The following is a 138,864-nucleotide window of genomic DNA, read 5'->3' as shown; positions in this document are numbered from 1 at the left end:
GAATGGGGAAACATGCAAATTCCAACACAAAGAGGGGCTGTGACCAGGGCTAGACTGAAACACTGAGACATTAAAGAGCTGAAACAATTAGTTGATTAATCAACTGGTAAAATGAATGAATGAATAAATAAATAAAAGCTATGTTTTTGAAGCAAAACTGAAAAACATCAGTTCATCACAGCATCTCAAATGTGAAAATTTGCGTAATGATTTTCATTACGATCAATCTGCCAATTATTTTCACTTGCAGCCTTACCACATCACACTACACTGCATTATATCCAAATAGCCTGTCTTCTGTTATTCTGTTATGACAGGCATAGTCACAGGTATGGTGTGTACAAATGTGTGTGTGTGTGTGTGTGAGAGAGAGATATGTTATTGAACAAGAATACATTATCTGGCCCTCTCATTGTGTTTGTCTTAAGGCAAAAGGAAAAAAAAAAAAACTGAAAATTTAAGGTACACATCCCAGTAATGGAGAAAGTGGCAGTGTCACTTCTCACTTCAGCCACAGGGTGGGGCTCTCTGCACACTGTGTCCACTGATCCCATACTAAACATCCAGTATTGCGTGGATGCTGTCATTAAGCTCCTCTGGCCTATAGCTACACACATATTGCACAATCCACAGAGTCAGCAACAAGCCAGTTATCTCCTACTAATAAGCTCTATCACCAATATATTGATGACTGCCAAGCATTTAATCCAATTATCAGAGGTAACTATAAGAAAGCCTAATACTGATGCAGAAATGTCCTGTGTGTGTTAAAGTGCTTGTTAAAGATCCAACAAATTCACTTATACATGTTGAAGATATGTCTGTGTTGTATTTTTGTGACTAGCTTGGCTCTGAAAATTATATAAGCTTTAAGTCATTATTAGGATGTTTTTCATGTTGCCAGGTTGTGCCTGCTATTTCCCACTTGTAGGAGAGTAGCAGGACTTCTTAGGTCTTAGGTACATCAGAATGACTGCTCCGGTAGATAACCCCTTATATTCTGGGGAAAGGTTGAAAAACTCTTGGACCAAAATACAATTTATTAGCATTTCAGCTGGCGTAAAAGTTCTTTAGTAATGACTTACTAACATTTAAAATTCCAGGTAATTTACTAATGTTTACTGTGGGAGTATTAGGGGAAAAAAGACTTTAGCTTTAATGACTTAATCAACATTTATGACCACAGATGTGAGAAACCCAGGAGTATAGTTGATTGTTTACCAATCATTTTTTAGCACCAGCCACAGGGAATTTTCACAACCTGGCAACCCAAAGTTATTCTTATTAAAGGCTTATAACTATGTCTCTGAAGCAGTAGTAAATGATCTATTAACAATTAATAAAGCAATTATTACAACCTATTAAGAAATTGCAAAAGGTGCCTTATTATACAGTGTTACCAAATTGTCCACCTTTCCTTCTTTACCTGCAGGAATCTCAAGTGCCCACAGGATCAACATGGTAACCAAAGCAAGTTGCAGGGAGAGACAACATAGCTCAGGCCCACTCAAACTCTCCCAACACCTCTCCATCTTCATCCCTCAAAATTCTCCTCTGTGTGTGAGTGACAGTGTGTGTGTGTGTGTGTGTGTGTGTGTGTGTGTGTGTGTGTTGTCAGGAGGGCTGACTCTTGAGGCCAGCTGTGTTCTAAACAGGCGGCGTCAAGGGATGCCGCTGTGCCTTTGAGGTCTTGTCACCATGGGTCCGTAACCAAGGGTGCTACTTTGTGGCTGTGGAGACTGGCCCCAGGCATTTCATATCCCTCCATTCCCAGCTCATCCCTACATTTCTACTATGTTCCAAAGGAAAATGTTGTTGTTTCCTAATATCTGTGCTTCTTGCAGGAAGAAAACAGAGAGTTTTGTGATATCAGGACCAAATACTGAGCAGATATATTAATATTAATGTTACTGACCAGGTACCTTTAGGACTGAGTGTACCAGTGTACATGTAAATAAGTGTTCCTTCTCACACACTCAGTGGTGCATAAAGACAGAAATATTCAAATTGTACTAATATATTATCAATAACCTTTGTCTTGTTCCATATCTCTACTCATCTGGAACACGTTACCTAGAACAACATTTATTGAACAACAGCAGTGAGTATGTACTGACAGAGGTCCATGGGGGCACAGACAAACTGTGCACAGTACACCTTGGGGAAGCTATGGCACCAGGATGCACTATGGGAAGAATCTATCTGACAAATACTTTAGTGTTTCTGTCTTTCTAGTTAGTGCAGGGCTCATGTTACCTAACCACAACCCTGAGACATTGCACAAAAAACTAAAGAAATCTAGAGTGTACATCAAACTTCCCTTTATAACAGGAAAACACACAGGCCACGGACAAAAATATGTGCATGCACACATCAGATAGACCAACTGAATTCAAATTAATCAGTTACTGTAATGAAGTTAGAGAGAGAGTGACCAGAGAGAGCTATACTCCTCTAATCTCTTTTGCTAGGGTGTCAAACCCATGAAGAGGCACATTATTCCCAGTCATGAACACCAAGTCTTCGTTTTCCCTCCATAACTAGTGTTTTTGATGTCTTCAACAACTTGCAGACTAAATGAGTTTCTATATTTAGTTTACTACGCACACAGGCAAAACTCAGTGTCACACAGTTGTCTGGGGCCGTCCCTGAGTTCAGTCTTTGACAGCTGCCATAAACAAATAAGGGGCACTGCAGTGTCAGGGGTGTGCAGCCCAAACCAAATTCCAGATTCAGTCAGCTGAAAATGCTCCTCTCTGTCTTTCTATAGATTATGCTGCTGTTTTAAAGAGAAACAAGCATTTATAAGGAACATGGTGTCACCCACGTGGCCCCACTTATCAAGTGTTTCTTGTGTCCTTTTCTCTCAGCCTTCTTCGTGAGCCATGCTGAGCCAGCTCATATTTTATTATGACAAGGCAAACTCCATGCAACTCAGAGCCACTTCACAGCCCAGAATGCATTAAGTAGAATGATGGATGAACTAGGCAAGCACACAAAGCCGAGCTGGAGGAGGGAGAGATGAACAGACATACAGTACATTTTCTGTAACTAAAGTGGAATGTAACCTACAGCAGGAGCGAACAACGACTTAACTTTGTCACTGACTCACAATAAACATCTAGTCACAAAGCTGTTTTATGTTAGATTTGGCTTTACATGTAGAATTATACAACAAATATATACACTCTATACATGGTGCAAACAATGAAACCTACAAACAACACAGTGGCCTGGGAATATTCTCCTTGCAGATGGGCAAAAATACAAAAATAAAAATCTATTATAGTAAGTAAAACAAGCTCAGTTCAGAGTCCACCTTCCCACTTGTCACATCATCCTCATTGTGGCAGACTGAGTTTTCTCTGTTACCTTGATACCGTACTCTGATGCCCAAACTTTTTGGGACTTCTAATCCACGTTGACATAAAAAATTTGTTCTTGACCTTGGAAAAAGCAATTGACAAAACAAAATCAACACTTACTGAATTAATTTGGGGGGAAAAAATGATTAATTTTTAAAAGAACTTTGTAAATATTGGCTTTTACTGGCTGAATAAAGGCTAGCTGCTTCATAGGGGAACAGATAGGCAATAAACTGCAGTTGGTCTCAGTTGTAAGAAGCATTTTAACATCTTCCAGCTTGTTTAGGTTTACCTTTTTTGGGGGGTTATTTTATTTTATTTTATTTTATTTTTTTTATTCACACAGAGAAGGTAAATGATTTCAATGAAAACTCGAAAAACTTGCTGGAGGCTATCACCTAGTAACAAACACCACATAAACGAAGTTAGCTGCTAAAGCAGTGTGACTACTTCACTGACAAGATGGCAGCGCGTACACACGCAGCGGGCCAGCACTCTTCAAGTTATTATTTTTTATCTATTATTTTTGTTTTTTATCTAATTGTTTTTATTCTTTTGACTTTTTATATGTATCTATCATTCTAGAGCTGGTAAATAATGTTTCATTGTTTTTGAAACAGTGACAATAAAGATCATTTATTCAATTAAACAACTTCAGAGCCACATACTTCTCTCAGGAGTTAGTTAAGACCAGAATAAAGATAAAAGGAATATGAAGCTTACATCCATCATGTGACCATAACTCATGGTGGTGTTCACTGTCCTCTAAATGTGTAAATATGCAACTTTTTAATAGCCATATTAAATGTATAAGGTTGTGTACAGGTCGTTGCACTGCCCCCACGTGGCCAAAAGAATCAATTAATGGCAGGTTTAGGGCCCCATCATTCATAGCTACGCCCCTGTAGGTTTGGACTCGTTGTCATAAACTTAGTGCATCACCGAGAGTCACGTCTCCGGTGTATTTAGCTGCTCTGACAGCAATGATGTCCAAATTGCGTATCTCAAAAAATAAAGAGAGGCGTGGTAATGCACATCCACAGGATCACTCTGAGTCGTGATCTCCCTGCGTGAGCTACGTGTGTGTCATCTCTGACGTTACCGGCCCGCCTACATCGCCCTCTGTCTCCCCTCAGTGACACAAGAGACTCTCCAGCAGCTGCACGGCGGATCTGCGGGTAGAGAGCCGGTGCGTCAGCGGCCAGACACTACATCCGCTGCTCGGAACCGCGAGTCCCCCCCCCCCCCCCACTGGTATGGACACCGGAGGAGAGTACTGACCATCCCGGAACCATGCCTACTGTTCTCGGTGGCAAAGGGAAACTTTCCATTGTCTGTTTTCTGCTCCGATGCGCATATTCTCAGGTGAGAGGATGCATGGAGTATGGAATAGCCTACTTGTAAAAAGAATGAAAAGTTGTGATTATATGTGTGTGTAGAATACAGCCAGATGGTTCAGTGACATGAAGTTTGAATTTTTAGTCAGTCGCTCAGTGGTATTCTTCAACCACACCAGTGCAATGTCACCAATTTGTACATAAAATAGCTGCAGGTTATTTGTAAGTAGCTTTCTTTCAACAGTGGTGAAATAAAATAAGGTATTAACTGCTGCAGGGTTGTGCATTTTGTGCTCTGGTCTTCATAAAGATTCAGTCTGTGAATTAAAAGTCTTTAGATTTCCTTTAAAAACAATCAACACAGATGGAGGAGCTAGATATACCCTGAAAATGAGCATAACTTCAGTAATTGCAGATACTTTAAGAATGCAACAGGTGGTTAGTAGTGTAGCTGGCTTGAATGCTGCTTGTTGCAGGTGTTATGATGGGTTGTGGTTTGTTTGGCCCTGAGGGATTTCATTCATCTGGGTATTGCACCAGAGCTGCAGCCTGTGATGCTAGTGGGTATGGACGCGTGAAACACATTGCACATTATAATATTCTTACTAATGGGCCTGTAAGTGTGAACTGGTAAGCAGGCCTGACTTTTGCCTTTGCACCTCCATGGGGAGCTAAAATAACTGCCTGTCTGAGTTTGTGGTTTTTTATTTACTGCCTACGGCCTCATCACTGCCTTGTGGCTGTAATAATCACACAAATTTCTCACAGTGTTTTCCATCCGCAGGCCTAAAGTCCAGCCACTCAGACACTGACCTTAGTGAGTCATGCACGCAAGAAGAGGCAGTTTCAAACACTCACGCACACGTACACGTGCATGTACTGTGCACCACACACATTTTCTACTGTGCATGGTTGAACTGCACAGATGGCACTAAAGAAAAGAGTGGGCCATAGAGGTAAGAAGCAAATCACCAAAATCTAACTCCCGAATTAATGTGTGAGCAGCACCGTTCTTGGCTTTCAAGCCAACGAAGGGAATTTGTATTTTGAGCTGAATTTTGAAAAGGAGAGAAACATGGGAGAGGGCAAGAAAGAGAGAGAGAGGGAGAGGCAGAGAGAGGGAGAACGGGGTTGCCTAATGTGGATGGAAACAGAAAGTTGCTTGCAACAGTATCAGCATCCGTTCGATCATCTGCAGCTGTGATTTCTAAGATATGAGTCATCAACGTCCTCTTTAAGTTTCACAATTACTGTGCATGTGTGTGTGTGTGTGTGTGACTGCAAGGTTTACAGTAAAGTGCTGCTGTGTGAATGTTAGTGAAAAGGGCGGGAAACAGAGGGTGCAGAAGGTGATTATTATTTTAGCAATGTGCGTTTATATATGTGCATCTCTCTTTGTGATGGAGACTGAAATGTCAACATCTACCTCTTGAGCGAAGACTAGTGGAAGAAATGAATGAGTTCACACACTGTATGTCTGAGTTTATGTGCACAGTTTTATTTAGTGTGTCCTAAATTTGAATTTTAAATGAGATGCATGCTGCACCAACTTTGCTGTAATTTAGGTGCTCGAATATGGTTCGTGTGTACAGTCAATAATAACTCTTTTTGCAGGTGCTTGTCTAGTTGATGAATGAACTAATCTGTTGCTCTGAAATGTTACAAACCCACCAACCCCCCATTAGCTGTCAGTCCATCACTTCCTGTCACTTACCTCATTTACCCCTATACTTCTTTTTGCACAGGTAACAAGAAGCCAACACAACAGCTGTGCCAAAGATATTCTGGAGGTAAGAAACTGCATCAAATGTTTGCATTACTTGATGTGAATGACATTTTTCAAGTCATATTGTGAAGTGTGTGAGTCTGAGTCATTGGAGTTTTTAGATTCAGTTATCATTTCTTAGAGGGGGAAACACCAGCGGCATCCTATTATCAGGTTGCCGCCAATAATTATTTTCACTATCGATTAATCTATTCGCTTTTTCTGACTAATCAATTACTTGTTTACTCTATAAAATGTTGTAAAATAGCGAAAATGTCCAACAGTTCAAATCTGTTGAAAAAAATTTCAATTTGAAATAATATCTTAGAATCAGATGAAATAATCATGTTTATAGAAAACAGAGGAAAGCAGCAAATCCTTACACTTGGAAAGCTGGAAGCAGAGCCTTTTTAGTATTTTGCATGAATTAAACTATTACATGATGATTATAATAGTTGCAGATTCATTTTTTGACGATCAACCGATCAGTTAATCGACCAGTCATTTCAGCTCTCATCTTGCAGATTTCTTAGTCTGATCTCAGTAGCCCAGTGGTCTTCTATCTTCTCATGTCATGTTGAAGGTTTTATAGTGCAAATGGATGTCCTGTCACTAGCGTGGGACAGAGAGCAGGAGCAGAGAGGAGAAGAAGAGAGATACAGAGCATGAGGTGGGAAGGGTAGGAGGAAGATAGCAACACATAATCCACCTGGGAACCTTGTTGTTATTGGAGGAGGAAAGGGGTGAGGGCTAGTGCAGTGTCCTTGGTGACTAAGGGAAGAGAGATAATGAAGTGAAGGGATGAGCAAAGAGAGGAAACACTTGCCCTCTGGGGAATGGGAAGAGAGAGGAGGAGAAGAGGGCGAGAGAAGATTTCTGATTTAGCCAAGAAGATTGGTACCACTTTTATGTCTGTACGGTAAATGTGACGTAACAACCGGCAAGCTGGTTAGCTTAGCTTAGCATAAAAACTGGACAATGCTAACCTGCCTTTATGCACCTACCAGCACCTATTAGCTTGCAAGTAACGCTGCATCTTGTTTATTAAATTTGGACAGAAACCACCACCACAAAACCACACAGAAAAATAGAGCCGGGCTAGCTGTCACCCCCAGTTTCCTGCCTTTATGCTAAGTTAAGCTAACTGACTTGTGCCTGCAGACTTACATTGACAGATGTGACAGCGGTGTCGATCTTCTCATCTAACTTTCAGCAAGAAAGCTAAAAAGCACATTCTCAAAATGTTGAATGAGTCTTTTAAGACCTCAACAGCTCAGCTATAGTTACCACACAACCTGATGTGCACTCGGCCCACCACCCAATGACACACACACACACACACACACACACACACACACACACACACACATACGCAAACCGTGAAACATCAGAGCTGATAAAACATGACCTTTTCTGCAGCCTGCTCACTCTTTAAGTAACCTCATGCTCTCTCTCACTGAATGAGTGTTACACACATACACTGTACATTACACAGAGAAACCCCATGCTTCCACATTATGACCCAACTGAGGGACCAGATCATGCTAACACTATAAATGAATGGTACAAAATCAGCCGTTTTTGTCAGCAACCACAAGGCCTGGTTTGTCTTGAGTGTGACTGCGGGCAATCTAATCAGCAGAGATAATAATCAGAGCAGAGACAGTGTGCTGTAGATGCAGAGCTCGCTCCGTGTGGCTGGTTTCCTCTCAAGTGCCGTGCAGATTGAACGAATAAGAACAGGGGTACATTATCTTGATAGTCCAGGTGTATAATCATATATAATCATTGACATAGGCATAGAGGCATCAGTGACATGTGCCTGTGCACGTATTTGCATAGATAGAAACAGACAGTGTCACCCAGCTGTGAGCAGCCACCACATGCATTTGAAATAATTGCCTCTAGGTAATTCGCAATATTTCATTTATCATGTTAGTAAATACTGTCAGAAACTAAAAAGCAACCACACACACCTCTGCCAAGCTTACATTTCTTTTCTTTTTCTTAAAAAAAAAATCTGCATCATCTGATTTTTGACAAATACCTAAAATCCTGAATATTAAGGATTTATGAAAGGATGGAGTCAGACTAATGATTGAAGTATTATGGCCATAATAATGTATCATGCTGCTGTAGCACCACCCATAGGTGAAATACCATCAACTTTTGCAGGGTGGTCAGGCACCCTGATGTGTGTGTGCAAATTCAATTTGCTGCGTTTAGTTTACATGCTTCAACTCCTCAACTGCAGTCAAGAGCTGAATAACTAACTGAATAGCTAACTTTGCTAGGGTTATAGCTAACAGTACTTTTCATATTGGATTCATGTAATATCTGTAATTTACTTATTTTACCTAAATGTATTTAATTAGTATTAACGTTGTTTTAAAAACTGCAAAAAAAAAAAAAAAAAAACATCTTCACACAAGAAGATGCAACTAGCAGATGTTTGGTGTTTTCTTTTAATATTTTTTATATTTACAAGTGAAATGAATAATCAGTTATCAAATTTGTATTCAGTTCATTTTCTGTGAAATTACTTATACAGTCAAATTACACTAGTCTCCATTCAGTTCCCCATTGGACCACTTTTTGGAACAGATGACACAGGTCACAGCAGTGACTCAGCAAGGGCCTGTAGACTGAAAGTTCACTGTTTAGATACAATATCAGTGTTTCCTGCAGCAGCTCAAGGTTGATTGGTGGATGTTTCTTTTAGTTCCTTGTTGCACCGAGGACTGATGATTATTTGTTGTGGCCCGAGCCACCTGACATCTCTCATGTTCATCTCCCCAGGGCTGCCTTACATGTAACAAATGTTTTGATGAGGTGTCTCATGTTCTAGCTCTCTGATTGCACATCTTTGGGATTACCACCATTGAAAATTTCAACAACACTACAGTTAAATGATACTCAGATCTATCCTCCTGAAAAGCGTGCATTGCACAGTTTTTCACGTGGCTTTCCAAAGAGCTGTGAAACATAAAAAGATCAAATGGAGCAAAACGAGGGAAGATACCTTAAACGCCTGGAAGAAGATACAGCTAGCAATCAATCAAAACAAAATGACTGAACATAAGACTCGACACCACTGCAAAATACACACCCCTACTCCAAGCACGTACTAACACATCTCAACCTACACTAGACGCTGAGGCTGACCCATATTTCCACCCAGTCACACTCCCCCTGGTGGGGAGGAACTGTGCTGATAACAAGAGTCAGCTGTCAAATGAGCCGTATGTTTGTAAATGGGAGAGATAAGTAACTCCAAAATCAAAGCGAAATAATAAGTTCTGATGACAGATTTAGGATACCTGGGGTTTCTGTATGTGAAGATCATCACTCACACTGACATCTCACAGTTCACCTTTGACCCCCACCCCCACAGGACATGACTCAGTCCTGGCCGTCCCAGCAAGCCTTAGGGGGTGACCAGGCCCAACGAATCCTCTACAGCCCTAAGGTATGTGCATGTGTGTGTGTTTGTTGTTCATCATCATTCATTATTATTATGTTATTATTATTATTCAGTTATATAAACCCTTTTGTGGCAAGACGTCTGATTAATTGCCACCTGAATCTCTAACCAGACTGGTGGTGGTCAAGTTGCATTGTGGGTAACAAATGTTCCAGGTTTTGACAAGGAAGAGGAATGCAAGGCATGAAAAAGACAATATATCTGATTCTATATGATTCTGCTGCATTGAATTTGATCTTTTTTTCTGTTCATCGTAAGTCAGACAGTGTTGTATTGTGGTAGTGTAATGCTTCCAAGTGTTTAAGTCAAGATTTTCATGCACTACTTTTCCCTCATTTTCCTCCTGTCCTAAGGGTACAAAACAACCAACTACACAACACAGGCAAAGTAAGTGTTCACTGATTAAAAAGTTGGCATATCTGATTCTTGAAATAATTTACAATTGCTTCTCTATTAAATGTTTAATATATTATTTGTTGCTTGGTTTTTATATATGTTTTCTCTCTCTGTCAGGTCGGGGGGATGTTCAGCTGCGAATGACCCGTCACCCTCACGTGGCACCTCACAAATCGTAAGTCAGGCATGAGGAGACATGATCCCCCAGAGGTCATCAAGCCTGAACTGCAACTGTGGAATGCACATAACTGTGTGTTCTTAAAAAAGTAAAATTAATTTATGAACATGATCATCTGAACAGCAACAAGGAAAAGCATTAATGATGGAGAAAGAAAGTGAAGGGAGGTAGATATATAGGGGTCGGTCAGCCAACAGTGTGACTGTTTCAGGCTATGTAACATAAGTCAGGTCAGAGGTCAGTTAACAGTCTTGAAAGCTGTCAGTGGAGACCGATGTGCTTCTGTTTGTTCACTCTTTGCATCCTCTTTTTAATGTGAAACACATGTTCGGTAGTAAGCATGCAATGGTATGCATGTCTCACATTATCACTCAGCCTTTGTTATGTAATACAGCAGTTTTTCCACAGTTAACATTTCCAGAATATTTTGAAAAAGTCTTATTTTATACGATTTTTGTGACTAAAATAAAATTTTGTAATTAGTGAGTGATTCATAGTGTGAAATATTAAATCATTGGTCATCTTAAAACCTTGCATGCAATGTTGGTAATGCTTTTGGAAATTCTACAGCTTTGGATCTATGTTTTTGAAGTATAACGGGTTTGCATCCTTATCTTTATATAAGGTACAAATACACAATGTTGTTCTATATATAATCTATATATAAACTTGACAGTATCTTAGTTTGATATTATCATATTTTCAGCCTACAGAAACATACTGTAAAAGCATATTTGGGTTTTTTTGTATCAGCACAAGTACTGCGCTTATTAAAGTGATCATTTATCAAGCATGATGTGACCTATCCACGTTAAATTTCATCATTCAGTTTCTTCATCAGTATCACTAAGAAAATTCTGTGTTTCTGCCATCAGTTACAGTTACTCAGTAATAGCCTTCCCTGGCATCTTGTTACCTTACACTGCATTTCTGTTGAAAACCCTAATGATTAAAGATAAAACAGTGTGTCCTTTTTCTGACTGTCTGCCTGTTTGTTTACAGCATGCTTGCTGACGACCTGAAGCTGAGCAGTGACGATGATGACACTCAAAAGGTATGTAACACTCTGAGAAAGCCAAGAAAAACAAATCACTACGTTTTAAAGTGCTTTTAATGTAATATTTCCTTATTAGTAGTTTTGACCTAAACTGATCTTTATGCTATTGTGTGTGCTTGAGGAGGCAGGCCGTGTGAGAGAGCAGGGAAAGTGTAAGTGAAAGCAAAACAAAGACTATGACTGGAGTGTTTGGCAGCTCCTGCAGAGGGATGCCTGTTCTTCTGGTAGTGTTTAATGGTGTGCTCACACTGTATGCAGCTCAAGTGGCACTCAGGATAGAATTCCTTTTTTTTGCTGCTAGAAAGACATTAAGCAGCAGAGGTAACACGTCCAGTGAGGCAAGTTGTTCACTACACTACTGCTGCAGATGACAAGTTTCTGTTTTTGTTTTGTGTCCCTAAAGGCCAGTCATGAGTCATCTTCCTGGGGTAGACACAGGTAATTGATTACAAAATATTGTGTGCATATTTGTATTTGGGTTAAACCGTGTACAACAGTATCTGGTTGCCCGTGGGTGCTCCTCTCTGCTGTGTACCTATGCTGACCCCCTCTCTGATGTTTGTGTGTGTTTACTGACAGCCTGTCAGCACAGAGAGCACACACACATGGCAGGCGGATGAGACATTCCAGCTCAGACTCTTCAGGCTCAGACTCCAGTGCTGAGTCGGGCAGCAGCAGCCTTCATTCCCGGAGCCCGAGTCCAGAAGTTTACCCGGATCCTGTGTCGCCTGCCAACGTGCAGCCACCGTGCAACAGCAAGGAGGTAGCACTCAGCCCCCTCTTCTGCTCTCTGTCTTCTCTGTCTGCATCTCACTTGTCTGCCCCCTCCTCTGTTTGTATACCTTCGGGTGAATTCTCTACAGGGAGTGGTAGCCACGAGGCAGCTGACGGCAGGTGAAGAGAGGGACAGGGGAATGAGGAATGTTTGTGAATTGGAGAGGAAGAGGAGGATGGGGTAGGGGTGGCGGCAGAGAGGGAGGTCGAGCTTTGGGAATTAGTGCCTGGGTGTCATGTCAACAAGCTGAGTCTGAGAGAGGAAAGCCCTCAGGAGGTGGAAGTCATGAAGATTCAGGTTCACGTCGAGTTACCTCCTTTTTAAGACAACACCTCACAAGAGAATGTGGCCCACTTGCAGTCCATCTCAGATAAATATTGAACGGGTGATTTAGCCCTGAGGTGCAGAGCGTGGTTAGTATGATGGGCTTTTGGAGGTGAAGGGCATTGTGGGGGCTGGTCTGAGACGTGCGCTATGTGGGGAATGAAGGGGAAACCTGCTCCTCTTTCATGAATGGAAGGCCCTGTACGACATAGCGGACTGTATTACTAAACACGCACTACTTTGGGCCCCCATAGAGACCGATGCAGTGGAGTGTGTGTTTGGGTGGGGGGTTGGGGTGTTGGGGGGTGGGTTGAGCGTGAGTGTACACCATGTGTTTTTCATTTACGTGGAGTGTTTAAGTGTCTCCCAGGGAAGAGATGGGGGTTGGAGTTGTGAGCATCCAGTCCCAGGTAGCGAGAGAAAGAGGGAGGGACTGAAAAAAAAAGGGAGGGAGGGCAGCCGAGACGGTACAAGAGATGCAGTGTCTTCTCTGGAAAGAGGGCGAGGGATGTGGGGAAGGGGGACGGGGTGGAGAGGTGGGGGTCACTGTTTGACTTGAGGAGTAGAGGTTTAATTTAGCTCCTGGTCAGCTAAGAGGGGAAAAGAGAACGCGAGACAGAGAGAGAGAAAGAAGTTTGCTCTCCAGCCGTGAGTATCCTCTCTGTGTTTTGTTATCCGAGTAAAAACTCCTGCTTTCTCCTGTGCTGTTGTTCTCATTCTTGCGGATACCAAGCCAGTTGTTGAGCAAACACTGTGTGAGTGAGTCATTTGACATAATTGGATGGGGGGTTGAGCTACTGTAAGCACAGATGTAGACTGTGAGACTGTGTAGTAGGTAGGCTAAAAGAGGTTATAATGTCAGCTGAAGTTTCAGCTAAGTTTTTAGACATGAGTCATAATCCAGATTTGTCATTTGGGTTTTTGTTCATTTTAATAGCAGCTGAGTCAGCGATGTGCAGTAAATTAGGTGCATTTTAGACAGCTCCGTTTGAATGTGCAGACGTTGTAGTATGTGCACACTTGTTTGAGATATGTATCATTTCTCACGTGGTTAAATGTAAGTGATGCTTCATTCTCTGCTTGTGCCTTATCTCTTACTTAGCACACGAAAAGATGTGCACATACTTCACTACATTTATATGAATATTTACTGCTTAATTTACTACTTTACTACTCTATTAAATCAACTAGATTTTTCAAATGATCACCTTTTAAAATTATGGTGCATATGTTCTCTACAAAAATACACTTCTATTTATCAAGTAATTCTTTATCAATGTATAATTGAGTCCTAAGCCCTTGTTTTCTTAAAACATGTTAGAAAACTATGAGTGCAGCATGAATATCAGAATATTTTAGCCTTTTTCTGTGCAGATTTCCTGAAACTAAGTTTCAGTTTTCATAATTCTAATACTGACACGCAACTTATACTTGTTTTTAAGATGCAGTCACATCTTTAGCCAGGTCCATTTGAATTAAAAACAGGTTGACCTTGTCTTACAAACAGACTTTTTTAAAGAACCAACTATAGCTAGATTTGTCTTTATTAGATTGGGGCTTTTGATCTGTTAAGAGACTGAAATGCTGAAAATTCTATGAAACAGTTGAAATTAGCAGCAGTAAAATGCCACTTTTGCATATGAATAGATATAGACATAGCTTTAAGTGAGTCTTCTTGAAAACACTTGACTCAAATTTTTAATGTGTGAGTTTATGTACATTGTTAAAATATTACTTTTACTTTAGAAAAGGATCTATCTAGACTTCCTCCACCACTTCAAGTGTGTGTGTTAAGCCTCTATAGAAACAAAGATTTATTTAAATGTATCAAGTGTATGATTAGTATTTGTAGTTTGTGTCTCTCTTTCTGTGCTTTCTTGAGACTGATCGCCCTTCTGCTGCCCAGTGGCAGTTGGATAAATGGCTGAAGAAGTCGCGGAAAAAATCTGCCAGCAGTGACCAGGATCCCTCCCAGAGCACTACAGGACGCCTGCCTTCTTCCCACACCCAGCGTGCCCCATCTCCAGCCAGGTCCTGGGACAGTAATCAGGAATACAGCCCTAGTCAAAGCCCTATTCCCAGCCCACAGTTCAATTACAGCCACAACAACAGCCCCCTGCCTAGCCCTGGTTACAGCTATTGTCCTAGCCCCAGCCCATTCCCCAGCACTTGTCCGAGTCCCAGCCCCAGCCCGAGGCACAGCCCGATCCCAAGTCCGATTCTAAGTGTTTGTCCCAGTCCGTTTGGGAGCCCAAGAGGTAGCCGCAGCCCTAGCCCAGTACCTAGAGACCCTCCAAGGAGTCCAAGTCCCAGTTTACCTCCTTCAAGGGTTCGACACTACCCTGAGGTTCAGCATCAGAACCAAACACAACCTAGCCTAACAACTGATCCCCACAGGACAAAAATTAGGCCATGGATCACCCCGTTGCCTAACACCAACTCCAAGAACAAGCCCACAAATAGTCATCCTCAGCCAACTCAACAGCACAGACCCAAGACTCGACCCACACAGGTCCAAGACCAAAGCCAAAGCAAACTGAAGGCATCTGAAGTTTCTAACCAGAGTCACGGCCACAAATCTAGACCCAAGTCTAACTTTCATCCAAATTCTAAACAGCTCTCTGACACTCCCAAAGCCAAACACGCATTACATTTTGAGCAAATCCAGGGTAGCAGATCCAACCACAGCTCCAACCACAAGCCCAGACCTCCATTTCAACCCAGCTCACAACATAGCCCCACAAGAGCAAAGCACTTAGTTCCTGCTAGTTGTGAAACCAACGCTGGTCACGGTACTCATACCCAATCTACCTCTAAAGCTGCTATTAATTCCGGTAGTGGGTCGAACTCGAGGGCCAGTCCTAGCCTAAAACCTAGGACCAAGTCGTTGGAGGCTACAGTTCCAACTCCTGTGCATGTTAATCACACAAAAATATCTCAGAAGAAACCCCAAACTAAGGAACAGGAGGTGGACCGCAGAGGGGATCATCAGAGCCAAGCAGAGGGGCTAAGACACGAAAGAAAAGAGGACAGGCATAGGGAAAAACAGCAAGGAAAACAGGAGAGAAAGGAAGACAGGAGGCTGGCGGAGGAGCAGCTACTGAGACGTCCCTGGATCCAGAGTTCGGCGGAGGAAGAGGAGGAGGAAGAGGAAGAAGAGAGAGTGATAGAGAGGCAGAGGCGGAGAGAGGAGACAGCAAAAGGGGAAAACAGGAGGAGGAGGGAGCAGCAACACAGGCGTGAATGGCAAACAGCCCAGGCCAAGCAGAGACTGCCCACTAACACCAAGCGACACCACCCTCAAGACAACTCACACCACCAGGGGAGGGCAAAAAAGGGAGGCAGAAGTGAGGAGGAGAGAGATTTACAGCCAGACCCTTCACCTCCTTCGTCACGCTCCCCAACTCCTCACAGACCATCCTCCTCATCGTCTACTTCCTCTTCCTCCTCCTCAAGTTCAGATTCAGAATCTGAACATCAGGCTCCTGTCACCAAAGTTCCAGCAGACTCCACCTCCCACAAGAGACTCGCCAAGCGAGGACAACAAGGCCCAGGCAGGCCTGACGCCAACAGGCCGAAGGTGGTGCACCCCAGAGGACCCACCTCAGCCAATCCCAGTGAGGGGAAGCAGGGCGAGGGGAAGCAAAAACTCTATACCCTAGTCCCTTTTGGGCGAAGCGAACAGGCTACAGTGCCTGCCCAGCGAGGGCTTAGAAATCTGGTGGTGCAGATAGACCTCTGTCTTCTCAAAAGGGTCCCGGACAGCACTACTAGTTCCCCTGTTAAAAAACCTTCCTCCTCTCCCCCCTCCTCTTCATCAGCCAAGGACAAACAACGAGAGGCTATGAAACACCTGTATATACCTGAGACCGTGACAAAAGACAAAAGGAAACGCAAGGTAGACAACATGTACTGAATAGTTAATTTTCTTCTCTGTTGAATGTGACGTTTATCTGTACAAATTTTCATGCGTGAACATGAGGCAGAAAGAATCGTTAAAGGCAGGTTCTTCAAAGCATGCGTGTCTGTGTGTTGGTGTGTGACTAGCTGGAGAATGGTGTGTCGCCCAGAGAAAGCAAGAGGAGTCTTCCTAATGCAGGTGACCTCTCAGGACGCACAGAGTCGTCAGTTCACGCAGCCGAGCGCAACTTTGTGACTGAGACCACACACAATGGGTAAGTTAACACCACACGCACCTTTTTGACTCATGTATGTGCAATCTCATCATTTTATGCATTTGTGTCAATGCACATATGTTGATGTGTGTACTTGGCAGGTACTTGGAGGAGTACTTAGACAGCAAGAGGCCACTGTCTCCACTGTCTCCACTGTCTCCACTGTCTCCACTTTCCCACAGTCCCGAGTCCACCAAGCCTCCCACCAAAACAAAGACTTCAGCGCAGCATCACATCCACAATAACAAGAACAGAGACAAGAATAGAGATTCGGCTGTGAAGGTAAAACAAAGTAGCTACTCATGAAATCACCCCAGCTCCACTGCTTGCAACATTTTGGTTTAATACACCTCTTTTTAACCTGTACTCTCAGCCCAAGATGGAGGTGGAATGTGTAAAAGTGTCAGGACAGCCCCAGCCCACATCTGAGTCCTGGGGCCCTACAGGTCACAGGGGGACCGTGCCACATGAAACGTGAGCAATCATATGTAGAGCACGCAGTGTATCACTGCACACTGGTTATTGTTTGTAAGATAAAGACTCAGCAAACACATGGTTATTGTAACTTACTGATACCATACAACACTCTGGCTGTACTGCACTTCCTTCACTTTTCTTCATTTTGTCCTAGTCCACACCACGCTGAGTACTACTTACATGAAGCTAAAAGGATGAAGCACCGCGCTGACGCAATGGTGAGACCTTGATCTTTGATTGAAAATGAACTGTGAAACTAAATTGGCATGTTGTACAATTACTGAAGAAATATTTCAACATTTCGGGAAATACAACCATTTGCTTTTTTACTTGAACTAAGATGAGGAATTTAGCAACTGTTTAATTTCTCTGTCCAGTAAGTAGCTCTAGCTGTCTGCTAGAGCAGTGGATTTAACATACAGTATGCAAATGAAGAGAAAAAGAAGAGCATAGCCACATGGTTGATAAAAAAAAATACCTTTGATGGAACTACATTAGCCATTTCCCTCTGTGTCCAGTATTTGTGCTAAGCTAGGCTAAACACATCCTGTCAAAGACCTTCTCAGCTCATTAATGCTTGTTTTTTTTTTTTTCTTTCCCTATGTTGGGTTTTTTGTCCAGGTGGACAAGCTGGGGAAGGCTGTAAACTATGTTGATGCTGCTCTCTCCTTCATGGAATGTGGAAAAGCAATGGAGGAAGGACCACTTGAGGCGAAATCTCCATATACCATGTACTCAGAGACAGTGGAGCTCATTAGGTGATTGAGACATTTATGCAAAACGGTTAAAAGTTATTAGGATTTGGACACTGAGGAAACAGACTCATAAATATATATGAACTGCAGCTCCATTATTAACAGTCCTGTTTCTTAAGGTATGCAATGAGGCTGAAGAGCCACTCTGGCCCTGGGGCAAGACAGGAAGACAAACAGCTGGCGGTTCTGTGGTGCGTATGTCATCTCCTCTATTTATGCCACATCTCTCATCGTGCTGAAGGACCTGCATTTTGAGTATGATTTGTGGTCTGTCCAAGTCTCTTTGACTTGTGCTTGTGTGTCCACAGTTTCCGATGCCTTGCCTTACTTTACTGGCAGATGTTTCGTTTAAAGAAGGACCATGCCCTGAAATACTCTAAAGTGCTGCTGGACTATTTTAAGGTATATCTAAGAACAACAAGTCTGATTTGCCATTTACACAGAGACAGTTACAGAATTTTCTGGACAGTGTTTGGCAAAATGTAAACATCAGCATGACTTTTAGCCTTATTTATGGTGTCATTACAGAGCTCCCCCAAAGTGCCAACTACACCACCCTCTTGGAATGACTCTGGGAAGTAGGTGGATAATAACTTTATATTATAGCCTCACTATCCATTTGCTTCCATTCCACACACTGAAACTTCATCGGTCACCATCACTCTATTGTACATGTATTTTCACTCCCAGGGGTGCAGGAGGACCCCCGTCTTCGCTCTCACCCAGTGCCAAACACCTCAGACAGGGTTCACACGGGGGCAGCACATCCCCGTCTCTCATAAGCATTCCCCAGCGAATCCACCAGATGGCAGCAAATCACCTGAACATCACCAACAGCGTCCTGTACAGCTACGAGTACTGGGAGGTGGCTGACAACCTGGCAAAGGAGAATAAAGGTATGGAGGCTCGTCACATGTAGTCACACAGATGCATCACATGTATATGGTGTTAGCAGATTTACATGAAAATAAGCCACAGATGTCAAATGTATCTGACTTGCATTGACAACAGAGTTTATAAAAGCTTTTTTTCCCTTTCTCATTACAGAATTCTTCAATTACTTGAATACTTTATCTGGGCCATTGACTCTTCACAGTAGCATTGCTCATACAGTCCAATACACCAGACAAGCTCTTCAGTGGATACGCATTAGTGCCAAACTTAACTAAGAAGGAGGGATTTAGCCTAACCAGTTCACTGGATCTTCAGGTCTTATTTACGATAGAAGAGAAAAAAAACTCTGGATCTCTGTGCAGCTAACAGGACAGCACTGATGCCTACTGTCCTATGTGAAATGGGGTTGGATAAAATCCTATGGAGCCTGACATTTGTCATCCTCACAGGATGTTGGGGTACTCACCATCTGGGCCTTATCATGTGCAAAGCCTTCTGAAGGTGCAAACTTTGGACATCTCACAGATTTCATCATTGAATTCATCTGAAGAGTTGTGTGCAGCAAGGATTTCAAGCCTCTGATCATTTGCCAAATGTCCCATGGATCTCAAAGAGCTCATATACGAAGCCTTTTTCATATTTTGGAATTAATTGTTATCCAGCAGACCATTTCTCTGGGGCCAAAAAGGAGAAGATGCTAAAAAAAAAAAAAGAAGAAGAAAAAGAAAAAAGGACCAACCAATCAAATACCACTTTCTCCAAAGTAGAACACTTGTCTGCATCTATTGCCAATGAAGGTTTAATTGACTCTTACTTTGAAAATCTCTAATATTTTCACTTTTATGTGTTTTTACTGTGCAATATTTGATGGATTATCTGTTTTTAGAAAAAAAGAGAAAACACATGAGAATAAAATGTTGGCGAGACTAGTTGCCAACATTAAAAGGTTGCAAAATGTTTTTTGTCCTTTTTTTTGAGTGTGGTTATGTAATTGAATGAAAAACGAAGTTGAAGAGGTCATCCAGATCTCCTCTTGGTAAGTTCACTTTCTTGGGTCTAGTTCAGAAGTATGCGTTTTACATTTCCATCTTCTATGATAGTGCATTTCATTCCAAGCAGCACAGATTTCTGGGCTTGAGGCAAGAGGAGATGATGCACTTACAGCATGAGTGACACAGGAAACAGCATCGCTATCAAGGTGAGGGTCAAAACATTCTTCAAATCATCAGCTCATGATAACCTGGACCTCTGTCAACTAACCTGGCTCTCATTCTTTTCATTCATTCATTCATTTTTTTAATTACTTGAACCACTCTGAATAAAGGGCTTGATCGGGGATTCAGAGGCTATGAACAGTGATGCCTGTATATTTGTCTTGCCGCTGGACGAACAGAAGAGAAGGGATGTTATCAGGCAGCCATTACTGCTTTAGTTAAAGCAAATTCTCCTTCAGCTCCCTCCTAAGTCTTTTATTAGACTGCATCACTTTTAGTCAGGTGTATCTAATAAACTGGCTAGTGAGTGTAGGTTTACACATGCAATGAGCAAAATTTTGATACTGAGATTTTTTTTTTCATAATTTTTGATAATGACTTATGAATAAGGATACGCCACATACACAGAGTGATCCTATATCCTATGGTACTTGTAACAAATGTGGTCTTTACCTCATACACAATGCACAGCTGTCCCCCTGAGGTTGGAAACAGTTGACAAAACTCACCCTTCAGTACTTCTGAGAAGCTCTTTGAGCATCTCACTGAATATCCTACTCTTATTTTCTCACTGTATCTTTTTTTTTTTTAAATTGTAATTATTTATTATTGATAATAATAACTTTGTTGGCAGAGTGCTTATTTAAATCAGACATTCATGCATTCATGTATGAAGTCCTATAGGATGTTACTCTCCCACTCTTGCTTTCTTGCTATCATTAACACACAAACACGTCCGCACTAAGTGTGAGGGAGTGTGTGTGTCAGACTGATTAGTCAGTCCAGTTGTGCAGAGATCTCGCTCTCTCTCTCTCTCTCTCTCTCTCTCTCTCTCCACACACACACCACACACACACACACACACTCTCTGACTCTCCATCACTGAAACTATACTTCTGCTGCACCAACAGAGAAGTCACACATGAAACTTCAGCATCCGATGTCTGGTACCATAGCAACAGAGAACAACCAATAAGGGGGCTCCTCGGGACACTACAAGCCTTGAGTCAAGACCATCGTAGTTTCTTTGATTTTATGAAATGGGATTTATTTCAAATTAATTCAACACCTGATTAGACTTTATTTCCCTGGACTGTGATCTACTTTACAGTCCTTTACTTGAATTAATAAATCAATCAAATTAAAATTAATGAATTTAATCCTTTGCTGCCTTGATTGATCTAAAAAATCAGACAAGTTAAATGTCATATTAGTAGAAATCAGAATACAAATAAGGAGACTCTGGACTGAGGTTGTAACATTTGTCTGTACTTCTCTGGTACTGAGGTTGTAACATTTGTCTGTACTTCTCTGGTGCTGGTGTACACTGGCTCAGTGACCTTATTTCACTCCATGATAATTGAGTCCATTCATATAGCAGCAGAGTGATAAGGAAATGTGCGGCAGTCGTGAAAATAAATTCAAATGTGCTATTTTTGTCCGCCTGCACAGGAATATTGTTGTCAGTGGGGGGGTTGTCGGAGCGGACCACCATGTCCACAGCCTGCGCTGCTGGCTCGTTCATCCGGCACGTGTCTCTGCGTCACGGCCGTTGGCTGCCTGTGTGTCGGGCCGTCTGAGGACAACCGTGCTCGGAGCCAGACAGTACACACGGCAGACATAAATAAATAAATAAATAAATCCTGACTGTCTGCTCTAGATCGACTGCCTAAGCTGTGAGTGTGGGCGCATTAGCCCACTGCACACAAACACTCCTGATTTGAAGCACCGATTCTCAGAGGTGTGCAAACGGTCAGTGTGATAACTAACGGTTATGACAGCTCCACACCAAACGGCTCACTTGTTCGTGTCTAACCCGATGAGTAAATCGGTGGGAAGTATCAGAGTGGGTGGCTTTGAAACTGTACAGAGCTTCCAGGAGCGATTAGACAGTCAGTTCAGATGCCACGGACTCGGTCGCCCGCATAGTGGCGGCATTGCAACACAACTTGAAGCTAAAAACAAGAAGCCGGGGATGAGCTGGGTCAAGCTAGCTAAAAACAGTTACAAGAAAACCGGAAGTTGAGCGTATTTTGTTTTTGAAAATAAAATACAGCAGTTGTTAGACAAAATATAAGTTGGGGAGTTGGAAATGATGTGAAAACACAAATATATATACATACAGTATATATTGTTTATTAATCACTATTTTAAACACAAGAACATAACATTGTAAACATGGAATGGTTAAAGTTAAGTATGATGACACAGCTAACTTGTATTATGTGAACTCAATATTGAACAACAGAAATAACAATAGATGACCACATGATGTATATTTTGTACAACAAATGAAAAGTTATTCCCAATATCTCCCTCTACAAAAATGATTTTAACCTTTGCATATGAAATAAAAGGAAGATAGTAACTTCAATTCAATTTAAAAGATACAAGACTTTTAATCACAATAAAAGGAATAGGCTTTGGGCAATAATGATTGTCATTTCCCCCCCACAATTTTCTCTTTAGATAAAATTAATTGATTATTAATGAAAATAATTGTTGGCTGCAGCATTACAGTCTCCCTATGATGGAGTAGTTCTGCCTTGCCCAAGATTTTCTGTGTGTTGAATTACTTGACACACAAGCAATTTCATAGAACACAATTTTAAGACAAATGAAACAATGTGAACGAAAATAACTGAGATATTAAAACCAGAGGATAACTGTGCCATCAACACCTGTTAAATTTAATTAAAATTTTCTCCATAACCCAACCTTTCCCCACGGCTTTTGGGGACAGTTAATTAAACGCACTCGCACTCCTCCACAAAACGTAAATGTAGAATCGAATGTTTTATTTTGAAAATTTCCTCCGGAACTACTACGTTTTGCCTTGGCCGCTTTGACGCTCACTGAGAGAAGAGAAAGCAAAGGGATCAGATCAGGCGGTAGAAATGGAGAGCAGAAGGACTGGGAGGGTGAGCGAAAATGTACCAGAGACATGGCGTGGCTGCGTGACAAAATAAGGGGATCTCAGTTCGGCGAAAGGAGCTCTCTGGAGCAGGTCGAGGCTGAGGAGTCGAGCTAACTGTCTGGAGGTTTTGTCGTTTCGCTTTGCTTTGGTCTTACCTCGTCTAATCAGTGCGCACACAACGTTTGTGCTGGCCAGTGTCTGCAGAGAGAAGTCTGTGGCTAACAACCCAGTCTGACAGGATAAAAGGTAAAAAAAAAAAAAAAAAAACCAAAACTTCTGTCAACGAACAGTCACTCAGAACTGTTGTTTGTTTACAAACGTGATTAACGCCGTACTGAAGTTACATAGTGACATACCTTATCCATTGTTTGGTCGCTAATTTCGCCAGCATTGTTAGGGAGTGCAGGCAACACACTTCTTCTACTCATATTTTTTCTTGCTTGAACTGACATGATGTTACTGTCGTGTCGTGGCGCGGCGACATGCATGATTAACTAAACCAAGCCCCGCTTTTATGGAGTAGCCAGGCTAACGTTAGCATGGAAGATGTGACAAAGTGCCACATGGGGCTCGGTTGTAACCTAGCTACCTGTCAGAGGCAGAGGACCTGCCCGGGCATGCCCTTGGACCCCCCTCCCCCGCCCCGAGGCTTAGAACAAATATCACAGCATTTATGTCGAAGTGGCACTTTTCCAGGAAGATAAATTCATAACACAACAACCATAAGTATTAGACGATAACAGTGTCACTGCTTCTGTCGAACACCCGAGAAACCTCTGTAAACATACAAAAAACACCAATCATGAATGGTTGACCTCTCCACTTTGTTACAGTATATAACAACTTACATCGCTTATCAGTAAGTTGGTAACTAAATCAGTTGTCACACCTTTATCTTAGTGTTATCATCTGGCATGATACATAAGTGCATCAGAAACACTTTGGTCCATTCTATCATAACATTTATGAAATAACCTGATTCAATTAACTAAGAACTAACTGTATGTGTCTTTTGTCTGATCCCAGCTCAGATTTGTGTTGTTCAGTGTTGCTGAATAGCTCCTCTTGTGCTTTCAGGTAGCTCAGTATGAGTCGAGATGGGTGGGCAAAGAAGAGAGCCAATGCCAGTGGTGACAATGGTTGGGCTGAAAGGGTGGGTATCACTCAGCTCATCATTACCAGCAATGCTCGGTAAAAATTTAACTCAGTACAGAGATACTGCCAAGAGTAACAATGATACACTGAGTTGAAAAGATATTCATTGTGCGCCTTACTGCAAACTGGAAGTGGACCGACCTTTTCGGTCTCAACTGTGCCTGCCCTCTCATTATAACAGAGCTGGAAGCTGGTCACTTAGTTGTCTAATTAGATAAAGGTTAGACTGCCAAAATTATTCCTCGACAAAAGCTGTATATAAAACATACCATCCTGAATAACAGTAGAATTCCCATACGGGCTAGACAGTAAGTATAGTAGATTTGTGTAATTGCAAAAATTTTTTAAGCAGCACACATCAACATGTCATGGTCATGGTCTGTATAGTCTGTAAAGGAGAATGCACACAAGTTTGTAATCTGTGCACACCAAGTGTGTCAAACACAAAACTAAATGGAAAACTATTAAATAAAACTTTCTGAGTTTTTTGCAGGTAGACCATGGAAGTATTTGCATATGTGTCAAATAATGGTTTGATTTGCTCAAATTCTGCACATGAGGGTTTCAGTTCTGTGAATGATCTAAATGTGCTTCACCTTCTTTCCTCACTGCTCTCCTTCATGTGTGCAGGGCGGCTACATGGCTGCTAAAGTCTCCAAGCTGGATGAGCAATTTAAACTTGATGCCCCCAAGGAAAAACAAAAGGAAGGCATATGCTCCAATATCTTCAGTGGAGTGGCCATTTATGTCAATGGATACACAGGTAATATAAAGCTTCATGTGCAGTTTTACGCATCTCTAGTATGTCTGTCTGCTTCCCCACATTATTTCTCCAGTCAGTCCTTTCACAGTATGACAGTCTGTCATACTGTGAAGGACTGACTGCCACTGTCAGTCCTTCACATGAAGTGTTTGTCAAGAATGTCCCAGAGGGAAGTGAGAAGAAAAATAAACATTCTGCTTGCTTTGCGTCACTTGGTAGCCTGAAAAATTATCCAGTTCTTAATAGATTTAATAACATTATAGCTGTACAGCTATATTTATTTTAAGTCTCTACATTTTCAAAAAATGTTTTTGTGCAGTCATGATAATGTTGATTGTTGTTTGTGTTATATTTAGCCGAAAAAGTAATTCAAACGCTCAGTCTAAGTATCAAATAGCTTACAGTATATATGTGTTCACATTATTGTATATATATTGTTGTAAACGGTTGTTTCCTGTGTTTGCGATGTTTCCTGCAGATCTATAAGCAGGTGTTTAATTATCTTGTTCAGATTAGTTTTACCCTTGTTATCAGGTCACAGGGTACTGCCTGGTGTCTGATGGGGGTATCATTAGATTTTGCCAGTGTGAAACATACACAACTTCACACGTCAAGTTAAAATGAAATAAGTTACGTCAAAGAGGGGGTTTGATTGATGCAACGTACACCTGCCATGTCATTGTACAGTAACCGGGACGTGCTGTCCAGGGGAGTGACTGTGATGAGAGTGCTGTATTTCTGGAGAGTTGATGCATGTTGACACTGGGAAATAAGACAGTGGCATATCCTGCCAAGTAAATGTGCCTCAACCCGTCGTGATGTGTGTCAAGATGCTGCAGGGGTGTGGGGTTTTAACAGTAAATAATAGGTGTGGGTGAATTGAACTGTGCTTTTTGCTGCAAGTGTGTGTTGCCTTTTAGTAAGCTAACATTATCATATTATTGTCTTTTTTGATCTTATTGTCACATTTCTTGTGTGTTTTGTGAGCAGAACCAAGTGCAGATGAGCTACGCAGACTGATGATGCTGCATGGCGGCCAGTTCCACGTCTACTACTCTCGCTCCAAGACCACCCACATCATTGCCAATAACTTGCCAAACAGCAAAATTCAGGAGCTCAAAGGGGAAAAGGTCATCAGGCCGGAGTGGATCACAGAGAGGTGTGTTCAGTTGGAGTCAACTCTGTACATTTCATGAATTCACATGGGGTTATTTATACAATTTAGGCAAAATAGTAGGCAGAAATCTCTGTTAATTTAGTCATTTGTTTAAAACAGTGTCAAGGCTGGGCGTCTCCTGCCTTACCTACAGTACCAGCTGTACTCAAAACAGAAAGGCCCACTCTTCCCTGGCATGACTCTGCGCCAGACCTCAGAGATTGCAGGACCGAGCCGTGGGTCGCTGCAGCTGACCGTCCATCAGGAGCTTCATCTGCCGCAGCGCAGTGTTCAGCACTCTGTTCCCAACCATGAGCACGAGTCCTCATCCAGCTCCCAGAATATCACCAACCCTAAGCCCAGCCACCATCAGCTTTACCAAGGCAACATCCAACCTCAGTCCATCCAGCACAGCCCTGCGGCTTGCTTCGTCAGTCCCCAACCGAGTCACCTCAACATAAATCCCAGACACAAAAGCCCTTCACGCACCCACTCGTTGTCTAACCCAAGCCCCTCAAAGCCCCAACAGTCTACTCTTCAAACACCTCATCGTAATCTCCAGCACCAAGGAGCCAGCCAACTACAACCTCAGACCAACTCTTGTTGCAGATCCCGCCCGAGTGGCTGCAAGGAAGTGGAATTCAAATTGTAAGTCTGTGAAGTTAATAAAAGGGAAGGATTATTTATCTGATGTATTTGTTTCTTTGAAATTAGAGATGGTTTTTCCACATAATTTGAACATCTTGTTACATTAACACACTAAGCAGTCGTCTCTTTATCTCACAGAAATGGATTATTGCAGACCTCACTGGATGTGATGAGCCATTCAAAAATGAACGAAGAGTGCGGCAAAGAGGACCTTTCCCCACAGGTAGTGAAGGAAGCACCCCTGACCAACGGACACACTCATCTTGTTAATGGTGCCTTAAAGCCAGAGGACCTCCCTCCTGCTACAGATGAACCCTTTGTTGACAAGGAACTCTCTGAATGCAGGGATAAACCCTTGAGTCCTGCAGTACAGTTTCAGACCAAATCTGACCCGTATGAGTTTCCCCCACAGTCCTCCAAAGCAATCTGACCAGTCCCTTGTCTTTCCTCCGCCACCCACCTACCAGGAGGCCATAAAAGCTGCCGACACCCACCTACTCCCAAAACAGCTCCAGCCATCCCTTCAGGTTGATTTCAATCCTGAAAAGACTCTTCTTTCCCCTGCATCTCGCTCTCTTTCACATTCTCCGATTCGACTGAACGGAAGTCACCACAATGCCTTTTCATCTGATCCTGCCTCACTCAACACAACCAACACAACGGCCAAACCCGATCCTCCCCCCGACACGTCGTCCTCATCGTCAAAGTCCTCAGCACAGTTGCTGGCGCAGACGGGTGATTTGATCTCAGAGTTCTACTCTCGTTCACGTTTACACCAGATCTCCACGTGGAGGGCCGGCTTTTCTGAGTATGTCAATGAACTGCACAGCAAACGAAAAGTAGCAGGGGGTGCCTCTTTTCCTGGGAAAGAGCGACTGAGGAAATCTGTGGCCCAGTGCTCTTCAGACAGTCAAGGTAGGAAAGGAATGGTCACTTTTTTAAAACTGCATCTTTAAAAAAATGTGGTATGTCATCACGCACAAGGAAAAAAGTGGTCATATGTGTTCTCTCCATCATCTCAAATATTTACAGTATCAGTGTCCCAGCTAATTTTTGAAGCACTCCATGTATTTGTGGCACTTGTGACGCACTTTTCTGTTACATTGTACTTCTTGTGGCACCATTAGATGCTGCATTGTTCTCTTGTGATTTGGTAAACTCCAGTGATCCAGTCCGGTATCTCTTTGTCAGGTACATCGGCACCCTCGAGTGTTAAATCTTGTATTCTTCATGTGGACATGGACTGTTTTTTTGTGTCTGTGGGGATCCGACATCGACCGGATCTCAAAGGTAAGGCAGCTTTTGTCTATTAAGCCTGTGTGCTATGAGGTTCATATTGTTCATATGTGACCTGGGCACCTGTTGCCTAGAATAGTCTCATACATCCTGTCAATGCTCCTGGTTGAGTTGGTGGTTTTTACTTGCAGGAAAGCCTGTAGCTGTGACCAGTAACCGTGGACAGGGCAGAGTGCCCCTGAGACCCGGGGCCAATCCTCAGCTGGAGCAGCAGTACTACCAGAGGAAACAAACTCATCCTCAACCAGGTGAGACTGTCACTCTCCACCTGTTAGTCCCAACCTTGACTCATGCAGGCCTGGCTCAGGGTATTTCCCACATTTTCCCCATACGTGTTTTACTTAATCATAACCTGCTTGACTAAGTGAACCCTTGTTTGACCTCTTAGAGTGGAATGATGAGGATCTACACAGAACTCCTTCACAAGAGAGTCCTGACTCCCATGCCAGCGGAGAGGACCAGAATGCTGCTGCTCTATCTATGGCAGAGATTGCATCCTGTAGCTATGAGGCAAGGTAAGAAATAAACACACACTCATGTACATTGCATGGATTTTAAATGGGACAGATCTCTGTATTTTGTACTAAGCCGAATGTTAAGGAATCGGTTGTCTCTCACAGACAGGCGGGTGTGAGGAACGGGATGTTTTTTGGCAAAGCGAAACAGTTGTGTCCCTCGCTGCAGTCTGTCCCATATGATTTTGAGGCTTATAAAGAGGTAGCTCTCACCATGTACGAGACTCTGGCTGGGTAAGAACAACTTCCTGGTCTTTGATTCACTCCCATCTCAGTGTTTACATGCAAAATAACCTAAAGCGCACCTTCTCACTTATTTGTTCTTCACAGTTATACCCATGACATTGAGGCCCTGAGCTGTGATGAAGTGTTGATAGACGGTTCTGCTCTGCTAGCTGAGCTGGGCATCAACCCAGAAGATCTTGCCAAAGCTATCAGAGCAGACATCAAGGAGAAAACAGGATGCTGTGCTTCAGTGGGCATGGGTTAGTGTATATTTGTTTTATACTGTAAAATAGATCAAGACAGCGTTTGTAATTTACGAATTCAAACTGACTACTTGTCTGTTTAGGGTCCAATATCCTGTTGGCCCGGCTGGCGACCCGAAAGGCCAAACCAGATGGGCAGTACCTCTTAAAGTCTGAGGAAGTGGATGATTTTATCAGGGACCTGCCAGTGACCAGCTTACCAGGGTAGATATACAGCACCACCTGCTGGTCATGTCCATCCATCTTCATTCTTTTAGCGTCTGTGTGGTAAACGTTTGACCTCATGGCTAATGTTATTTCTTTTTTCTAGGTGTTGGACCTGTTATGGGCAGAAAGTTGGCTGCTATGGGTGTGAGGTCATGTGGGGACCTCCAACAGGTGCCTCTCTCTCAGCTACAGAGGAAGTTTGGGCCTCGGACTGGGCAAACTCTGTTCCGTTTTTGCAGAGGGCTGGATGACCGGCCTGTCCGCTACGAGAAGGAAAGAAAGTCCGTCTCAGCTGAGATGAATTACAACATTCGCTTCACAAGGGTTAGACCTACCTTCTGTTTCCTGTGCCATCTCGCCTTCTCTACATTCCCTACCTGTCTCTCTCTGTAACCCTCTTGTTCTAATACTCTCCAGATTGATGAGGCAGAGTGTTTCCTGACTAATCTGTCCATGGAGGTGCAAAAACGTTTACAAGAAGCAGGGCTACGGGGTCGGAGGGTTACCCTTAAGGTCATGGTGCGCAAGGTCGGAGCTCCACTGGAACCAGCTAAATACGGTGGTCACGGCATATGTGATAATCTAGCAAGGTAAGAAGGAGACTGTTATTACTGAATGTGGATTGGTGGGATTGATGACATCCTCTTCCATTGTTTGTCCACGTCATTGTCTCTCTGTGGACTCATTTTTATGTGTCTCCTGCCGTCAGGACTGTGATGCTCGCGCAATCCACTGACAGTGGTCAGCTGATTGCCACTGCAGTCATCAAGCTGTTCCATGCCATGAAGTTGCAGGTTCAGGACCTGAGAGGAGTCGGCATCCAGGTTCAGGTTCTTGAGGGAAATCACTCGGTCCCCCAGGACTCCACAGGCCAGCGGACACGCTCCATCAAAGAGATGTTGCTAGGCCAGGGACTGAGTGCCCAATCCCACAACAGAGGTTTGTCTAAGGTCTTTGTGTTTCCATCTGTATCTTTGATGTTGTCATGTCATGAAGTCAGTTGAATTCAAGATTGATGTTGTAGGTGCTGCAGACAACAGCCCACACCAGGAAAGGACTCTCTTGACCCCAGCCCCATCATCCAGCTCCTCTCCACATCCTTTGTTCACTCCTGAGCCAGTCCCAGGGACAAGCAAAGACCTGCAGGCTTACAGACGAACCCCAAAACATTCTCGAGCACGTCTCAACTTCAGTATTGAAGTCCCCTCCCCTTCGCAGGTAGGAGCTTGAATGTTATCTCTGGGAATGAGAGCAGTTCAGTGATACAGTTTCCACAGATTGTGTTTCTTTATGATTTCTCAAGGTGGATCGTTCCGTGTTGGAGGCCCTGCCCACCGAGCTGAGAGAACAAGTGGAGCAGTCATGGTCTCTTCGGGATGGGAGACCAAACAACTGTCGTTCACCCAGTCCACAGGCCTCTGCTCCTCTCCCACAGCCTCCCTCTCTGAAGTCTTGTCCAACTTCACCCCCTCGTCCTCCTGCCTCTGGGCCTGCACTGTACACTCCAACTGCAGGAACGGTGGTTCTTCAGATTCCAAACCAGCCAGACAGTCTGGGAATTGTTCTGGAACTACCAAACTTCTCACAGGTAAGGATGCATCGGGTTGAGGTTTGAGTTTTATGAATATTGACTGATGATTGCCTTTTACAGCACAAAGAAACCCAGAGACAAGTTACACATCAGAGATAAACCATAATAGAAGATCTGTAACCCCTGTAGAATCCCAAGATTCCACTGAAGAATGTGCACACTTCAGAACAATTTACTCAATAATACTAGATTATATGCTGAATCTGCTGATGACCCATATAAGAAGACTTACTGAGTCCCAGTTACACTCTGACTAGTATCCTGGCAAATTCTATTAATGTAGGTTTACTTTTTATAATTGTTGAAAATAAATGTTAAAAACCGACCAGATTTACTCTTGTGCAGGGAAATTAACTGAAAATTAAAATTCTAACCAACTTAACCTTGATAGTCAAAGTGTTCCTGCATGATGTGCTAAAGAAACAAAACAAGCGTGGCACAACTGTGAGTGCCGGCTGTGTTGGATAGTCTACGCAAAATGTGCAAAGCTGATTTCATACTTTGTGATTAGACAGTCAGCTTCACTTAGTTTCTTGATTGTCTGACTGCAGGTTGATCCAGACGTATTTGCTGCCCTTCCCAAAGAGCTCCAGGAAGAACTGAAGTCTGCCTATAACCGCATAACAACTGTCCAGCCTCAGGCAAAAATGTGTAAGTCCCCAGATGAATTAGTAGTAAAGGAATACCGTTTGCTCTCTCTACTATAATCAGTATGCATATTAACCACATCATATTTTTTCCTCCTGTGTTTCTCTGCAGTGGAGCAGAAGAATCCACTGTTGCAGCTAAAACAGTCAGGAGCAGGAATTGGCATTGGTCGTGTGAAGCGGCGCTACAAGAGAAAAAATGTGGTGAGTCCCATTAAAAAAGGACCTTCCCCTGTGAAGAGGCGTCACACAACAAACAGCCTGGCCAAAACCATAACACCTCTTATAACATCACGGGACCCAGTGAACATAGTAAAGGTGAGCCTGTCAACAGTTTCATACATGAAGATGAAGGTCTTTTTTGTATGGTGGCTATATGTGAAGATAGACAATTTACGGTAGTTAAGAACTTGACTTATCTCTCCAGTTCACATCTGTTTTCCCTTCCCAGACTGAAAATGGTCCCTCCACATCCTCCTCAAGACCAGACATCCCAGAGTCTCTTTCTAAATTCGCTCCTCGTCCTGCTCCAGCATTAGCCGGAGCCTATGACCTGAAGGATATTAAAACACTCCTACGGGAATGGGTCACCACCATAACAGGTATACAGCCAAGTACAATACAGTTCTGTAACAGTGCCAGCACATACACTTGCCTGTGTTGTTTGTGCGATTGCAGAGGTGCATTTGTTAATCGCTACTTACTTTTTGTCAGAACCCATGGAGGAGGACATTCTGCAAGTGGTGAAATACTGCACTGATCTGATTGAGGATAAAGATCTGGAGAAGCTGGATTTGATTATAAAATACATGAAAAGGTAAGTACCATACAGTCTCGCCTCCTCCATTCCACTTCCTGCCAGTCCTGTTCTGTTTTCATTTATTCCTTATGCTGCAAATTGATCTTCTCTCTGCAGGCTCATGCAGCAGTCGTTGGAGTCTGTTTGGAGTATGGCTTTTGACTTCATCCTAGACAACGTGCAGGTGGTTGTGCAACAAGCTTATGGTAGCACCCTGAAGATAGCATGAAGAATGAGGGATTCTGTTTTCACTGTGTTACCTTTACCTTCTTTTTGTTTTGCTTCTTTCACACGGTCATCTGCAATACAAGTAATGACATTTACATGAGGATTTCCCTTCTTCTCAATTGTGACACCACTGCAGTATCTTTCAGTTAATGACTGTAGACACAAAATATTGAGAAAGTGTCACAAGACCCATGGCAGTATTTGATGAGAGCATGTATAACACATTATTTTCTGTACTTCCTCTTTAAGAGACAAGTAATACAAACTGACGGGCTGGAAATGTCCTTGCTGTAGAGTCTACTCATTCAAACCCAGAACAGTGATAATTGTAGCAGCTATTTGAAAATTCATAATTTTTCATATGCCAACACTCAGTTCCATATATATGTGAAATTTTATTATACATTTTTTTGCAGCAGTACCTCACTATTTCTTACACATCCAGTAAAAACCAGACCTTGAAAGATTAAAAATTTCTATTTTCCTGGTAAGTAGTTTCCATGTGATATAACGCTCCAGTCAGTTTAGGTTTAAAATAAGGTCAATGGTAAACATAATCACCATTTTTAAACACTAAGCAGCTTTTAGTGATCTTGGAATTGATTAGCCTTGTAGCACTTCTCAGTCATCAGACCTATAATAATCTCTGAAATGACAGGAATAAATTATCCTTTTTTTTTCATTATTGTTTCTTTGATGTTCCTTGCCACTTAACAGTATACTGACCTGTGAAATATCTACTGCTGCTGCGTCACAAGAAAGCAGACCTAATATAGTCTGGTGCATACAGCAGTATCTTTTCTTTCTTGTCTCTTGCAAAAAAAGTGCCAAATTCTGTTATTATAATATGTAAATAATGTTTTTAAAGATCTTGTTAAAAGTTTTAAAAGAAAAGATGTATGTAGAGGGCTTACCTCTTGTATTGTTTACATGTAGTGGATTCTTAGTAACTGTCTTTAAATTGTAAATCTCACTCTTTAATTGTTTGTACATGTTCCAACATGGAAATCAGAAGCTGGCCAAAGCACTTCATGTGGGGTTAACTGTTGATTCTCAGTAGCACTCTGATTGCAGAGGATGTTGACTGGGGTTGTGGCAATCAATAAGTAGCCTATGCATTTCTGTTTTTTTTTTTTTTTTTCACACTAACAAGTGAGATGTCACTTCAAGATAATGTAATATTTCATACAACCTTTGTACCTGAGTTATCTTGGGATTCTAGTGTGTTTTCACTGGAATCATAAATCTCAATATTAAAATAATGCTGGGTTTGCATAGGAACAGAAGATGTGATTTTTAACTCTGTAACCCATCTCGTGTACTTCACATGCTGGAGATATTTGTATGGCTTCTGGCTACATCACTGTATTTCTGTGAAGTTAACTGTTGGAAGGTGATGATGGAGATCAGATGTGCTCAGCAGATGCGATTGGCTGGCTGGCTGGCTGGCTCACGATCTCTCCATGCAAGACCAAGACATGATGTGTGTGGTTGAAAAAGTTTGTTTAAAACAGTATCCCTATATGCAAACCAAATTAAGCAGTCTTTTTTTTTTTAACCCGTTGAAATGAATGTAATTCATAATGTGCAAGTCTCCACTCACTTTTCAGGATGTAACTTCTCTTCATGTCATATCTTTTCAGAAGGGAAAGGCCAGGAGCTAAAATTGGCCAGTCTTGTCTTTTCTGAACTGGCTTGTGCCTGACGACCTTAAGCTGTGAACTTGTTTGTAAGTTTTCTAAATCTTGGTAATAAACTGTAAACTCTGTATGAATCAATTTGTCTGTGCCCATTCTTAAAGTTGCAGCCTGTGAAATAGAAGCCCAATCAGAATATGTTGCCTCTGTCAATCAGGATAATGGATTTTTTTTCCTAATGGTACATTACAAACTGGAAACAGTGTAGAATGTCTAATATTGAAAGACTAAGGTAGTCCATCTTAATTGACACTGTCATTGATCTTGACAGTCAGGGCCATATACAGTGCAAGAGCTGTAGTTGATGCATTTGAAAGTAATGTAAAGTTTTCAGTTAATTTCAGTTGACAGAAAAGACTTCAGTCAACATTTTGATTTCACCCACTTACTTTAAAACAGTCAGTGTCTTGTCTCTTCATGTAATCTCAGAATGACTTCATTGTATTGACATCAGAGGGTGTATGTAACAGGATTTCTTGGTCATCTTGTCTCTGAAGATAGATCTGACTCTGGCTATATGTTTGGGGTCACCATAATTTTTTCATGTGTTTATAATTTTTGTTCTTATTGTTAGTTAAGTTGTCATGTTTGGTTGCCATTTTCCCCCATTTCTTTTATTTATTACTGTGAAATACAAACAACTGTCTTAAAATAAAGTAACAATAAATTACAGTTATTTGTTTTCTATATGCAGTATATAATAGAGATTGCCTTTAAGTATAACGTTTGAAAATAATATGAAAAAATAGGTTAAAAACAGATAAACAACGGGAAGGATCTCAAGAGAGTGAGCTTTTTCCTCGTCTATACACACTCCGACACAGTAGGTGGATGTATACACCTGTAAAGTTGGTTTGTGATCCACCAATAAACACGAAGAAGAAGAAGACCGCGCTGTTGACGTAGTTCCGGTAGAATGTAAGCCAGTTGAGGCACCTCCGCCATCGTGTGTTTACTGCAAGTTTGTATTCTCTCCACTCAGCGACCATGTCTCTCAAAAGGAGCTTTAAATTGCAGCGAACTGAGAGCGCCACAGCTGAACACTGCTGTGTGCCTTTCTGTCAAGCGTCTGGTAAGTACAACAAAGTACTTAGCTTCCACACATTTCCCTCTGATGAAGAAACTCGCCAAAAGTGGTTTGTCGCTATCCGAAGGAAGAACTTTACAGTCGGTCATCATACCCGAGTTTGTAGTCGTCATTTTAAAAGCGAGGACGTCCGAGAGCCACTGTCTCTGGGGGGGCGGCGACTGTTAGAGAGGGGGGCGGTTCCGTCGCTGTTTGAGTGGAACAATTACTCCTCCGTCCCACCTACAAGAGCGGAAGTTCGCCCGATGGAGACTGATACAGTGGGTGGAAAGGCTAATGCTAATACAGCCGTGCGGGACCACGATTACGCTTCGGCGCCGGATCCCGCCGTCGTTGACTTAGCTCTGCAGGAAAATGCAACTCTGAAAGAGGTGGTTCTCAAGCTAAGGAAGCGGGTAGAGAAGCTCGCTGTGAAGCAGCGGTTTGGCATCCATCGTTTTGCTGGCTCAGACAGGGACATCCGCCTTTTCACCAGGTAGTATGCAAAGGAAGCAATGACATTAATGAGTAGCACTCTGAGAAAGTGAGATCACACGGTAACAAATCTGAGTTGTTGTATGTAGGTTTGCATCCTATGACCACCTCATGCGCTTCTGGGCATTAATCGAGCCATCGCTGCCATTGATGGTCAGTGTGACCAATGCACAGAGAGGCGCCTTCACAGAGCCAAGTACCACTGCAGTAAGTACTCATGTATGTATTTATTTCTTGATTTTCAAGGATCATACAGTACAGATCCACATTATGTATGATGAGATGTAAGTTAATGTAATAACTTCATTTACGTTGCACTTTTCATGCAACGATGTAACCAAAAGTTCTTCACAGAAACTATAAGAATTAAACATCAACTTTAGAAAACCTGTTGAAACAACAGTAGTAATAAAAATAGTTGTCATGGAGACTGGTTCTGCCTTTTAGGTCTCTATAATTATTTCTTGTCACTCCATCGTGATGGCTCTTACTCTTTTCAATACATTAATTTAATAAAATTCTATTAGAAATTAAACGTGAAGTATAATGAAGGAATAAGGTGAATACTTTTCACATAGAATTTTGTTACCAATTTTAAATTAGGTTATTTAATTGAAGTAAATAGTTTGATGATCAAATGACATATCTTTATTTTGTTTTGAACAGACTCATTCCCTGCAGCCCATAGATGAGATGTTCCTGTTCCTTAACTATCTGGCACTGGGCTCAGAACAACAGGATCTTGCTGAAAGATATGGAATCCAACAGTCTGCAGTCAGACAGATCATCACGATGTGGAGTAACTTTCTGTACATTGTCCTAGGATCAGTGAAGATCTGGATTTCAGAGGAGAAAATAATGGAACATTTACCAGCAGAGTTCAAGGACTATGCAAACACCACAGTCATCCTGGTCAGCACAGAGCTGAGGTGCCAGTGTCCATCCTCCACTCTCCTCAAAAGTGAAGTGTTCCCTGTACAGAAGTCCCACTGTACTCTCAAAGGGCTGATTGGATTTGCTCCACATGGGGCCGTCACCTTCATTTCTCCGCTGTACGCTGGCTGTATCAGTGAAAAACAGATCACACGAAAGTCTGGAATTCTGTCCCTGCTAAGACCTGGGGTGGCTATCATGGTTGATAGAGGGTTCCCGGTCGATGACTTGCTGCTGTGTAAAGTCTATAGACCGACATTTTTCTCTGGCAGGTCCCAGATGTCTGCCTGTGAGGTCAGGGAGACCCAGGACATTGCACGGCTCAGGGTGCATATTGGGTGCCTCATCCATCAAGTAAAAGCACACAAGTTCTTTGACACAGAGATCCCACTCTGGCTTTTTGGCAGTATTAACCAGCTATATACTGTTGCATGTCTCCTAACAAACTATGAAAATGTACCTCTTATAAAAGCTTGTGAAAAGAAACCCAGTATAGGACACTGAACATACAACTTTTTTGGTCATTTGTGTGAAACAGACTTAAGGTAAATCAAAACAATGTCCAAAACTTAAGTGAGGCCTGTACACAGCAATCAGCTGTATATACTTAGATATTTTTTTATATTATTCACGTTATTGAGTATTATTTTCTTGAAATACAGTCACTTTTTCAACTTAAATAGTACCATCATCTTTTTCCTGACCTGTCAGTTCTGCTCACCAACCATTCTCAATCAGTTAACGTAATTTACACAAGACACAAAAACACTGATTCTAATCATGCATCTTTATTACACTGTCCATTATTTGCTGTATTAAGTGAATCATGTCCAATTTTAGCCCCATCCAGCAACCCATTTGTCCTGTTTGCATAATAATGCCCTATTTACATGTTGGACTGGAACAGAGGTATAGGAACTTTAGTATGTATCAACAGTCTATTAAATAATTAATCAAAGTAAATTACAGCTATTTACAGCTGCCGATCCATGGTGCATCCGAGTAGCTGGTGATTAACTTCCCTTGCTCTGTAGTACTCGTCTGCTGCTACAGGTTTCATCCAGGGCCACTCATGTTTGAAGTCTGATGGCTCGGCTTCAAGAGTCTTTGCGAGATTTTTTCGGTCCCCAGGTGTAGACCTCGATGAATTTGCAGGAGGTGACATGATGCTGAATTTAAACAGAAGTATTACAGGAAGAGGGCCCAGTCTGCGATGCAGTCGGGGTCGCGGTGGGGGAGAAAGAGCATCAGGTGTAGTTGGGTTTTCGGGGGTCTCTTCTTGTCGTTGCAATGTGAAACGAAAATGTATTTATTTACATTTTCAGACGCTACCTGTTTATTTTACGCATCTGACTATATTAAGGAGGTTGTTTTCTCCTTCTTTGACTTTTAATGGCCGTTGGCAAACCAGCTTACAGATGCTTTACCGCCCACTACTGGATTGGAGTGCGAAACAGTAGATCAGGGAAACACTCTCTTGACAGTTCGTGTTACTTTTAAGTAATTAATTAAAAGGTTGGTAGTATTATTTTCCATGATGTCCTTCCTAACAGATTCAACAACGCTGACAGTAACATTACTTCTTTTCTTTCTTCGTCAGTGGGCGGAATGCGTATTGCCCGGATGTAGTTTGTTTGACGTCAAACCTGTTCTAGCGTCACATCCAGAAGAACCGTTTGCATTTCGCGCAAGAAACGAAGCGTCGGTGGACACCTTCAAGTAATCACGGTAGCGTGGTTATGAATAACTATTATCAATTAACACCACATATTATTAACGTTTGTTATCATGTCACACACTGGTCTACGATTTTTTCCACTGTTTCCGTGGAATCGCTAACTCGCAGAGCTAATGTTAGCTAGTTAGCTTAGCAAGCTAACATAAGATCTGTTCATTTTTTCCTTGATGACAAAATTTAGTATCTAGCTGCAGTCCTTGGTCAGCCGGCGTGTATAAATGAGCAACACAACAATCAAAGGGGAACTGTCGAGCAAAGAAACAGCCATAGCTGAGTAGTGTAACCGAGCCTACAACCGGCAGAAACAAGGTGTGCCCGGTTGTTACCATGGCTTTGTCTCCACCGCAGAGACGCTGCCCAGGCTGACAGCTTTCATAGCGTTTTTCTCAATGACTTGACGGTAATGTTACCATAGGCCCTTACTAGACACACTTGGTTATTTACACAAGTGCTGATCAAATTAAGTTGCTGCGTTGCTCGTGTAAAGGCAACTGGCAGCCTGGTTGGCTAAAACTGAAGCATTCACTGCACAATTGCTCTCATTTTCTTATGGAAACAGTCAATGATCAAATGTTTGCCTGCTGCCCCGGCCTTTGTCCAGTGAAGGAGAAGAGCAGAGCTATGTGGAAAGGGCTGCAGTATTATTTTCCTTATCAATTAATCCATTATTTGATTAGCCTATGAAATGTCAACTCAGTTATTCCATATATGGCAAAGAAAATAAGCAAATTCTCATTACAAGAAACTAAAACCAGCAAATATTTGGTATGTTGTGCTCGAAAAGTGGCTGAAATGATAAATTGATTATCACAATAGTTGCTGATTCATTTTCTTTTGCTCGACCAAACAATTAATCAAGTGTGACATGGCACACAAGTCCAGGACGGGGCTTGCTTTAACTAGTGTAATGTCTCAGCTTATTTTATCTGTTCTTTATCCCCTCAGGTTCAGAGAGAGTTTCACACTGAGCAGGCAACCATGGCCAACCAACAAATGGAAATCATAGCAAAGGTTTTGGAGCAGTCAGCCAAGCTGGTGGAGGAGCAGGTGGATGCACAGTTGACCAAACTGAATGATATGGATGAAGATGATTTGGAGAGACTGAAGGAGAGGCGATTGGAGGCACTTAAAAAAGCCCAGAAACAGAAGCAGGTATGTGGGATGTTGTTTTTTAACTGATATACACTCATTGTCTGATACAGTAAAATTGTGTACTATTTTAGTGCATAAAGCATATTAAATGATCTGGATCATGTAGGAAATGCACTTGCAATATTTATATCACATCAGCACCAACTGCAAAACATATTTAATGTATCAATTCCACTGCTTTAACTGGTATGCATGTTAAAGCCTGCTATGAGGAGTCATAATGTATTGTTGGAAGTGTTTACTTATGTTCCTGCTTTGGAATGTGTTTATACATCAGACTCCAGGTGGATTTTTCATTGGGAAAATAGTTTGCTGTTGTTCACATCTCAAATCAGCCAAAACAGAATGGATGTAAGAGTCAAGTTTTTTGCTCTTTTGCTCTATTTCTGTAACTAATCTTGGTTCTCTCTTTTTAAGGAGTGGTTGTCTAAAGGCCATGGTGAGTACAGAGAAATCCCAAGTGAGAAAGATTTTTTCAGCGAGGTCAAGGATAGTAAGAATGTTGTCTGCCACTTCTACAGAAATTCCACCTTCAGGTAAGTCCATAGCAAGTCTTCATGTGTATCAATAAAGATCCCAAGTGCCAGAGCGACAGTTGTATAACTGAAAATTTTAATCCAAGGCTAAAAACATCAGTCGATTAATTGATAGGTCAGGTTACAGTACTGATAATTTATTTTCAGTCCCTTTCAAGGAATCGTTGCAGTACATTACTAGCTTTCACTATATTTTGCTACTGTAGTGTAGTTAACATGATCAGGTTTTCTTTAATGTTAGATCTTTTCTACATGTTTATTTAGTTGTTTTTGAATGTGAGTAGTTACAATTGTTGTCATCGGGCTACTGGACTTGTCACTTCATCTTCTTTCCTTCACCTATAGATGTAAGATCCTTGACAAACACTTGGCCATCTTGGCAAAGAAAGCATGTTGAGACCAAATTCATCAAACTGAATGCAGAAAAGGCCCCATTTCTGACAGAGAGGCTGCGGATCAAGGTTATTCCTACGCTGGCTTTGCTGATAGGATGGAAAGACAAAGGACTATGTGGTTGGATTCACTGACCTGGGAAACACAGACGAGTTCCCCACAGAGATGCTTGAGTGGAGACTTGGCTGTGCAGATGTTATCAACTACAGGTGAGACACAGATTGCTCCTTCATCTTTTATGGCTTATATAGCGTGTGATGTCAAAAACAACAACACTGTTACTCTACCCTAATTTTGACACTACCCTTCTCTCCTGTTCCAGCGGTAACCTGATGGAGCCCCCGACAGTGACGCAGAGACCAAGCACAAAGTTCACAAAAGTGGAGAAGAAAACCATCAGAGGACGAGGTTACGACTCTGATTCTGAAGATGACTGAAAAGCACTGACAGTCGCCTGGTTTTCTCTCTCAGGGCTACCTCATTTAAAAAAAAAAAAAAAACGTCAAGCAGACAGCCCGCTTTAATTTTCTTCTCCTTTTCTCTCAGTGACTTACCCATTCATTACAAATGTCCATATTTTAATTCCCCAGATTTCAAATCAAATTACTTTATAAAAATATGAAGCATTTTTGTTTTAGCCTTATTCAATGAATTGTCTGCCATGTTTTCTATTTGAATAACTACATAATGACATACATGCACTTCAAGAGATACACATCAGATTGGAGGAGGATAAGTTTCACTGAGCCACTCCTCCTGTCCTCTGTTGGCTAACTTTGAACTCTATTGTATTGCTCTTGATTTTGTCCCCTCAGTAGCTAAAACCTTAAAGCTCTGTCTTGAATTACAGATGTACTCATTTAGGTAGTTCTGTTGATTCCATGTGTTTCCTTGTAACTATGAGTCTGATGTTAGAACAGAAACCACGATGCATGAGTGCCAAGATCATCTTTTAGCATCAGATTGCATTTTTACACAACATCTCCTTGTAGCAAGAGTGTGACTTAAATAATACAGACTTAATAAAAAGCATAAAAGGCATTTAAAAATCTGTGCTCCTGTACTTTTGGTGTTGCAGTATCCTGAGATTTCTGTTGTTACCATACATGAAAATACTGCCTTTCTACAATTTCCACAACGCAGCACAGTATTGTTTCTTACTCTTTCTCCCCTGAAAATGCTTGTATTAAATTGGTGACGTGTCCCTTGAATGTTGGTTCAGACGTACTTCACTTACTCTTTGAAAGGTCATGTAAGACTTCGGGAAAATATAATTAGCTTCACTGCTGTTAAAGGCCCTGCACATTCAGACCTTTGTTTAAAGTTGAGTGGGCTGTGTTAAGACACTGGAAAAAATGACAAAGAGGTCAGTATGCAGACTAGAAAAAACCTTAATGTTTTGAGTGTACTGTTGATGGACACTATACATACAGTTTACATGTTCCCCCAGTGCCTGCATGGGTTTTCTTTAGGTGTTTTGGCTTCCTTCCCATTTTCTAGACTTATAGTTTGGGCTAACTGGTGACAACACACTTTCCATAAGTGCGAATCCAATCATTTGTCTCCCAGTATCAGCCCTGTGATGGACTGACCATCTGTTCAGGGTGTACCTTGCCTCTCACCCAATGTCAACAGGGATTATTCTCAAGGATAAGAATATATAGCTAATAGATGGATGTGTAATATTTGTATGTAGTATGGTGCTGTGACACAGCTGTAGTCATGTAGAGGCCTTATTATAAATGTCTACTGTCAATGTGACTCAGCAGAGAAGGTAACAGAGGACAGGTGCTATTTCATTTCAAAAGGTCTTTAATTTGAGAAGAATCTGAGAGGTCACCTGTGTCTGAGCTGTCATGGAAAACAGATTACAACTTATTAAACCTTCAACACAGAGGGACTAAGAAGCGGTAGACATGGAGCACAGGGTTTTTTCCATTGATATTTACATACAAATATTAATTTATTGAATGGAGCTAGGATTCAATAGCCTTGGGGTCCACCGGCTGGAGGAGGCGACGGACAATCAGTTCTCCCTTGCTGTTAATGTAGGTGTCAGCCATGTCCTGTTCAGCGGGGAGTCCATAGGGAGTCTTCAGAGGCTGGATCCTGAATGAACCAGGACAGACATGACAGAAGGGCAGGGAATTATCCAAACAGTCTCTTTATGTGTCCCCTCAATAACCAAACATAACCAAACCAAACTTTAAGTAAGCATTTGTTGAATGTTGTGAGGAAGACCAATCTTCATGTGTAACTCCAGTCATCAGATTTTCTTTGACCTTCATTCAAAACAGCTGTGTTTCCCCGTTTTGAGACATTATTCTTACCTCACCAGGTGCTTGACATATTTCAGTTGGTTATTGACTGCAGGTGTATTTTTGTGAATTACAGTGACATGTGCCTAAACAAGGGAGAGAGAAGAAAGTGTGAATATATGTTACAGAAAAAGACTGAACGCTACAAGTTTAATAGAATTTGCCTCTAGAAAATACCATGATAAATGTCCTTGATCCCTCTGTCATGGACAGATTTTAGATCAGTTTGAGGTGATACAATTGATGCTACCATTTTTAGAGATTACCCTTCCACAAGCTATGTATAATGCTTATCAGGCTGCTAAATGCAAGTCTTCCAGAAGCAAAGAAAGAAATTTCATGACTAAAGGTTGATGGTAGATTAAGTGAGAGCAAAAAACATGAAACCTGTTTACACATAAATGAAGCTAAAATGTTTCTTCATTTTCCATCTTCCGTTCTGGAATCATTTTCTTTAAACTTGAAGGAACTACAGAAGAGGCAAACAAATTTGCTATGAACAGAACTGAAGCCTTACCTTTTGAAGCCCCAGGCTTTTCACCATGTCTTTCTCCCAGTACGGTCTTCGTGTCACACTTTTGACTCGAGTTACCAAATGCAGTTTATGAGGTTGGTCTGGGTCACCCCCATATTTCTCATGCTCTTTTGATCTCTCAGCAAAAATCTGCAAAGAAAACCAGAGGCTTAGAATAGTGACAACGGCGCAAAAGAGCAGACAGTAATGCTTTACTTGTTCAGCAGTGCAGAACAAAGGAGCATCATTATTACCATGGCTGACCAGATTAATCTGTTAGGGAGCCCCAGGTCAAGAATTATATTAGGACACCTCCACACCTCCTGTCCTCTGTGCACTGTTTATAGAGCCTGAGCCCTGCAGGAATTCTATCCTACTTAATTAATTTACCAATATGAACCATGTGAGCATGGTAGAAACTAAAATTAGGAGGGTAGTAAAAACTGATTTTGACACAAAGTGCCTTTACAAGACAGGGCCAAAAACTTAGGTCATAAAGAAAAACTCACCTTAGAAGACACTGTATTTAAGTGCTGTGAAATTCATAGCAAATCTGCTATTTATTTAATTATGTGACATAAACCTTTTCTCGTGAACCTTACCTCTGGTGGGATTCTTGCTCTGGAAAATTTGCTCCTTGTAGACACAAACCACAGGCAAGGTGGAAGTGTCACTTCTGTCAGGATCTGTGAACATACACAAACAGTGACCAGACAAAGTTAAAAGGAAAGGCGTAGGATGTTGATGGATGCTGTCTGATACTGAAGAACACAAATACAATGTCCTGTAGGACTGGGCCACGTGGTAATATAGCCGTATTAAACACAATTCGTCAACCATCAGACTTGGCCACAATAATACTGTGGTGGGTATCACTTTTATATCTCTGAGTTCACTTGCGGCAACATTAATAATCAGCAAGCATGACTGCGTTTTCATCAGTATGATTCTGGATGGCATTCAAAATGCCTGCACAGTATCAATACTGAGGTACCGATTTAAATATATATATATATTAATATATATATTATTTAATTCTGTCAGTAGTTGTAGTACTGGCCGGTCCAAGTTTGAAACATGAAACATTACAGATTGATGTTCTTACCTTGGTTGATAGGGAGCTCAAACTACGACAGACACCTGACATGTTTTCTTCTGGTCAGGGTTAGCGTCCACCTCTTCTTCTACAGGAGCACTGATGTGACAGGCATGCACGCCAAGGTTACAGCCCCCTGACCTTACACACAAGCCTATGGATCAAAACTAACTAAACGTTATTAAATAAACATACACATTTAACTATATTCATAACATATACACTAAATTCACACGTACACTACCAAGTCATGAGCTAAAACGCAACAGTGATACTGCTTGCTCACGTTAGGCTCATCCTCCGTGGTTGTCCCCACCGGAAGTATTGAAGAGTCACTGTGGAAATGCTCCGATATTACACATACTACTCAAACAACGTTCCTACAGAATGTATTTGAGATTTTAAAAAGAGTGAATGTACTATGTACATTTTATAGAATTCTAAAATATAAATAAAACATAGGCACGAACGCTGTATGTTTTTGTTGAAAGTGTACCCAGCTAACTCCCATACACCGTTAATGCAGCATTACGTTTCTCCGGGAGTTATTTTTGTGGCACACTGGCATGGAAAGGTAGTTCCATCTCTTTGACAGACTTCACTGACGCTAGTTAAGCACGAGTACGTTGTTGGTTTTCTAGGAACTATTAAAAAGCAACAGTTGCCAGAACAATGGCACAAAATCACGTGTCAGGGATGGAGACATCTGCCGTCTCCGTCCTGAAACGGGCGGTGGAGCTGGACCAGAGCGGCCGCTTTCAGGAGTCTCTGGTCTGCTATCAGGAGGGCATCCAGCTGCTCATTGACGTGCTGAAAGGTCTCTGTCTCCTTCTGGTTTTTATAAACACAGCAGTATCACACTGGGGTCATGGGCCATTACTCTGTCTTTTCCTTCCATCCGCCAGCAGCTGTGACAGATGACTCAAAGAGAGGGCACTACAGGGAGAAGATAAAGGGCTACATGGACAGAGCGGAACAAATCAAAGCTCATGTGAACCAGCTAAAAGAAGGTAGTCTTAAACAGAGCCGGATCAACCTGCTGTGTGTCACTTGGTTTTAACACAAATTAATGTAGGGATTTTATGTACAAATATTAAGCATGTAGAAGGCAAAAAGGTTGACGACAGGACTGCTCTCAGTGTTCCCTACACACAGTTATGCTCTTTGAGAGGGAAAAATATTTTGAAAAAGAAGAAAAATGTGCATAAAAAATCCAGTTGCAGGCCCTGAAATGGATGGTTAGAAATAAAACACCTTGAATAGATTCAATTACAGGGTGTCTCTACACACCCTGAGGAAAGCATGTGTGTGTTGGTTTATGTTTCTAACGTACTAACCCATATGCTTTTTATTTTTAACCCCCTAACCTGCGTGCCTGGAATTTCATTTTCATGGCACATATAGATGAGGCCCCCTCCATAAGGAATGCAGGACATAATATATGGGTTGATAGTGTGCTTTAGTGGGAGATATTTTTCACAAATGAATTTGCAATCATTTATACATATCCCCACAAACCACCTGACTCACATCCAATATCAGGATTTTTAGACTCCTGAGGACCTGACGACAGTTGCTCACTTTGCCCAGAAATCCTGCCCTCGCCCCACATTATCTGTGTAGTGACTAAAATACTTAATAATAATTTTTAATTTTTAGTTAAAAACATTAAGGGGCTTAAGGTTGCTTCTGCATTTTTACCCAATCTTGAGGCCCTGACACAAAAACCCTGGGGCAGTTTTAAAATGATTGGTGTTTGGGACTGTGGCCAAAATGGTTTTTGAGGGAATGAGTGTGTCAGGGGTGAGCAGCTAAAGTGAGGCTCACAGCCACTATAGGGTTTCACTGTTGCAGGCTGTTGTCTGTTCTCTAATCATTCTTATTTTGTTTCCCCTGTATTATCAGACGGGAAGTATCATGAGCAGATTAGAATATCCGAGGATGCTACTGGTCACAGCTATGATGCTCTGTTCAAACCATACATCAGCAGCACACTCACAGAGGTCTGGGTTGAGGACCCATACATACGACACACCCACCAAGTAAGATCTTTGTTTTCACTACTGTTGTATTTTGAGAGTTTTATTCATCTTTGTTTCAAGGTGGATTTGGCTTTTATTTGGCTTTGTTCAAGGACTGCAGCTACTGTGTATTTTAATAATCACTCTATCAATTATCTTTTTAGCTACACAATTAATACAGGGCTGGATTAATAACTGGGAAAAGCAGGCATCTGCACAGAATCAGAAATTTCACTGATTAATTTTCAGTCAGTTGACCAACAATGATATTTTATAATTCTATAATAATCAATTAATTGATCAGCACTATCTGATTTCATTACGCAAGCTTTTAGCCTTCACATTGTAAAAAACATCTTTTGTATGAATTCATCAATTGTGGGAAAAAAGTCATCAACAATCATTAGACATTTTGCCTAGTCATCATTTCAAAGTTACAGGACAGAACTCATGATTGTTATTTCTAAAACCACCTGGCAGTTCGTTTTCTCCTATCACACAACACACACACACACATTATCTGCCTTGAAATTTGGAATTTGTTCAATCTTTTCGTTTTTACACACACAACACTTCATTTTGGTGATTAACACAGTTTTTTCTCCTCAGCATAAAACTGTTTCAAACCTACTTTAGCATGTCAAACGTGCCTCTCCCCCTCTCTCCACCACAGTTGTACAACTTTGTGCGGTTCTGTGAGATGTTGCTAAAAGCGCCCTGCAAGGTGAAAAGGATCCATCTCCTCACTTCACAGGATGAGGTAGGTTATTTAACTAATGAGGTAACTCTTTGTAATGAATGCACAGCAGCCATTGCAGTTTCTCCTGGTCAGTTCCTGCTGTCGTTTCACTGCTTTCATCCTGTCCTGCAGGCAGATAGCAGCCAACAGAGCAGCGCTTTGGCCGAGCTGAAAGAGAGTCTGAGTGCTCAGGGAGTGACTCTGGATCTGCAGTACTCCTCCACCATCCATGACAGGGAGATCAGGTACAGCAACCTCATCAACATATAGTCTGAGGGCTTTCATACTAAAATAGCATACTGTATAGTTAAATTTTTACTTCTTTTTTTGTGGCCTTTTTCTATAATTGTAGCTTTGTTTTGTGGCAGTAATCTAGACGTCATTTTGTTTTTAGGTTTGACAATGGTTGGATCATAAAGATAGGAAGAGGGCTGGATTACTTCAAGAGACCTAAGGTGAGTTTTCATGCCTCATAGTAATCAGTCTTTTAACTGATGCCATTGTCCGAATTGTGGCACCGAATGTCAGTGAATCATGTTAAGCTCTGCTTATAAAAAGTGTTCACTACATCCCACAGGGCCGATTCTCTATTGGATATTGTGATTATGACCTCAGGCAGTGCCAGGAGACCACTGTGGACATTTTTCATACCAAACACACAAAAACACTATGAGATTCTTGAAGCTTAAATGATCTGTTTTCTAACTCAAGGGACTTCATTTGCCTATCTGCCTTCAAAATGCACATTTATATCTACTGTGTTTGCCTCATAACAATTGTGCAACTGATCAATGTTTGTCAGAGGTTATGATATGCTTCTGCTTCTACAGTTGTATAATTCAATGTTGTATATTTCTGATGCATTCTTCTCCATTACCCCTTTTTTAATTTTATAAATTTCCTCTGTATTACTGGTGATTAACAGCGAGGGTGCTTTTTAAGGTGTCATACTGCCATCTGGTGGGAAAAAAATGCTATTTAAATTATATTAAAAGTACTTTTATAATATCATAAAACGTGTGTGTTTTTATTGCATTTTCACCATCTTTTGAGCTTATCCAGTTACTATATTTATTGAATTTGTTGCATTCAAAATATACAATTCATATAATACAGTCTGCACTCTGCAATGAATTGTGATTTAAAACTGTATTTAACTCAGATTTGGGTATCTTTTTTTTTTAATTGTCAAAGTACTATTTCCAATTTACTCTGGATTTACATGGATTTCACCTTCACATTGTTTGAAGTGTGCATGTCCACAATCTTTCACTTAATCTAAACTTTGTTTCAATTCCACAAAACCTCAGTGCAGCAGCAGGTTTGATCAGGTAGGCCTAATATACAGCTATTATTTTATTGTGTCCCGTCTTTACTTGACAGCTTCTGCTGCTGCTGAATGTGAGCACATCATTTCAAAAGGTTTAAAAATGCCCTGGGGCATGTGGCAGTGTGGTGGTTTGAAAAGTTTATATATTAACAGATAACATGACTTTTGGATTCCTGGCATTCATTAAAGGCGCCCACAATGACAACTAGTTAATGGGTACAATATACCTATCTGTAGCTCTGTACATTTGTCTGTATGGGAAAAGTCAGTCGGGTGTGGCAGCAGTTACTTGTGTCTCCTTGCTGGTATGAACCCAGTGAAAATAAAGAAAACAAAAATATTTTTTTCCCTCAAAACAAACATTCATGGGAAAATATTCCCTCATTAAATATTCATGGGAATTGTTTGTTTGGATGAATGGCAAACCTCGTGACTTCAAACAGCGCTGTGGTCGGATTATCTATCGGCCTTAATCTTGATATGGACAGTCCTCATCTGGGCCCCGAGAGGAATAAAATATAATCCATGAGGAAACCACATGCACCAGAGATGATCATAACTGTAACAAGTACCTCTTTTTCCAGAGCTGACAGGATGGCGGCTGCATTGCGAGTGGCAGCCAGTTCTGTATATTTCAGTATGTACAGGCAGCTCTTCTACATGAGAGAGAGAGATATGTTAGCATCCATTTGTCCTTTATGTGTAGATTCCAGACAATAAATCCATGAATGGAAGGAATTAAATCCCAGACTCTTATGTCACTGTGGTCTGTTGACATGCATGTGTGTGGTTTGTTACATGTAATCCAGATGTCACCAGCTGGGTTTATGTTCTGCTGGTTTATATTCCAACAGATAAGGATTTGTGTGATGAGGAGCCTCATGAGAGAGTCTGCTTGGCCACACATCAAATGTGGATGCAAAGGTTTGCTTTCCACTTCTTGCTGCCCCCCCTCGCTGATTGTAGCCCAGTGGCCTACATAGCACTCACATCCCTGAATACTATCCTGTGTGAATGTGCAGAAAGTTGGAGGCACTGCTGCAGCACTCTGGTCATTTAACTAATTATAACATACATGGAGAGATATCTTTGTCTGTTTTGTATTTTTTTTAAAGCTGTTTTAGGATTATATTTTGATATTTTCTTTTTACTTTTACAGTGGAGATAAAGACAGGAGAGATGCCACATTAGATGCTCCACAGCTGGAATTAAACCAGGGCTGATGCAGTAATACGGTACAGTAAACACATCAACCAAAAGCTCACCAGGATGCCAAACTGGAAGAGTCTTTGTGTCCCTTTTATGCATCCAAAATACTTTACTGGACATTCAGATGCAAAAAAAAATGTGTTTACACAAATTTCTGGTACATTTGGATTTAAACTCTGGACTACACCAAGGTTGGGATATGGCTAATCCCTGGTTGGTGTTTTTTTTAATATCTATTTTTTACTTTCTAAGACACATATGTGCACATGCAAATATACACACACACACACACACACAAACATAGACTGCCCTCTGTGATCGGCCAGGGGTGTAATGTGTAAACAGTCCTATGAGCCGTAATTCCTATATGCCTGTCCTCTTTCCAACTGGAGCTTTATTTTTTTCCCTCTACTCTCATTTCTGGGCCTAAAATCAGGTTAGCGTTTTATAAGGAGCTTAGCGCAAAGGGCCACAGTGTGCCACTAATGTAATAGAGTATCTCTCTCTCTCTCTCTCTCTCTCTCTCTCTCTCTCTCTCTCTCTTTCTCTCTCATTCTCTTCTGTCCTCTTTTCTCTTTGTGCATTTGCTTACCCTGTCATGAAGTGACCTTCTCTCTCTCTCTCTCTTTCTTTCTCCCTGCCTGTTTTTCTTTCTCCTTCCACTTCCCTCGCTCCCTTCCCTCCGCATCTCCCTCCGTCTGCAGATGTGCACGACGCAAGCCTGAGGTTTAAACATTAGGAGGGTGACACAGCTGAGACAAGACAACTCGGCGTAGGGACGAGGACAAACAGGAGGAAGGGAAGCAGAGCTGCTGCTGTCACACGTCGGGTGAGTTCACTCATTTTTGGTACTGTGTGATGTGTGAACGTGTGTGTTTGTGTTTTACAGGTTTTCACATTGAGAAGAAGTACTTTTCTTAAGGTGAATTTTGTGCTGCAGTGTTCAGCATGAGAAGTTTGTGATCAGGCTGTTGTTGTAGATTATGGTGCTGTGAAATCTTACAAGGATCTCTGTGCAATGTCAATAATCCAAGAGATTATCCTCTGTTTCTGTTGGGGCTATAGCTTGGCTCACTGGATGGCAAAACTCTGAGGGAACGACCTGATTCACGGACACCTTAGTTTCATTCACTGTGGTGGTAATTACACTGACAAGTTGAAATGTATTCATAGAACAAGAGGTTTAAATGTTATATAAGTCAAATATAACATGCAGCATTTACTGTATGTGCTTATGTTCTTTATAAGAGGGCGTGCTTGTAGTCTGCAAGCCTGTTGAGTGATATGAGAGGTGCAGTGTGGACTTTCCACATGTATCCATAACCTGACACATCTTATCTTATCAGGCAACATGCTGTAAAGGATCAAGCTTTGTTGACATCAGTTCCTAGGATACACAGGAAGAACTAGATGAAACACAGAAAATGGTGTATTCATATCTCAAACAGAACACTATCTCCAGGGCAGGGTATGAAATAAAATCAGTAAAGCAAAGGAAACAAGCTCCCTGCACTGAATCTTGCATCCAGTAACACATCAATCCAATCCGGATGTTTGTCAGGCAAGCGTTGCATGAGTAAAGCTGCCTGAGAGCAAGATTTTTGCTTTTGCTTTGTTCACAAAATACAACATCTTATCCAGGCTACACTGTGCAGTGTCATATTAGAAATCCTAATGCCTCCTCTGTAACCTACATACTGTGTTTTGCTGTCATGTCTTTCCTGTTGTTGTGCTCGTGTAAAAGCTTCTTCGATCGTATTTTGTTGATCATAAAGAGTCTCCAAACCACACCCCACTAAGCCTGCAGTAAAGGTTTGTACTGTTCCTGATAAAGCCAATAAACCTTTGAACCTCAAGTCCAGTGTCACATCCTCAGGTTATCACACAAGTGCATTAACTGAATATGCATGCTTGCCAGAGAACAGAGAACAATACTGGAGAATTCACACCACGTTAGATGCCCTTCACCAAGTGACAACAGCCTCTACAGAAGAGCTGTATGCCTGAGGTTCATGTTGTCACAATTGCTTCTCATTATCAGTGCCTTTCTTAACACATTTTCCTGTTGTCTGTTCTGCACTTCTTTCAGGGATCAGACCAATGGAGTCTTTCTCTGGAGATGTAGAGGAGAGCACTGAAGACATTTCAGGTAAGATTATCTGAGGGGAAGCAACTCCTCTGCAAAAATGAGCTATCAAAGTAAAGGACTTTGTCAGCATAACATTGAAACACGTGGCCAACACACACCAAGGACTATTTATTGTCAATAATAGATCATAATTTACAGCATGGGCTGACATATATCTGATGCAGCAATTAGAAAAGATCACTGGATAACTTACAGGATGTAGAGACAAGATTGTGTCTGTGTGTGTGTGTGTGTGTGTGTGAGAGAGAGAGTGCTGCCGTGACCTGGATCTTCTCCATCTCAATCTCTGTTAGGACGCAAAAAGTCCAAACTTAAGTCTCTGAAAAGTCGTCTCTTCGGGAGGAGTAAGAGAACAGGTGGCGAGGGAAACGCCAAACTCAGTCAGTCAGCCAGTGACATTACTGCAGGACAGGGACTCGGATCAGATGAAGATTTGGTGTGAGTTTCTACATGATAGTAAATGTTTTCTTTACAGCTCCATTTTCTGTCTATATTTCTTGTCTAATCCTTCGCCCCTGTTTCTGTTTTTCCTTTCCTGCTACCTTTAGATGCTCCCAGGGGATAATGGGATCTCGAGCATTGTCCCATGACAGCATTTTTCTGGCTGATCAGGTCCTGACAGACACTGAACCAGCCAGGGTTTTATCCCAGGAGAATGTTCCCAGCAAGATCAAAGCTCTGCAGGTATAGTCTCTTCTAGTAGGCATTTTGTTGGGAGGTGAAGTTTAAAAAAAACAACAACAACAAAACACCTGGTTCTGGTATCATAGATGAAGCTTCAGCAGCAGAAGATGCATTTGGGGCCACCACCTCTGGTTCTGCCAATCAGACGTCCAGAGGACCAGGGTGCCCGGTCGGAGGATGACAGTCTTCCTCACAGCCCCCCTGAGGTCTCAGGAAGTGATGGTACATCTCAGGGAGCCTTAAGCAAGGTGCTTAATCATCTCACATGAGTGATACATAGGTGATATAGTTATCTGTTCAAGTTCATTACAGGAATAGGGGACATTTTTATGATTTTGAGTGGATCAATCAATCATGCTCTCCTTAGATGTGTGCATCTCTGTTGTTATGAAGTTATGAAAACTCAGAAACCTGCAAGGAGGGAAATTTTCTAAGCTGTGGGTATTTTGCTGATCCTTCTGAGGTTTTTAACTGAGATTAGAACTGGGTGTAGTTTAAAAGGTAATGAAAAAGCAGGTAACATTTTGCTTATATTTTTTATCATTGCTGACAAATCCCTTAAAAAGATGGTGGCACTTCAGCTCCAAGCCCAAATTTCCCTACTGAAGTTGTAAATCTTTAAAACTGGGTCATAAATAGTTTAATTTTTTAAAACCCCACAGTAATCCCTACAACATCTTGGTACTGTGGTATGTATCAAACATTTCTCAAATAGGAATAAGAGAAAAAAAGAAAAGAAAAGTATAGTATCAGCAACCTTATCCTTTAAGGTCAGGCAGGTAGAACAGAGTCAGGTTAGGTATTAGGGAATGAATGCAATGAACAACTGTTTTCATAATAATACTTATGATTTTATTTATTCTTTTTAGGCCATATTGCAGCCATCCTCTCGTCCACTCTCACCCATCCCCAAACCTGCATTGACCAAGTATGTGCCCCCAACTTCATCCCATCCTCCACCTCCCACCGTCTCCTCCATTTCTTCTGTTATCGAGCCTCCGTTGGACTTCAGTTCTCCGGCTCAGTTTACCCCCTGCCTGGATACCTCTGCTGCGCGCCACCGGATGTCTGTTAAGCCCAGAAACCAAAGGGCCAGCACCAAGAAGAGACTCGCTGCAGTGAGTGACCATATTTACTGTTTCTCAAGCAAAACACAGAACACCTCCTCAACTTCCCTGATATTGTTCTCTTTCTGTTTTTGCAGACTGATTCTAGGTCTCACTCACATAACCTGAACAATATCAACCACCCTGAGTCTGTGAAAGAGGAAGATCGGCGGCTTGGTGCTCAAGACGAGGTGGTGCTGGAAGCAGTACAAGGAGATGCTGACATCCCTATCACAGCTCAGAGTCTTCCTTCAAAATCCCCAGAAGTGGCACCAATCACATCAGAGGCAGCACCCAGATCATCCAGCCTAACTTTTTCCCAACAGGAGCATGCCCCTCCCAGGGGGGCACCCTCTGTGTCCTCACAAGTACTGCGAGTTAAGCCTCAAAGACCAGCGGACGTAACATCCAGTGAACGGCCGCATTCATCCTTCATAGAGTCAGAAGTTAAGGACAAAAGAGTAGGTGATTTTGAGATACAAGTCATGTCCCATGACAGGAGGAATACTCTAGAAAAGCCTGGAATGACTGAAGACTCCTCAGACAAGCTCCCCACCACCATCAGCTCAGTGGTGGCAACCAGGTCCTCCTCTGTTTACCAGCAGGTTCAAGATGAGATGGAGACTGCAAAAGGAATAAAGAGACCTGCTGCAGGATCTGGGTCCTTTCATTTCTCCATCACCACTAGCTAAAAACCAAGATGGAAAGAGACCCCGATCAGGCAGTTTTGTGGGAATGCTGGAACAAGCTGAAGCCAGACACAAGACTATAGGGGGAACAGAGGATAAACCCTTTTCCAGCTTGAGGGAAAGGGAGGGACTCAGAGACTTACAGCCCAAAGGGGGCCCCTTCGCTGTGGGAAGGCCAAAACAAGATGGAGCTCCACCTAAAGGCTCTGTACTTCCATGGGACAGGAGGGAAAGTCTCAAAAAGACAGAAACAGCGACAGCATCTAAAAATGCTGCTACGGACACAGGCGCTGTTGCAGGGGAGGAGGTGGAGAGCAGCCAGGAGGAGGTGGAGGAGGCAGTGGAAGCACTGGAGGTGCCAGGAGGAAGAAGGAAGGACAGCATTTGGTATTAAACTACGCTCAACATCTCAGTCGTTGAGATTTCGGTCCGATTCTACTTCTAACCATGTTTCGAAGCCGCAAGTGTGTGAAGACCAACGTGAAAGACAGAAAAGGCAGGAAATAAATGATAATATCTGCAACATGTCTAAAAAACTGCCAACAAACATCTCCACTTCTAGAGACATTCAAGTGACAGGTGAGTTTCTGAGAAATCTTGTGAATTTTGCCATGTAAAGAGTTTTCATCTCAGGTTCATTTAATGATGCGAAAAATAATATTTGCTTACTACATGCTGTGCTAATTTCCAAGATTTGAAATTGGAACCCATGACCATCTTTTTCAACGCCCTGTAAGGTTAAACATTGCACTGATGCACACTGTAATGCTTTGTCTATGGAGATAAGTTTCCCATAGTAAATAATCTCTCTAGAGTGATAAGATTCTTACTGTTCACAAGGGACCTTTGTACTCATTAAAATACCACCTAGGCTAACTTTAACAGTGCTGCCAAGTGTGTCTAACAGATTTGTGTCACTCCTTAGATCCAACCCCGTCTAGCTTCTCCCTTCCAGTCAAGAGTAACCTGCCATCTAAAGACGATCCTCATATTATACCTGCAGAAGTCCAAGCAACCTCCTCAGACACCAGAGAAGTAGAAACTGCCCTCACAGCTGCCTCCGGGAGCCCCAACCTGCCCCTCAAACAGCCTCATCTGAGGTATCCTGGATGAGCCTGGCGATGGAAAAGACCAGAAGCCTGCAGCAGCTCTTTACTAGCAGATTCCCCAGAGATTTTACAGGCGTGCAGAATACAGCTCGACCACAACCACAAGGGCAGCCGACGAATCGCACAGAGACACAGATCAGTGCACAAACGCCGGCACAGACTGTAAAAATCCAACAAAGCACAGCACCAGTACAGGCTGCAAACCAGCCATCGACTGACACAGTCAAAGCAGAAACAGTGCAAAGTAGAATTCAAGCACAGACTGTGAAACCATCAGTAATGTCGGTGCAACAGAAGACGCCAACAGCATCTACTGGTCTGCCAAACACCACTAGAGAAGCACAAACATCAAAACAAACCAGTGAATCCCAGTCACACCCAAATACATCTCAGTCTGCCTCACAGTGTCCGTCTCATCCTCCTGTACAATCTTACCTTTCCACGGGCCAGCACACCGCACCCCAACAACCTCCTTGGAGCAATCAAGGTCTCCACCCCACCACCAACCAGCTCAAGCCCACAGCTTCAGTTTCTACCACCTCATCAGCCACAGCTCCTCCTCCAACGTCTGCCTCGGGAAGAGGGGAAAGAGAAGCCAACGTGCAGGAGAAAGATGGTACCTCACTCTCAGGAAGACGAGCAGTCTGGACTGGGTCAGTGAGCGAGAGAGCTGCTTTTCTGGAAAAACGGGCAGAATGGACCTCTCCATCTGGAACCAAGGGGGTTTGTGGTACTTCTTTGTAACTGTGTTTGATACAGTGGGTGACTGTAAACTAGTTAACATATAAGTCTAGTGATATACTGTATTTTTCCTCTTGTCAACAAATCCTTTCAGATTTCCCTGCCCTGTCAATAGCACTCAGGGATAAACCCATTTGCTCCTGGTGAGGCTGTAAATCTTTAAAAACAGGTCACCAATGTCATTTGATTTTCAGAAAGGGCAGAGACATTTCCTTTGACAACTGGACACTGTAGTTTTTTTTTCTTAGCAAACTTTAGTCAAACAGAAGTAATGAAGAGCATTTGTTTAGGACTACTTTAAGCCACAGTTTAGAGCCCTTCACATGATCAACCTACTGAAGGAATGTATCAGCCAGTGCAACGCTGTTGCTCACTGCTGTGTTGGCTCACTATGGTGGTCTATATCAAAAGCTATATCAGTCCTCAGCTACATGGACAATGCTTGGTAGCAGGATCAGTTCCTTGTTGTTTTTTGTCTTTTCGTCAGCCTTGTTTGACAACTAGTGAAATATAAATATTGAATATTACAAGATTGATCTTTTAACTAATAGATTTATGGACTGCCAGCCTATCCTGAGTCAATGATCTAACTCACAGTGTTTCTCAGGTGGAACTGAAGAAAGCTCAAACAGAGGCGCAGACATCAGGTGAATCCCCTGCCTCGACCAAAACAACGCCTCTAAGCAAAGACACAAAACCAGAAGGAAGGCAAGGGGTAAAACTTGCAGGTGTGTTGACACACAGTATTATAATCATCATGACACCTGTAGAAATAGTTAATTGACATTCGGTATCTACAGGTGCGGCAATGTGACACAAGGTTTTTTTCTTCCAGAATCAAGCCCCACCAAAGTTCCAAACAGACCTCGTGAGGACAAATGGCTCCGGAAAAACATGGCATCTTCATCGCCCTCATCGTCACCCACGCAGCCATCAGTGTTGCAGTCTATGTCTGACAGTGGCCAGCCGTCCTGGATGGAACTGGCAAAGAGGAAGTCAATGGCCTGGAGTGATAAGACCATGGACTAAGATTGAAAAGAGACAGATATACAGGGTATGGAAACATGAATATGAACAGCTCTGCAGACAAACGCTACCTTTATCAAGGTTAATGGGTTGAATGTTTGGTGAGATTGTCAGAATGATGTTGATACAACTCTATGGTAATTTATGTAGTAAGGCTGTTGTGCTCGTGTGTTGAATTGTATTTAATTGTAAAGTGTTAATGTTATATTGAAAAATATATAGAGAGGCAGTATATGTTGAAAAATACACTACAATCCCTCTCCACCACAACCACTTCAAGATAAAGGGTATTTCTGAATAATGTTTTATCTAATTCAGCATTTCACTGTTGTTAATACTTTATGTTAAATAATAAAAAAAATATTGTTATGTTTTTGTGTCAGTTGTTAAGTCTCTTTATGTAAGATGGCCAAGCTCCATGGGCCCAGTACAATATACACATTATACTGCCTTAATAACATCAGAAATTACCTAGAACAACTTGTTGAGGCAATAACAATGTGGAACAAAACTAAAATTTCAACCAATATCACTGCAGCCTTTTTTGAAACCTGAACAGAACAGAGCCATCATTAATATCATCAGTAACACCTGTGCTTCCTCTTCATTTAAAGACCCGACACAGCCCTGCCTCATCCACACAGGTGTTTCCACTTATTTAGCCAGATTAGACCTCCTCTCAGGATGGTGTGTGTGCTTGATTACTGTCACTATCAGCTGGTTTCAGTCAGCCACCTGACCACCTTCTGCACCTATTTGGATCAGATATGTTGTGGCCATCTCTGGAGACATGAGGGTGAAAAGCTTGATTTTTCAGTTTGTTTCATTTGAAGGATTTTCAAGGAATTGGTACAAGTATCCAGTATCCTGAACTACTCATTGAGCCTATAGAAAAGTGTCATATTTTTAAGAACATGATTGTGTTTAAAAATACACACACACACGTTATATTCTGCAAAGTAGATGATTAATCCATTTTTTTAATTTAAAAGGCCCTTTGAGGAATATAGTGCTAGTTTTAAATACATCTTGTAGAGCAAATTATAAATGCAATTTTATTTATATAGCCCCAATTCATGACAGAAGTTATCTTGAGGCACTGTACATATAGAGCAGGTCTAGACCGTACTCTTTATCTTATAAAATTTACAGAGAGAGACCCAACAGATCCCACCATGAGCAAGCACTAGGTGACTGTGGCAAGGAAAAATTTCCTTTTTCAATGCCACACAAGTACAATTCAGTACAGTTCAGTAGTAGAAAGTCTTTAATTGGTAAAGCATGATCCCCGGCTCAGGAATTGTTTAGCCTGTAGGCCTAGAAGGACATGACAAAATGTCCAGGAAGAGGACCATTATCAAACAGAATCTAATCCTGCAGGACAGAAAATTTTCCTGTAGGACATGTACAGATTTCCTGCAGGCAACAACTTCGAACACCTGTGGAGAGAAACACATCCCTGTAGGATTTTTTATAAGTAAAGTAGATGTGAGATGTCGAGGAGTAAAAGTGCAATAGTTCCCTGTAAAATGTAGTGAAGTATACGTATAAAATATGCAGGCTAAGTGCACACTGCTGTGTTACAAGAAATCTGCATTGCATTATACTGGGTGTGAGTATCAGTCAGTTCTTGTGTCATTTCTTGTGTTTTACAGACCATTTCTCTGGTTTGTCAGTAGGGGTCGGTGTAGACCAACGCTCTATCTTGCGTAAATCTCCTCGTGTTACGAAAGCACTTACACGTGAGTTTGTAAACAAGAGGGTGCGTGGAGGAGGGCGGCCATTCCCCGAGCTCAATGATATGAAGGCCCGTCACTTTGTCCTGGCAATATTTGCCAGTGTGCTGTGTCTGTGCCAAGGCTACACCCTCAGGAGCTCGGTGTCCTGGGTCGTGTCTTCTAACGATGTTGTGGAGGACGCGGACCTGTCGGAGGAGGTAGCCCCGGCGTTGCTGGTGGACGGTGCGGCTCTGTGGAAGCAGGCTTATCCGTCCTCCAGCGTCCTCGGAGACAGCGTGGAGAGCCCCGGAGAGCTGGTGAAGCCCGAGGACGAAAATGTGGCGCAGCTCTCTTCTCGTTTGTTTTCATATCGGCTGGAGAAGGTGAAGAAGTCCACCGGCAGCTCTCCTCCCCCGCACCAGGAGACCGCTAGGACTGCCAGATACATAGCACACTATAGTGACTGGGGACATCTGTCCACCATTTCAACTCAAGACAAGGTGACACACACTGAGAGGAGGTGGTGTTTTGGGGGCGGAGGGGCTCCTGGTCCTGATTCTAATCCAATATGTTGGTGTTCTCTGGGCTTGGCCTTCCATGTACATGTGTGAATACAAGTCAGTGCATTTCAAGGGACCTCACAAACAGCAAACAATGATGCATTGTTGAATTAAGGCCCTGCCAGGCAGTTATGTGACTGGACCTCTGGTTGGAGTTGTGTAAAGCTATACTGGGATTTATGTGAGGGCATTTTGTCTTCCAGAATAAATGTATAATTTTATCTTGTCATATGTGAGTAATTATGTGCACAAACTAATATTTTGTGCATATGTTTAAAAAATCATCTTTCAGGACTTTTACTGAAGCAGAATTTGGATTGTAGGAGTTAGCAGTGTTTTTTACATTGTGGTATTTCTACTGTTGCTTAAGTAATGGATCTGAATACTTCTCCTCCTGCTGCAGAGGTCATATGAACCAGTGTCACCCCAGAGTGCACCCCATTATGGATCTAAAATATTCCTGGTTTGTTTATTACTGGCTGTGAATCTTTATTTTCTTTCCCCCAAAGTCAAAGTTTAAAAGCAGTGTCAAAGTCTTATTCACTCTGGTAGATAAAATTATGGAGGCAAACTTTTCAATCCTTTATTTATTTAGAATTTTTATAGTCCAGAAATAGATTTTATAATACAACACAGTTACAGACAAGTTTTTATTCTCATGGGTCTGGCACTGGGGGTGGGAATTGCTAGTATTTACATATATTGATTAAACTGAACCACAGGAGTAACTGAATGAATACTGATTCTACTTTCTCATTATAACTGGTTCTGGCTCTCACGTTCTGTAGAACACTACTGGTCTGACTCTACCGGATATTTGCATGAGCGAAAAATGTGTCTCATACCTGTAGCAATCATTCCACAAGTACTGAGATCAGTCAGCCCCTCAACCCTGAGAAAATTTTGAAAACACCTAATTAATTTTAATTTCATTTATTCACATCTTCTGTGATATTTTTATTGACTTAAAAAAGGGCCTCCAAATCATGGCCTAAAAAACTCTGATGGAGCGTTATTTACTCCTCCAGGAATAAAGACTGTATTTCTTCATTTTGTTGGTTGAAAGCTGCTCAATTTAAAGACACTGAAAACTCACAATGTGTTAATTTGAAATAATAAAATACCACTAGTGCAATTCTCCCACCAATATACTTTTGCAATGTCTTAATTTTATTGTTAGAAATAAGACACAGGAGTCATCTCTACAACTTCATTGCTGAGTTTGCTCTGTAACAAGATATTTTTGGTAACATCCTGCCTTTTTTCCTTTTTTTTTTTTTTTTAAAACACAGATCAAAGGTGTTCCCTTTGGGAACATTTTCTCAGTCAGTGATGGACCACTGGACAACAGCACTGGAGTTATCTACTTCTACGTGACACCAATGGACAACTCCTGTGTCAGACTTGAAAAGTAACCCCTATGCTTCTCTCACCTTCTCAGAGGCAGAGGGGGAATTCTGCAGGTAAGCCTCACATTTTAAATGTGCTCCACCGAAGTTGTGAAGTTTGCTAAGGGCAAAAAAGGCAAAAATCAACCACTGGGCCTGCATTAACTCTCAGTCCCTCCCACACTACAGGCAGTTTGTACAGTTTTTCTTTCTTTGCTGAAATACTACCTTCACCTAAGGTTTGCTGTGTGGTAATTTGATTATACACAAATTATTTAAAGGGAATATGTAACAAAGCTTAAGACAGGGGCTGTCTTAGCACACAGCCTCAAGGTTAGGTAACGAAGCAGGACCACCGGCTGCTGGACTGGTGCTTTAGTAATGCTCATTTTCAAACAATTTTCCTAGTATAATTTAGTAAAAGTCAGTTGACACACAGTCTGGAGGGACCCCTGGACAGATTTCTACTTTGCCTGTTTGGTCTAGCCATTGATTAAATCATATGTATGTGAATTTCTGAAAGGCTGGAGAAAACTGCATGTGTGTGGGTGTGAGTTACAGTGGTAACATGGTCTTTTATGTCTCAAGGCAAATGGTGTACGATCCAGAGGATCCAAGATGTGCTCGACTGACACTAACAGGCAAGATGGTGGAGGTGGCCCCAGAGGAGCTTGCGTTTGCAAAAGAGGCAATGTTCTCAAGGTAACTGAGATAATGCAAGATTTATTAGTACATGAATACATGTTGCCCTTTTTCATTGTACTAACTGTTTTTGTAGACATCCTGTGATGGCAAAGTGGCCAGTGGGACACAAATGGTTCTTTATGAAGCTGGAGTTGATCCAGGTCTGGCTGCAGGACTGGATCGGAGGCACATCACTCATTCCTTTGGAGGACTACTTCAAAGCTACACCCTTCTGAGAATATCCCTCCCTCTGCATCACGTCAGCCCACTAAAATAGATCAGTTCAGCTGTCGACACTACACACATCACTCTAATAAGGGGCGACAATTCCCAAAGCAGTGACGTTCAGATAATATTTTCAACATTTTTTTTTTCCCAAACACTTTTGCTATTTTAATTTGTGAAAGTGAATATTCTTCACACCTACTTTTTCTATTTAGCTCCTCAGCTCAGCTTGATCAGTTTCCTGTTTTGGGCGTGTGAATGTATTTTTAGTCATCACTGCTGGCATAGAAAATTATGTGCCAATTAATTTGTTCTTTTTAATCACTGAGTACTATTTTATGGGTTTGCATTAAACTGTGTGTGCTGTTTGAAAAATAAATGAATGTTAGCACACAAAATGATTGGCCATGACTGTGTTCTGTTAGTTAATCAGTTAATTCTTGTAAATTATTATTATTATTATGTCTTCAAGGTAAAGAATGAACTTTGATACTACGTTAGATATATGGTGCAAGTGTGTGCACGCAGCTGCTCAGATGAAGCATCAGTGTTGTCTGACTCGTAACTTCAAAATGCAACATTGTTAGAGAGTGGTTCTGCAGTCATGAATGGTGCATAGAGTGTGAGTAAAATAAAAAAGTATGTATATAGACCATATCAGTCTCCTCTCTCCACATCAGAAATAACCTCTGCAACTGACATTTAAACATGAGAAATCTTATCCAACGTGATGATGTTTCTTGGTGTTTATGGGGTTTATCTAATTACTGTATTTGTAAGGGAGTACTTGTTGTATGGACACCCCTAATAGAACAGATGATGCATACATACAGATGACGTCTACATTAATGGAGCTGAAACAGGACCACTAGATGGTGTGTTTTCTCCTTGTAAGATGAAGAGGCCCTGCAGCTTGGTGGAAAACAGAGGTTGGTCACTAAGAAGTGAAGGTCAGCAGATAGTTCACCATAGAAAACAAGCACGGGCCAGTTGTTTTCAGCATTGCTCGCTGGATGGCCGGCCTTGCAATTATATGAATATGAAGCATTAAATTGAAAATGAAACTGATGGAACTGAAGATTAAGACAGCTTAACACTCATTATGCAAAATAATAATAAAAAAAAAAACTGTAAATGCAGACATTTATGTTTATGTATCTGTGTTGCACTATGACCTTAGAGACATGATTGGTTATCATGAACACATAAACAGTGATTGCTTCAGATATGGTTGTATTAATGTCCTGCTGTTAACACAAATGGTAAAACGGACCAAATAGATTGATATACTTAGCAACATGTCCAGTTTAACTTTTTCATTATGGTAATTTGACCTGTACTAACCAACAGATAGTGGCGTAATCTCAGTCTTAGCTCAGGCACAGTAAGTGGTGTCGCCATGGATTTAAGATGATAAAACTCACAGTTTCCTCAAGACAGAAATGATTAAGAACTGCTCTATCCGCAGCCAATTAAAACAATAGGTGGCTCTGAAGCAAATATTTATTGGTTGTATTATTGACCACCGCTGTTCATGGAAATGTAGTCATTTTTAACTTGCCAAAATTTCAGCAGCTGCAGCTTCTCAGATGTGAATATTTGCTAGATTCCCAGTTTTTTCAATCTTACTTTTGAATGTTGCCCAGACAAAACAAGCAATCTGAATATGTTAAATGACTTCTCTTTTTTCTAACATTTATACAGTACAACAGTCACTCAGTTATTAAAGAAAGTAACTATCAGACTTATTGACAGTTAAAGCATTTCTTGGTTGCAGGTCAGCTACAATGGCATAATGAAGTCTTGCCCAAGGATTTCTTTGTGATACTTGACAGACAGAAAAACTAAACCAATTTGCTAAAACACAACTTTACAACACATAGGTTCAATGTAATTAGACAAACACAATAATTTAGCTTAGTGGTGTACATTCTATACAAAGTACTTATTAATCATTCATTCATTAGTCAAATTATGTAGTCAGGAATTATAAGGAGTAAACCAAGTTTTTGGTTGGCAGTCCAGCTTCTCCAGACTATAATTCCTTTATTTTGAAAGTTATCACCGGAAAACCTGCTTGTATATACTTACAAGTGACTGTCGCAAGTTAGTTTATGAAAAGCGTTTATATGGACGTCTGAAAGCAGTTTGTGGGTATTAATTCCTTTCAGGGCGTGTGTTAACTAAAGTGGACGGCCTCTAAATGTGAAACTGTCCTGCGACGAACTGCGACAAGAGTCCCTGCTCTCGTCTAGCTGCTTTTGTTTTGGTAATAAGCAGGTTGACGGACCCCGGCGCAGCTAACCTGCGGAGTTTCAACTTAATGTTAGCTCGGCAGCTAAACTAGCCAAAACAGACTGTGTCGCAGTCGGCAGGTCGACCGGCTAGCATGACAGGGAAAAGTTAGTGACTACGTTGAAATGGTAGCAAGATGCTCGGTTAGTTATCAACACACTGCTGTAATTTTTTTTATTCATCTGTTGCCAGTCGAAGCGGAATCAGCGTGATTTGAGGCGTAGCCTTTCGGAGCCCGTCAGAGACTGAGTAGCCTATCCCAGAGGATCAACCGTCACACGCTCGAAATGCTTTCTACTTGTTGTGGCTAACGACTGGCCGTAAAAATGACAATGGGTTATATCGGAAGCTAGCTCGTTTTTATCTTAACCGACCATGTAAGCCGACGTGTCACGAGAAGCAGTTGACTCGTGACCGATCGCTGTAGGACTGTACAGAAGGAGACAGCCCTCCGAACAACGACAAGAACAGACGCACCGACACTGAGGGTACATCCGAGCACCCCTCCTCCCCCTCCCAGCGCAGAGGTCCGTGCTCACAGTCCTGTTAACTGGAGTGGGTTTTTTTTTATTTTGTTTTACCATTTGACGCCCCCATATGCCTGCGCCTACGCCCGTGTCAACATCCTGAAGGCGGAGAGAGACGGAGGGAGGGAGGCAACGGCAGCTCCGGGGTCCCCGACACTCAGCCGAGGAAAGGCATCGCTGAAATGAGATGAGGCTCAGAAATGGAACTGTGGCCACTGCGATTATTTTCTTCACGTCTTTCCTCAGCCTGTCCTGGTACACAGCGTGGCAGAATGGCAAAGGTAGGTCGAACATGTTCTGCCATTACGATCACCGCAGAAATGTAACGTGTGTTTGAGTTTTTACAAAAGAGTGATATTTGTTTAGGCCTGTTTAACTAACTGGTAGACATGGAGCTGACGTGGGTCCAAGCAGCATGTCGTAGGAGAGCAGGTGTTGCCCATTTACCTCGCTCCCGCCCGGATTCTGCTCAGCAGATTGGTATTTACAGACAACGTGCCATTTCTCACGCAATCTTGGTGTACATAATGCAAGAAATACCTGTTGTAATATTTGGTCTTTGTAAACGGGGTTGTGTGTATTGTTTTACTGTAATACTGTTCCCACTGATGTGCGAGAGCATGGCAGATCTGTAGTCAGTCCTCATCTCACCTCACCAACCTCAATCAGTTAGGGATAATTTATTATGTCCCAGTCAGTTTAAAGCACCAGACAGAACAGTCTGCAGCACTTCTCAATAATCACATTTCCCCTGGATACAGAAACACTCAGTCTTTCATCAGTTTATCACCCATATTTTCACATGTCCTGTCAAACATCTGGTCTCAGACTCATTACACAAGTGTGTCTGTGTTTCCATAGTACGCAAGGCCTGAATGCTTTCATGCCAGGTTTAACCCAGTCCATGTGGAGAGGGTTATGGGCCTTGGTGACTTCTTATCAGCAGAGTGTAAATAATTGCAGCCTTTAGATAAATTCCAAGCCAAAGCTTCATGTCGTGAGCTTATCAGCTCCATGAAGTATTTTCCTTTAAATGGAGTCCACTGAGTGCCACCACTCGAGCAAGCAGAGGCTGGTCCATGGCTTGATGAAAGTGTGCGTGTATGTGATAAGCAAAGGTCGAGTAAAATGCCCTCTGTTCTGTCTGGTGCACCTGTTGATATAGTCCAGTAGGTCTGTATTCAGAACAGGAATATTGAGAGCAGACCCTTGTGTTCAGTTTTATTGGCTAGTAGTTTTCTATAAGTTGGAAACAAGTTCCCTCTCATCTGCACTTCACAGTTGTCTCCACAGTTGATAATATTGGTAAAATGTACAACTTTTGAGGAGGTGAAATGTGTAGGTACATATTCAGATGTGAGACAAAAACCTATTTGACCTAAAATACAAAATAACCTGAATATTCAAAGATACCTAGCAGGCCCTGTTTATAGCAGACACTTTGACCTGTCATAGCAGAAAAAACACAGCAGTTACTTTTAACATTAATGATTACTCCATTGTAATGAAGAGTCTCAGTAAGCCATAACATTGTGACAGTGAGCCACCATGTACAATATCAGGACCCTGACACTGGACTAAACATGGAATTCAGCCTTCATTAATTTTATTATTTACACTTGTGTTTTTTCTGCCATGACATTTTGAAATTTATGAATGGCTAAAGCTGCTGTTTAAGAACAAATGTGCTGGCTTATAGCAGAGAGCTCAGCGATCCTCAACTGAAGGAAACTCAAACAAGTAGCCAAAACAAACAGACAAAACACAAACAAAGGGAGAAAATGTCTTCCTTTGTTTGTATGCTGTGTGTTGTCATATAAACAACAGATTTTCTAATTTAACCACGCATGTGCAGCATAAAGATAAAATACAGTAAGATTGTGAGTAACAATAGTTGTCAGTTTCTCCAAAACTAAAACTAAACATTTTTGAACACCACTGACAATGGCCACCATATCAATATGTTTTTAGTGTTGGACCTGCAGTGTTCTGCGTGTTTGTTTATTTTCTGCACATGCAGCAAGTTTCTTCATGCCTCATGTTTTGAAAAATTAACAAATATGCATCTTAAATTTAGTTACATTTTAGTTGTTGCTTATTTGCTTCATTTCTTTCCTAAATACTGCCTTTGTGTTGTTTAAAATGCTGTTTTTATTTTTTTATGTTTTGTCGATTTGCTTTTGTTTCCTGAAGCTGCAGTGCATTGAGCATCATGTTATTGAAAACATCAAGCCTATATGTTCAGGCAAAGGTTAATTTCAGTCTGGTTTACAAAATGTGACAAATGTTTATGTTCTGGGGGCAAACCCGGTGTGAGCAGTAATAAATAGCTATTTTTGGCATCATAGTGAAGACCAAAGTATTGATTTACACCAAAAACTTGTGTAGTGTAAATTTTTTTGAAGGCGACTGACACAAAGAGCTCTCATGCTCCATGCGCATTACTGTTTGGTTTCTTTTTGTAGTGGCGATTAAATGTAACACTTCAGTATCCTAGCTGGGGGAGGGGGACAAACAAAAGAGATGCAGTGAGATCTGCAGTAGACTTTAAACACTTATCTCAAAAGTCCCACTAAAATACAATATACCCACATGCAGATTATTGTGTTATTCCAAGATGCCTGAAGCTGAGTGTTTATTAGGTTATCAATTCTATCCTCAGTGTGTTAGTTCCATATATTAATCCCAAGGTACATAAAACTCTGATCAGTGTATTGCCTTCAAGTGTGGGCTTTACCTGCATCAACAACATCACAAGCTTTATTCATGTACTTTACCGTGTATTGCACAGGCTCTCTGGCTACCAGTCTCTCTGTGTTTGTGTTTTCTCTTATCTTAATTTGAGATATTTTAATGCAGTTTTCTTCCTCTTTTCTTCCCTTAAACATGTGGGCCCTTTTAATGTCCCCTATCATTTCTCTCTTCTTGATGCTGCCTAGCGTGGGTGTTTAGAGTTTACTTGGCCTCCGGCATTGAGTCATTCTGGAGAGGAAAAATTTCAAAAACTCGTTCCAGTAGCTGTACATAGAAAACATACTTGTTTAGGCTTATGGCTGTGTTGTGTGATTCAGTTACTGTAGCCTTTAAAGACACTGTTGGTGGGGTGTTAGGGTAGAGAGGTTATCCTGGGCAAATTAAATTTTTAAATTTTTTTTGTCAGACTCTTTGCTTCCGACAGCCTGTCTTGTTCCTGGTCACTTGACTGCTGTGAATGAGAGCTGTGCCAGTCAGCTGTCCAAACACTCCATGTTGAATGACTCTCCAGAGTGTGTACTTCTCTGTCAGAGTCTGCCTCATCCCCTAGCGAGAGACTGCTCTCTGGTATCTCAGTGGTTATGTCTCAAGTAGACCTTAACAATGTCGACTAACAGGATAGATATGAATAACAATGTTGGGACTTTAGACTGGGATAGACCAGAAATTTGACATAGCAGCGTAGTGAGATGCTTCCTTTTGGGGTGATGTTATCAGTACACTGTTACCATTTAGGCCTAGCAGAGCGTTGTCTCTTGATGACATCTCCTGTTTGCATTTATTACATTAGTGGCAGCAGAGAGAGGAAGGAGAATTCACACGTTGTGCATGATAAAAACTGATTAGTGGGTAGAAAGGAAAAGCAGATTAGAGAGGTATAGTTTCAGTACCAAACTTGATAAAGACTACAAAATCTACAAGAATACCCCCTCTGATGAGAAAGTCCACTGGTGATACAGTAAACATGCGTTAGCCACCTTGTTTGTTGTCAATGGAATGTGAGGAAAATGGCACTATATCACCATGACCATATTATGCCACCACAAGGTGCTTTCAAAACGTAAATTTCCATGTGTAATGCTCGTGTCTGTCTTCTCCAGGCACAGTTAGTTAATTGCTGTTTTTTTTTTTCATTCAGGAAATCTCACTGAGATCAGATCTCTTTTACAAGAGAGACTTGAGAACAAATCACAACAAAATGAGCCATTAACACAAAGCAGTTATTAGACAAATAGACACTAATTAAAACAGTCACAAATATTATTAAAATATCAGGAAGTAGAACTTTAAAGTCCCACAGGTCATAGTTTGTTTTGCAGTGCATTCCAGCAGTAAGGCATCAGGTTGGTATAAGGGAGACACCTTACTTCTGGGAATGTTTAACAGTAATTTGTTGTCATGGTTGTTGAATTTGAACTTGACAAACTATGTTTAATGTTATGGCAATTTTTATGAAAACACAGATATGGTGACACCTCCCAGAAGTGATGACCATCTGACCTTTTCACATAACTCACTATGGTTAGTTGGACAGATGTCTTGGGTAATGAATCAAAACGCATTTGTGATAGATGGAAAGAATGTACAGGAAGTATCCATAATCTTGTGTAAAGAGAAAAGTCGATTGAGTATTTTTCCGTCATCAATGGAGAAACAAGCTCTGATCCTGTGTAGAAATATAATTAGAATTTTTAGTTTCAGTCCAGTAATATAAACAATGTGCTTCAGTTGGACCTGTGACACACTTGTTGACAAACAGAGACAGCTCTAAGGTGCTAATGGCTGCAACGTAATTTTCCCATCTTCCCGTTTTGTAAATCTGGCTTCCTCCTTGCCTTCCTTGAACCACTGTGTTCCTCTTCCTCTGTGTTAAAAGGCATGGTTTTCTTCCATCATCACATCATCCCAAACACAATGGGCCAAAAATAGCAGAAGTGATTGCAGTGAAGAGGGTAAATGAGCAGGCAGATAAGGGAGGGGGGTAGGCCAGATACATGGTTTATTAGGTAGAATGTGAAAGTATAAGGCTGGCATATTGTGTTTTCTCATTTGTAGTGTTTGTCTCTCTGTGTGTATGTATACATTTAGTTTGTGTGCACTGTGAGGAAGGGCAGTCTGCCAGACAAATCCTAAGTGGCCTGGAAGGAAGAAGTGAGTAGAAAAGGCCAAATCTTAAAAGACGGAGATGAGAAGAGCCTGAGGTAGGCTGTATGATGGAGAGAAAGGGCCACAGTGCTGACAAGGCAGTGAGACAGTGGGATAAGTTCTTTTTTCTGTTATGTGCTGTGCTTAGTCACACGCTTACATCCACCCTCCTTTATCCCAGACAAGCCTTACTCTGTCTAAACAGGAACGGGCGTCTTCAGCTGTTAGTAAGTCAACAATTAGCGTTGTTTCCCTCCTCATGCTTCTGCTCACTTCCTTAATCCCACGCTGCTATTCATTCATTCATTCATTTATACATGACGCTTCCTCTCTACCTCTGGACAGAATTCCCAGACAGCTCACAGGCTCTCCTCACTGTCGGGATGGAAAGATGGTGATTGTTGGGCTCTAACTGTTCCCTGTTTATTAATCAGTGGCACAGGCTTGCTGAATAGACTGGGACATGTCTGTACACACCTGTTTGTTTGTGTGGATAAGATTGTACATACCTACAAGTGTCTTGACAGCTGAGGTGATGATCTCTTCTAGATATACAGTACCTCAGTGTAATTCACTGTCACCTGGTTGTACTAGACATATTTGTTTGAGAATTTAAAAAAATTGTGTCAGAAAATAGTAAGGGCTCCAAATACTAATTATCTTCATTTTTTTCTTTTTTACATGTGGACTATTTTCTTGATTTACTGTATGTATAATATTTTTGCTTGCAAAACGTCAGAATGAGTGTAAATGCCCAGTATCATTTCCCAGGTCCTGATGCAATGTTTTCAGAATGCTCATCACAGTGCAATGCTCAAAGATATTCAGCTGACTATAATGTAGACAAGAAACTGAGAAACTGCATCAAATCTTCACATTTAAGCTGTAAAATAAAATAAAAAATGACTGAATATATTAGATAGTTATCATAATGATTTCAGATTATTTTCTGTCACTTAAGTAATTGGTACATCAACTAATCCTTTCAACTCTAAAAATAGTCTTTGTAATGGACTGGATCCCACTGGATATCATGAAACAACTGATTGGTGAAAGTGGAGTTTCCAAAAAAAGACTGATAGCTCTGGCTGATCACAGCCTTTCAGGAGCCAAGTGAAGCCAGAGGAGTGGAAGTAAGCAGAGTGGGGCATGCTTTCAGCTCATTGCTGTCAGACAGTGTGCTCTGCCACAAAGGGAGACAGCGGGCTGCAGGAGCTTATCATGACTTACAGCACAGTAGAGAAAGAGGAGTGGGTGGAAGGCAGGAGAAACAATGAGCCAATGGTGATAAAGCAAAATTAAGAATCTGGGTTGGAAAGTTACCAAGGGGGCAAATATTAGTCTGGGTTTTGTTGATAGTACTTTACTTTTTAATCCTGGAACTTTTTCACTGCACTTGAAAAGGTGAGGTGAATGGGTTGTGGTGTACTGCAAAGAAAAAAAGACAGAATGGGATAAAAGTGAGCATTTTCTCATTCTGCAAACTACATAAAACCGTTCAGGGAGTATCACTAGCCTACTCATGGATCGACTTGCACTTCTCTTCAGGGAAATACCATCAAAAATCAATACTACTACTCTGTGTCTGTGTGTGTGTGTGCTTGTGTGTGATTTTATTTATGTGTGTTGGTGTGCTAGTTTTTTCTGTGTTAAGATAAGTGCTCCATGATTTACACCTACTGAGACTGTTAAACCAAAAAAGTTTAACTTCCATTAACTTGATTATTGTTTTCTGTCCAGTGGATAGGAGTGTCACAGGACAGTATGATTCTTCATATGACTATTTGACTTCTGTAACTTCTGAATTCTACTTAAGTGTGATTAACCTAACATGACTTATGGACCTAATGTTGGAGCATTTGTGAACTTTTGCATCTGGCCCCTAAAACACTAACATACTGTAACTATTACCGTTTTTATCCTATTAATCTTAACTTCTTGTTTTGAACCACCTGCCCTGCGTAAGAGATAATAATCTGGTTAAATGTTTTGTGTTGCATGCAGCAGCTGCAGTATTGAACCACATGGTTAGCAGGTGCACCACTGCGTGAGTTTTATACATGCATAATGCATATGGACATGTTTTGCATGCATGTACATCTTATTCCTATGTCTGACAAGTGGAATCTGTAGCCACAAGTGTATAAGAAAAGGCTCATTGATGTGGCAACTTTTCAGCAACTCAAAGTTTAAGGACTATTAAATTGGTTAAGGTTGCTGACATTACAGTATAATGTGAATAATAGCTGGAGTGTCTTTGAGATCAATTGGCTTTCTGTCAGTACCTGGAGACAGTCTGGTGGGATCGAAATTAAGAAAAAAATATTTTGATCAATTGGACTCCTGGCAAAGCACCTGAGTCCCACTTTAAATAGAGTGCATTAAAAGGAGCCTAAACACAGAGGTAATGTGGACTCACAGCTGCTTTTGTATGGACAAAAAATGAAAGTATATATACAAAGAAAATTTCAACATCAAAATTTTTAAGAAAGCTGAATTCTCTGCGTTAGATGTCTCTTTTACCAGCCTTACAAATACAAGGCCAGTGGTTAACAGTTTTTAGACTGGAAGGTCACATTACCCGCCTAAGTATCTCTTCTGCAAGTCTTGGCTTTACTTTGACTCTTTTATCCATTTCATGCCAGGTTTTGTGCCTTGGCGAGCAGAATCCATAATTTAAAGGAAAAGTTCAGTATTTTGGGAAATATGCTTATTTGCTTTCTTGCTGAGAGTTAGATGAGAAGACTGATATCATTCTCATGTCTGAACGATAACTAAGAAGCTAATGCGAACAGTTGGTTAACTCAGAGTGGAAGTGGGGGCAAACAGACAAACTGACATTCTTGTCTAGTTATGTGCCAGACTATTTCTTGGTCTAGACCAGTTACCCCAGCAACAAGCTGAGACTCCAGGATGAACAGGATTTTGTTTGTTCTCCAAAAATGTGATTTGGAAAAACTGAACTCAGATCAGTTTATAATAAACACAATGAGACCATTTTCAAGTGGAGTATTGCCTCAGTATAGAGTAGTTTCAATGTCACTGTGAGAGACAGCCATGTCAACCACAATTTGCTCTAAACAGCTGGTGTTAAATCAGTTTTTGTTCTAGTAATATTTAGCTGAGCTTGTTTTTCTCAAAATAGATATTTCACAGAGTGATTTTCCTGTTTTTGTAACACTGGAATGACAAATGGTACCTCTGCTATCTACAGTATTTTATAGTTACTGAGGACAATTGAGGTTTGATTTCTCCCTCCACCTAGAAACTAAATATTTTGAAATGCTGTAGACCAGGGGCCAGTGACTGAAAATGTGCTGGGAAAGTGAAACTTTGCTTCAAAAAGGACATCTACATATTATGTAGTACAAGTCTCTCACTCATGCAGACATAAACTGCACAAATCCCTCATCAGCACTCATGAACCCACAGTCAGCAGCATGCATCAGCAGGGGAGAGTGAGGTCAAGGACGAGATGACTGTGAGCTGATGGATTCACTGATAAAACTCTTTACACTCTGGTGGGTTCAGGGCTGGATTTCTCAAGTATTTTTCAGTGCTAAGATCATCTTTGTTCTCTCTTAAATTGTGAAATTAAGAGGATTGTTATGAGTCAAGTTACTGGGTCTGTCAGCTCTCTCTCTGACATCTACTCTTCAGATACTTAAATGGTGTGCGTGAGGTCCAAATAAGAAAGTGCATTGATATAACAAGTATAACAACAATCTCATAATACCCATGAATCACTGTGTCATTTAAACACTGTATACAGAGAGTTTTCAAACAAGAGATAGGATGAGATACATGTTAATGTTCTTTTGTTGCTGCTTAAAGAAATACTTGATCATACATTTATCTCACTAATATGTCTATGATGTGCACTATCATTATACTATGGTATTACTAAACATTTTTGTGAGTCCAGTTGTCCTGTTTTCAATCATCCACAGTGATGGATTACCATAATGGATTGAGCAGTGGATGTCATCTTTACTTCAGTGTTGTGGCTCAGATTTTCAGTTGGTGTATACTAAGTACTTACCCTTAACTTTTCATATTTGAATGTCTTTAATGTAACTATTCTGCTTTGCGATTTCATAAACATATGGTACAACTATTGTCAGTTCATGAACACATTCACACAGTTTGCATTTCTAACACCTTTCATGGGAAAAAGACATGCAAGCAAGAAATGCAAGCTTCTTGTAATGTCCTAGTTTATGCAATAGTGGATATAGCTGCATAGTTTTTAATCTGACTTGTCCATTTTTTTTAGCAGAACTTTGATAAATGCTTCATATACTGAAGTGATAAACTGTCATTACATGGCTGCTGTGTACACAAGTGATGTTCATTCATGATATTCACCTCCTTCATTTTATAGCATTTGGTTTTCTTTAATCAAGTCTATCAGTTTAATCAAATAAATCATTAAATGAAGAGGAAAGAGTGAGACGATGTCAAGAAAAGAGGCTGGATGCAAACAGAGGGAAGGGGAGAAGAGGTTGTCAGGCTTAGAGGCAGAGCATAGGCACTTAGCCCTTCCCCCTACTACTCATGGTTCTAGAGATGAGAGAATAATGAGATTGAATAGATGTACTCCAGGCCTCAGGTAGGTCTAATTGTTTAATGCATTTGTGTACCCATGCAGTCCTTCAGTGGTTACATATCAGCAGAATAAGTGCATCATTCAACCTGTTTATTTGACTTTCATAGTGATACCACTTGATTTGTTTAAAAAATATATTTTGTGTTTTTCTACAGTTCTACAGCTTTTTATGTGTAGTTAAGGTCAAAATGTGATGAATAATAATGAAAATATATCAAAAGTTACGTTTTCCTGAACTTGTGCAAACACTGCTCAACATGCTTGAGCACTGACACATTATTCAGGTAGGAGTGGCACATCCTCAAAACTCATGATATTACATAACACATGCAGAACTCCTGCAGTGTCGCCACCTAATGTATATATGAGCGTGGGAAACATATTGCCAACTAGAAACCTAGTGGACTTCCTGTTTCTGTTCTGTGGCGCTCTGTGTCTCTTGTTTCTTTGCACAGTAGGATTACAGGCGTGGTTTCATCTCAACAGGTTGGAGTCCAACAATCAAAGGACTGATGTGAAGATGAAAGTCTTGTTTTAGGTTGAAGCTGCCCTCTTCTTGAGGTCTGGGCCAAATGACAGCATCTGTCTGTGTGTCTTAGAGATCACCATTCATGAAGAACAACACGGTTCTGTGGAAAAGAGGAGCCGGGGCAGAGTAGATGGACAATAGCCCAGTCAGAGAGACTGATGGAGAGGGGAAGATAAAGGGAGTCTGGGTATTGTTGTAGTTAAGGGTTGTCTGAAAGGGCACAAAAAAAATCTACCAGCAGAGGAAGATCAAACCTACAACCACGCCTGATTCTCTCTCTCTCTCTCTTTCTCTCTCACTCACACACACACACACACACACACACGTATATACGTCTGTACTGCTAATACTGGCACTGATGCTAACTTTTTAGGCAAGTCTATCAATGCCACATGTTTTCTTGCCTTTAATTCACTCTCATCTCCATTTCTAATAATCTCCAAATAATTTTAATAAAATGTATTTATAAGCCACTTTTACAAAAAAATGTCACAAAACTCGAAGCAATCAAAGAGGCAGAAGAATAGCTAAAATACTTCAACTGAAAGTAACCTGACAGAGCATTCAACAGAAAAACGTCATCGAGTAAGAGTGACTCACTGTCGTTTATGACTTAGGTAATGATGTCAGCAGTAGACCACAGCTGCTCCCTTTTTCACTGAATTTCACACCCTTTTACTTTCAAAACTCCTCCCCTAACCACTCAACTTCTGCCTCCTGATAAGAGCTCACCAAAGATGGGGTTTTCTCAGGTCTTTGCAGTAAACTGCTTTGAAACATCAGTAAAAACAAGAAGTTGGTATTGCCAATAAATGGTCTTGTGCCTGAATGCTGTATCATTGTCAACATTATCATCATATGGTACTGCTGTAGTTTAGAGTGCTTTAAACTGTTGTTGAAGTGCTCTACAGATCCAGTGTACTTCATTCCAAACTGCTCCAGTAAACCTAAAACCATCAGATTAGGACTGTCTTCACTGGGCAGCCCCCAGTTGTGAATGTTTGTAACCAATGGGAGAGCTGAAATTGAGCACTCATTGCTTAGTCAACATTACTAGATTACTTATTACCACTGACCTACAAAAGTTTAAGTCATTAATAATAATAAAAAAGTATCCTCAGGTGTTCTCAGTTTAGGTGCAGAGTAAAGCAAATTTCATCTCTTATTAGTGATATTTAGGCCACAGTCAAGGCATAAAGTGATTACAGGATTTCTACCAGAAAAGTTGTCAGGTTGAACGTCACTGTATGCACAGTGTGGGTGAAGAAGACTGATCTCAGACCTGCTATTTTCCTAAGGTGCAGACATGTTTTAACCAGCAGAGGTTATTCACACTTATGAAATTAGGCATATTGAAACATATCCTCTCAAGTAACAGATCCCCTCCTTATAAAATACTGTGCTTACTTGACTGAAAACAATCACATGATGCATGAATCGGTTTGTTACCAGTGTTTTGATGCAGATACAAATCCGGATGCAGATAAAAACTTTGCTTACATTGCCTCTTACATAACACATTGCATGTTCTGATGTGATGAAATGTAGAAATGAGCACTCTGTGAGTGATTTCTAGTCAAGGTGTTGATGTTACATCTGCATTTTCTTTCATGTAATTGAAAGTGTTTTCCACCCTTGAAAAATATAACTGGAGAGGGTAGCCTGGTGTAGCCTATGAAAATTGCTCTATAGTGAATTATAAGCTGCAACGTATTGCTTAAATGAGGCAGTGAATTATAGATACTATCAGATACATTTTGTTACAGCCAGATTTTCAGTAATGGATTTTCTACTTTGGACTCTTTCAAGTATTAGATTTTTATTTATTTAGTTTTTTATGACTGCAAATGTATAGGATTCACCTTCTAATAAACTCTGCTTTAATTTTTCTTTCAGAGAAGCTGATAGCATACCAGCGGGAATTCCATGCCTTGAAAGAGCGCCTCCGTGTGGCAGAGCACAGGACGCTGCAGCGCTCGTCTGAGCTCAACAACATTCTCGAGCAGTTCAGACGCGCCATTGCCGAGACTAACAGCAGCAAAGATGCTCTCACAAACTTCTCAGGTAACTGATATGTACAAACACATGTGCAGACTATAACTGAACGCTGTCAAAATATCTTGTGGTGTTGTCTGTTGAATTTAGAGTGTTCTAGTTTTCATCTGTTTGAGCAAGCCCTCGTTCTTAGTCTCTGTATCACTTGTTGTAAAATCCCCCAAAATTCTATACACTGTAACACAATGTTATAAAGATGATTAGACTTTATTGGAAATGCTCAGAGAAAGTACCACTCTAAGAGCTAGCTTGTTTCTAAAGAAAATGAAATGAAACAGACTTTTTCAATGATCATTTCCATTTTCCCAGGGTAAATTATGTCTTAGTCAGCCCTCACACCTCTGGGTAGGTTATTAAATCCAGTAGGCTGAAATTTTTCAATTAATCATTATCAGTTAATCTGCTGATCATTTTTTTAATCAGTCGATTTAATAATTTTATCAATAAAATGTCAGACAATTAAATGAAAGGTCCTTTTCATATTTAGTTCTATTATCATAATATAAGTCTTTTGTCTACACTGAAAATTATCTGTCAGCACAACTTAACTTTAATTTTCACAATGGCAGTTATTATACATTTTCAGATTGTTTGAACTTTTGATTAGAGTTTTGTCATGAATCATGCACACTCAAATAGAAGTTGATAACTCAATTTGATGAAATGATTTTGTCTAGTTATTGGACTGCCATACCAGAAACCATTAGGAGCCCTGCACAAAGGAAATACAGTTTTATGTGGTACACTATGCAGTATGGTATAAATTACAAGCATAGTCAGGGCCCTGCAGCAAGTGAGTATTCATACACTCAAAAAGAACTCACTTCTACTTCTCTACTGTGAGTCAGTGCGTAGTTAAATATTTAATTCAATAATTCTGTAGTTTACACATCACTGTTATATCAGGTTACATAGTGTTACTTAGTGTTAAGATCCACATAATTTCATTTCATGATTTGAGGAAACTTAAGAAGAGGACTCTTTAACTTGTTTCTCTGTGCTTTCAGATGAGACACAGAAACTACTGAAGGAGCTTGCAAATAGGAAACAGCTCCAGGTGCCAAATATCTACCATCACCTGCCTCACCTCCTCAACAATGAGGGCAGCCTGCACCCTGCTGTGCAGGTTGGACTTGGACGCACAGGAGGTGAGAAGCTTATACACACAGTGCAAATATAGTACAATGGTAACACCCTTGATTTATGAGGCTTTTTTCTCCAGAATATGCATGCTCATCCTGCACAAATACAGTAAAACCTCCTGAGATTCTCATTACAACAGGGACAGAGTCAAGTCTCAACAAGTTTTCTGTTGTTGACAAGTTCACAACAAGTATTCTCTCTGGACTGAGGTCTACAGTAATATCTTCTGAGGAACATTTAAAAAAAATAATTATAGTGAATGTACAGTACAATTCCCTATTTCATTTGCAAGTTGTGTATCCTGCCTCTTTGTTTGATTGAACAAAAATTTAATCTTGTTTTACTTTCTCTATCCTAATATGTTTTTCTGATATGTTCTTGCATTTGGTGTGTTCAGGAGGTTTTCTTGTTTCTTTTCTTCTCTCTTTTAATAAATCTGTGAGACACACTGAAAGTTTACATTAGAAACTGATTATAAACTGAGCATAAGATTACAAAACCTTGAGGGAGACACCACAGTGAACAACGTGATTTCCTGTGATGTTTAAGTTGATGTCACAACAACAACAACAACCACATTTTTTGCTGTGCAGTGTTGTTGTTGTCTGTCATTAGCCTTCACTTTCAGGATGATTTTGTTGCTCTTTCCTAATCATCTGTATTTTCTACAACCCCGTTTTTATTTTTTACATTGCTCTTTCTTTCACTCCTCAAGCAGCAGCACCTCTGCTATATCAAGTTCACTTTAAGAGGATTACTTACCTGGTATTCTGAGTATGATAGGAGGAGTGAATTTGGGGCACCAGGGAGGTGAGTTAACGGGCTGAACAGCTCAAATGGTCCTTCCACATTCCTAATGACAGTGACTGAGGGGAGGAACAGAGGCCCTTGACAAATTAGAGGAAAAGGAGAGGGACAAGCTGGAAACAAGTAGGAGTTTCTTTTACCAGGCCTTGGGCCTGTTTGATCAATGAGCGCATGGTATTCCCACAGGAAACAAGAAATGCAAGGCCTGTTGCTGCCAGCCTTCCTAGTCATTACTGGTCAAGCTTTTAGGACTCTTTTTGGGTTTCTTTCGGAAATCTTAGAGAAAAAGCCTAGCCACCGATAATGTACAGTTTGATGCTGTCTATTGCCTTCTACTCAAAAGCTTCCCACCCTTAAGCACCATCAACTGTGTTCACTGAATGCACAACAAAGCTGGAGGTCGGCTATCAGGAAGTGGTAACACAACTGCTGTTGAGGCTCTTTGCTTACCCACCACCCATGCATGCCACATGACATACTTGATTGGCCACTGGCAACTTTTATCTCAGGGTCCAGCAGTTACTTTAATGTTGCTTTTTTTCTGCTGCTAGTGTTTTTTTTTTTTTTCTTGGTCTACCTCTGTGTCTTTCATTTTTTACTTTCCCTCTTGTTTCTCTGCTGGTCTAAGCATATCTGACATTGTTATATTTATAGCTGTGGAAATTAGGACATCATCCCACTTTAAATTGAACAAGAATTATGGGAAAAAACAGCCTGGAGAATCTCTGAGACTAAAGTGGTTGGAGTGGGGCCTGACTAAATCCCCTTTCATACAGAAGTCAACAAGAGTATTATTGTAAAGGAAGCCTTGCTAGTTCCAAACACAAACAGTATATGGCCTTTAGCAAGTCATCCACCTACTGACTTGTGCCCTTTTACACAGTCACTACTTTGTTTTTTGCTGAGCAGCATCATTATACACTAGGATTTGTTCACTCTGAGCTGCAATTAAACAAGCCACACACTATAATAGAGGATTCTCTTTTCACCCCCTTTTCTCCCTAATTTGGAATTCCTTTAATTGCTGTCTTTGTTGCTGCTCACTATTCTGTTGTCCTGAGCAGCAGAGTGTGAACAGTCATGTGTCTGCGCAGATATACACGTGGTGCAAGCTGCTTCTTTTCTTCTCAGAACCTCACTAAGGGAGCCTAACATGTGACGGTTCATGAAATCCCCCCAGGTTTCTCTGCTCCCTGATAGAAAGTGCCTGTGCAGGGACAAAAATGTGATCCCATGGTGGCTTCCCATTCATTGCTTGTCATGCTGCCAGTTGTATTCCTTATCAAGTAACAGTGGTTTTTGCTTCTCTGCGAGAGAAGTTTGGACAAATAAATTACCATATGACAGTACCATAAATTTTTACATTTTATTATACATCTATTTGCATAATTTGTTGCTTTTTTTCTCTTCTGGTTAACCTGTATTAATCCATTATTTGCCTCTGATATCATTGCTTGTGCATTTTGAGCAGAGAGTCTGTCCTTTGATTCTGCTGATTACTCAGTTAGTTTAAATGGCAGAAGTTGTGATCTCAGTTAATTAATCAACCCAATCTAATCAACAAGATCTAATCTGAAACTAATTACTTTCATTGGCAATTTTGTAGGTTTTTAACACATTAACACACACTGTTCTAACTAAATTTCCTAACACAGAGCTGGCCTGTGTTAGAAGATTGTATATCAAAACTCACCCTGCTGCACACATTTTTAGCTGAAATGCATCACTAAACACAAGTGAGAGCTCCCAGCCATCACTGCTTTCTCTTCAATTTCAAAAACAGCATACTGTTTTGTTACAGTGCGGGCCCTGATTGGCTAGCTGCATTGCTGCAGTACAACACTGAAGAAAAGAAAAAATAGGACATGATTCAATTTTCCAGCTGTGAGCAGTAATGCATGTCAGAGCGGCAGAACTGCGCAGGCTCATGGTGAATTTCAGCTGCAAGTGTCTGCATGTAGGGTAATGATCAGACCTGATTGAATGTGCCCACACATTGTTGACACTGGAATATAATGTTGTTTACCTATGCAGAAGAAGTGGGTGTTTATTGAACAAACCACTTAAGTAACAAGATACTATGAATTTAGAGTTGAGACACATGCATACAAGACACAGTGTCCCTCGGGCTTTGTGAGACCTTAAAAGTTTGATTGCTTTAAGAAGCATCTGCATTTGTCATTAGAATATAGCAACAACATTATTCTGGATGCCTCTTTGCATTAGAAAATGTTGATGGTATTTACTTTGATACAGAAGAAGTTGTAAAAATCAATGATTCTAACATGAGACCCATTAATACCTAAATTACCCCAAGATATGTTGGTTGTGATTTTCTTAAATTTCTCCAAGAAAGATTGAGATAATCATTTAAAAAGTTGTCTTTTTTGATTAGGGAATGCAATATCAAATACAAACATATGTTAGCTATAAATACAAAGAGGGACTTCAGACAGTCATACTCCACTCTGTTGTTAATAGACAGATGACACTCTCATAATAATAATATCCCTCTTTTTGTTTTGAGTTGTATTGGCATTGAGAGCTAAACATGAATTTTTAATAATTAACTTATAAACTTAAAAATAAAACTGATGATTCATCATGTCAAAGTGAGGGTTATATGCACAGACACACTTGTTTGAATGATTATTCCCACTATAAGCAATAATCTAATGATGTCAGTCCTTTCCTTGACACACATCTTAACCCTAGATAATGTGTGTCCGTGGTCTCTAGTTAGGAAAATTAACATATTTACATGCTAAACAAATAAGCTAGACATATTATGCTGGACACTGAACTCATTCAGACACAGCTGCTTGCTACACTTGCTTCTTTTATGTGTATGGCATGCCAAATCAATTCTTTTCACTGATGTGACAGAGAAGAGGACAGAAGTGTAGATCTTTTTGCTTTTTCTTCTTCCTGAAGGAGATGAAAGGATGACAGGAGTGAATCGGGCAGACTGATCAAGGGACAAGGGGGAGGGACAGTCCTGGAGTCGGTCCTGCTCAAGCTGCACTTGCATGCATTATCACTCATTCACTGTCTGCCACCCTCCCTTATTCTGTCACTCTCTGTCTCTTTTCCTTCCTCCCACATTCTCCTTTCATCCTCGACCTACTTTCTTGGTGGTGGTGGGTGTCGCTATACGACACGGAGCTCAGTGTGAGAAACACAAAGCAAAACTGGGACAGATTCTCCACGCTGCACAGATCACTCTGGAGGATTGTATTCTCTCTCAGGTCCACTGTGCTGCTCACTCATTCTGCACCTCAAGTTTGTTTTGTGCCTTTTTTGAGGCCCCTCGTGCCCCCGACAACACCTCAGTCAGCATGTTTTCCCTCTTAAACATACACACATGCACAGTGGAGCACTAGTCCCACTCCATGTATTTCACAATCATATCCCTATCCCTATAGGGCAAGTAGTTTTTAACTTCCATTAGGACAAACCTTTCTCCGGGAAAGCATGGTGCATTTTATGAAAAGCATTATTCAAAACTGCCTGCTATAGATTGTGACCCAAGGATTTAAAGAAGAAGAAGAGAAAGCTGAACATGAAAGACGAGACTGTATGGTTTAAAAGGCATTTTATGCACCTGCCCAAACTTATTCTCCACAGCAAGAGGAAAACACTGATTCATTGTCAGATAACCAGCTTGATAACTTGTTCATCCTCGTGTTTGCTTTACACACCAGTGTGGGCTTGCTGTACACTCTCTTCTTTCTCATTCTCTCACTCTCATTTCCCTTTGTGAAAGTGATCCTTGTATTCTGCGAAGTAAAATGAACTGGTTTGATGTCTGTAACAGTCGGTAATTGAAGAAGAGGCTGTCTGTTTCTAGCTGCTCCAAGCCTCATACAATAGAAGCAATAAGGAGATGACAATAGACTCTCTTTTCTTCTTCCCGTGTCTTACTGTTTTTTCTCTTGTCCAGCCTCAGCTGAATGTTATGCCTGCTCTTAATGTCTTCTCTAAGAGATGATGATTACCGTACGTTTTGCAATCAGTGGATTGTTCTGACACAATTTGTTGCTTAGTTTTTCAACAGAAAAGCAACTGAAGACAGTTTAGATAATGTAGTAATCCTATCCAGTATTTTGTTGTACATAGCCTTGGGATTTGATCAGACAAAATAAGCAGTTTGAAGACTTTGAGTTGTGGGGTCTGCAAACTTTAACATTTTATAGATTCATGATTAATCAATTAATTGAAAAATGACAGACATAAGTAAGGTATATTGTATTGTTATTAAATTAAAGGGGCCAGATCCTCTTTGATCCTTGCTCTCTGCTGTTGGCTTTGGTCAGTCACACTTAACTTAGCTGGCGAGGGAAGCTCATAAATTAATTTAGCAGCATGTTGCTGATCTCAGAGTAAAGAACGATGTTCAGTGAATGTAAACTCCAAGTCCAACAGTTGTTGCCTCTATGTTGCCTGCAGTTGTAAATTAAAATGTTTTATATTTTATGATAAATTACAATAATCAGATGCTGTAAGGTTGCTGTCTAAAAGCATTTTTCTTTAACAACATGCAGCATAGCAGTGCAGATACATTACAAACTACCTTTATCAGTCATCCCACCCACTGCCATCTGTCAGTCTGGGCATGAATTTCTGTTCTTGTGGATTTTAGCCAGTGTAATCTGTTGGTGTCTTACAGCAAAGATGATTTGGTTTTGGATCCACCTGATTGAACAGCCACCCTTTCCTGTTCTACACTCACATTCTCTCTTCTTCACAGTTACCATGGTGATGGGGATTCCCACAGTGAGGCGGAAGGTGAAGTCTTATCTGTCAGAAACGCTGCGCTCACTAATAGACAAGCTGTCACCAGAGGAGAAACTTGACTGTGTTATTATTGTCTTTGTTGGGGAGGTGAGATCTCATAATTCATACAGTATGAGTCATAGAATGATGCTTCTGAATTCAAAAATGATGATTAAAAAGTCTGTGTGTCTAAAGTCTGTGTCCTCCTGGTTCAATCTCTGCAGACTGACCTGGACTATGTTCACAGCGTAGTTGCTGGCCTGGAGAAAGAGTGAGTACACTTCTCTTCTGACAGGTGCTCAAAAAGAGTGAAATACTGTGAAGAGTGAGAAGACAGTGTGAAAAAAGTGTGTGAGTCTGCCACATTGTTGACATTACCAGTGACCCTCTTTCTACAGGTTTTCTACAGAGCTGAGTTCAGGCCTGTTGGAGGTCATCTCCCCACCAGCCACCTATTACCCTGACCTCACCAACCTCAAAGAGACTTTTGGAGATTCCAAAGAGAGAGTCAGGTAAGCAGTTCCCTTAGGCATGACATTTAATTAGGCAAAATGCGATAGAAATCATTATGGAAATCTAGACAAACCAGCCTTGGGAAAAATAAAATGCAGGAGAGCTGTGATGAGGATTGCAGAAAAAGTAGAAGGATGAGTCAGGGGGAAAGTGGGAGGGAACAAGCAAGTGAGAGCTGTTGGGGAAGCTGCCTAGGTACTTAGTATTCCACAGGCATTTCTCAAAGTCAGATCAAGGTCATCAGCAGCACCACCCTCTATCTCTTACTCTCTGTAGTGTTCACTCTTATCTTCTGTTCTTATCTTCGCTTTATAGTCAGCTAACAACTGGTTTCATTAGAAATCTGTTTATGGTGCAGTTTGTGCTTAGTACTTACAGTATGTACTTGGGTAATTGCCTTTAGGCCCAAGGGACTGTGTGCTATGTTTGTATGTGGGTGTTTGTGAACACAGATACTTCAAATGATCATCTGTTCAGTTAGAAATCTTGTTCAACATGGGCTCGTGGTATACTGTCCAGGTTATAAGTATTTAGACAGTTATAAGCTCGGTGCTTCAGTACATTCAGTCTGAACTAAAATAATGGATACTACGCTTAAGTGCCAAGTCTCAGCTTTAGTAAATTTACATCAATATAGACAGAATTGTGTGGGAGATACAGCCCTTTCACACAATGTGCCCAAATTTCAAGGATTCAAAAGTAATTGGACACTTAGCTACTAAATGTGTGTCGTTCATCCACAGGTGGCTCAGAGTTGATTGAGAGTTGCCATTTAGGTTGAGGTGGAGTTGTCTGTCAACATGAGGAGTGAAGAGATGACTATGCAAGTGAAGATAATAAGGAGGATTAAGAAAAAGCAAAAGAGATATTGATGGTAGTTGGTTTGCTAGAGGTTAGGTGTAGTCTAAAATATAAGGTGCACACTGGAAAACTAGAAAATGACAAATGACCTGACTGAGGAGCACACTTGCATGCACATCCATGCCCTTGTATTAGTGGTGTGTGTTCACCTGATTGGAGTGTTCAAAGTGTTCAATGTTGGAGCATGTACACTCAGGACAGTCTGTGCACTACCTCCCACACCTGCCATCTTTGGGCATCATGAGCACCTGCAGCCCTCAGTAAGCAGCTATGAGTCAGACTGCAACAAGGGCAGATCAAACAGAAACTGTGACACCATTGGTTTATAAATTATTCAAATAGAGATCTGCTGTTGTAACATTCAGTGTACCTGGGAGTACTTGATTTGTACAGTTTTGCTTTTTGGATGTGAAGCAGTGAGTTTGACATCCTTTCCAATGGTATAATGTTTCAGAGGATAGCCTACAATAGTTCAGCTTTCATGTGTGTATAATTTTATTGTGTGTTGATGATTTCCTCTTTGTTTAGATGGCGGACCAAGCAGAATCTGGACTATTCCTTCCTCATGATGTACGCTGTGAGCAAAGGGGTTTATTATGTCCAGGTATGTCATTAAAAATAAATAAATAAATAAACTTTTGTTGGAGTGTGTGAAAGGACATTTACTCACAAGTGAAAACCTTTTAAAGGCAAACACTAGTTTGCTTTTAGTTTGGAGCATGTCATACCAAATGAAAACATGGCAAGTACTTGAAACAAATGTGTGTCATTGCACTTACTCATCAGAGCCAGTGGTGTTTTTTTTTCCAGACTGGAGCCAGTTTCACGTATTCTTAGCCTAATCCTCTTAGACTTTGACAGCTCTTATCTGTCCTCTTGGCTAAACTAGGCATCCAATTTAGGAATGTTTATATGAATGTTTACTCTCAGCAGATTTGAAATGCTAAAACCAGCCATTCACGGTTAGTTTCACTGTGTTGTTAATCTCCCATCTTTCTATCTTACACATGAGGTGTGTCATTTCCTTTCTCTGCTTTCACCTGGAGAAAGAGGGAAGAGGTATCTCTGACATCTACTGCTAATCTAGTTTGGTGTAGCACCTCAGCAGTGTTCTTTAGTTCAGTCCAGAGTGCTGTCCCTGTATGAACATAGAGAAGTCTCCCTCCCTCTTTACTCCTGCTCCATCAACAATAAACCCAAACTGTTGAAGTGGTTGCTTTTGTCTTACATTTGTTCTTTCTGTACCTCTGTTCCTTCAGCTGGAGGATGACATTGTGGCCAAACCTAACTACTTTGCCACTATGAAGAACTTTGCCCTGCAGCTCTCATCAGAGGACTGGATGATCCTGGAGTTCTCTCAACTGGGCTTCATTGGTATGATCCATTAAGCAACTGATCAATACTCAGTATCCACCAGGGGTCTGTCAAACGAAGCAAGCTCTGTGAAGTCAGCTGATGTCAAAGCCAAACAATAGCATTTTTGTCTAAATGGTTCCTATAAAGTGGTTATCAACTCGTTCTCTTAAATCAGTATTTTCCAATCCACTTGACAAAGCATTCATATACTGTAAGCCAGTAAAGACAATACGTCATTACAAAATTGTATTAATTGGCCAAGAAAAAGCAAATCCATGTTTAGCATGCCATTACAGTGTGTAAATGAGGGGTTGGTAATTTTTAGTCTAAGTGAAACAATTTTTCCCTCCTTTTGTTTTTGTCCAGATAAGCATGCACAGTTAATTATTAGCCCATTTGTCAGTGATTAACTACTTATTTTATCTTGCATGACGTTTTTATATAACGTAACCTTGTTTTAAATTATTTATCAATTGTAAATTGATGTATGATTGTAATTTACAGATTTGTATTTAAATTTAATGTAGTTTTATCATTAAAAGCAGAGTTTACCCAGACTATGATAAACCCTATTTTTTTGCTGCAACCCACTCTAAGACTATTCTGTATTTACAAAGATGGACTCAGGTTCCCAGAAAAGTTAATTACCTGATGTAATGAATGATATGGTATGAAAGGCGTATGTGTTCTGCTCATATTTAACACAGCCATTCTTGCTCTGTTCCCGCTGAACATTTTGTTACATTTATTACTCATTTATCTGAGTGGAGTATTTTGTTTGTATCGGGTTTTGCAGATGGATTTTAATTTGCAATACAGTTAATTGATTGCATCCGCGAGGGGAGCTGAGGACCCTGGTTTTGTCTTCTGCTGTTTTTGACCTATTGTCAAGAAACCCCCACCCACTCATTTCAAGTATATGTTCTTTGTTGCCCTTGAGAGAACAGGTTTCCAAATGAAGACACTAATTTGATTGTGCTTTTTTTAACAGTGTTGCAACAAGTCCCCCAAGCCCTGTTCAAGGTTTAATCATGTCTATAAAGCATCCTTATTCTCTCTCTGTCCTTCAGGCAAAATGTTCCAGGCTCCAGATCTAAACCTCATTGTTGAGTTCATCTTCATGTTCTACAAGGAGAAGCCCATCGACTGGCTGCTGGACCATATCCTCTGGGTCAAAGTCTGCAATCCTGAAAAAGATGCGGTATGCATCATGGTTACTCAAAGGATGTGAGCATCGCTGTGAGGCGAATGGGTGTCTCATTCCTACTTCTCCACTTTTCCAGAAACACTGTGAGCGTCAGAAGTCCAGTCTGCGTGTGCGATTCAGACCCTCCTTGTTTCAGCACGTGGGACTCCATTCTTCTCTTGCTGGAAAGATCCAAAAACTCACAGTGAGTCTCACGCCCTTACAGTTATTTATTTACAACAGCAGTTGATGCTACTTCCTTTGTAGAAGCACTGGCCTCCCCTCTTTATCTGTGTCTGTAGGACAAAGACTTCCTGAAGCCACTGCTCCACAAGATGCATGTCAACCCCCCAGCTGAGGTTTCAACTTCAATGAAGGTATCAGTCCAGAGCTCCCATCCTGTTACTGTCCAATGATCAGTTTTGTACTATATTGACCTAAGTTATGAACAAAAAAATAGCAAAATCAATGATCAAATTGGTACAAAACATGTGTATTGTGTCACACAGGTGTACCAGGGTCACACGCTGGAAAAGACATACCTAGGAGAGGACTTCTTCTGGGCCATTACCCCTACTGCAGGAGACTACATCCTTTTCAAATTTGACAGACCTGTTAGCGTAGAGAGGTAAATGTGAAGGGGGGCTTTGTATATTTGTGATATTTTTGTGTGCATGGCTTCTTCTTGTTTTGCATGTGGTGAGCGTGCAAAGCACAACGTAAATAGTATTGTCATGACGATAACATTTGCACATACAGGGAAGCAAAATCTTATTTCATCCTGCTGCTCTTCCCTGATTCAGGTTTAACTTTAGCGTGTGTGTGTGTGTGTGTGTGTGTGTGTGTGTGTGTGTGTGTGTCTCTGTCTGTCTGTCTGTCTGTCTGTGTGTGTCTGTCTCTCTGGGGATCAGGGTGAGCTAATGAGAGTGCTCTAAAATAAGCATTCTCAGGCCAGCCTCCTACTCTCTCTGGAGCCAGGGTAGAAAGGGAGCAAGACAGTGAATATAAAGGAGGCTGATAACGAGACTAAATGCTCAGAGCAGGCCTGAAACGGATGTTAATATTTGGTCACGAGGAGATGTGGTGATTGGATCCACTTCTCTTGTAAAGATTATGTTAGGGCAGTGTGACAAGTGTGAAAGACTGTCAGTCACTCAGCAAGTAAATGGCAGTGAGTGGAAAAGGGGCCATCAACTGTTCCAGTGTCTGACTCTGAAGTGTTTTGTGTCTGCTTCTGAGTGACACCGATTACACTGGCTCAAACTGTTTTGCTATGCTGATTAGACAACATCTCATCAGCCGTTGTCTGTCTGTTAAACATTTAACACAAGTAAATACAGTGGACCCACAAGCTTCAGTGAAAACAGAAAGTAATGGAAGCATGAACATCTTTGAATCTTGCCAACCATTAACCTCAAATCCACACCTACAAATGAATATTTCACACTGTGCCCATGCTTTGTGAATTCAAAGCATCTTGTTGTAGTTGCTCTGAAATCTACTGAGATTTCTCAGCATTTCCTGGCTAGAAAGGCAGAAATACTTGAATTTTTAATGTTCAAAACCTGTAGCTATGACCTGAATATAAGATCTAAGAAGCACAAACTTTGAAATTTTGAACAACTATATCCTGCTTTTACATACCAAATTTTTTCATTTCATGGAGTTACTTTATCTGATGTCCACAGCTGATTTGTGTGTATCTGTGTGGCAGCTACCTTTAGGATGCAATAATGCTTACCCATTGGTGTAACTATAAAAATTAATGCTTGATTTGATTGGCAGGTTCCTGTTTCGCAGTGGTAACCAGGAGCACCCAGGGGACAAAATCGAGAACACCACAGTGGAAATACTGCCTGTCTCGGTAGGGAAACATTCATACACACACACACACACACACACACACAGTCTGTCACCCTTCTGTGGTGTGATGTGCAAACCGTTCTGATTAGATTACATTGAATGGTTGCTCTTAGGGACGTAGCGCATTGATTATTGACAGGAATGTGAGCGTGACAGAATCGTTTGCTCTGCCAGAGGCAATACATTCTGACATTGTGATCCGCCCTTCTATTGTAGGCGCAGAAGCTAAGTATGTCAAATGAAAAACATTCAGATTTTTAATTGGTGTCTTTCATTGTGTTTGTATGTCAGGAAACTGGACTGCAGACCAAAGAGAAGTACAAACGAACAGAGGACCGCTTTTACAGAATCGGTAAGTGGATTTGACAGTCTCCTAGCGCTGTGTGTGTTAGTGCATACAAACACACTGAGACATCGTGATCAGATTACACACTCACACTGATGGTGCTTGGTTTTAGACCGTGTACAAAAATTGTGTGAAATGCTCCCAGTCACAGCTCTTTTTTCATCTTTTCCAGTCTAAAAGTTTCTGCTCTTTTTTTAGTCACTTTATCCTTTTTTTATCTTTTCTTTATGCTGACATGTTTTCTAATTATCCTTTTTTTTTTTTTTAAAGCTTTTGTATCCTTGTGGGGTTTTTTTTTCCAGTTTAATGTTCCTTGTAAATAACATAAAACAAACAAACCAAAGAGCAGATGAAGGCTGTGTGATGAAATGTATTGGTTAAATAAATTCCAGTAAATCAGTGATTGCATTTTTTTCCCTCGCTTTGAGCACCTAGTTCACTGGTGAATCATTTCTAGTACATTTATATTACTTCATATGTGCGTCTGTGCGTGTGTTTTTTAACACACAGGTCAGTTTGAGAGGGGTGTGGCAGAAGGAGCTGTAGATCCCTCCTTCAATCCCGTGATGGCACTTCGGCTTTCAGTTCTCAAAGACTCTGCTGTGTGGGCCATCCTCAGTGAAGTAAGCCAATCACACACTACACCTGTTAATTACATTTAAAAAATACCACTTGCTCCAGATGCATGCTGCCTCCTTGTTTTGATCCACTAACATGTGTGATGCTCTTTTCTCCTCCTGCAGATACATATAAAGAGGATAGCTGGCTGACTGTTCTAGAGGGGGTACATGAATCATGGCCCCTGGGGGACCAAAATCTCCTAGACTGCTTACGCAGGGCCTCTGGCACCTAGCAACCAGCAGTGAAATCATTAGAGCCCACTGGAGTTGCTCGTCTGAGCTTGTCTGAGGAAAGCCACTTCTCTGCCCCCCCCCCCACCCACCCCACTCCTCCTAACGTACTTTGTTATTTTGCTTCTCATCAGTCAATCTCTCCCTTTCTTTCTGCATCTCTCCCTCACTCTTGTGCTCTTAATTGATTTGTGAGAATGTGAATACTACTGTCTAAAAACAAAACAAAACAGTGGAGTGTATGAAGACATCTGTTCCCAGCTCTGGCTCTGAAAGTGACTGTGTTGCTCAGCAGCTTTGAACACAATCAGAAAAATGTCTGGACAAATGAAGAGAAATCATCACATCTGGGGAGAACCAGTCACCTGGCCACTGGTGTAGATGCTGCCAAATCCTTCTGTTACTCAATGCTGCCACCTTTGGGCAAGCTGGGGTATTGCACTGTCACTAGCGCCTCAGCAAAGCCTACTATGATCAAGAATGTTGTCATCACTAATGGCCAGATGCTCTCTGTTCTCGGCAGGGATGACGGAGCTCTAGATCAACACCAGCCCAAAATGTTTTCCTCACTCCTAGAGTATTGTAAGTCACACTCGAATACTCCACTCGTCCTGAAACACAAACCCAGGATGAGCTTTTCCAAACTGTTTGAAAATCCTGCCTGCATCCAGTCTGTGACAACTTTGACCATAGGCCAGATTCCGTGGTAGTTACCCCAGTCCATGAAGAAAATGAGTACCATGACACCATATCTATCTCACCTCCTGTTGGACAGGCTGTGTATGACCTCAGTGTCCATTTATAGTATACCAATCAGACATTGCCTTGGCATCATTTTCCCGAAGGAATATATTGTTATATTGATATATTATTACAGCTTTGACGATCTATGAAGGTGACTTAATTTATTTGAAATAAATCTTTAATTTGTACAAGAGGTAAAATATATTTTTATTCTATTAAGAGATGTTTATGGTAGTTCAGTCTGTTTTATTTGTGTACTGTTTTTTTTTTTTTTTTCTAAATTGCTATTGTACATTTTGTTTTCATTATAACAGCTTCTTGTGAAATTGCTTTGTTTGCAAGTAGCAAATAGCTCGGTTCAGTTTGATCCAATGTCTTTCACTTGAAGTGAGATGTTACAAGTAACACAATTAATTTTCACTGTTTAAAACCTAAATGGTCGGAGAGATGTGAATAGATTCTTTTTAAATAGTTGTGAGTCAAAATTAGAAAAATGTGCCTTATATCTAGGTCTCTTGAAATTGTCTCAACATTATTCCAATCTGTTCCCTCTTACTTTTGCCTACACTTTGATTGCTGGATATACTAATATTTTGACAATAATACTTACTATCCAATTAGTGATTGGATGTCAAGAACAATATGTGTTTCGCTGAGTGAAAGTGGTAAACAAGGGATTTTTTGTACCAGATTACCATCTGAAACAGTGTGATTTGCACTGCGTTTTCACTTTTGTGTTACCATCACATCTTTCACCATTGTACTTAAATTTTTCATCTTCGCACAGTAGATGCTCATTTCACTGACTCCTCCAGATCCACTTTACTATTTATTTTGTCCAGTCACGTATCTATTTTTTGATTGGACAAAATATTCTAACTACTGATCATTGCAGAGTGCGCCTTTGTGGTATGATTTGGCTGACGTTCTGTAGTACTTTCACTGATTGTAAATCTATAAAAACAGCCAACAAGTATCTCTTTCTCTCTACTCTCTATTTTGCCTCACTTAAATGTTTATTGAAATTCACTTGAAATTCACTTGACATGTTTTGTGTTTGTGTGTGTGGCCAATGTTCTGAGTGGAAGCTATTTGTAAGTGAAACTTCACTCATGTTATAGGTCAGTGGTTTATTCGAGGGGGTAGTGAAGTGCCTTTTGGTGGAATTAATATGAAAGTGGGACAACTTTTGCTAGTCATGCTTGTTCATATGCATGATCATTATTTGTAATTTATAAACAATGTTTTTTTGTATTATGTTTTCTTTTTTTTTGTTTTTGTTTTTTCATCAGAACAGGGTCCTCCACCCCCTGATTAAACCATCTATGTTAGTGCTCAAGAAAACAGAAGTGGTTCAGCCTCTGCCTCTTGATCAGTCTGTTAATTGGAAGAAGATGGGAGCAAGCCATTTAAAGGGTGGAACTTGTTGTTTTGAAAGGGTAGAAAGACACTTTGAGTACTGCTAACAAGATTGGCCTCTGTCCCTGTCTCCTGGCATCCACATACAAACTGAAACTGAATGCATGAATACAGCATGAATGGTCATGTGATCCCCTACTGTATATGTGGAAGGTGGACAGGGGAAAAAAACAAAAGAAAGGAACTCTTCCCACGCTTGACAACCCCACACACCCATCAGTTCATGTGCCTTCATCATGTACATGTGAATGCCTATGTCTGATGATTTTGACATCATTTTCATGGACATCTTTGAAATAAATGATAAAAGTTGTTAGAAGTCATGGCCATTTTTTTGTGTTGTGATTTGGTTCTACTTGCATCATTTCATCAGCATCACCAGGTTTGAAATAAGAGGCAAAAGAGATACATTTTGTCATTGTCAACATTGCAAACTTGGCCAGAAAATTCTGCTGACATTGTTCAGTAACATTCTCTGACAACATTTTCACAAATAGATGGTGACTCGTACATATTTTCAAATTACTTAACAGCGAGTACATAAAAAACTACAACCCCTCCCACCATGCCCTTTGCTGCGCAATGTACTTCCGTGTTCCCATCATGCCGTTTCAGAAACATGGTGGTTGACAGGTTTTACATCACAACAGCATCGATGTCATTGCGTTTAACTAGCCGTTCGAGGGCATATAATTAAGGCAATAGTGGTGTTGAAGTGGATCGTGCACGATGCCGAAATATTACGAGGATAAAGAGCCGGATAACAGAGCCTGCGCCGGTATTAGAGAAGATTTTAAGGCCTGTCTCCTTCAGCATGACTGCGTCGTGAAGGTAAGTACTGTCTGTGTCCTCTGGTCATAACAGCTGAAATACAGGTTATAAGTTAGGCTGCTGTTCGGCTCTATTTGAACAACTATTCGAAAGTACAACACAAGACCTAACTTACCGGCTATTTAAATTGGTGAGGTAACCGTTTGAGTTTGGCCTGTTTCTCTCAGTCTTCACCCTGCCGAACTCCATTTCACAAACTGTCGATTTAATATTGACGTGTTTGTTGAATCGATAGGAGACGCTGTTCGGTTCATGGAGCTCACACATGAGCAGCTTCAATTTCAGTAGGTGCTTTTGTTGGCTAGCTACAGCCAACACAATCATTTAGCTGGTTAAGTGATAGTTTAACGACAGTACAGCAAGAAACTCCCGTCATTTTTTTTGGTGGATAGTCCAGGGCATTCCGGTCGGTTTTCATTCGACTGATTTGCTCAGGGACTCTTCAGCAGGATATAATGTTTGGTGGCCCAGCATTTTGTTCTAGTCCGGTTTATGGGCAGAAATGTTTGTAGCCGACCAACCACGAAGATTTTATTAATCTGTAGATTTTACTTTCAGCATTTGAATTAATGTACTCTTTACATTTCAACCATTAAACACAAAAGAAAAAAGTTTAAATGCGCAACTACGTGTTACAGGAGGTCAAATGTTTATCTTGAAGAAATCAGCAAATTTTTACATAAAAATTTGAGGCACAAAATTAGTGTTTGTGTTTCTCACTAGGTCTGTACATATAGATATGCCTTTTGTTCCGGTGTTAACACACTATTAATGCATATTCAAATATGTGATGTATATTAATAGTATAAATATGCAAATGTGTAGTCGTATTACTTGATAATTTCACCAAAGCAGTAAACTCTTAAATAAGATTGTAATCGGCCTATAATGGGTTCATTTTTGTGTCATTTGACTACTACACAGTCTTACTTGGTTATTACTTTTCCCCTTTCTAATTGTATTGTATTGTCTTCTGAAGGCAATGATAGTTGTCAGTTGGAAACTGTTAAAAGCTGCAATTTAATCAGTGCACCCCAGCCATGTACATTTTATAAATTCAAACTTTCTGGTTACGTATTTTGTCAGGAGGGGAAACTGCCCAGTGAATGTTTGAAGGAAGGTCACTGCAAAGCCCTGCAGACGTCATTCTTTGAGTGCAAGAGGTCAATGGTAAGTTTGCTGTAATTACACTGCACTAGAGACTGGCTGGATGATGGATGGGGAAATAAGGACTGGGTCCTAGTAGACTGCTGTACAATATTTGGTGGGAAATTAAAGCGTAAAGAGAACAGGGAATGTTTTATGTTCCTCTTTCCTTTTGTCTCTGCAAGCTGTACTTTCTTGAAGTGAAACAAATATTATTGACTATAACTGTCTGTTTATTCTGCTCTAATTAAATCATATTCTGTCCCGTACAGAGCTAATATAGGATTTGTGTTTTAAGCTGTGCTGCAAAGGCTGACCACTGTCTCTGTCCTCTGTCTACAGCTGGACACAAGGTCAAGATTCAGAGGACAGGAAAGGATATTGATGAACCATCTGAATGCTGATGTTGCCACATGGTTGAGTGAATACTGGATGAGCAGCAGCAAATCATGTGCAGCTTTAAAATCCACATCTGAAAGACATGTCAAACATGGGGGTTGCAAATGACCATGAGACATGACAGAACAATGGACAATGACACCCAAAAGGAAAATGATCAACTCATCAGTAAAAGGCAGTGCTGAAGTGTGAAAAAAAAACAGATGCTACCACTGACTGGGGCTTCAAGCATCTTAATTTCCTAAGAGAAAAATGTATTGTGTTATTTTGGATGAATGAGTGTTTTATGATATAGGAAACAGTAAAATAAAGAAACAAAGAAAGAAAGACCTATCAAAATTTTAATGTGGTGTTACAAAAAAGGTGACTGAATCATAAGATGTGTAGTGTAGTAAGAGCTTATTTTTATCATGGTGTCATCATTCAACTGACATATACATAGACATTAAGTCAAAATGAGTCCCTGTTCTGGTATAAATAGCTTTAGACAGTGCAAAGTATCAATTTGCAACCAGTTATGCAGTTTTACAGCAGTCAATTTGTCATATACAGTATGTTAGTTAATTACTAAAAATACATATAGCTGAGAAAAATAACAAAATGTCAGACAACTGCTTTCGTCAGACATACAATTCCATTAAAAAACCCTTCAGACTGGGCCAAAATGTGGATAGAAGAAGAGATGTGGCGGTCACTTCCGTCTCCTTCATCCACTCAGAGCCGTTATTTCAAAGCAGCCATCATCATCTGCTCGAACTTCCCCATATCCACCTTCTTTATGATGAAAGCCTTGTGAGTCTTCTTCAGGAAGCCCACAGTATCTACTATCATCATGCCTCTGGTGTGCGTGCCTGTCAGCTCCACGCTAACTGGATATTGGTCGCTTTCTACGATGAACGAGTCGTCCACGGCGGCCGCCATGGCGTATGAGTCGCAGGAAACGAGCCCCGTGCCGGCAACAAACTCCTTCTGGAGGCGCTCGCTCTGCGATGCCTCGATGCTGTGGCGGAAGATGCGTGCCATGAAGCGAGCTTTGTCGGTGTCCTGCGCCAACCAGGCGTCGCAAAACTCCTGTCGGTAGCAGGAGAGACGTCAACACAGAGAGGCTGCAACATTCCTCTGTTGTCTTTATTGATGTTTTAAATTATTAGGGAGATTATGTGCTGTGACTTGTGTCATAAATCTGCTGTATGTGTTGGAATATGTAGAAGAGAAAGCCTTACCCAGGACAGCTTACTGTAGCAGGTGAACTCCCAGCAAGCCAAATAGGTGGGACACTGGTAGTCGTTCAGTACAATGTAAGCAGCTTCTGGATCAGCAGCAAAATTGAACTCAGCGCACACTGTGGTGTTTCCTCGAGCTGAAAAAATACAGCAAAGAAAATCACTGATTACACACTGAACTCCTGAAGGAATTTGTTTAGAAATACAAACGCTGCGTCATAGTTAGGGCTGCAAGCTAATGGCTCATCATTGATTTAATGTTTCCTTGATTGGTTTCATCTGGTCGGCAGTCTAAAGCCCAACGATAATTCAGTTTATGAAGGAAGCATTCGGGAAGTTGCAACCAGATAGTATTAGTTAACTTTTGCTTGAAAAATGACTTCAGTGATTCATCATTTATCTGAACAGGAGCAGATAATTTTTCCATCCATCAAATAATGGATTAATCAACTAATTGTTTCAGCTCTAGTTACAGTAGGATGAATGACAGCAGCATTTGTCATCCTCTGGAGGATGTCTGGCACTTAGTTTTGAGTTTTCACCACCACTGACATGAGATGAGACAATGGACATGGAGATACAAGAAAAATATTCAAAGAAGTCATTTTTTTCTTACATTCAGTGTTGCCTCCCATGATGTAGAGCCCTCTGAGTTTGCTCGGTAGAGATGGATCCATCCTCACAGCTAGGGCTAGGTTGGTGAGCGGTGCCGTGGCAACCAGAGATACCTGGGAAATAAACACAGTCTTGAGACATGCAAGAGGCACATACGCACAAATGGAGCTCTGTCGCGCCTCTCACCTCTCCTTGGTTTTCATTGACAATCCTGATCATAGCTGACACAGCATCCTCCTTCTGAACCAGGTCCAGACTGGGAGCATTTGGGTCCGGAGCGTCTCCCAGCCCATCTTGCCCGTGAAAGTGCCCCGCACTAATGCTGTTCCCGAGGATTGGCTTAGCAGCACCTTTAAACACTGGAATCTGGGACATGAAAGAAGAGCAAACAAGGTGAAAAATGCAAATATACCACAAGGACAAATTCTGTATAGCTCTTACTGAACAGCGTCCCAACACATATCTGTCAATTTTTGCTTTATTGATGTTAGAATGTTCCAAACTGCAAGATAAAGTTAATATGAACACACACTAAGACATTTGTCGACCATTGTATAGCCATCCTTTTAACAACATATATGCTTCTTATCATATTGTCATTCAAACAACTTTATGGCAACATGAAGCAGTCAGGTTTTTCCCCATCGTTGTTCTGAGGTACCTTTACTGTATTAACCAAAAACAAATACTCCTACCTTGGTATTTTATCCATTAAAAGTTCATTAAAATGAATTTCCATAAAGTTTAAGATCTAATGTATCAACATTGCAAAATAAAATAATATACATCTTGGCAGAATACCATGCCCCCCTACTACAAAATTAGATGTGGGCTTGCTTAGGATTGTAGGATGCTTAGGATTGTAAATTGATGTAAATTTCCATGCAAATGTATTACACTTCATATGCTTCACTGCTTTTTCCTACAAACGCTGTGACTACAAATACATTTGTTGTACAGTTAGTTTGGACTAAACTGTAAGCTGTGATTTCATTTAATATAAAAATACCATCACGTCAGATGTTTTATTTCCTTTTCAGAGCACCTGGCCTAAACTACAAAGAATTTCCCATTTACTTTGGTATTAAAATCATAGTCTGACTAAACTAACTGAGTTCATACTGTCATGTGGACTGAGGAACAACAACTCATTGTTAGGCACTTTTATAAACAGCATCCTTACTTGTCACATGATACCAGTAAATTCCAATTTATGCCGGCCAACTCTCTTGACATCCAAGCAAACACACTGATGTTTGGTCTAAAAATGACACAGTATTTACCAGTAAATCATGTCAGTATCATCGAATAACTACACTGGACAGAAAATGACACCAGTGCAGCACCCACCTCCAGTTTATTGCAGGCTTGTAGCACGCGCAGTGTGTTCTTACACACATTCTCCACTGTGGTGTTTCCATGCACACAGGTGATACCCAAGAGCTCTACGCCGGGTGCGGCCAGCGCCAACATGATGGCCTGAGCATCGTCCTACCCCACAGTCTACATCCACCAGCAGCTTTTTACTCATCATGGACCCTATGGAGTAGAGAGCTCAGTCCAATAAAAACAAAACACTTTAACTGTTCATCTGACACCATGGTAAGTGATAAACCCTATTGGTAAATGGAATAAGCTCAACATTTCCCTATAGATACAAATAACTGTAACCAGTTACACTGAGCTTTGCTGGTTGTTAAATTCCATTAACCTATAACACAGAAGTACATATTTCACTCAACAACACTTACCAGTGACCGAGTGTGAAACTGATAAACTGTAGCGTTTGCTGTTGGCTGGTGCTCGTCCTCTCAAAGACTGGAACCAACGACTATCAGCTGCAAGCAACCTTTGACAGGCAAGTAGGAAATCAACAACTGAATGGAGAGTGGACTAAATGGGAGGAGTTACACAATATAGGAAGCAAAAGTTAATAATAAATCAGTTTCAGTGTCATCCTCCAGTGAATAAAATAAATCCCTCACCGGCTGTGGATAAAACACACAACCTCCACAGAGGCTGAAATACTCCTTTACTAAAGTAAGGTTAATACAACTATGGTGTAAATACTCCATCACAAGTCAAAGCACTGAACTGAATTACAGAAGTGTTATCGCAAAATGCAGTTATAGTATTTAAAGTACTCATAACGCAAAACAGTCTCTTTCAGATTGTCGTCTTAGTACTAATGGATCTAAATAGCACTGAAACATTAATGTATCTTAGTACAGATACATTAATGTTTCAGTGCTATTTAAAGTTGCAGTTAATTCACAACAATATATTATTATGTTTTGTTTATAATGGATAATGATAATATAAAGGATGGTGTAAATGTAAGGATAATGCAAAAACTATAGTGACTAAATCCAGTTAAATTACTGTATTTCGCTCTAAAGTAGTACTAATACTAATACTTTACTGATGTTTACATGTCTCTTTGTTGTTTGAACATTGATCCTGAACATTCCTCATGGTGTAAGCGGGTTTAAATTTAGTTACAGGACACATTTCTGTCATTCCTACTTTCAAGAGCATGAAACCGCCTGTCACGCGTCCTTTGAGCTACAGAATAAACGACATGAGAGCCGTCATAGACAGATGTGGATATGTAGCAAAGGTCTGAATCTTTGTGAACCTCCTCGAACAGCTCTTCTGCTTTTAAGTTTTAGCATGTGACAGTGCATCCTCGTCTCACCTCCTCACCGGGCTGCTGAAAATGTAAGATGTTGTTGCAGCGCATCGGATAATCACCGCCATACAGACAAATGCCGGACTGAGATGAGCGTGATGCGAAGAGCTCCCACTCCGCCGTGATTTCAGTGCACCAGAAAATGCATAGAGGAGTGAGCTCAGCAGCCCGCCAGCAATATTGTGCAATTAAAGACTTAGCAAATGCCATTGTGAGTTTTGAGAGCTATGCCACCTCTAGCTAACTCTAAGTTTTAGTGGCAGAGCATTATTGGCGCGTGTTTCGACTGTACAGTGAGTGTTGAAGTGATTCTTCTTTAATACTAGACAATCTATGGCAAAGACGCAATTTCCGGAAATAGCCTTAAAGGAAAACGCGTTTGTTTAGATGATTCTTCGAGAGTTGTTGGCTTCTCCTGAACACAACTTTATCTTCTTTTCTTTTCTTTTCTTTTCTTTTCTTTTCTTTTCTTTTCTTATTATATATGGATGGATCTTGGGTCTTTAAGAGTAAATAATCAGTCATTTCACTTTCCAGTGATGTCAGTGGTGCATGTCCCTAAACGTGTTTGTAGTTATCCAAACCTCCACAAACCATATCTGAATCTGATCAGATTTTGGAGGAACTAAAAGTCCTGGACCCCCTGCTTGCTTGGTGTGAGAAAGAGAGAGAGAGAAAAGAGATGATGATCTACTGAGGAATTTTTAAGAATATTGGATAGTGGATCTAATTCTTGAAGCAGGATTCGGACACCATAAAGTCTCATTTAATTCACTGACACACCAAATTGGCATCGGCAAGCTTTTATTCATTATCCAGTTTCAGTTCACACCTCTGTGTGGGTGCAGGCATCTTCCAAACGCTCCTGTCCAACTTGTGTGTATGTACAACTGATCAGAACAAGGTCATAACTTACTTGCTAATGATGGATAAAACTATAACAGCATTTGAGAACACCAGCCATATTAACATAAATACCTGTAAGCAAAATAACATCTTTAAAATAAAATCCACTGTCTCTATAGGTTTTGTACAATAAGGTACATTGGAGCCCTAGCTGGTAAACTGAAGAGGAGTTGTTGATGGTACGTATAATAATGCAATATGCATTATTTCACTTCAGTCTAAAAACATTAATCAAGTGCTCACTGGTACTCTTAACTGCAACAGTAACAGTAACTGTGATAGTAAGCAATAGGGTTCATGCAGGTTAAATTAATAACGTTTTTATCCAACTTTGACAAAATTCTGCATATTTCAACCAAGTGCTTTGAAACTGAAAACATACACTTAAAAAAAACTTCCATGTTTGAAGGTCTATCCCACCATTATTGTGCTGCATATAACCTGCAGAAATGTCCTAAATATCTGTATCTGTAGATATTTCAGAGTTATAGAATAAAGTGATGCACCACTTCTGAAGATTTGTGAACCAGTTTATCATTGATGCTTCTAGTGAAGCTTCAGAAGAATCTCATGAAAGACATCATTGTAATAGAAATACCAGTGAGTAGTGTCGTATATGTTCTTCTTAAAGATCTGTGCTTGTTGTAGAGAGTGATATTGTGTTGAATATTAGTGTCATTGAATAAGATGAGAAGCAGGAGAGACAGTGGGAGGGAGACAACAAGCTAAAAGCACTGAAAAAAGTCAGGTAAATCAGGTGCTTTGACTTTGACAGCAGTCATCCTGCAGTGCAGTTTAGGTCCAGACAATAATAGGCAGAGGTGATGGTCTGCCTACTTTGGATTTAAAGCTACATTTGGCAACTTAACCTTTTTGCCAAGTGTAGCTTTAAAAAATGAGGCTTTGTCAACAAATCCTATTAAAAGACCAATAACATGCGTTTGTAGTTTTGTTAATGCTTTCCAATTTTCATACCATCTCTGTAACCTCAGGTCAGTTGGTTCCTTAAGAAGATGTAAATCTTATATTTTACAATATATAAATATATTTTCATATTTTCAAATAATCTTCTAACAGCTGGGCACTGTAGTTTATAACAAGTGTTACTCAAGCAGCAGTAAATTGTGCGTTCTTTGGGGACTATTTTTACAGGTGGATTAATACACATTTGGTGTGTTAGTGAATTTCATGGCAGAGGGATAGTGTATATCAAATTAACTCAAAACTACAGTGCCCATGTTTACCGTATGAAAAGAACATGTTAGCCAGTGCAATAAGCTGTGGAATCAGTGGAGGGCTCTATCAGGCTTTGGATGCACAGAAAACTCACAGTAAATTCACTGTTCAAATTTAGGAGATTTGTTGACAATAGCAAAGATACAGAGTCACTTATCCTGTGACTGACAAACTGATAACATCAAACAAAAGCAGGTCGGACGTGTATAGATATGTGTACCTTCAACCCACATCATCTCTCTAAAGGCTGAGACATTTGCATGTTTCATTTCTAGGGAAGTTAAAATGACTCAAATCCAGAGTGACTTTATGCTTCCTGATACTACTACTGGTACAGCAGCCAACAGTGGTGTCTGCACACTGGCTATCAACTTACACAGAAAGCCATATCTTTGCTGTTTTTGGCTGCGAGGTGGCCGTGAAAAGTGTGTCATTCTAGTACTACTGAGAAGAGAGGAAATTGCTATAAAACAATCTACAGTAGCACTGGCACTTGGACATTAATCATCTTAACAGTGACTAAGCACAAAACAAAAGGCTGTTGTTCCAGTTTGTGTTGGTATTTTTCTTTGTGTGGTGCCATCATCATTATCCCCTTCAGTCTTTTTTTGGTTTCCTCCAGACGGAACTGTCCAGTTAGGTCTCAACTTTCCCGTACGTCCCCTCTGGAGGGCGATATTGTTTGGGGAAGGCCTTGAGCTGGAGAGAGTTAAAGGCGTATTTACGACATCCCACATTCTTCATGGTGTTCTCTCTCCTGCAGCCCTCACTGTGGAGAGAACAGAACAGACCAGAAACAAAGCATTATTTACTTTGGCGAATAAATTCCATACATTTTCTAAATGAGATTTTGTGCAGGGACTGACCTGCGCATACAGTCCAGAGCCTGGTAGAAGACCTGTGGAGCCAAGGCGTGCTCCTGCTGCAGGATCTGACACTGCTCCAAGGTCAGAGACATGGCTGTGCGGTCCTTGGCACTCTTACAGCTGGTGAAGCGCACTCCGTTCAGGCGGCGGCAAGCCTTTAACAGGTTAGACAGAGAGATTAGAAGAGAAAGACAGAGCTATTCAATTTTTGGGGCTGAACACAAAGACACAAAGTCTACCTCGGCCGCCTGCCACAAAATCTCCACGTTCTTGTTTTTCTTGGCGTTCACGTTCTGGCTCAGCAGTTTGAGCAGCTCAGACAGGCTGGTGGTACTGTGGGTGCGAGGGAGGCCTGAGGAGATAATAGAGGAGGAACAATGAGGTGGATGAAAAATGAAAAACAAATGGTACACTTTTTTCACTCTGGTATGTATGCAGACTCACAGTCCTCTGGCAGGACTTCTTTAAACTGGTCGTAGTATGAGCTGAGGCGAGCCATGCTCTCCAAGTTGATCACTTCTTGCAGTGACGTATCTCCAAACCTAGAAACATGTACAATATTGATCCACTTAGATCAATGGGTAAAAAAATATACATTTTCTGCCCTTAACCTTCCTTTCTTCTCGTCTCAGTGACTCACTTCTCAGCCAGCGTCTGCTGTTCATTGATCCCCACGTTGAACAGGACGGGCTGCACACGCAGCAGCATCCCATTCTGGATCTCTCGTGGCAGCGTGTCAAACATCGCCCCGGGCATCGGAACCCTGACGTTGAAGCCGTTCCTGTTCCCTGTGATCACCGGCAGCATGTCTGGGGCGAAACCCGAGGTTGCCTGGGTAACTTTAAAGGTAACATTTCTCAGGTCCATCACTCCCACGCTCATGTCTTCCAGCATGGCCAGCTCCTCCCCTTTAAGAAACAAAACATCAGCACAGAGGTTCATGATGATACTAATTCATACTGACATCTGTGATAACAAAGCAACATTCACAACCCAAATTATTTAATCTAGAAAAGTAACACAAAGAACAATGATATCAGGTAGGTCCTGTGTGTTTTAATGTCACAGGTGCGTGGTCATATCTTGAAATCCTTGTGCAAAAAACCCTGCAGTCTTGGAGAGCATTTAAGATAAATCACAGCCACTAATTTAGATGATTGTCCATCAGAATATGTATTTTGATGCTGATCTACATCCAGATTTAACATTTCTAAACATCTTGAAAATTTTAAGCAGAATAAAAATTTTAATGGAAGTGTACGATGATACATCTCTAAACAAGCATACATGCAGACAAACACACTACTTACCATAGGTGCTTAGCAGGCCTTCATACTGCACCAGTAAGCCAATGGTGTGTAACTGCCTGAGGAAGCCTGAGTCACACAGACTGTTCCTCAGCTTGAGTATGAAGCCGCAGATCAGAGCCGTCAGCTGTAAAAAGCACAATTCATGTCAATACAGTGACAAATAGGCAGGTTTTGTGTCATATTATGCACAGTATAGGCAGAAGGGGGAGGTAGAGGCCGACGAACCGTCTGGCAGAAGACAACATCACGGCGATATTGCAGGGTGAGGCTCATGGCAATGGTGGGGGCGCTGTCCTGCATCAGCAGAAACACCATGGCCTTCTTGGCTTTGTCGCTCATCAGCGACACACAGTCTGTCAATGTGGTGAGGAGAGGATACAGAGCTTCGCTCCACTCACCTGCAGATACAGCACACAGGTTAAACACATACACAAGTACACACACGGGGGATGTGCAGATATTGTACATAAAAGGTTTGGTGCATCTGCATTTAAAGTGTTTAAAATAAATGCAATCCAATATAATAAAATGTCTTAACCACATTTATTGATCCATGGATCACATTATATTTGGCCCACACAGAGCATGATTGAAACAATACTTCACAGCAAACTGCCATTATGTCCCTGCACTATTAATTTGTCCATGCCATTTTTATTTTAGTAGTCAGAGCAGCGTCTCTCAGCCTGATCAGACCTGTGGACCCATCTTCACCAATTTAGTGGCTGTCAGGATGTCAGTTTTTGAATACCTTTGTATTCTGTTTTCATCAATTATGCTCTATTTTGAGCCATTTTAATGTATTTATTTTTGAAATATATATATAAAATATATATATATAAAACATATCATATTGCAGTCCTTTTCTAAATTTCATGTGTCGTCCCTGAATTTTTTTTTATTGCAGTAGCTATTTTGATTCATTCTCCTTAAGCACACACACTAATTTGTGAAGTAAATTCCTGTTCTCACCTGGGGACGTCTTTTCTACTTTTTCTACTTCTGGGCTGTTATCTACAAGTGAGAGAAAGTTTTTTTTTAAAAAAAAGTTAGATAAAAACAAAATTCCGGTTGTACTTTCACCGACACAGTGGATGGGAGAGACATGCAGGAGTCTGATGAGACGATGATGATAATAGCAGTTGATGATTTTGTGCTGTTTGCGACAACTGTGATGATAATAGGGAATGAGATGATGGCTACAGTAATGATGACGATGGTAAATGGATTATATGCTCAGCATGTATCCAGGACGTCTCTTGGTTACTATGGATACATCATTAGAAAGACCCCCTGATTTTTGTACACAGAAGTGAAGTTAATCAGTACACAATTGTACCTCATTCATAGACTATACACCAAAATTCTGTGTGTGTGTGTGTGTGTGTACCTTTCTTAGTGTTTCTAGGCTCCTCATTGGCGAGCAGGAAGACATCCTCAGAGCTGCTGTCACTTTGGAGTTTGTCTCGCTGCAGAAGCCTGTCCACCCTCTGGATCACACACTCCAGGCTCTTATCAACATTTAACCAAACCTTCTCCTGCGGACAAACACACATTGCAGCTGAAGTCAATGAAGATTAAAAAGACAACACAAACACATGAGCACAGGCATTAAAGAGGCGGATGGGCTCTCTCTTACCCACTCTTCCCCGTGCAAATCCGCCTGCAAGGAGGCCCGCTTGCTTTTACCCCCTTCACCACCCTCTGGGGGAGTCAGCGTGGCGAGAGGGCGAGGTGGTAGCGCGAGACGGAGAGGCGGGGTGACGGGAGGGAGAGCGTGATGGGGAGCGACTGGAGGGTGAGAGGGAAGAGGAGGACGGGGACGGGGTGCCTTGCTGAGTGAACTCCGGGCAGGCGGCTGCCAGGGCGAGGATGGCTGAGGACAGCAGCTTGGAGTCACACACGGTCACCAGCTGACGAGTCTGTGGGAGGAGAGGAGGATGGAGGATGGAGAAAAAGAGGGGTGAGGGAAGGTTGCAAAAACGTTGGAATTACATGAAATTAAATTAACAGTGACTCTGAGCAAAGAGTGCTCTTTAAAGTTAGGGTTAGTGTTAGCTGCTGGTAAATTTTTTGGAGATTTTCCCTGTTTTACTGCACATGACTGTTTGTCTGTATCCATCCAATACGAGTAGAGATAAAAAAATCAAGAGCTTGAGAAATCAGTAAAAGAAGTAGAAGAAGTAGAAAGCAGAGTGTTGTGAGATTAAACAGAGAAGAAACTATAACTCAGCACTTGACTGACTGACTCCAGTTCCTCTGAGTGCTGTCTTACCTTCTCTGTTAGGATGGCCAGGGTTCTCTCCAGAGCGTTGGCCGAGCGTTCCTTGGCAGCTCGTGACAGACGTTCGGTGTAGTAGCAAACTTGTGTCTTCAGAGTGTTAATCTGGCCAATCAGCTCCTTTGCTTTCACGACATCCTGAGGCTGGTACGCCTTTCCTTTAGAGCCGGGGCCAGCAGAACTTTGGGTCGTGCATTGATGTGCGTGAGATGGAAAACAGAAGATCAATTGTGGGACAAGTGTTGTACACACAGCGATAACTAAAAACACACAAACGGCTTACAATACACCTCGCTTGATCTCACCTCTCCTCCTCGTAAGTGCTGAATTGAAATGGCAAAAAAAGGGATACATTAATTACTTGTTAAATCCAACACCAACATAACACAACCCTGTATTTGCAGCTTTGCTCTACTCACTGTTTCCTGGCTTCTTCGAGCTTGTGCAGCAGTTTTCGGAGGCCACAGCCTTTAAAGCCTTGATGGTGTGCTGCAGGAGCACCGATAGTAACAACATCGTATGTCCGATCTGATCGGAGGACAGATAATATAAGTAAGAAACTGAATAAATAGAATTATTGAAAGTGGATATATATATATATATATATAAACATGCATGTACAAACACCTACCATAACCAGACTCCCCCTGTACTCTCATCCTCTGGATGTGCAGATTAGTGGGAATAAACTCCAACTTCCTCTCAGCTTTCAAGGTGCTTGACTTGAATGAAGGACCTGAGAGGGAACAGAAAGGAGGAAAGAAGTTGTGCATATCATGGGATGCTGTTTTTGCATGTTTTTGCAATTAGGCAACATTGATTTTTTTTTTTTTTTAATAATCAATAATAAAATCTTTATGTTGGACCCTTCTTTCCTGGCAAGGGTCCATATTTTTTAAACTCAAAGCACCTTTTTTGTAAAGCTTAACTATCTTGCAAATGATCATAATCATGCCAGTGTTCTAACCTTTGTATTCGTGCAGGTCACTTATGGTCTCCTGGTAAGTGAGGATGATGGTCTGGTACTGAGTGATGATCTGCCTCCTGAGGTTTTCCCAGCATGGAGACAGCTCACCCAGCTCTTCCAGCTCACACACCCTGCGTGACACAGAGGCATTAATGATGAAGGCACCCAGCTGATGCACTGATGATCTCACAGTTTGCAGTTTGTGCAGCCGGTTCAATTAAGGTCTCTGCAATAAACACAAACAATTGAGACTCCCAAGTCCTCAAATTACAAACACTACAAGCAACTAATAAGAAAGTGGCAGCTGAGGGAGTTGTATTGATAATGTTGCATTGACGATATGATGATGATACAACAATAGAGTACACAGGAATGAACTGCTCATGATGCAGAATTGACACACTCTCAGGTTACAAAGCACACAGGTTCAATATACTGTCCCCGAGGAGACATGAAAAAGATTTTCCTTACAGACATGCATCATGTCATGTGGACACAGCATGAGGATTGCAATAAAAAAAAAGGGGGGGGGGGGTGTGTGATGTGAATGAGATAGGAAATAAGAAAAAAAATTTGCTGCATAAATTATGTCTATAATTTTCAACATGTCTCTCAACTTTTCTTTTTAATGGTGAAATATTGCATAGTTGTAAATAGTTGCATTTATCTAGCATTTTGCTTTGCTTGCTACCAAGCAACAAGCCAGAGTGTAGCAGAAATTCCATATTACTCTGTTTACTTCTATGTATCTGTGTTCTTCATTGTCCTCACCCTGCGAGTGGGAAGGTCTGTGTGTTTTGTGTGACTCCTCAGAAAACCAGCTCATACCAGTATGTTATAGATAGGTGAGGCTGAACTATAAATGCTTTTGCTCAGCATTGTTAAAGTGTCTTTCTGTTTGCGCAGACCATGAATAAACCTTGTCTCTGTGCAGACAGTCTGACCCATATAAATACTCTGTCTTGGAGACACTAACTCTGCAAATTCTCTTTACTGCAGAATTTCCACAACAAGTCGACAAGTGTCTTGCCCAAGGACACTTGGACATGAGGACAGAAGGAGCTGGGGATCAAACCGCCAACTGTGTGATTAGTAGACAACCTCTACTATAAAACAAGCTGAGAAGGGAACATTGCTTTGGTTAAACTGCTTGCAGCTCCTTTGTCGAGACGACTTAAGTCAAGTCTGAGTTCAAGTCAAAAAAAGTATTATATCTTTCCTCAAATGAAACCATGTAAAACCTCAAGCCTAAAAGGAGAACGTTTCGTTGTTACATGGCAAAGATACACCATGGAAAATAGAAACAGGGACTTTCAACAAGTCATTAGCAAAAGTCAGAAACTGTTAAAGATCAGACTTAGGAGCGACATCAGCAAGTACATACAGCTTTCCTTTAATGGTTTGCAAGATTAGGAGCCGCTGCTCCTATGACCAGATATTCACGCTCTGCTAAGATGTTACCTGACTGCGTCTTCCTCCAGCAGAAGTTTGACAAACTGTCGAGGAATGTGCAGGGAGAGCACGCTCTCTGCCATCTGCTCCAGGATACGTAGGTGGTTGCCATCTGTGGTGGGGAAACGGTACGTGCGCGACATGACACCGCCAAATACTGAAAGCAGACAGTCACAGAACATGCCACCACAGCCGTGAATCGCCATGACACAGCTGGTAATTCAGATATCACCTAGTACTTGATCTAGACATGATCATAACAGGAGGATAATATCAGGTTCATATGGACACTCACCAGCCTTCAGCAGAGGATCTTTACACAGAGATGAAGACTTGGACTTTATACCCATCGATTCAGTCAGGCTTTCATCAACAGGGAGAACCATCTAATACACAAACAAACAAACAAAAAACAAAACAATAATGTGTGTCATTGGTTATCAAATGATCTCAACTGACTCAGCATTAAATCATCTGATTGTCTCTGCTTATAATATTTGAGAACTGTCAGCAACATCAACTATTTCTAGCTTGCATCATTAAAAGGATTTTTTTTTTCTTGATCACTCACCCTTCCATTAACAGTGTCTCCTCTCTGTAATCTTGCAACAGGAGCTCTCTGCTCGCGCTTCTCCTCTATCTGCCAGGCGATGACGGTGAGGTTCCCCACGCGCTCATTCTCCGCTGACCTGACACACAGCGACATTGAGTAAATTAAACACCCCTGGGCACAAATTAAGCATGCAATTCATATCATTTTGCTCTGTACCATACTGCATGTCTGCCTCTTACCTGAGAGTCAGGTGCAGTCTGTGGTGTTTGTCCTGCAGCAGCTCCTTCACGGAAAACATGGACGAACCAAGCATGTACATCTATCACATTAAAACACATACAGCCAAAGGATTAAAGTAATTTCTCACAGAAAAGTGCAGACTATCAAGGTTTTAGTAAATAGGAACTTTCTCCATTTTGAGTCAAGAGGCTTTGGAAGAAATTATTCTTGGGTTGGGGCTCACCGTGCCCTGGGAGCGGTCCTTCACATCGTAGACAGAGAGCTTGACCTGAGTCTGCTGAGTGATCAGAGAGTCCTGAAAGAACGCTATGCTGCTCAGGAAGATAGGGTTACTGGTACCCTGGAGAAAAAGACAGAGAGAGAGAAGGATGAAGTGGTTTTGAAATCTCAGGCAGCAGGCAGGATGGAAGGGCAAGTGAGCAATAGTGCACCTCAATGATTTCCGTTTGAGCATGCTTGGTCCAGAAGGCCTGAGGCGGAGTGGTGCAGCTGACGGCGACAAAGCTGGTTGGCTTACGATCCAGAGACGGAGTAACCAGTTCACTGCAGGCTGTGACATAAAAACACAGGAGGAGATTACAAACTGTGGGATTTACTAGTGGGATGGTCACTAATCCTCGACCATGGGAGGACGTAATACAGTGTTTCTGAGTTGTTAGTACTTGGTGAGTGGCAGTTTATGGTTATGCTGTCAGGTTGAACAGGGAGTAAAAATGGAAAAAGTCATTCCACACAAATGATGTAGTCAGCCAATGAGCCAATCACTGACAAGACACGTTACCCTCCATCCAATACAGCAGCATCAAATTACAGAGCTGAGGTAGGTTTGTCTCTATGAGCAACACCATATTATATTACACAGTCATTTGTCAATACAGAAATATTGATTAGTGGATCCAATTCAATCAGTGTGTACAATTTCACTGTCAGAAAAGGCTCAATTATTTCCTTTAACAGCAAGGCATTACAGTACATCATCCTCATACAGGAGTAAATAGTGCATTTGTTGGGAACTATTTTTAACTGTGGAATAATACACATTCAGTGCACTAGTGAATTTTCACTGTAGCTGGATGGCGTTATGGTAAATGGACTGCACTTATATAGTCTTATATAACATAGACATTACATACACATTCATACAGCACTTGTTCTAAACATACAAAGTGCTTTCTAACACATTCACACCCAGATAACACACATTGGGAGCAAATCAGAGTTCAGTATCTTGCCCAAGGATACTTCAGCACGCAGACTGGAGGAGCCAGGGTTCGAACCACCAACCTTTCCGATTGGTGGACGGAAAGGCCTGAGCCACATCCGCGCCCGTTGTTATGTGGGATTCACTGAACTTTGGGTTTGAATAAACTACAGTGCTCATGTTCATCATAATAGAGCAGAATATCACTCAGTGCAGCACTTTTTTTAAAAATCGTTTTTGGAAGAACAAAAGCAATGAGTTCATTGTTGGTTTTGGTCTTTTCATGTGATTTAAGCATTAAGTTAAATACTTTGACCATTACTGATGATACCACCTTCAAAAGAAGGACACGCGTTGTTTAATCTACACATAATGTACAGCAGTGCATCCATGACTTACCCACACTAAACTCCAGCACAGGCTCATCTGGGTCCTGACTGCTGCCTGTTGGATAGAGAGAAAGAGGCAGGGAAGCTCTCTTTAAATGTTCAGGCATTTCATCATCAGAGATATTACCATGGTAGCAGTTACTTAGTTACCTGAGAGAGCCAGCCCCATCATCTCAGCTGAGAGATCAAACGTGTTGGCCCGGTAGACTGACCATGGCCGATGGCGGGGGCTGCGCTCCTTCCCGGACATGGTGGGTTCACGTCAGGGATGAGGATGGATTTTAGAATAAAGAGGCTGTAGAGCAGAACAATGTCGAGCAGACACAAATTGTCACGTCACTTCTCTAAGATATGAATACGTTGGTTTCCCTTTTGTGTTGATGTGAGCGGTCACACGTTTGTCAATGATAAACCTGAAAGAAAAAATAGGAGAAAACAACAAAAAGATCATCTGCTGTCCCCATAGAAACATACACTGTCACTTCATTCTGAGATGAGAATCATATGACAGGTTGCGTAGTTTCCTGTTAGTGCTTGACTTATTTCTTTCCCTCTGTTAATGCTCTAATAGAGACGGTGGGAAAAATATGTGTGGATGAAAAGTGTGACTTTTCACACAGGATGTAGGATATGAAACACTGAGCAGCAGCAGTCTGACTCTACACCTTCTACCTCCTAATGCTATTTGTGCTTGCCAGGTGTTTTTTTGAAAACTGAGCTCTGCTTTTAGACAGACTGATGACAAGCACACACACGCACAGACACACAGATAAAGAAGCAAATGCCCCAGTTTGATCACAAAGATCAGACAACCACAGCTGCTCTACTGCAGATATAACACATAACCTTGTCATAGGTAAGCAGCAAGAACCACCAGCTATTTCACAAAAAGCTTCTTAGCTGATTTGAAGAATATTTGATAAGAAGAATTTAAGTATGTGTGTCTACACAGTGCCAATGATGAAAAATAAAGCCTTTCTAGACGTTTGTATAAATTCAGCTTCATGGCAACTAGTAGATTAGGTTTTTATAATCTATAATTGGAAATCTTGGCGTTAGGATAAGAACCCACGGTGACACAGGTTTCACCAACTCTTTAAATGTTGTAGAAAGTTCCTCATAACTGACTTTTAACTCATGAAGTCCCCAAGAAAATAAAACAAATTCTAAAAAAGTAAAACTTCAGAGATGTGTCAGGGGGACACGAAAAACAAACTGCTCAATGGACAAAGCGACTGTTAATTCACATCACTTTACATTATTACTTTAAATTATATACAGTACATGCTGTATGAGAATTCAATATACAGTTTTTCTCTTTACTATAAACAATGCCTTGATTGTTTAAGAAATGAACGACAAACACTTAGGGCCTCACATAACAATGATCAACTCAGTAAATATCACCCACCCCCCACCCCACCCCAACACACACACACACACACACACACACACACACACACACACAGTAAGTGCTTGTGTTGTAACTCATAATGAAACAGATAGATGCTCATTCGTCATGTTTGATACTCCTTTGGTGAGTACAAATACAACTGACAGCTCATGTTGTTACCTAGCAGACGGTGCACCTGCCAAAATGACATGCAACAGTGAGAGAACAGGAAACACAAGGCTGAGCCAAGTGTGCCAGCGCAGGAGATTTGGCTCAACTGAAACATTTATGTCCTCTCTGGATTAATTTCCTCGCTCCGTTTTATCTGTCTTTGATTCCCTTTGGCTTCATCTGACTTCTCTTGGTTGCACTGATAGGAAGAGACAGAAGATGAAGTAACCACTGCTGGGCCTTCACCTCTCCATGCCCCTGCTGAATATTAGCGTCTTTTGATTGCCAAGAGATGGCTCTAAAATATCCTCCTCTGTGTCTAGGAAAATGTTCCTGTCTGTATTTTTGTCCCGTCAGGTGTCATGGGATGCTTGTTTCAACAAACACAGAGAGGAAGAAATGTGAAAGAGGAGGCAAAGCGCCTTTAAGGATAAGGCGATTCAGTCACTGCCGGCCTACCCTGTGTAATTCTCTGAAAAAAGCATGAGAGAGGCGCAAAGACAAGTTCAAATTAATGTCACACATTGACTACTAAGTGATAACACAGATGTAAGAGTTGGCTGCAGCACTCAGTGCATTGATTCAGCTCCTGTGAAATACAACTGAGCATGCACATGAACCACAACACAGTGAGTGGAGGACACAGACATGGGAGAAGGAACAGAAAAAGAGAAAATGTGAAGTCTTAAAGGGAGGGGAAAGGGATGCAGCAAGTGGCCTGATGACTAACCTGAGCTGAAAACTGCTTCAAATTGCCCAGAGAATTAAATGTTTACATATCCTGTGGCCTGTCAGACTCAGTCAGTGTGTGTTTGTGCCACACAAACATCCATTTGCCTTTGCTCAGAGTGATCAACTGGAATAAATGTCACTTGCTTTTCAGCCTTAACTATACACAGACCTGATAGACAGAGGGAATATCTGGTACTGTGAATGTTTGCCTGTTCTGTGTGTGGCTATGTTTTTTTCTTCATACGGCAGTGACAAAGGGAGAACAACTCTGTGTGTGCCACTGTGCATTCATGTGTAATGACTTCTGCAATGGAGATCTATTTTTACACGTGAATCTGTTTTGACGTCACAGGCCGCGCACAAATGAAAACACGGTCTCCCGATAGCATACACATACACACACACGCACACACACACACACACACATACACAGGACACTTCAAGTGATCTGCACAGTCACACGCAAAAACCCAGAGTGTGAGTATGAGGATCTTTGCCAGTTTAATCTCTGTTTTGGCACCTCATGTGTGACCAAAACAGATGACAATTACAGCATGGATGCTCTGCCTCATTAGTCTGTGTGGCAGTAATTGTCAGTGGGAGGTGTCTTTTAACATGCTGTAATCTCCACTGCCTGTGGCACTGTGGGAGGCTCTCTAGGAAACCCACAGTGGATCTAATGCAAAGCCACAGGCAGCCACAGATCATAAACATTTCAGTCGCTGGGCGCATGCAGTCTGATTGAGAGGATGAAATATCCAGGGGCGGTGCTAAAATGATTTATCTATTACCCAAAGTCTGTCCAATCACTGGACAGAAATAATAAATTACAACGTTGATAGTTGATTTGTTATTTAAATCATCTATCAAGCAAAAACCCAAAATATTCTCTGATTCCAGCTGTTTGATTCTTTCTTTTATATCTTTATAAGATGATTTTCATTATTGATTAATCTGAAGATTATTTTCTTGATTAAATACTTAATTGGTTGGTTTATAAATTATATTAAACAGGAAATAGTCAAAAGTGTGCATCGCAATTTTCTAAAACCCAGTATCTTGTTCTGTCAAACAATGTGGCTAAGCTGATATCTCAGTTCAGGCCCCATGACATCAAATAACCCCACTTATGAAGTGGCACTGAGCAAGAGGCTGAATCCTGACCAGCTCCGCAGCTGCTGCTCTGTCAGTGACCTCTGACCTCAATAAAATGAAACAGGTCAGGGGCATAGATGGCCAGGGGGAGACATGTTGTGGTTTTCCAGCTTTAAATTGAAGATGAAGATGGTGATGTGGAAAGGAAGCAAGTGAGGTGGTGAACAACAGAAGATTCAGGTGGTCCTCTGGGGAGGACGGTCCTTTGACGGGATATGGAGACAAAAATGACCCACTTCTAGTCAGGCCACAGCTGGCCCCCTGCAGATGCTGTCAGCACCGGCTGCACTGCAGTGCCTCTCTCTCTCTCTCTCTCAGATGTTCTTTTCCTTAACTCATCTCCTTCTTTTAAATTTAAGTCTCTTCTAAAAGCCTCATATTCCCCTCATTCTGCTCTGTCATTGGCCCTGCCCTTTTCCTTTATTTATTTATTTTTTTTTTTCCAGCTATCTCCCTTTCCCTTGTTCCCCTGTTACCCCGATAGTTCTTCTCAATTTCCATCTATTGATTCTGTTTCAAGTCCAGAGCTGAGCTGTGCTGAACTGCTGTCCCCTTGGGTCTGATTTACAATTGCCTACTTGATAAAGAATCGTCTGCTGTAACCATGGGCACGAGGTTGTTAGCAGGACACTGATCCATAAATTGCTTTCTGATCCAACTGATCAAAGAGGAGGAGAATATGCGAACGAGTTTACTCCCAAGTGGAGAGGATATTTATCCACACACACAGTGGCAACTGGAAATAACATCATCAGACAACTGAGCATTAGAAAGACAACATGGATGATGATGATGATGATGATGATGATGATGAACTGTTCTACTGTGCGTGGATCCTTAGCTGTCAGGAAACATGCAACTGGGCAGGTTCAGAGGTCTCTAACAAGCTTTGTTCAATTTATTTCTCAAGAGGCAGATACAAGAGGGAGAGAGAAAGACAACAGACACCTCTACGTGAATCATAGAAGAGCTCAGTGTAATTTAGTTTTCTCTCTGTTGAAAATAGTGAAAAGAGTGATTCAACAGATCAAATTTAATCCTTTTACGCTCCGTTGGGAACATCCGGGAGGACTGCAATGGCGTGACACGTTGCTTTATAAAGCATCACATCCGGTATTAGACATAATGTATTACAGAAAAAGACAAATATGTAACATATTCTTCATAATCCTACATCAACACTGTGTTGGCTTTCTGTGCATGAAACTGGGTGTAATCCTGTCTGTTTACCAGGCTGGGTGCGTGGAAATAAACAGACAGAGGCCAGAGCTGTCCGGTGGAAATCTATTTATGGCGGCACTGGCAGGTAATATTGTCATTACACTTCAGTGTGGATACATGTTTATTCACTGACACTCGGACAATAACAAATGTTGCGTCATGACATCTGCTGATGCTCCTTCACTGAGGCTGCTGCTGCAGGGTGCTGCAGGCTGTACACCCCGTCCAGGCCACGTAAATATAGATGTATATCTATATTTTAAAAAAAAAACACACAGACAAAACGGCTAAATCGACATTTGAGATGTTGCTATAGCTGAGAACATCTCATTCTGACCCTGCTGCTCTGTCTCTTAACGACAGCATCTTTCACAGCGAACAAACGCCCTCGACAAACCACGAGACGATGAGATGCGTAATGAAAAACACACATTAAACAAAACGAATATCTCATACCGTTAAGAGAAAAGCGATGGTTTCTTTTCATACTGATGCGCATCCTGGTGCCACACTCGACGACGTCTGCAGCTGAAGACTCGCCCTGACTCCCTGTGACACAGCTGAACGTAATACCTCCACTGAAGGCAGCGATATCCTCTCTATCCGCCGGGGGGCGCTGTCTGCCTGGTCTGTACCACCACATATAACCACATGTGTCGTTGTAAATGGGTGGAGTAGGTGGCTGAATCGTCTGTAAACGTTCATTGAGTAAATGAACAACATCTCTGCCACTGCAAGTAATATGGAACATTTCCAACAAGGAAAAGATTAAAACGTTAGGGATGGAAAAAAAAAAAAGAATTTAAGTAATGTATGTCATAATAATTTCGACTTTAGCAGCTCTTTGTCCAAAACAGACACAATGTGAGTGTTGCCAACAGTTTGCTGTTTTGTCATGAGTATCATTTTGGATAGGAGGGGGGTGGTGTTAATTCAGTGTTTTTCAGTCAAGAGGAGGCCCCTTAAAATAATAATAATAATAATAATAATAATAATAATAATAATAATCAGAACACTAAATCACTTCAACTTAATATACCACCAATACTGATATAAAGTTGTTATGGAGAAGTTAGAAATGATAAGAATAAAAACTACTCACTGCAAGTCAAAATGATGAAATATCTAGTGAATATTTTGACTTTCAAAATTATGTCAGTATTTTGAAATTATGTCAATATGTTATAAAAATATAAAAAAGATAAAATTTGATTAATGGTATTATTGAATGGTGAAAATAATAATAAGAAAATCTATTATGTGATACTGAGTCAAAATCTGATATAATATCTGATATTATGTGAAACTAAATGTTGAGATAGTAACATTTTTGAGTTGCTAAATCAAAAATGATGAGATGTAACTTTCACATACTCACTATCTCAGTTTTATCTCAGTGTGTGTGATGTAACTGTGAAAAATGTTTTCACAGAGGAAAATAAGAAATCTATTTACATTAGACAGTTTTTAAAAATACGTTTTTATTGTTCATATTTTAGTCTTGTGGATTATACTTATTGACCTTTACCGCTTTGGATGAATCAGGGAAACTGTTTGTGTTTCAACTGAAAGTTGAAACTAGTGTCGCCCGGGTAGCTGGTGTCACCGAAACTAAAGAGTGGGCCTACAATGGCCAAGAGAAACAACGCGTCCCACCCTTTTTATCCACTTCAGGTGACACCCAATCAGAGCAGCGCTCGGGACCGCGCCCAGCCTGTATCGGAACTCATGGACGCGCCACAGGTAAACTACAGGTGTGTTATTTGGCAGTGTGAAGGAGACTCGGTCTCGGTCAGACAACCGTGTTGGAGCTCTCTGGAAGAGTCAGTGAACGCACCACTGCTGAAGAACGACGAGAAGATGGTGGAGTGAGAACATGCGAGAAAATTAAATTTGTATTTTTTTTTGGAGGAGAAACTGAGTTTGTTCTCAATTTTTCTGTCTTCCGATTGTGACATTGGATGGAGTGACTGAACCTCAGCGACGCGGATATTCACATTAGTTTGGATTGCTGTGTAGGGACTGTGCAAAATGGATTTAAACATTACCAAGCGAAGAGGAGTTTTATTGATTGTGTTCACCGTTTTAAGTCTTCTGCATGGCTCCAGAGGAGAAGTCCCTCCTAAACCAACCGGCAGTGTGACGATTGTGCCCCCAATTAAGCCCGATGATTCTCCTCAGGCCTACCCAGACACAGAAAAGGCAAATTTACCAGTCTTCACAATGAATTATCCAAGAATACAGATCCCCTTTGAGATCACTCTTTGGGTGCTGCTGGCTTCATTCGCAAAGATTGGTAAGTAATAGCAACATATGCCCAAACAGGTATTATTTCATTGACACTAGGAAGGGTTAAGATCCAAATCCAGGTGATTCAGCTGTGACACTTTCAGAGAGGAAGCAGCTTTCTCATCAACTCTGTTCCTGTTTTTCATCTAAAATCACATCTCTTTTCTCAGGTTTCCATGTGTACCACAAGATCACCATCTGGGTGCCAGAGTCGTGCCTCCTGATCAGCATTGGTCTGATCGTGGGTGGCATCATGCACTCTGTCCATGAGGAGCCCCCCGCTGCGCTCTCAAGCAATGTCTTCTTCCTCTACATGCTGCCCCCGATCGTCCTCGACTCGGGCTACTTCATGCCCACCAGGCCTTTCTTTGAGAACATCGGCACGGTCTGTAACACGTCAGTTTTGACCCTTCAAACAGATTCAAGCTCTCGCTCTCACACAAAGACTAATTTGACACCCCTCTCCCCTCTTGTTTGTGCAGGTATTGTGGTTTGCAGTGGTGGGGACTCTGTGGAACAGCATCGGTATAGGCATGTCTCTGTTTGCCATATGCCAGATTGAGGCGTTTGGCGTGCAGGACATCAACCTCCAGGAGAACCTGCTGTTTGCCACCATCATCTCGGCCGTGGACCCGGTGGCTGTGCTGAGCGTGTTTGAGGACGTGTCTGTGAACGAGCAGCTCTACATCGTAGTGTTTGGGGAGTGCCTCTTCAATGATGCTGTCACTGTGGTGAGTTGGCTCAGGCAGAGACGGTGAAAAAGTTGAATTTGTGCAGATCACTGTGGGGAATGACATTTTTGTGCTTAGAGTGGCCTTTACACTAAGATGAGACTTGTTGCAACACATTGGCCTGCTTTGAATATCCCTGGGGTTACTGCTTGTTATGAAAACATGCAGCACAATGAGCAAGGCACCACTTTAAACTGGTTCTCAATGTGGTTCAGGATAGAGGGGCATATGTCAGGGACCAAAACAAACAAATTTACTGATGCTTACTGATGCCCACAGAGATCATTCTATGTGTCTATACATCACAGTCACACACGTCAGTCATTGCAGAGACCACAGTAACCCCACCTACCATTTCCGAACCTGTTTGGGACCTTTACTATAAAGACTACTAATACATGAAACTGCAGATTCACTATTGTGCTGTCTGAAGCTTTTCTAGTCTTTCAACCTCTAAAGGGTTGGCTCAGGTTTCGCAAGATGCTGTACAATTTGTTCACTCTCTTTTCTGGGTTGGCATATGTGTATGAGAACATAATGTGTGGGAGTGGGGAGTCTGTGCACAGGCAAGATATGCCAGAACAGATAAAATATAAAGAAATGGAAGTGAGGGAATGTTGTGCCAAACACATGTGTGCACTGTCCAAGTCCATGTAACTGTAGGAAACGGTTTCCTGAGATGCCGCCAAACCTGTTTCTGATGTCAGTGTTTCATTTGGTTATATGGGAGGAGTTAACACACACACATTGTCATCTGAAATTTGACTGAGGCAAGCTCATGCTCAAATTTCTCCCCCTCGCCCTCTTTTTTATTGTGCTAAAAACCCACCCACAAACCTTCACCAACCTGCTCTTAGCTTTGGTGTGGTGACCCTTTTGTTTAGTACACAGTAGCAGAGCTGATGCAGGAAGTGAAGACAAACATTTACTCAGGAGACTGGGAAAGCCCTGACATGGCCTATACAGATGTCTTTGTATTACAGAATTGCGCCCATCAAACTGTGTAACCTAAAGCACAAATAATTCTGATGTACTAAGGGCAGCATTGTCACCACTAAGTTGAGTGGTGGTGACAGTTGTAGGGGCCCAGCAGAACTTTATTATTAAAAGGTGGGGTCACTGTTTCAGGTGGCCAGTGTTCCCAGCTCCTGTCCTTGACTGAGAGCCTTGTTTATCTAATATATATGTCCACTATGAATATGCAAAGGTATCTGTTGCTGTCTCACTTCACTCACAGCTCTGCTTTAAATATGGTTAAAAAAAAAAATAGGAACCAATCAGTCTCCTGTTTTCTTTATCTCTCTCTTCCTGGTACGATCAAAGGCTTCTTTGAGTGTTTAACAAGCTTGTCCCGGAGCTGAAAAGTCTCCTTTAAATTTGTGTGTTTTTCAAAGTAGTTATGCTTACTTAGGGCAATTTATCATGACTACCGCTAGGGAATTTTAGGGAATAGTTTTCTAGTAAACATAAACCAATTTGAATCCCACAATAAAATTGTGATCAAGCTGCTGGCCCCTGAAAAGACCAAAACCAACTATGTGTTCAATCTTTAAAAAGTTACATATATACATTTTCATATTTCCTTAAACAGCTGAGCTTTGAAGTTTTTAGCAAAGGTTACTCAGACAGAAATAAATAGTCCATTTGTTGCTGGATTTAAGTTCCAGATTTGGTGCTTGTATTTACAGCAGGAGGATGGTGTATGTGGAACTGACTTAAAACAAACTACAGTGCCTTCCCTGATGGTGATGAAGGAACATGTCACAACAATGTGGCTCTGTGGCACAGAGGAACAATCAGGCATTGCCTACACATACAACACTTGTTAGCAGCATCGGTTCATGGCTGGTTTTGGTCTTTTCATGAAATGTGTGGATGATAAGAAAAAAAAATATCACCAGACTCGCTCTTTTAAATATGCTCGATGCATTATGTCCTGTCTGTGCCTTTGGCTTTAACATAATTCCTAGTGTCTACAAATTTCTCACTTTCTTTGAATGCATTCACTAATATAATGTTAGTAAATGTGTGCAGTCAAATATACTGTATGCTTTAAGATTTAAGGGAAAAGCTGACTTCATTCAAGGAGAAGAACAAAAGCGGGTTGCTTGGCCAAATGCTCCCTTTCCATGAGTCATTTGCCGTGCATGGTGAAATGACATTATCAAATTGCAAACAGTGCAGAGTAAATATTTCAATAAATCACTCTTATCTGGAACAGTGTCATTAGAGGCCACAGCCCCTGACACCACCCATGATCTCTGACTGGGATGTGTAGGCTGATTAAAAAGAGTGTGTCTGCATGAATATTTATGCCTGTGCTGAACATGTGTGTACATGTTTTCAGGTGTTGTACAACATGTTCAACTTCGTGGCTGAAATGCCAGTGGTGGAGCCAGTGGATGTTTTCCTTGGGGTGGCGAGGTTCTTCGTGGTCGGGCTTGGCGGGATGGGCTTTGGCATCCTCTTCGGCTTTGTGGCCGCCTTCACCACAAGATTCACCTCCAAGGTCCGAGAAATCGAGCCACTCTTCATATTCATGTACAGCTACCTGGCCTACCTGGTGGCTGAGCTGTTTGCTATCTCATCCATCATGGCGTGAGTAGATTTTAAAACGTTTATGGGTCCAGATATTTTCGACGCCGTATGAATTTAGCCAAAACAACAACTGCATTTATATTTGTTCTGCAGCATTGTTACCTGCGCCCTCACGATGAAATACTACGTAGAGGAAAATGTTTCCCAGCGTTCCTGCACGACCATCCGCCACGTGGTCAAAATGCTTGGCTCCATCTCTGAGACCCTCATCTTCTTCTTCCTCGGGGTCGTCACGGTGACAACAGAGCACGAGTGGAACTGGGGCTACATCCTGTTCACACTGCTGTTTGCCTTTGTGTGGAGAGGTCTGGGTAAGCAGGGAGCAGGGGGTTATCTGTGTCATGATAGAGGTCAGGTTTTGTTTGACTGTGGAGTCTGGTGAGAATTCTCAGTAGGTTCAGCAAATGATTGTTAATTTAAAAAAAAAAAAAATCGACTCGTGCAGATTTAAACTTGCTAACAATACAACCTGAATCAACCTGAATCAAAAACATCTTGTAATTTTTCTGGTCTTCCCTCCCAGGTGTCTTGGTGCTTACTCAGATCATTAACCCTTTCCGCACCATCCCATTCAACTTGAAAGATCAGTTTGGCCTGGCCTATGGAGGCCTCCGAGGCGCAATTTCATTTGCCTTGGCCTTCACTCTTCCTGAAAACATCACCCGCAGGCCACTCTTTCGTCACTGCCACTATTGCCATCATCCTCTTCACTGTGTTTCTACAGGTAAGAGTGTGTCTGTATGGTTATATTCAGAATGTTTTGCATGCTGGGAATAATTTGTCTCATGTTGGTATGACGTTAGTTTCTTGGTGGTAGAATAACCTAGAAAAAGCTGAAGTCATTGAAGTCTGCAACTGAAGCAGAGAGATATAATAATAGTCTTGAAACAGCCTGGCGGCCTCTGTTATACTTTTCCTTTAAGCTTTGAACACACCACATGATTTAAAGTCCCAAACAGAACTGATTTCATTATCTAGTAAGTTGTTAGGGTTATAGATTCTTTTTCCTCTTTATTTATATTCTTAGCTCTCTTTATTATCCACGTAGGAATACTGTGATTATTATTTACTGTGTAATGTGTTAGTATGTATGTTGTGCTGCTACCTCTCCATGCTATCTCAAAAACTAATTCCACCAACTCCGACCATTAAAGTGAAGTCAAGTGAAGTGATACAATCTTTATGACCAGAATCACTTAAGTCTAAGGTCTGTTGTCTACAGCTCCAGTCTGTGAAGGTTGATCATTACATGCATGATCCCCACTGGGATTTTAAAAGTCTCCTAATGTGTTTTTTTTTTTTTTTTGGGTTCTGCTGAATCTGCTTTCTCTTTTTCTCCTCTCCTCAGGGCATCAGCATCCGACCTCTGATTGAGTTAATCAATGTCCGCAGAACCAACCGCAATCTTGACACCATCAACGTAGAGATTCACTGCAGGGTATGACACACAGTGTGATTATTGTACATGTAGTGGACAGTGTGTTTTTGCACACAGTGTTAACAGCTCTCACCTTGTTTTCAGCTCATGGAGCACACCATAGCAGGAATAGAGGACCTCTGTGGACAGTGGAGCCACTTCTACTGGAAGGACAAGTAAGCACTCTCTCTTCTTCTGTCTGTTCAGCCATCACAGTATAATCAATCGTCAGTCAGTTAACAGATAATTGCTTATTTCCAGTCACGAGCAGTCTGCAAAATGTACACATCACTCACTTCATCTCAAACCAGTCACTGCTCAACTGCCTCATGCTAATAAAACTACAGAGCAAGAATCTGCTGTGAAACCGGGGGAGAGATGGCAGTTTTAGTTTACCTGCTTTAAGTTTCCCTCTTTGTGGTTTTGTTTGACAATGCCATTGTTCACGCTGGGACTGTGTGGGAATGTTGACAGCTAATCAGACTCTGGTGTCGTGTTCAGCTTCCGGCATCAGCAGACACACCACTGTCTTTCTTCTCTTCATTGCCTCTTCTGACTCTTTCACACACACACACACACACACACACACACACGATACCAATGTTGTTAACTGCATGAAATTAAACTTTAATTACTATGACATTTCATTACTTTTGATGCATAGTCAACTGCAGCAACTTTTGTATACTTTCGTATGTTTGAGCAACAAACATTTATTTCAAATGACATACAGCTGCTGTTAACTTATTATGTATGTGATTAATTTAGTCATGTGATATTTAGTCAGTTGGATTATTTACTTAGAAGTGAGTAAATTCTGTCCACAAATCTATATTTCTCTTTCTCATCTTACATCTTTTAATTAGAGACAATGTTAGTTTGTAGTATTACACCTTCAAAGTAGCTTCCTCAACACTAAAATATCGGTATCAGAATCATACATGTTACATATGTTTAGTTTTTATTTTGCACATAAATTGATGTAGGTTACACTGCAGTATATCCATATATAATGTTACTGTAAATGACATTGTTGGACGGCTTATAAATTCTACATTCTGGGACATACAGATGTTTTATATGGGACAGCAGACACCTTCCTTCACTTCTCCCTTTATCCCAGACCTCCTTTTTTCCCCCTTCAGTGTTCCTTCTGCTCCTCCTGGCTTTGTTGACACGCTCTCTCTGGTGGGACTGGTTCCTCAATTGTCAGATTGTAGATTTTAAGTTTGTACTGGGAGATCAACAACACAGTATGTTGCTGGTTTCACTCTTTTCAGGGGATTTGTCGACAAATTTAGATTAATGTCTGGCATGTCTTGTAACCCCGTGACCACTGCCTCAAACATCATGATTATTATTTAAATAACAATTTACTGAGAAACAGTGTTCCTCCACTAATATTTTCTGTCTGTACTGTACCTGCCTGAAGCCACAGGATGTCACTGAAACACAGCCTTCTACTCTGTTTACACATGATTTTTTTTTTTTTTTTAAATGTCAATTTCAGGTTTATGAAGTTCAACAATCGAATCCTGCGGAGGATCCTGATCCGAGACAGCCGGGCTGAGTCCAGTATTGTTGCACTGTACAAGAAACTAGAGCTGCAGAACGCCATGGAGATCCTGGACCAAGTGTCGGGAGACATCAGTGCTGCTCCATCCATCGTTTCTCTCTAGTAATGAAACCGTCACCACATTTCTGTGTTACTGACACTCACATCACCTCTTCACTGTCTGTTCAGGTCAGAGGTAAAGCAGATATTTTCTCTTATTATCTGTTTTTTCATATCTGTTTTTGTCTGATTTCTAGTGAGGAAAAGAAAACCTCTGCTAAACCTAAGAAGAAGTTCATGGCTGCTGACCTGAGGAACATGCATGACATCCTGTCCAAGAACATGTACAAGATCAGGCAAAGGGTGAGATGAAAAAGTCTGGCAGTTTCCTTTCTGTTTTTTCATGCACCACAGAGGTGGAAAGTAACGTAAAGTACATTTACTAAGTACCACACTGAATTATACTTGTATTTCACTTGAGTATATCTACAGTGTCACTGCATTTCAGAGGGAACCACTGTACATTTCCCTCCATTACATTTATGTGATTCCCAAGTGATTCCCAACATTTTTGACTTGTTACACCCCAGTTCAGGTGCAGTTCAGGTGTTAATGAGTTATTAGCAGCCCCTCCAAAGAGACATTACCTACGAAACTTCTCAGGTGGTTTCATCTAAATTACTGTTAGTGGTCCAAAGATTTTCACATTTAACATGTTTGACATAGAAGTAAACACTTGAACACTTCTTCCACCACTGACCACTACTCAGAAAACATCAATATGCAGAAACTACAGCCTCTTTGAGTAAAGGCAGAAAGCTGCCATCAGTCTTAATACACTTTCACTGCGGCTGTCCAGCTGCTGACTGTCCGTGCAGTACTGTGAAGTCTTGCTTGTTTTCCCTGAATGGAACAACAACAGGCCAGTCTCACATGTGCGTCGTCTTCTGCAAAACTCAAAACTTATTCCATTTCTAAAATGAAGCCACATGCAGCTCTTTGTCTAAATCAGCTTCCCTTTGGTTATTATATTTAAAGGAAGTAGGTGCTTGCAGTATCTTTTTTTTAACACAAAAACCTGTTATTCTTGTCAGATAAATCTGTCTGTAATCAGCAAACCATCATTTTCATTCTTATTTTATGGAAAACAGAACTGGACTCATGATAGATTTTGTGGCGATTCCTCCAAGCACTGAAACTTGGTGCTGTTTTGCATACCCACAGACTGTGGCCGGCAGTATTTTTCCACTTGTGACATGACATCACCCTTCAGAAAGGCTCTGAGAGACCCTTTGATGCGTAGGCAAATAAGGAGCATGTGCTTCTGTTCTTGGGTAGATGAACTGTCCGCTTAATAGCCACTCTTTTCAAGTCTCTCACCCCTCTGCCCTTCCACTCCTGTCTTTGATGCTATTTGTCTTTACATGAGCTGCTTTTTACATCCTGAGCAGTTCATGAGACAAACTGGTTATGTGTCTTTTTAAAAGAAAATCTCCTATGTTAGGGTTACTGCATTTAACATTTACTTTGTGTGTTTTTCTTTAGATGAGAATGCAAAATTTGAATTGTTTCCTATTCTCCGACCATTTTGACCTCTTGTGACATAGACAGGAGCATTTTGTTGACATGAAACCTTTGTGTAAAGGACAATGGTGAATTTAGAGTGTTTGCAAGGTGCTTATGTTTGTTTTAGGTCTAACTATAATAGCTGCGGGACAGAAAGATCTATGTTGACGGTGATGGGTACACAGTGTAAATGAGGTTAATGTTGCAGCTCGCAAAGTCCAAACAGAGACATGGACCCTTGCAGCTGAAACAGGTGCGACCAGTTTTGGTTGAGTAATCCGAGCTTTAAAGAATGCTGTCTCCTCTCAAAGCACCTCAACTATCTATTTGTCTCGACTGTTAACGTCTCCCCTGTCTCACCTTAAAGCATTGTGGCTGCACCTGGGCTCATGTGTGAATTTATTACAGATTGATACATTCAAAATTGTGGAATCTTGATCTGTTCCTTTTGTGTTTTCTTTACTCAGACGGTGGCATACACAAGGAAGAATGCCTTGCCCAATGACAGCCAAACCAGAGAGATACTGATCAGACGCCATGCCAGCATCCGCCGCAGCCTCCGACCTGGCAGCTTTCAGACAGCGGTAAGTGAGAAGTTCTGTAACTATGGCTGATGTTGACCTGAGGTATTACATGAGTCTTCCTATGTACGTTCTCAGCCTTTTGGTTAAAAGTAGGTAAGTGAGAGTGGAGTTGAACCTCAAAAGAAGCAGGATAATTAGCTACACTCGGCTCTTGAGATGAAATTATTCAAACAGGTTCACTGTCTTTATCCCATGCCTTGTTCTTTATTCTCTTTCTTCTCTCTTGGCGCTCTTCCTCTCCATGCTGCTGTTTCATTCTCTCAGGCGGTGCCCAGATCTCATAAGTACTTCTCTCTTCCTGCTGGAAAGAGTCTGGACTCAAAATTCCCACCTCAGAGGCTGAGCTATACAGGTAAACCTCTTAAACCACCTCATTTGTCTTTAAGTAGATTTAAGGTGAGAAATACCTTATTCCACACTGTATTTAATATTGCATATTCTGTGATAAAACATTTTGAATTCAAGGTTAACTTGTTGGCTTTTTCTACAGCTTTTGATCATATCTCACTGCCTTTTTCCATGAGTGGAACTTGCTCAGGTGTTTATTTGCATATTGTTCCAGATCTTCACTGAAGCTACAGCTAATAGTTTCTATACTGAATGAAATATTCAGACCAAAGACTGGGATGGCAATGTTGGCCGATTAGTCCGCCACCTGGATTACCGCAATAACTGTGAGATGGATTGCCATGAAAATTTGTGCAGACTTTCATGAGCATCACAGGATGAAGTTTAATGACTTTGGTGATCCTGTGACTTTTTCCTCTGGCGCCACCATGAATTTAATATTTGTGGTTAAGACTGAAATGTCTCCACAACTATTACATGGATTGCTGTGAAATTTAATGCAGACATTTGTGTTCACTTTTGGTGATCCCTTGACTTCCTGTAGTGCCTCCATCAGGTCAGCTGTGTAAAGTGGTGATTAGCAAATATCAACATCCTAACATGCTAAACTATGATAATAAATACAGCAAATATTAAACTTGCTGAACATCAGCACGTTAACATTGAATTGTGAGCATGTCAGTAAATAGTTCATAGCTATACATGGATGTCAGCAGCATGCCATCAGATGTAAATATTGTAGATATCCTGTGGATCATGTTTCAAATTTTCTCCAAATTTTCTGACATATCTGGTTTAAGGGTTTGGGGTCAAACTCTATAATGTGGTGTGGTGGCATGATTCAATATACTTGATAATTTTTAAAAAAATTCTCCATCTGTCCCAGATGACCAGGAAACCATGTCAGAAGTGGCGTATCCCTCCAGACGCTCTCGGTTTGGTCAGCCGGTACGCTCTTCCTCCAGAGCCATGATGCCTCTACAAAGGCTAGATACCCTAAAAGAAGTCCCCTCTGTTGATGTTCTGAATGAAGGCAGAAATGAAAGTGGCCGGCTGGGGCGTGGCATGTCCAGAACAAACTCCTCCTACAGTGATTCTCGTGTACCTGCTCCTCGCCGTCACTTCTCCTCCTCCGCTGATGACGACAATGGTTCAGCTGATAACTTAAGAAATGTGCATAATGAAGCAGAAGAGGAGGAGCAGCAGCAACTGCCATCTTCATCTCCATCTCCGGCCTGGGCTGCTGAACCCAGAGACAACGCGACCAGAAACCCTCTGCTCAGGCGACCTCAGTGGAACCCGAAGAAAAAGTAAAAGTGCTCCTGGGCTTTAAGCAGCAGCTGGACTGCCAAAGACTGAGCCTCAGGTTCTCAAACAGCTCCAGGGCCTCTGTGTATTCATACTGCAAAAAGGCCAAATACATTAACAGCGGAGATCCATTCATTTCTCAATAGAGGTGAAGCACCCTTCAAAATGAGCCAAAATGGACACAAGTCAGAGGTCTCAGGCACATGGGAAGCACAGGGCACCAGTGGAGAAACTGTGTCTGAACTGTCAACAGTGAGTCATTCTGCCAGTTTTTGTCTGTGTAGTTATTTCAACTAGTCACATAAATATAATTTTAAAAACCTTTTTATCTTCCTGTAGGATTTTTCTTAGATATTTAAAGGCAATGTAAGTTAAACTGTTTATTTGCTCTTTGTGTATAATTTTTTGTACTTTTACTGTGTGTAACAGCTGTATCAGAGGATACAAGTTTTGTAAATAGGCCATTTTAGTTGAATATGAGGAACTATTGCTGTGCAGTACAAAGTACTCTTGGGAGTGACTGGGGGCATTTTGTATGTCTGTTACGTTCATGGATCCCACAAATCTGGGCCCATTTTATTAGTGTTGTTGCTGTAATAAATTTTCTGTGTTGCAGGAAACCACAAGTGTAATTTTCGAAACGTGACACTAAAGGCACCATCCAAAGCAGAAGAGAAGATGGGAAGTGTGTACAGGATGTGTGAATGTTATCATTGCACGCTGCAACACTGACTTTAATGTTTCATATACAATTCAAAACACCATAGACTCAAACATACAAACCAGTGTTTATTCCTTGCGACTTTTTGGCGTGAATCTGACACGTACATCAAGGATTCCGTAACTTCTTAATAAACATTTACACCATTTTCCTACCAGTTAGTATTTGGGATTTCAAACAACAGCGATGCCTGGAATTCATTTGAAACATAACTTTAAAAAACAGACCAAAACAACAAATCATAACGTCCATTCAGACATATCCTGAGATACATTAAAAAAATCTCCATAACTGAAAATTCAAAAGTCAAAAATTAGAGCGAACATTTCTTCATATTCCACCATAGGAACCATTTCTGATGCAGTGCATTTGAAGAATCATCTGGTATTGAGGTAAAAATGTGTAAACCACTCCAGAAGTAGAACAATGTGATCAGTCCAGCTTCCCCACAGGTTAATCTTATTTATGAATGTCTGAAGTTTAACTGCTTGGAATTTGAAAGGAGTATTACCCTCCTTGTATTTCAGTGAAGCAGTACAAGTTATTTCAGTGTGTAGTGTATCATCAGCAGACCTACCTACTTCAGGGAATTTGGACAATGTAGTGGTTACAAAATTACGTTAAAAATCAAGGTGCTGTCACAAGTAATAGGAGTCAATACACACCCCATATGTTTTTAGCACAGGGGCAAGCAGATTAAATGTCTCAGCCCCAACTTCACTTCAGTGCTGTTCTTGAGTTTAGGATCCTTTCTCCCAAAGAAGGACAGTAGTGCTGGTGATGACGAGCCATTCTGACACAACTGTCAGCAAAAGGCATCTTGTCAATAAACATGCTGGAGTGGGACAAGTGGTCCCCACTATGAGTCCTTCACAGCTGGCCTCGAACAAATAAGACCACCTCTCCGAGTGGTGGATGTGCTGAGAGTTTCAGAGTATGGCTGTTTTTGTCATTCCTCTTCCGTCCCATTTAGGGATCCTGATGAGCAGTAAACCTACAGCTGCCAAAGCCAGGACCACTCCCAGACTAGGGGGACCACAAGGGCTGAACTCCTGAGCCAGACCAGAGAGGAGGGGAGCCAGGACACGACCCACGGCTGTAACTGACTGCCCGGCACCGATCAGAGTCCCACTGGCCTGGACCCCTCCCCTCTGCAGCTCCAGGTCTGTGATACATGTCCGTCCAATGGTGGTGGAAATGGCAAAGAATGTGGAGGTGAGAAGCACCTGCCAGACGCTGGGCGCAGCGGCATAGAGGAAAATAAGTGAGCAGGTGAGCACTGTGGAGTGAAGCAGCAGAGCTGGCATGTTATTCCTATAGAGCTGCGTGACTGGCCCCACCAGGAAGCCAGCAAGGGCCCCTAAGGTGCTGCTGTAGCTGATCAGATAACCTGTCATCTTTGGTTTAAGCGAGAAACGCTCCTCCATGGCCAGAGAGAAGTTACTGTAGTAAAGCATGATCGCTATGGCCATCAAAAGACGCACCAGGAAGAGGTCCCACATGTCAGAGGAGGCCACCATGTGGATCTTGGAGCCCACTGACGACAGCTGTCTCCAGGCAGGCTGGAGCAGAGACACCTCCCTCCACCTGAGACCACCATGGTGCTTCCCTGGAGCTCTGGAGCCTGGTTCAGTGTCTGCTGCCAGCATTGTGTGGTGTCTATTGGCATGAGAACCATTGTGTACAGACTTACTACAGTGGTTATCATGACAGTGTTTATTTTTGTCATTGCTGAAGTTGGTATCATTACGGTGAACTAGTGTCTCACTCCATGGTAGCATCCATACCAGACCTGAAATGATTAAGACAGTACGTCAGATAAACATTTCAAATATAGGCTCTATTAAATCAGATGTTTCTCTACATTTTCAACCCACCTGCATTAATAAGGAAGATGGCTGCACATGTAAAGGAGGAGGTATAAAAGCCGCCTTCATGCTCGGTGAGGTAGCCACCCACCACAGGGCCCAGGATGAAGCCAACACTAGAAGCTGCATTAAAGTGTCCCATCACCAGAGGGCGCTCTGACTCCGACACCAGGTCAGACAGCAGGGCTCTGCAGATTGACAGGGAGTGCTTGAACAGCCCTGAGACAGAAAACACATGGGGAATAAGTATCTGACTGGTTTTCTATGCAGTCTGACCTGCCTTTAAGAGTAAGGTGGCAGCAAAAGCTGAGGAGAATTTTGTTATTTAATATGAATTCTCTACTACTAGTCAAAATTACAAAAACAAAAACTTCCCTCTGTACAATTTCTCTCCATTTCTTTGCTACTACTTTGAACTTTTGCCCAGTGTAAAAAAAAAAAGAGGGTTGCTATTTACCACCAAAAAGTCCTTTATTAAGTTGAAAGGATCACCAAATCCATTAAACAACAAATTGGTCTTGTAGTTCCATCTTGATTTCTTAAGTTACTGAATTTAACAGTGCAGTTTCTTTGAACCTTTAAAAATGTGAAGCACATGTTGGTACATTTAGAAACAAAGCAAGGTCAGTTAAGGAAGTAAAAGTTAAATAATGGAGTAAATAAAATTATTTTGTTTTGCAAAAACACACTATAATGCATGTAACCATTTGAAAGTACTTTTTTTTTGAATTCCTAGTTAATTGCTTTATTTACACCTGTATGAACCAATAGCTTGAGATAGGACAAAACAGGAACTTTACAGACTAATTTGCTGAATGTTCAGTGGAAAAACTGAAATATACTTTGAGGTTACCACATATTTTGGGACAGTGGTCCAACTTACCCACAGGTATGCGTGCGAGGACAAACAAAGCGATGCTGGTGGACATCCCCAAAAGGCCATAGCCTAGAGCACTCAACAGCAGACAGGTCAGCAGCGAGTACCTCCGTCCCACCACATCACTCCAGCTGCCCTGCAAATCGCACATGGGAAATGACGTGCAACCACAAACAGGACCTGAACCAGAATATCCTTTCTCTAGAAGGTACTGAAGAGAACAGATTATGGATATTTCTATAGTGATACGAAACATCTGGGCAGGTGGAGCTGTTGGCTAAGACTGTGACAAACTCAGAAAAGTAGAAGCCTAGCCTTTGACACAAGGAATAGTTTCAGTCAGACTTTTAAAAGACGGATGTCTGTGTGATCACTAAAAAAACATGAAGGAGAAAATCCCAAAACCCTGCATTAACCCTCTTACCCAAGTTGCTCAGGCTGTTATATAAGCTTTTATTAGATTCTCGCCCTCTCTCTCTCTCACACACGCACACACGCACACACACACACACACACACACACACACACATATAACCATCTCATGAAATAATGAAATTAGGACCAATTGAGTTTACTGTGTTCTGGATGTAGCTGGGTGGGATTAGAGACCCAGCTGTTCACGTATCCCCACATTTATCAGGATTCAACCGGTCTGCACACAGGAATCAACAGATGACTCCTTATCTGTTTAATTTGTCGCATGACCCCTGAGAATTAAACCAATTTCAGGAGCTGTGGGCGGCAGGAAAACTGCGATTCTTACGTCAGGTTCTGCCGTGCTCATTGTAGAGCACTGTGCACATTTGTGTAGTTTCTTAGCAGTTTGTATCTGGTTTGAATCATTAAGGCTTTAATATTTCATCATCCCATCCTTAATGTTAAGTCTTGCCCAGGATCCAGAGGTGTCAAAGAGTGAATGATTAATTTCAGTGTAAAAAGAGTGATATTTGTGGCTCTGCAGATAACTAGGAGTAGCTTGTGTGTGAATATGCAAAGACTGGATGTATTGTGAGACCACAATCAACTTAAAACAGCCAGTGTTCATTGTTCTCATGAAATACCAGAGATGACATGGAATGCAACCATTTTGGCCACTAACTGTGAGCATGCCTTGTCACGCAGGAGACTGAATAGAGGGTTAGAGACAGAGAGGAACTCCAGGTTTTTTCAGAGGGAAACCAAGCTAATACTTACAACTACTGTGCTTGAGAAGAGCTGTAAGATCCCATATGTAGATCCTGCAACAGTTTCATGTTTGTTTTAGTTCATGTTTGTAATATAAAGCACAGAGCAGACATCATGTGTGTTCACATCAACTGAGCTAAAAGTGATTATGCCATTTCAATCTTTTAACAGTACAAGACGCTAATATACTGCAACAAGAAAAATAACTACAGTTACAGCATTATCACTTATTATCTAACTACAGCTTGGGAACACATTCTTTTTCAACATTATTTTCACATATTAATTTATCTCTCCTTCATTTCCTATAACTTTATCAATCATTTACACTGTAAAATGACAAAAAATAGTGCAAAAAACATGAATTACAGTTTCCTAGAGCCCAAACTGACATATTCAAATGTCTTGCTTGGTCCCACCAGCTGTAGATATGGTGGCACCTGAGAGCTCAACACACTGCAGCTTGAGAAAACACATGCAAAAAAGACGAAAACACAGGCAAATTAAGAAAGTACAACAGCAATAGAACTCAGTTTTGTATTGTCATACGTTTCCATATTTGCTTGTGTTTTCTGTATTTGGTCGGTTAATTGATTTAACCGATAACCGTTAATTGATTCATGATTTCATTTCAGGAACTGTTGGGAATTTTAGGGCAATGTGTGGTGCTTTGTTATTGCAATGTTTTGCCAGCAGGTATAAGTCCTCATGACATCCCCTTGAAAAAAGTAATGATTATTTGTCTTAATTATTTGGTCGCCAGGTTGCTGCCTAATTATCCATCAAGTAATACATCACTGTTATGACTCTAAATCTGCTTCTATGCAAGTTAAATAAATGACTCTGTGTAGTGGACACACCTTACCTACTATACCAGCCACAGTGGGACTGGCTCCAAGAGCTTTCACGTGGTGGCTCAGCAGTGGGATGATCATGCTCACCCCAAACAAGTCCTACAAAAAAGCAGGGAGGTGAAGGACAAAGAATGAGGAGAAGGACTGAGATCAGATGTATCAAGGTGTTACCATTATCAGGCTTTTATCACACCAGAAAAACCTGAACAGACAGAATCGTGTAAGTCATTCAGACAATGTAAAGCCAGAGCCTAGTATTCATCGCAGAGAGCTTGGCGATAAGTTTCAGCAGCCACAGAAAGTCATCGCTCATCCTGTTTATCTGCATTGCTGAGATCGGAGCAGTTTGTGCCAAATCCTTGATTGAAGTCACACAGCTTTTCATACAGTGTTCTACCACTGCCCATTACACTAATTGCTTAACTTTCAGTAGCTTTACTGTCCCAGCAGTTCCTGTCTGCTCCCTGTGCCAAAAATTTGAGCTGCCTGGATTCTTTTAGCCACCTTTAATTTGATGCTCATTTACTCAGCTATGCAGGTTGACATGTAAAGTTAGTTCACTGAAAAATGACTGCGGTTCATCTCTTAAAATGACGTGCATGTTTGGATTCTCACAATTGTATATGTATATACGTAGAATCACTTTTAGATTAACTATGACAACTTTTAGCACAGGGTTTAGGCATGTCCTTAAGTTCAAGTAAGTGCCAGTCTTCCTCACAACACATTTTACTGACAGTGATGCTTTGAAGAGGCTGCTATCAGTACACTCAGAGGTGTCAGAACAACCTGCCACGTTCTGTAACATCTCCCTTATTTAGCAGCTACACACCTGATCAATGTTGGGTGACACATTAATAAGTGTTTTCAACTGATAAACAATTTTACAGTATAGCAGCTCTACAGGAGGGAAATGTAACACTTTTTAAAGTCATACACAATTTATAAATATGCTTCTCTCTGCAGATATTGGGGGTCAGTGTACTGCTAATATTTGTGTTGCATTGTACAGCACGGTTGACTATGAAACTTAAAATTTTACTGCTGAAAATATGAGCAAATTCTGAGAAAAAAATGCAAGATGTTGAGATTGAAATCAAGATTCCATACGTTTAAATTCAATACAATTTCCATATGTTTAAACTTGATTTGTAAAATGAACCTTACAAGACTTTACAAAAGTTTCACCCTAAAAATATTATGGCCAGCAGACTTTTTCAACCTCTTTTAATGTAACTGAGTTGAGCTTCCTCTTGCCTTTTATAAAGAATAAAAATGTACTGAAAATTACATTTAAAATAGTTTAAAAAACCTTGCTTTGCCTAAAACTTGTTGACTTGTCTAATGGTTATTTGACTTTATTATCTTATTATTTTAATTTCCCTTACTTACTTAAGCTTTATTTTAAATTTGAATGCAAACACTCTGTACTCTCAGCAGTTGTGAAATATATCTTTTTACATCAGACAGTTGAGTTATGAAAGCACGACCTCATGACACTGCACAGGTCATTCACACTGACTGAGACCAGCTACTCACCATGAAGCCCACCACGTAGATACATTGTATAATCCTGGTCCGTCCTCTTGGTTTCTGAAATAAAGTGCTACATTTCTGGTTGTTCATCCTCCCGCTGTGACAGGACGGCTGCAGTCAAAGCGGAAGAGTTCATCCGCTCCGCTGTGAATGATCCAAACAGAAAAAACACGTCTCTTTCCCGATGGGGGTCGACGAACTGCCGGGTTTTGACCATCCGCGCAGATGTGGCAGGTGTTCGAGGTGGCGGATAGCAAAAGCAAGTGCAAAATCCACGTCCTGGGCTAACGCTGACTGTACGAGTAATGGTTGGTTTCTCAGGTGTTGAATTGTTGCGTTGTCCTGTCTAACTCCCCCGTGGTTTCTCTGACAGATGGTTTCGTCCATTGACGTCACACAACTGAATCTGGATGAAGTTTTGATTCATAAATAGATAAACTGATTTTTCTGTCATTTTATTTATTTATTTATTCAAATGTTTTGTTTTATAGATATGTTTAGATGGTATGCTAAATATTTTATCAGCACTTTCTTGTTTGTGCATACGTGATACTGTTAACATGTGCAACATAAAAAACAAACAAGCAAGAGGATAAAACATTAATTTTAATAGTTGTCTGGCAAAAATTTAAGACATGACTGCTTTGTACTATGATAAAGATGCATAAACAAACAAATGAATAGAAAACAAACATTAATATTAACTAACTAATTCCTATTTAGCAACTGTTGTGAGGAGCAGTCTGGAGGAAGAGGACGAGCAGGAAGGAGGAGCCTGGCTCTATCAGAGCTTATTTATAGGACTGAATTCAGGTGCGAGTCGCCTCACCTGCCTGCAGCAGAACCTTGGGATCTCTCCTGAGTGACTGTGCGTTCTTTTGTTCTTGTTACCTTGAAGTGTTTCCCTGATGTTATTATGTTAAGTTTGAATGAATGTAGTTATTGTACGCTGTGTTGCACTGGATAACCTTGGATATTTTTCTTTTTGTTTAAGTTTCATGTACAGTGGTCAGTTAACACATTGTCATATTTTCTGTTTAAATGACTTCCATTGTTGGGACACGCTATCCCTATGACCTGCCATGCTGGTCTGCATCAAACTACATTTGGTTTTCTCCGTGTGTCTGACTGCTCACCCACAGTGTTCAACATATTATATGAGAATCAGCCCTTCATACTGTCCTCGGTATCAAGTATTTTAGAGCAATATTTTACATATTGATTTGTACATAGACCAGACAGAGACAGACATAAGAAGTGGCCTGAAGCACTGTAGTGTAGCTGTGATTGTTGTTACTCTTTCACCACCTGCTGGATAAACAGGGGAGTTCAAGACATCACTAACATTAATAGCTAATCCTAGGAATCACTCAATCACAAGTATCCAACAGGTCAAGACAATTATACATTATCATCACCACATCATCTCTCTGACTCTGATGGTTGTTTTAGTTCTTGAATTTTATGTTTGAGGGAGAGATCAAGTGGCCTCTTTGCTGTTGAAACTAACCTGGTAAAAATAAACAAATAAAATGCATTCTCACAAAATATCAGTAAGAGCTCCTAAACATAAGATAAGCACCTGAGGCTGAAATCTAATTCACTGTATGGGCTTGTTAAGAGACAGTTATAGTGAAAAGACTAACACTCAGTGATGCTTGTGAGTGATGATGGAATGTGATATTTTGGGCTATAACCCCTGGGATATTATTACTCAAATACGGTTTATGCTGTTCCAAATACATCAAGATTGTACAGTTATGTGTTAGATGTGCAGTCGGCACAGTCAGCAGATTTCCATATGTTTTTTTTAAACATTACATTTGTGTCTTTAGGGCTAAAATGAAATGAAATTAATTGGTGGATTTGAAATTATGTTTAACCAGCTTCCAAAATCCATCAAAACATAACTGAAAGTGATATTTGATAAACTGCAGGAGTGGATGTGGGTGGAGTGCTCCTTGTTGAGGGTGGCCTTGGTCACATCAGTGTGTAAATTACCCAGCGTCTACATATAGGTTCACTGCTAAATACTCCCCTTAGATGCTAATAAACCAGTGGTCCCCCCCCCCCCTCACACTGATTATAACTAACAGCAAAATAAACCTTTGAATCCCATTTCTAGTTTTACTTTAAATGGCCTTTGTCATCTTTTAACTTTTCCTATAATATTTTTTTTATAGTTTGTGTTTATGTTGATGTTGTTGTGGTTTTCACTTTTTGTTCTATTCACTTATTGTTGAGGCTTTGTTTTAGAATTATTTCATAATATTAATCAATTTGCTCTTACAGTAATGACAAGTACGTTGTCATTGTGTATGAAAAGTGCTGTTGGCTTAGGGACTTTTTACACTGACATGCTTATTAATTTACTGTAAGAACATGGTTTTGTGATCTGTATCTAAAACTTCCTAAATGCAAAATTTTCAGTATTGTTTTGGATAATTTTCTGTGACATTTTCCACCATGACGACTAGTTTAAGTGACTGTAAAACTCATTGTGATGATTATCTGCATTTGTGGTGTCTGATACAACCAGAAGTCCTTTAGAAGTTATATGAAAGGGTGCATTTACAGTAATTTTCACCCCCTTCATTTACAGGAAATGATACTGGTGTATGTGTCTGTTTATGTGTATGTTGTCTAGGTGGGGCAGAAGCTTTCAGCAGGGTGGGATACCTCTCTTCTGTCCTTTCGGTCTCACCCTGCCTTGACATTCCCGTGCAGATGCTGGGTGTCCAGTTGCCACCGGTTATTTCTGCGATGTTCCCCTCCCTTCACACTCTCCAACTGCTCCACACACTCAGCTCCAAAGCAGAGCGAGACAGCCGCCTTCAATCAGACCCCAAAAATAGCCCAAGGGGGACTGGGTGGTGGGGGCTGGTTGCAGACCCCCAGTGGAAGGTCCAAAGGAGTCATGTGCACAACCTTGTCCTCCCATAACACAGACAGAGGGGACAGGAGAGGAGAGGAGTCACGATCCAGTAACCCAACATAAACCAGCTGTACAGTGTATACTCGGTGTATACAGTGCAAGAAGAGTGACTTGTTCTGCCTCTGCGTGTCACATGCGCTTACTGTAGCTGGACAGGAAAGCCAGACCGAGTGCGGGCATCCAGTAGCCAAGTGGCTGGTCGATCCTGGACCATGAAGCTAAGTGTGGCGTTGTTTTTTGCTGGGCTCTTTGGGGCGTTGGCAGCTGTGTTCATCCTCCTCTCTTTTGGAACTGATTACTGGCTGCTGGCCTCAGAGACCTGCCACCCAAACCCTGACGGATCTATTGGCCCGGGTGGTGTGACTATAGAGGTGGGTGTTGGACTTCAAACAGCAGCAGGTCAAGGAGGTTCAGAAGATAGTCTGATACATTTGCTTTGTCTGTTTGGGTTATTAGTAACTCCTGCAACTAAAGTGAGGTCAGTAGTTGTTGCTGTGAAGCTAGGGACAAAAAATTATCCAAGTGTTTCCATTGTTTTATATAGTATTTAAGCCTTAAATGCTGTATCACTAAGTTTCACTCGATACCCTCACAATTAAATACTATAAAGTAATAATCACTAATTCTTGGCCTTTAAGCTAGAATAAAAGCTGCTTCTTCTATTTTGGAAACTGTAATCAGTTGCTCCGATCATTCTCTCAGTAGATAAGTTGCAGGGCAGAGAGGCATCCCTGCAGGACTGTGTCATGTAATCAGACACTGTTTAATGTAGTGTGTGTGCAGCTATGCAGTGATTGAGACATAGCTTGTAC

General features: G+C 41.2%; 15 protein-coding genes across 22 annotated transcripts in view; 11 read left to right on the top strand and 4 right to left on the bottom strand.

Annotated features, from left to right (window-relative positions):
• The first annotated feature begins 4,482 nt into the window (after window positions 1-4,482).
• On the top strand, window positions 4,483-19,937 carry aff3 (AF4/FMR2 family, member 3). 5 transcript variants are annotated; one of them, XM_018702311.2, is made up of 20 exons: window positions 4,483-4,730; window positions 5,487-5,658; window positions 6,448-6,492; window positions 9,862-9,936; window positions 10,305-10,338; window positions 10,465-10,522; window positions 11,528-11,579; window positions 11,986-12,020; window positions 12,162-12,345; window positions 14,564-16,579; window positions 16,729-16,856; window positions 16,958-17,138; window positions 17,230-17,330; window positions 17,488-17,551; window positions 17,955-18,091; window positions 18,208-18,279; window positions 18,397-18,490; window positions 18,617-18,666; window positions 18,779-18,984; window positions 19,136-19,937. In XM_018702311.2, exons 4-20 carry the CDS (start codon window positions 9,865-9,867, stop codon window positions 19,255-19,257), a joined length of 3,606 nt encoding a protein of 1,201 aa, XP_018557827.1. In that variant the 5' UTR covers window positions 4,483-4,730; window positions 5,487-5,658; window positions 6,448-6,492; window positions 9,862-9,864; the 3' UTR covers window positions 19,258-19,937. The 5 variants fall into 5 exon arrangements, with proteins under 5 accessions (XP_018557827.1, XP_018557825.1, XP_050928082.1 ...); XM_018702309.2 differs by lacking the exon at window positions 5,487-5,658; XM_051072104.1 differs by lacking the exons at window positions 4,483-4,730; window positions 5,487-5,658 and adding an exon at window positions 5,941-6,051 and having other exon boundaries at window positions 14,588-16,579.
• A 2,974-nt stretch (window positions 19,938-22,911) lies between these two features.
• Window positions 22,912-34,380, top strand: rev1 (REV1 DNA directed polymerase). The gene is given in 23 exon segments (XM_018702275.2): window positions 22,912-23,359; window positions 24,191-24,266; window positions 24,899-25,031; window positions 26,022-26,190; window positions 26,308-26,835; window positions 26,974-27,235; window positions 27,237-27,750; window positions 28,027-28,125; window positions 28,263-28,379; window positions 28,520-28,646; window positions 28,752-28,880; window positions 28,977-29,131; window positions 29,218-29,338; window positions 29,446-29,665; window positions 29,759-29,931; window positions 30,051-30,280; window positions 30,366-30,559; window positions 30,645-30,929; window positions 31,484-31,583; window positions 31,692-31,897; window positions 32,031-32,181; window positions 32,294-32,396; window positions 32,496-34,380. Coding segments are annotated over 22 exon segments (4,194 nt in total). The 5' UTR covers window positions 22,912-23,359; window positions 24,191-24,200; the 3' UTR covers window positions 32,608-34,380.
• An 840-nt stretch (window positions 34,381-35,220) lies between these two features.
• On the top strand, window positions 35,221-38,512 carry LOC108900981 (uncharacterized). Its single transcript, XM_051072076.1, has 4 exons — window positions 35,221-35,865; window positions 35,954-36,071; window positions 36,531-38,312; window positions 38,398-38,512. Exons 1-3 carry the CDS (start codon window positions 35,291-35,293, stop codon window positions 37,299-37,301), a joined length of 1,464 nt encoding a protein of 487 aa, XP_050928033.1. The 5' UTR covers window positions 35,221-35,290; the 3' UTR covers window positions 37,302-38,312; window positions 38,398-38,512.
• txndc9 (thioredoxin domain containing 9) lies at window positions 38,383-41,827 on the top strand. The gene is given in 7 exon segments (XM_018702279.2): window positions 38,383-38,525; window positions 39,481-39,687; window positions 40,105-40,223; window positions 40,569-40,608; window positions 40,610-40,711; window positions 40,713-40,825; window positions 40,939-41,827. Coding segments are annotated over 6 exon segments (663 nt in total). The 5' UTR covers window positions 38,383-38,525; window positions 39,481-39,513; the 3' UTR covers window positions 41,054-41,827.
• Window positions 41,828-42,410: 583 nt separating this feature from the next.
• On the bottom strand, window positions 42,411-44,907 carry mrpl30 (mitochondrial ribosomal protein L30). Of its 3 annotated transcripts, none has more exons than XM_018702282.1 (6): window positions 44,831-44,907; window positions 44,554-44,698; window positions 44,051-44,134; window positions 43,452-43,598; window positions 42,947-43,020; window positions 42,411-42,725 (listed from the first exon to the last, which is right to left on the bottom strand). In XM_018702282.1, exons 2-6 carry the CDS (start codon window positions 44,593-44,595, stop codon window positions 42,593-42,595), a joined length of 480 nt encoding a protein of 159 aa, XP_018557798.1. In that variant the 5' UTR covers window positions 44,596-44,698; window positions 44,831-44,907; the 3' UTR covers window positions 42,411-42,592. The 3 variants fall into 3 exon arrangements, with proteins under 3 accessions (XP_018557798.1, XP_018557797.1, XP_018557796.1); XM_018702281.2 differs by having other exon boundaries at window positions 44,789-44,889; XM_018702280.2 differs by having other exon boundaries at window positions 44,784-44,882.
• A 172-nt stretch (window positions 44,908-45,079) lies between these two features.
• On the top strand, window positions 45,080-48,314 carry mitd1 (MIT, microtubule interacting and transport, domain containing 1). Of its 2 annotated transcripts, none has more exons than XM_018702277.2 (7): window positions 45,080-45,361; window positions 45,450-45,554; window positions 46,450-46,586; window positions 47,239-47,325; window positions 47,437-47,549; window positions 47,699-47,759; window positions 47,882-48,314. In XM_018702277.2, the coding sequence occupies exons 1-7, from the start codon at window positions 45,217-45,219 to the stop codon at window positions 47,975-47,977; spliced, it is 744 nt and encodes a 247-aa protein (XP_018557793.1). In that variant the 5' UTR covers window positions 45,080-45,216; the 3' UTR covers window positions 47,978-48,314. The 2 variants fall into 2 exon arrangements, with proteins under 2 accessions (XP_018557793.1, XP_018557794.1); XM_018702278.2 differs by having other exon boundaries at window positions 45,081-45,361; window positions 45,453-45,554.
• A 2,085-nt stretch (window positions 48,315-50,399) lies between these two features.
• Window positions 50,400-57,702, top strand: cracdla (cracd like a). Its single transcript, XM_051072070.1, is given in 13 exon segments — window positions 50,400-50,672; window positions 51,933-51,992; window positions 52,286-52,430; window positions 52,541-52,676; window positions 52,763-52,924; window positions 53,546-53,794; window positions 53,881-54,468; window positions 54,470-54,832; window positions 54,834-55,050; window positions 55,397-55,530; window positions 55,533-56,303; window positions 56,929-57,049; window positions 57,157-57,702. Coding segments are annotated over 12 exon segments (3,129 nt in total). The 5' UTR covers window positions 50,400-50,672; window positions 51,933-51,943; the 3' UTR covers window positions 57,351-57,702.
• Window positions 57,703-59,068: 1,366 nt separating this feature from the next.
• Window positions 59,069-62,323, top strand: creg2 (cellular repressor of E1A-stimulated genes 2). Its single transcript, XM_018702285.2, is given in 5 exon segments — window positions 59,069-59,565; window positions 60,918-61,019; window positions 61,021-61,088; window positions 61,602-61,715; window positions 61,792-62,323. Coding segments are annotated over 5 exon segments (843 nt in total). The 5' UTR covers window positions 59,069-59,148; the 3' UTR covers window positions 61,934-62,323.
• Window positions 62,324-64,031: 1,708 nt separating this feature from the next.
• Window positions 64,032-93,020, top strand: mgat4a (alpha-1,3-mannosyl-glycoprotein 4-beta-N-acetylglucosaminyltransferase A). Its single transcript, XM_018702288.2, has 16 exons — window positions 64,032-65,025; window positions 76,678-76,845; window positions 77,844-77,984; window positions 83,537-83,670; window positions 83,787-83,833; window positions 83,961-84,074; window positions 85,465-85,540; window positions 86,196-86,310; window positions 87,363-87,493; window positions 87,576-87,683; window positions 87,781-87,855; window positions 87,988-88,106; window positions 89,264-89,342; window positions 89,633-89,693; window positions 90,198-90,310; window positions 90,431-93,020. The coding sequence occupies exons 1-16, from the start codon at window positions 64,932-64,934 to the stop codon at window positions 90,455-90,457; spliced, it is 1,602 nt and encodes a 533-aa protein (XP_018557804.1). The 5' UTR covers window positions 64,032-64,931; the 3' UTR covers window positions 90,458-93,020.
• Window positions 93,021-93,285: 265 nt separating this feature from the next.
• Window positions 93,286-95,261, top strand: LOC108900990 (cytochrome c oxidase assembly factor 5). The gene is made up of 3 exons (XM_018702290.2): window positions 93,286-93,532; window positions 94,619-94,702; window positions 95,021-95,261. Exons 1-3 carry the CDS (start codon window positions 93,431-93,433, stop codon window positions 95,183-95,185), a joined length of 351 nt encoding a protein of 116 aa, XP_018557806.1. The 5' UTR covers window positions 93,286-93,430; the 3' UTR covers window positions 95,186-95,261.
• Window positions 95,262-95,550: 289 nt separating this feature from the next.
• si:dkey-4e7.3 (uncharacterized protein LOC402865 homolog) lies at window positions 95,551-99,684 on the bottom strand. The gene is given in 8 exon segments (XM_018702289.2): window positions 95,551-96,148; window positions 96,301-96,437; window positions 96,917-97,028; window positions 97,102-97,281; window positions 98,266-98,406; window positions 98,408-98,454; window positions 98,667-98,764; window positions 99,614-99,684. Coding segments are annotated over 8 exon segments (1,125 nt in total). The 5' UTR covers window positions 99,676-99,684; the 3' UTR covers window positions 95,551-95,800.
• A 710-nt stretch (window positions 99,685-100,394) lies between these two features.
• On the bottom strand, window positions 100,395-116,273 carry inpp4aa (inositol polyphosphate-4-phosphatase type I Aa). The gene is given in 25 exon segments (XM_018702287.1): window positions 100,395-102,518; window positions 102,616-102,770; window positions 102,855-102,967; window positions 103,060-103,157; window positions 103,256-103,523; window positions 103,926-104,049; window positions 104,151-104,323; window positions 104,898-104,939; window positions 105,316-105,463; window positions 105,565-105,642; window positions 105,644-105,847; window positions 106,201-106,387; window positions 106,512-106,529; window positions 106,626-106,734; window positions 106,838-106,942; window positions 107,174-107,304; window positions 108,635-108,782; window positions 108,921-109,011; window positions 109,197-109,314; window positions 109,418-109,497; window positions 109,642-109,758; window positions 109,850-109,968; window positions 111,019-111,063; window positions 111,159-111,421; window positions 116,137-116,273. Coding segments are annotated over 24 exon segments (2,904 nt in total). The 5' UTR covers window positions 111,259-111,421; window positions 116,137-116,273; the 3' UTR covers window positions 100,395-102,385.
• Window positions 116,274-117,427: 1,154 nt separating this feature from the next.
• On the top strand, window positions 117,428-128,696 carry slc9a2 (solute carrier family 9 member 2). Its single transcript, XM_018702296.2, is given in 14 exon segments — window positions 117,428-117,976; window positions 118,140-118,354; window positions 118,452-118,700; window positions 121,048-121,298; window positions 121,392-121,609; window positions 121,822-121,973; window positions 121,975-122,022; window positions 122,647-122,736; window positions 122,821-122,891; window positions 124,226-124,393; window positions 124,528-124,633; window positions 126,304-126,420; window positions 126,685-126,772; window positions 127,655-128,696. Coding segments are annotated over 14 exon segments (2,466 nt in total). The 5' UTR covers window positions 117,428-117,711; the 3' UTR covers window positions 128,083-128,696.
• Window positions 128,697-128,852: 156 nt separating this feature from the next.
• mfsd9 (major facilitator superfamily domain containing 9) lies at window positions 128,853-135,467 on the bottom strand. Its single transcript, XM_018702297.2, has 6 exons — window positions 135,121-135,467; window positions 133,593-133,680; window positions 132,737-132,780; window positions 131,549-131,678; window positions 130,675-130,884; window positions 128,853-130,589 (listed from the first exon to the last, which is right to left on the bottom strand). The coding sequence occupies exons 1-6, from the start codon at window positions 135,205-135,207 to the stop codon at window positions 129,727-129,729; spliced, it is 1,422 nt and encodes a 473-aa protein (XP_018557813.1). The 5' UTR covers window positions 135,208-135,467; the 3' UTR covers window positions 128,853-129,726.
• A 2,517-nt stretch (window positions 135,468-137,984) lies between these two features.
• tmem182a (transmembrane protein 182a) overlaps window positions 137,985-138,864 on the top strand; it is a 6,360-nt gene continuing 5,480 nt past the window's right edge. The window contains exon 1 of the mRNA XM_018702299.2: window positions 137,985-138,423. Within this exon, the coding sequence (XP_018557815.1) occupies window positions 138,265-138,423 (159 nt within the window). The 5' untranslated portion in view covers window positions 137,985-138,264. The remainder of the gene's footprint in view (window positions 138,424-138,864) is intronic.

Source organism: Lates calcarifer, linkage group LG1 (assembly GCF_001640805.2).
Source record: "Lates calcarifer isolate ASB-BC8 linkage group LG1, TLL_Latcal_v3, whole genome shotgun sequence".
Lineage (NCBI taxonomy): Eukaryota > Metazoa > Chordata > Actinopteri > Centropomidae > Lates > Lates calcarifer.
This window is presented reverse-complemented; position numbering and strand designations above follow the sequence as displayed.

What these genes read in the sequence shown, in the direction of transcription:
- aff3 (XM_051072092.1), top strand. Translation starts at nt 5,959, where the DNA reads ATGTGTGTGTGTGTGTGTGTGACTGCAAGGTTTACAGTAAAGTGCTGC. An exon ending in GTGCCAAAGATATTCTGGAG is followed by an intron (nt 6,493 to 9,861) that starts GTAAGAAACTGC and finishes CCACCCCCACAG; the next exon opens with GACATGACTCAGTCCTGGCC. An exon ending in ACTGAGACCACACACAATGG is followed by an intron (nt 16,857 to 16,957) that starts GTAAGTTAACAC and finishes TGTACTTGGCAG; the next exon opens with GTACTTGGAGGAGTACTTAG.
- LOC108900981 (XM_051072076.1), top strand. Translation starts at nt 35,291, where the DNA reads ATGTCTCTCAAAAGGAGCTTTAAATTGCAGCGAACTGAGAGCGCCACA. An exon ending in GACATCCGCCTTTTCACCAG is followed by an intron (nt 35,866 to 35,953) that starts GTAGTATGCAAA and finishes TGTTGTATGTAG; the next exon opens with GTTTGCATCCTATGACCACC. An exon ending in CAGAGCCAAGTACCACTGCA is followed by an intron (nt 36,072 to 36,530) that starts GTAAGTACTCAT and finishes TGTTTTGAACAG; the next exon opens with ACTCATTCCCTGCAGCCCAT.
- mitd1 (XM_018702277.2), top strand. Translation starts at nt 45,217, where the DNA reads ATGGCACAAAATCACGTGTCAGGGATGGAGACATCTGCCGTCTCCGTC. An exon ending in GCTCATTGACGTGCTGAAAG is followed by an intron (nt 45,362 to 45,449) that starts GTCTCTGTCTCC and finishes TCCATCCGCCAG; the next exon opens with CAGCTGTGACAGATGACTCA. An exon ending in TGTGAACCAGCTAAAAGAAG is followed by an intron (nt 45,555 to 46,449) that starts GTAGTCTTAAAC and finishes CTGTATTATCAG; the next exon opens with ACGGGAAGTATCATGAGCAG.
- mgat4a (XM_018702288.2), top strand. Translation starts at nt 64,932, where the DNA reads ATGAGGCTCAGAAATGGAACTGTGGCCACTGCGATTATTTTCTTCACG. An exon ending in GTTGCTGGCCTGGAGAAAGA is followed by an intron (nt 83,834 to 83,960) that starts GTGAGTACACTT and finishes CTCTTTCTACAG; the next exon opens with GTTTTCTACAGAGCTGAGTT. An exon ending in GGACCGCTTTTACAGAATCG is followed by an intron (nt 89,694 to 90,197) that starts GTAAGTGGATTT and finishes TTTAACACACAG; the next exon opens with GTCAGTTTGAGAGGGGTGTG.
- LOC108900990 (XM_018702290.2), top strand. Translation starts at nt 93,431, where the DNA reads ATGCCGAAATATTACGAGGATAAAGAGCCGGATAACAGAGCCTGCGCC. An exon ending in AGCATGACTGCGTCGTGAAG is followed by an intron (nt 93,533 to 94,618) that starts GTAAGTACTGTC and finishes GTATTTTGTCAG; the next exon opens with GAGGGGAAACTGCCCAGTGA. An exon ending in TTGAGTGCAAGAGGTCAATG is followed by an intron (nt 94,703 to 95,020) that starts GTAAGTTTGCTG and finishes CTCTGTCTACAG; the next exon opens with CTGGACACAAGGTCAAGATT.
- mrpl30 (XM_018702282.1), bottom strand. Translation starts at nt 44,595, where the DNA reads ATGTCAGGTGTCTGTCGTAGTTTGAGCTCCCTATCAACCAAG. An exon ending in TGAGCTCCCTATCAACCAAG is followed by an intron (nt 44,135 to 44,553) that starts GTAAGAACATCA and finishes GTATGTTCACAG; the next exon opens with ATCCTGACAGAAGTGACACT. An exon ending in AAAGCCTGGGGCTTCAAAAG is followed by an intron (nt 43,021 to 43,451) that starts GTAAGGCTTCAG and finishes TCCCTTGTTTAG; the next exon opens with GCACATGTCACTGTAATTCA.
- mfsd9 (XM_018702297.2), bottom strand. Translation starts at nt 135,207, where the DNA reads ATGAACAACCAGAAATGTAGCACTTTATTTCAGAAACCAAGAGGACGG. An exon ending in CACTGTGGCTGGTATAGTAG is followed by an intron (nt 132,781 to 133,592) that starts GTAAGGTGTGTC and finishes AAACTGTTGCAG; the next exon opens with GATCTACATATGGGATCTTA. An exon ending in TCTTCTCAAGCACAGTAGTT is followed by an intron (nt 131,679 to 132,736) that starts GTAAGTATTAGC and finishes TGCGATTTGCAG; the next exon opens with GGCAGCTGGAGTGATGTGGT.